The sequence below is a fragment of the Odocoileus virginianus genome, chromosome 34 (genome assembly GCF_023699985.2).
Source record: "Odocoileus virginianus isolate 20LAN1187 ecotype Illinois chromosome 34, Ovbor_1.2, whole genome shotgun sequence".
NCBI classification, from domain to species: Eukaryota; Metazoa; Chordata; class Mammalia; order Artiodactyla; family Cervidae; genus Odocoileus; species Odocoileus virginianus.
The window spans coordinates 19,752,075-19,896,253 of record NC_069707.1 but is presented as its reverse complement, the minus strand read 5'-3'; the positions used below and the strand labels follow the sequence as shown (position 1 = coordinate 19,896,253).

The 144,179-nt window shown below is 39.5% G+C and overlaps 2 protein-coding genes across 5 annotated transcripts; both read right to left on the bottom strand.

Annotated features, from left to right (window-relative positions):
* Window positions 1-34,458: 34,458 nt before the first annotated feature.
* On the bottom strand, window positions 34,459-137,170 carry EPM2A (EPM2A glucan phosphatase, laforin). Of its 4 annotated transcripts, none has more exons than XM_070461712.1 (4): window positions 136,794-137,170; window positions 88,774-88,948; window positions 45,663-45,904; window positions 34,459-36,865 (listed from the first exon to the last, which is right to left on the bottom strand). In XM_070461712.1, the coding sequence occupies exons 1-4, from the start codon at window positions 137,092-137,094 to the stop codon at window positions 36,588-36,590; spliced, it is 996 nt and encodes a 331-aa protein (XP_070317813.1). In that variant the 5' UTR covers window positions 137,095-137,170; the 3' UTR covers window positions 34,459-36,587. The 4 variants fall into 4 exon arrangements, with proteins under 4 accessions (XP_070317813.1, XP_070317816.1, XP_070317815.1 ...); XM_070461715.1 differs by lacking the exon at window positions 136,794-137,170 and adding an exon at window positions 129,082-129,196; XM_070461714.1 differs by lacking the exon at window positions 136,794-137,170 and adding an exon at window positions 105,785-105,973.
* On the bottom strand, window positions 115,541-119,642 carry LOC139033002 (ATP synthase subunit epsilon, mitochondrial-like). The gene is given in 1 exon segment (XM_070461457.1): window positions 115,541-119,642. A coding segment is annotated over 1 exon segment (303 nt). The 5' UTR covers window positions 118,459-119,642; the 3' UTR covers window positions 115,541-118,155.
* Window positions 137,171-144,179: the final 7,009 nt, after the last annotated feature.

Below are 144,179 nucleotides of genomic sequence, written 5' to 3'. Positions count from 1 at the left end.
GTCATGATGCATTACTCCTTTTATATATCATTAATTTAATTTGCTAAAATCTTGATTAGAAATTTTGCATCTATGCTCATGCAGGATATTGGTTTATCACCTAATTTTTCTTATTAGAGCTTTGATTTGTTCTTGGGGTCATGCTGGCCTCATAGAATGAGTCAGGAAGTAATTCCCTCCTCTTCCATTTTCCCAAAGTGTCCTGTAAAATTGGGAATGTGCCCTTAAAATCTGGAGACAGTTTGATCTTTCGGGGTGTTGTGTTTAAAATATATCCAGCAGGATAAGAACAGCTTTGGTCTAAGGCTAATTTTGCCTCATTGCTGATGCAAATATTTTCTATGTATTTACCCAGTTTACCATGAATTATTAGGTTTTCCAGTCTGGTTGGTAGGAAGAGGCACAATTTCCAATCCTGCATGAATGCTGGAAACTTGCACATCTCTTCTTTTCCTCTCAGTCTAGTTCTCACTCTTCAGTACTCTGCCTTGCAGTCTGGCTTCTTTGGGCATCCTAAGTCCCCAGTGTGTGCGTGCATGCTAAGTTGGTTCAGTCGTGTCCAACTCTGTGTGACCCCATGGACTGTAGCCCTCTAGGCTCCTTTGTTCATGGGCATTCTCCAGGCAAGAATACTGGAGTGGATTACCATGCCCTCCTCCAAAAATCCTCAGTCCATCTTCTCAACTCAGGGCATCTGCTCAGCTTCTCAGGTTCCCGCTCCCTCGGCTTCAGCTTGAAAACTCTTTAAGGGTGGTATTTCTGGGGCAGCCACAGAGCTCAAGCCACTTGTTTCCCATCACTCAGGGTCAATTTCCTTCATTATTTGATGTATGCTATCTTAACCATTTATTCGTGTTTTTTATCTAGTGTTTGGCTTTAATGCAGGATAATAAATCTTTTTGTTCCTGTTATATTCATAGTCTTTAAAAAAAAAAACTTTAGTCTTTTTTTAATAGAGATCTTATATTTTCTATGTTTTTTCTGAGCTAAAATTGGCACTCAGAATACAGGCTTGGCCTCAGGAAAGGAGCAAGCAGCATAGGTGTAATAGCAAGGTTATTATTAAATACTATAATACTTAAGATCTATCTATGTTTGAACGTATATTAACTCTGTGTTATTGAGACTATAGCCCAAGCATCTTTTTTTTGAACAGCAGTAAATGCTATTATATCTGAAGACAAACTGATGTGGCAAGTTATATACAAGATACACACTCAAAAATGTGTTCCTTTATTTAGATTTTTAAATGATGTGAAGAAAATCACTTGTCCCCCAAAATGATCTTTCCTATTTGTTGTTTTTCAGTTGCTAAATCACATCCGACTCTTTGCAGCCTGATGAACTGCAGCATGACAGGTTTTCATGTTCTTCACTATCTCTGAGTTTGCTCAAACTCATGTACATTGTGTCAATGATGCCATCCAAATATTTCATCTTCTATCACCCTCATCTCCTTCTGCCCTCAGTCTTTCCCAGCATCAGGGTTTTTCCAATGAGTTGGCTCTTTGCATCACGTGGCCAAAGTATTGGAACTTCAGCTTTAGCATCAGTCCTTCCAGTGAATATTCAGGGTTGATTTCCTTTAGGATTGACTGGTTTGACCTCCTTGCAGTCCAAGAGACTCTCAAGAGTCTTCTCCAGCCTCAAAATTCGAAAGAGTTGATTCTTCAGTGATCAGCCTTCCTTCTGGTCCAACTATCACATCCATACATGACTACTGGATAAGCCATAGCTTTGGCTATACAGACCTTTCTTGGCAAAGTGATGTCTCTGCTCTTTAACACAGTGTCCAGGTTTATTATAATTTTCTTTCCAAGGAGCAAGCGTCTTTAATTTCATGGCTGCAGTCACCATCTGCAGTGATTTTGGAGCCCAAGAAAACAATATCTGTCACTGTTTCCATTTTCCCCCATCTATTTGCCATGAAGTGATGGGACCAGATTCCATGATCTTTGTTTTTTGAATGTTGAGTTTTAAACCAGCTTTTTCACTCTCCTCTTTCACCCTCATCAAGAGGCTCTTTAGTCCCTCTTCGCTTTCTGCCATCTTCCTATTTATTTAATAATTTCTAAGCATCCTCCACAAACCTGACCCAACTTCCAAACAGAAAATTTTAGAAATTAATATGATGGGCATATTTGCAGATTATTTCCAACTGAAAGAAATGTATACTGCCTACTCTATCTGAAACAAAACTCCAAATGAACTCTAATGGTTTTTAATGCCAGTCTCTTTGAAAGAGTTATCAGTCTCTACCCTTTGCAGTATTGTTGCCAAGTGTACTGAAACATTACCAAAACCTTTCTAACTGCCAAATTTAATGACTGTTCTTAGATTGGAGGGATTTTTTCATTTCCTTTTATATATGATCTCTTTGAAGTTTTTAAAATACTTGAAAACTTTTATCTTATTGAAATATTCTTAATCCAATCACTGTTCCTCTGGTTCACTCTCATAATATCTCACTTGGTCTATTGCAATAGCTGTATAATTATAAAAGGAATGCAATAATTGGTAACAACATAATACAGTAGAATATAGAAACAGCTAAATCAGGGATTTGATTGCTTTGAAAGAAATATTCCCATCTTAACATGATGTTCTTAAGATTAATGAGAAAAGTAAACCAAATCCATGTTCCTATTTTGTACTCATTTTGCTCAATAAAGAACTGCATTGCACATGGCTCAGAATATATGAATTACTAATGTGCCTCAAAGTGTTATTCCTCATGTAGTGAGAGGAAGAGTGATTGCCTGATGTTTACTCTAACATACACACTTTATAATCCACAACAGAGGACGAAATATTGAGAAACAAGTTGCTCAAGAGTGAAAAATATCCTCTTCCCAGGCTGCTGTGTTTATTCTCCTGCTGTGATCCATTAGTAAACAGCTGTTCCTTGACTTCTGTAGATAAGAATTCTCTCAGTGCAGCAAGTTGGGAAGAGAAGGGACTCATTTTTTTCAAACAGGTAAAGCTGGGACCAGAATATTATTTGCAATTTCTTGCAACATATCACCCAAAGTGAATACCTCATTCATATATTTTAATTGTCATTACTGAGTATAATTCTCAATTTACTCCATTCTTTTGCTTTTTGGGTTTTAAAAAATATTTTAATATTTATTTTTTAATTGGAGGATAATTGTTTCACAGTTTGTGTTGGTTTTTGCCATAAAACAACATGGATCAATCATAGGTATAAATATGCCCCCTCCCTCTTAAACCTCCCTCCTACTCCCCGCCCCATCCCGCCCCTCGAGCTTGTCACAGAGCACTGGGTTGAGCTCCCAGCATCATACAACAAATTCCCACTGACTATCTTTTTTACACATGATGGTTAGATGGCATCACCGACTCAATGGACATGAGTTTGGGTAAACTCTGGAAGTTGGTGATGGACAGGGAGGCCTGGTGTGCTGTGGTTCATGGGGTTGTAAAGAGTCAGACACAACCGAGCAACTGAACTGAACTGAACTGAGTGGATATGCCTCAATGCTACCCTCTCAATTTGTCCTGCTCTCTCCTTCTCTTGCTATGTCCACAAGTCTGTTCTCTATGTCAGTGTCTCTATGCGCCCTGCAAATAGGTTCATCAGTACCACTTTTCTACATGCCATATATCTGCATTAATATACAATATTTGTTTTTTCTCTTTCTGACTTCCTCCACTATGTATAACTGGCTCTAGGTTCATCCAGCTCACTATAACTTGTTCAAATTCATTCCTTTGTATGGCTTAGTAATATTTCATTATTATAATATTGTTACATTACTGTTACAATATGGTAATATCATACCAAACCTTCATCTCTTCATCTCTTGATGAACATCTAGGTTGCTTCCATGTCCTAGCTATTGTAAATATCATTCCCAAGAGGAGAAAAAAAAACAAGAGTTTGAATTAAAGGAACTTTTGGTGACATATAAAACATGCCAAAATATCTAATATCTTGAGAGGTGTGCCATTTTTCTTAAACAAACCCATCTTATTCTCTATAATTCAATTTATCATCAAGAGACTTCAAAATGAAAATTTAATGTTGGTGAAATCACATAAATAAAGCTTCTGAATTAAATATAAGTTATACATGCACAAATCAGATAGTAGTCTGTTTGGAAAACTGCTTGCAGATTTAGCTGTCATTCACTCTGTTGCAAAATGTATTGAGGGCACATTTAACTGCTGACAATGAACACCAAAAACCTCAGGATAAATTTCTCTGATGAACCATAATGAGTTATACAGATGATTGGAATGCCTTAATAATGAGTCTTCATTGCCAGATACAGAATTTTTTAGACTTCATTGAGTATAGTATTGACATGTTTATCTTCTGGGAAAAAATGTAATCTCACAGTTTAACATCCCTTAATATTGGAAAGAACCTAATAAAAAGTATGAATGCTACAGGAAAATAAATTAGCTTTACTTTAGAGGCTTATATTCTTCACTTAACAAGAACGGACAGATCATGCATTTCATGAATTAATACCTTAGAGAACAGAATTTAAATTCCTCATGTGGGGAGAATTGAGTTATTTTTGAGAAATGTCCTTCAGGAAACTTTATTCAATTCAAACTAATTCAAATTTGGGAAAATATTGAGGTAAGAAAGTTTAAAAATAATCATACTAACTGTCACTCATTGCTGTAAGTTGTTTTTCCTTTTGTATCATGAATATATATAAACATTCCCAGGTTATTGCTAAATAACTCATCACTATTATTCATTTATTTATTCACCAAACTATTTTCGAGTACTTATTGCATGCCAGAAATAGTGCAGGATGTTAAAGATTAAAAGGGGACCAAAATATAATCTGTGACTTATGTTTTATAGTCTATAAACTTAAACATTTTGTATCAAAAAGAAACAGGTAAAGACTCAGAAACAATGTATTGACAAATGGATCTGGTCCATCGGAATAAAGAAGCCATGCTGATATTTGAACAGAAAAACTGTACTACAAGGAATTATTTATTAGTTATGAAAGAGTACTCTAAGGGATCCAAAGGTAGCAGATGCGAAAGCTGCTACTCCCTAACTAAGCAAGAGTGGAAAATATGGAAACCAATGACTAGGAGAGGACCTTGCCCTCAACCGAGGCTGAGAGCTAGCCCTCTTTGAAAAAGGTATGTCTATGACAGGAGCACAAAATCTGAGGGCGACAAAGAAACTTGCTAGAGGGAGAGGACAGTGGTATTCTATAGAAACAGCCCATGTTTCTGAAGTTCGAGGCCAGCCCGGAATTGATTTACAGACATAGCCCACTACTGTGAGAGAGTGCAGGTGGATTAGACCTTCTTGGAACTGGATACTGGTGAGGAAAAGATGGTCAGAAATGCAGCTGGACAGAGTTTTTTTTCATTATTTCACATTTACAAATGGGCTTATTTCCACAAAATAATAGATGCATTATGTGTAGAATCCAACTTTTATTTGAGAAGTGGGAGCTGAGTCTTATTGCTGAGGAGGGTACATAGGGCGTCCAGGGCATTGGGAAGTAGACTACCAAAAGAGCAACAGGACAGAGATTTCGTAAGAGCTGTGCTCAATGGGGATTTGTCTCGGGGCAGGATGTGTAGTGTGTGACTGTCATCCTTCCCAGTGCCTCAATAAATCTTAAGTAGAGCTTACAAAAATAAGAAAAAAAAAAAAAGAATGATGACGAATGGTAAGTGCAATTGGATTTCATGTGAAACTAAGTGAAGGGCCTGAGTTTCATGTACTGATTGATGTTAGACCAAAAGTAGGGATGAGAAGACCGCTAATAACTGGGTTACTCACGCAATGCATGGTCACTGTACAATTCAAATTTTTAAAAGAAAGAAACATCACAAAAGCAAAGCAAAACCTTTGAAAAACATTTTGGAAAAAATTTAGAGCAGAAATCAATACAATTGAAAACAGGTAAATAACAGAGAAAATCAATGAAATCAAAAGCTGGTCCTTTGAAAATATCAATAAAATGAAAAGAGAGAGAGACAGGTGAAGGAAGGGAGGGGGAAAGGGAGACAAGAAGATGGAGGACACAAATTAACAACATAAGAAATAAAAGATGGGTTATTACTGATCCTATGAATTTTAAAAACATAAGAAAAGAATCCTATGAAATAACTCTGTGCCCTCAATTTTGATAATTTAGCAGAAACTGACCAATTCCTTGAAAGGTTTAAACTGCCATAACTCATGCATGGAGAAATAGTTTTATGAATGTATTCATTAATATGCTGCTTATTAATATATCTATCAAATGAATTGAATTAAAAATTAATAACCTTAAAAAGAAAAGCAACAGGCCCCAGTAGTTTCACTGGGGAATTTTCTCACATATTTAAGTAAGAAATGATATCAATTCATCGTAATTTCTTCCAGAAAACAAAAACAGAGGAAACACTTGCTAACTTGATCTATGATGGCAGCATTACCTGAAAACCAAAATCAGACTGACATTATAAGAAAGGAAATCTATAAGCCAACATTACTCATGAATATACAAGAAGAATATTTAACAAGATATTAGCAAATTGAATTGATAAATACTTTTAAAAGATTTATACCAGGATATATATTGGAGAAAGTAGGGAAAACCACTAGACCATTCAGGTATGACCTAAACCAAATCCCTTATGATTATACAGTGGAAGTGACAAACAGATTCAAGGGATTCGATCTTATAGACAGAGTGCCTGAAGAACTATGGATAGAGGTTCATGACATTTTATAGGAGGCAGTGATCAAGATCATCCCCAAGAAAAAGAAATGCAAAAAGGCAAAATGGTTGTCTGAGGAGGGCTTACAAACTGCTGAGAAAAGAAGAGAAGCTAAACGCAAAGGAGAAAAGGAAAGATATTCCCATGTGAATGCAGAGTTCCAAAGAATAGCAAAGAGAGATAAGAAAGCTTTCCTTAGTGATCAATGCAAAGAAATAGAGGAAAACAATAGAATGGGAAAGATTAGAGATCTCTTCAAGAAAATTAGAGACACCAAGGGAACATTTCATGAAAAGATGGACACAATTAAGGACAGAAATGGTATGGACATAACAGAAGGAAAAGATATTAAGAAGAGGTGGCAAGAATACACAGAAGAACTGTACAAAAAATATCTCCATGACCCAGATAACCATGATAGCGTGATCACTCATCTAGAGCCAGACATCCTGGAATGCGAAGTCAAGTGGGACTTAGGAAGCATCACTATGAACAAAGCTAGTGGAGGTGATGGAATTCCAGTTGAGCTACTTCAAATCCTAAGAGATGATACTGTGAAAGTGCTGCACTCAATATGCCAGCAAATTTGGAAAACGCAGCAGTAGCCACAGGACTGGAAAAGGTCAGTATTCATGCCAATCCCAAAGAAAGACAATGCCAAAGAATGTTCAAACTACTGCACAATTGCATGCATCTCACAGGCTAGCAAAGCAATGCTCAAAATTCTCCAAGCCAGGCTTCAACAGTATATGAACTGTGAATCTGCAGATGTTCAATCTGGATTTGGAAAAGGCAGAGGAACCAGAAATCCAATTGCCAACATCCATTGGATCATTGAAAAAGTGAGAGTTCCAGAAAAACATCTACTTCTGCTTTAAAAACTATGCCAAAGCCTTTGACTCTGTGGATCACAATGAACTGTGGAAAATTCTGAAAAAGATGGGAATACCAGATCACCTGACCTGCCTCCTGAGAAACTTGTATGCAGGTCAGGAAGCAAAAGTTAGAACTGGACATGGAACAACAGACTAGTTCCAAATAGGAAAAGGAGTACATCAAGGCTATATATTGTCATCCTGCTTATTTGACTTATATGCAGAGTACATCATGCAAAATGCTGGGGCTGGATGAAGCACAAACTGGAATCAAGATTGCCGGGAGAAATATCAGTAACCTCAGATATGCAAATGACACCACCCTTATGGCAGAAAGTGAAGAAGAACTAAAGAGCCTCTCATTGAAAGTGAAAGAGAAGAGTGAAACAGTTGGCTTAAAACTCAACATTCAGAAAACTAAGATCATGGCATCTGGTCCCATCACTTCATGGCAAACAGATCGGGAAACAAAGGAAACAGCGAGAGACTTTATTTTGGGGGGGCTCCAAAATCACTGCAGATGGTGACTTCAGCCATGAAATTAAAAGATGCTTGCTCCTTGAAAGAAAAGCTATGACCAACCTCAGTTCACTTCAGTTCAGTCACTCAATTCTGTCCAACTCTTTGCGACCCCGTGAATCGCAGCACGCCAGGCCTCCCCATCCATCGCCAACTCCCAGAGTCTACCCAAACTCATGTCCATCGAATCAGTGATGCCATCCAGCCATCTCATCCTCTGTCCTTCCCTTCTCCTCCTGCCCCCAATCCCTCCCAGCATCAGGGTCTTTTCCAATGAGTCAACTCTTCCCATGAGGTGGCCAAATATTGGAGTTTCAGCTTCAGCATCAGTCCTTCCAATAAACACCCAGGACTGGTCTCCTTTAGGATGAACTGTTTGGATCTCCTTGCAGTCCAAGGGACTCTCAAGAGCCTTCTCTAACACCACAGTTCAAAAGCATCTTCGGTGCTCAGCTTTCTTCACAGTCCAACTTTCACATCCATAAATGACTACTGGAAAAACCATAGCCTTGACTAGACAGACCTCTGTCGGCAAAGTAATGCCTCTGCTTTTTAATATGCTATCTAGGTTGGTCATAACTTTCGTTCCAAGGAGTAAGCGTCTTTTAATTTCATGGCTGCAATCACCATCTGCAGTGATTTTGGAGCCCAAGAAAATAAAGTCAGCCACTGTTTCCACTGTTTCCCCATCTATTTGCCATGAAGTGATGGGACTAGATGCCATGATCTTAGTCCTCTGAATGTTGAATTTTAAGCCAGCTTTTTCACTCTCCTCTTTCACTTTCATCAAGAGGCTCTTTTGTTTTTCTTCACTTTCTGCCATAAGGGTGGCATCACCTGCATATCTGAGGTTATTGATATTTCTCCTGGCAATCTTGATTCCAGCTTGTGCTTCTTCCAGCCCAGCACTTCTCATGATGTACTCTGCATGTAAGTTAAATAAGCAGGGTGACAATATATAGCCTTGACGTACTCCTTTTCCTATTTGGAACTAGTCTGTTGTTCCATGTCCAGTTCTAACAGTTGCTCCCTGACCTGCATATAGGTTTCTCAAGAGGCAGGTCAGGTGGTCTGGTATTTCCATCTCTTTCAGAATTTTCTACAGTTTATTGTGATCCACACAAAGTCTTTGGCATAGTCAATAAAGCAGAAGTAAATGTTTTTCTGGAACTCTCTTGCTTTTTCTATGATCCAGCAGATGTTGGCAATTTGATCTCTGGTTCCTCTGCCTTTTCTAAAACCAGCTTGAACATCTGGAAATTCATGGTTCACTTATTGCTGAAGCCTGGCTTGGAGAATTTGAGCATTACTTTAACTTTATAGTATATTAAAAAGCAGAGGCATTACTTTGCCAACAAAGGTCCATCTAGTCAAAGCTATGGTTTTTCCAGTAGTCATGTATGAATATGAGAGGTGGATTATAAAGAAAGCTGAGTGCTGAAGAATTGATGCTTTTGAACTATGGTGTTGGAGAAGACTCTTGAGAGTCCCTTGGACTACAAAGAGATCCAACCAGTCCATCCTAAAGGAAATCAGTCCTGAATATTCATTGGAAGGACTGATACTGAAGCTGAAACTCCAATACTTTGGCCACCTAATGCAAAGAACTGACTCATTTGAAAAGACCTTGATGCTGGGAAAGATTGAAGGCAGGAGGAGGTGACAACAGAGGATGAGATGGTTGGATGGCATTACCAACTCAAAGGACTTGAATTTGAGCAAGCTTTTGGAGTTGGTGATGGACAGGGAAGCCTGGCGTGCTGCAGTCCATGGGGTCGCAAAGAGTAGGACACAACTGAGTGAGTGAACTGTGAACTGTGATACCAGGATCAAGTTGGATAAACATCTTGGCATGTATATTTTTGTGTCCTTATTTAATTATTTCCTTGGGATAAAGTTCTAGAAATAGAATTTCCAGATTATAGGGTGTGTATATCCTAAAGAATTTTAATGGATATTATTAAAATTACCTTCAAAAGAGCTGATCTGATTTTTATTTCCACCACAAGAACCTATGACAGATGTTTGATTTTATATATATTCTTTTTAGTGATTTTGTTTTGTTTCTGTTAGATTTTCTCTAAAGTTTTAAAACAATGATTCATAAAGTAAGAATTTATGAGAATTTTTATTATTTTGTACCTTATTTTTCCTGTTTTGTCATGTCTTCTAGCAATAGTCTTGGTGCTTTAGCCATAAGAATTTATTTTTTTTAACATGTATGTAATTTAAAATCTGATTATTTAGTCTATTGTATGTTTTGAAATAATAACTCAGCTGTATCCCCTACTCACTAGTTTTTAAATTTACTGCTATTCAATTGTAAATTTAGGGATTATTTTGCATTTTTTATTTTATTCTTTTGATATATCTTTCTTCACCGACATCAGAACCATCTTTAGTTATAGAAATCATGTATTACCTTTAAATTTCTTTAAACTTTACAATTACTCAGGTTAATTTACTTTTTTTAGATTGAATACAAAACCACATAATAAATTCTCAGAACGTATTACATTGATTTCTGTTTAACTGAATTGCAATTTCGAGAGAATAACAGCTTTAAATATAGACAGATTGACTGCACAGATTACATCATCTCATTTGTTCAAATACACAAAGATGTAACATGTGCATCTTAGGTTGAGCTTTATTTCACATTTTTCTTGTTCTTTTAAACAATAAACATATTTAAATCTTTGTTTTCTAGCCACTTATTATTCTAGATAGGAAGCACAGCTACTGTTTTTTTATACTGACTTTGAAGCCAGTCACATTTCAACTCATTAATTTCCAGAAAAATGTTTGAAGCAGTTATATTATTGCAAATAACAGTGAGTTTTGCCTTCTTTACCATCATTTTTACACCTTTTTTTCCCTTCTTATTTGCTTTTCCTAGCTACCTCGAGTAGCATTTCCAGAAAAAAATGTGCAATAGTAGCTACAACTGTTTGTGTCCCCGTTTGCATCTTGCTTTTAATGAGAAAGCCCTCTGACCGTGGGCTTCCCTTTCTATCAGAGGAAAGTGAAGTGAAAGTGAAGCTGCTCAGTTGTGTCCGACTCTTTGCGACCCCATGGACTGTAGCCTACCAGGCTCCCCTGTCCAGGGAATTTTCCAGGCAAGAGTACTGGAGCGGGTTGTCATTTCCTTCTCCAGGGGATCTTCCCCACCCAGGGATCGAACCCGGGTCTCCCGCACCGCAGGCAGACGCTTTACCGTCTGAACCCCAGGGAAGCCCTCTGACTAATGGTGCTGGCTGTTGGGATCTGTCCTCTCAGAACAGAGCGCAATCAAACAGGGCGCTAATAAAGAATGCTAATCCCAAACAGTAGTACTACAGTGATTATACAGTTATAACTATAACAGAAACTTAAAAGCCCTAAACAACTAGTAACATATAAGTGTTATGGTTGGTAGTATCCTTCTCTTAGTGTTCTAAGGCAACATATCAGTAATGTATACTATGATTCATCAAATATGCTTATTCATGTTGAGACTGACAAATGTTTTCTACCCTTTGACAAACTAGATTAACAGATTTCCTGATAAAACATTCTTCCACGACCGGTCATTATACAATTTTCAATTTAGTGGTGCTCTAGTTTGGCGGTGTTAGTGTTAGTTGCTCAGTTGGGTCCAACTCTTTGCGACCCAATGGACTGTAGCCCGCCAGGTTCCCTCTGTCCATGGAATTCTCCAGGCAAGAATATTGGAGTGAGTAGCCAATCCCTTCTCCAGGGGATCTTTCCAACTCAGGGATTGAACCTAGGTCTCCTGGATGAAGGCAGTATTTTTACCATCTGAGCCACAGGGAAAGCCCAGTGGTGCTTTACATATTGCTACTTCTATATTTGCAAGTAAAATAAAATCAGTCCTCTGGATTTGTATATGTGTGTGTGCTCACATTTTCCATTTTAGTACTATTGTATGAAAAACTTTTCAATTCTTTTTATAAAAGAGTTTCAATGCTATAGAAATATTTATTTCTTGAAGGTTCCTAGAACTCCTGTATAATATAAGCTTAATGTGTATTTCTTCAGTTGTGTGTGTGTTTGTTTGAAGATGTTTTGAATGATAAATTTCTCCTTTTCTTTTCAAACTTACTTTTTCTTGATTTCTTATCATTCATAACTTCAATTTTGCTAGGAAAATTGTTTCATTAAAATTTTCAAATGTTTGCATAATATTATATGGTGTTTTCATTTTTAAAAATTATTTTAATATATGTAGTTATATCCATTATTTTCCATGCTAATGATTTGTGCTTTACTGATTTTTTCTTGATTAACATTGCCAGAGGCTTCTTTTGATCTCATATATATCAATTCAGCTTTTTTCTTCTAATTCATTTATTTCTGTTCTTCATAATTTTTCCATTTTCTTTACTTCTGCTTTTCCAGTTTCTCAAATTAAAGGCTTAAATCATTTATATGTATTGCTTTTTTCAGAATAATACAATGGCGTTAGTGCTATGGTTTGCTTCCGAGTACAGCCTTCTCTGCATCCTACATGTCCCACTTATTTTTCATTATTTTTATTAAAGAAATATAACAGTAACTTTCAGCTGTAAGTAGTGCCATTTCTCTTCGGAGAGCTTGAGAAAAAGTGTATATGTATTTAGATTTCTCACAATGAACAGTAGATTCTGTTGGCATTAGATACCCAAAGATGGGGGCTTCCTAGGTGGCTGTGTTAAAGAATCTGCCCATCAATGTAGGAGATGTGGGTTCAATTTCTGGGTCAGGAAGATCCCAGAAGGAAAAGAAATGGCAACACATTCCAGTATCTTGCCTGGGAAATCTCATGGTCAGAGGAGACTGGCAGGCTGTAGTCCATGGTATCACAAAGAACTAGACATGACTGAGCGACTACGCACACACACGCACACATACACACCCAAAGATTAGGCATGCCAAATATTCTGCAATGCATAGGTGTGTCCCACAGAAAAAAAGCATCGCCACAGGATAAAGCCTGGTTGCCAGAGGAACCAATCACATGTTTAAACAGTTGGAACTTAAAACCCTCCCTCTTTCCCCTGGCAGGGGAGAGGGGCTGGAGGTTGAATCAGTCACCAGTAGCCACTGGTTTAATCAATTGTGCCTATGTAATGAAGCCTCCATAAAAACCCAGAAGGGCAGGGTTTGGAGAGCTTCAGAGGTTGGTGAACACGTGGAGGTGCTTCAAAAGTGACACATCCAGCGAGGACATGGACGCCCCCCGCCCCTTCCCCTTCCCGCATGCTTTGTCCTATACATCTTATCTGGAAGAGAATCTATTATTCCCAAATAAAAGAAAAACCTTTTTTTTTTTCTGGATTAACTATTAAAAGTCAGTAAGCCTGATTCCTTTAATTTGTGGGTTATCTCAGTGACTAGATGAGACGGAAGACTTTCCTGACTTGGGGAAGTCAGTCAGATCCTTTTGTTATGTGCCCTTCTAGAACTGCATTCAAGGCACTAATATCAGTTTTTATCATACATTTTTATGTGATTTCTTTACTGACATCTGTCCCCCAAAAGACTAATAATCCTGAGATCAGACTCTGTGTATATTTTACTTCACCAGTACTTATCACCTGGCACTTCGTGTAGGTAACCATCAGGAATATTTCCCGGAGAAGGAAATGGCAACCCACTCCAGTATTCTTGCCTGGAGAATCCCATGGACAAGAGGAGCCTGGCAGAGTACACTCCATAGGGTCGCAAAGAGTCAGACATGACTGAAGTGACTTAGCATGCACCCAAAAAATGCTAGTTGAAGAAAAATAAAATCACTTATCAAGTGAATCCATTCTTCGATTTTTATACTTTCATCCTGCACTTGTCTTTATTACAGTACTTAACACATTATATTGATATTATCTATTTACTGGTCTGCATATCCTAATAGAATATAATCTCCTAGAAGGGCAATATTATTTCTCAATTACTTAAAAATCCTTAAGAACTACTCAATAAATGTTTGTTGAACTGATCTGTGCCTTGAACTGGGAATTAGTGTTTCTGCCATGTATATCAGATGGCTTACATAGCTTCTTTGAGATTCAATTTTTTTTATCTATAGAATGAAGAAGTTATTCTAAAACTAATCTCTTAGAATCCCTTTCAATTAAAAAAGTTAAAAGTCATGTGGTTTTAAACATAAAATACACTCTCATATCCCAAATCACTAACAGTAGCTTAAGCAACTTAAATGAGAAATAATAAAGGACCTTCAGGATAAATTTGAAAGTGTGGGGAGAAATTTCATAAAAATATATAGGATAGAATTTTGCCGATCATTTTATTTTTACTCAACAGATTTATAAGCAATAAAATGTTTATTCACAGAAGACAAATTGGATAATAATAAAGACTTTATTGTATTTATTTATTGTCTTTATTTCCCATGGCTCTTCTGGGGCCATGGGAAAAAAGACCCTTAAAATGTGTATGCATTTTTAAAACTTATCATTTTAAGAACTAAAGCAGTTTGTACTTCTTGGGGATTTGAGAAATGTGATTATGCCTACTGGACAGTCTTACTGTATACAAAGAGTTGAAAGTTTCCTTTAGGAATTTACTGTTACATTCAAGAACAATATATTAGATTTTGGGCACATTAGACCATTTATGATAATTCTCTTTTAACAAATGTGATTTCTGGTAAAGAGTAAAAGATATATATTTGAATGATTGTGTTTTCTATGTTGAATCTACAAAATATAACCATTGGAAAAAATCTAACCCAGACACAAAAGAGTATCTTGAAATACTCTATCCAACATGAAATAATGCTTTCCTCATAAATAAAACTTTCCCCACTTAGTTTTATGGTGGTGATGGTTTCGTCACTAAGTCGTGTCCAACTCTTAGGATCCCATGGACTGTAGCCTGCCAGGTTCCTCTGTCCATGGGATTTCCCAGGCAAGAATACTGAAGTGGGTTGCCATTTCTTTCTTCAGGGGATCTTCCCGACCAAGGGGTCGAATGCAGGTGGATTCTTTACTGCGGAGTCATCAGGGAAGCCCATTATGCTTTCTAGCAATCTTCCAAATAAATAATTTATTTAGTGGCATTTGGAGCCTGAGAATAATTTTCATAAATCAAATAGTTCATCAGGTTGTTTCAAAGAAACAGAAAAGAAAGGTAGTTTGAAAATAATGGATAAATGAGAGTAGCTGCTTTCTTTCTCATATCATCACGCCAAATATACATCCCTTAGGCGACAATATTACTCCTTTTTGGAAAGCATCAGATGGAGCATGTTACCTCCAACTCCTTCCAACTTTATTTTCAATTGACCATGAGGACCTTAAATATAAGTATGTAGAAAAAGATCTGAGTTTGAGAAACACTAATGAGGTCCACTGGCCTCTGAAGATGAACTCAGCTAGACTGTCAGAGTATCAGACATTTCACTACTAGGGATTCATTCCTTGGGGATTTTTGCCATGTGGAAACAGGTCCCTTTTTGTGTCTAATTTTGGATGGAGCACCAAAGACAGCAAAATTTTGCTATTCAATCATATTGCACCTGGAACTTAGAATACTGTCAGCCCAACCATGAGAGTAAGTCACAAGCAGGAAGTAATATCAGATAGACTGGAGAGATGAGGAGAGAGGGGGCTTGTTACCACCTGCTTAGGGGCCAGGCGAGGCGTGGCTTATTGGCATCACTAGGGGTGGGAAGAGGGAAGGAAGGAACAGGAAGAGTAATGGATGCTTAAAGGAACAGCTGGACAAGCTCCGGAAGATGGTGAAGGACAGCGAAGCCTGGCGTGCTGCAGTCCATGGGGTTGCAAAGAGTTGGACGTGACTCAGCAACTGAACAACAACGATAAAAGAAACAGCTATATGATGGCAAAGATTAAATTTACAACTTTTCCAGTGATAGATTACATGTTTCACGGTGAAATTATTATAGAAATGCTGCTTCTGAAAGTCAGAAAGTGGCTTTAACTGCCAACCGTTCTTTTAGAGACCTTTCAGAATTTCTGATAACAACAACATGTATTCACCACTTATAACAATCATACCAACATGCCATATGTGGTAAGTCAAATATTTTGTGATTTAACACGTCCTCATTTGAGTATTAAACGGTTTTTTCCCTGTTTTTTTTTTATCTTTTATAGAAACCCAGAGAAACATACTCTGAAGAGTTTGGGCAGTACTCTAACTTTGATATCACCAACCCTTGGTGCCTGACCCTGTGTCAGGACATTTGTACTTCATAAACTCAGGCTCTTCCGTTAGACTCTTCTCTGAAACAGGGATGCTAAACAGGAACTCTTCATTCTGAATTTCAGCCACAGAAAAGGTAAGAGTATGATTGTGCTGACTGCAAGCTTCAATAAGGAATATATATGGCTCCTATATATGTCTCAGAGGTAGACCAACATCACTGTAATTCAGGAAAACTGACAGTCAAAAGAAAAGGCTCTCAAGCAAAGACACATTGCTCATAATGCTGTTTTCCAGATGCAAAAAGGGAGTGGTAACGTTGGCATCAAATTTTTATATCATTATTTAACAGTTATGTCCATTAAAAATATTTAAAATAAAAAACTTCATGGTCAAAAAGAAACAAAATATCTGCTTTCAGACTCAGACAAAATAACTCAAAAAGTGATACATCAAATGACAGCATATTTAGTATGATTAAGAAGAAATTGTGGGGACTTCCCTGGTGGTCAAGTGGTTAAGAATCTGCCTTGCAATGCAGGGGATGTGAGTTCAATCTCTACTTGGGGAACTGGTATCTCACATGCCTCAGAGCAACTAAGCCATGCATTGCAAGCACTGAACATGTGCATCACATCTAGAGAGTCCATGCAACAAAAAGAAAGATCCTGCATGGCCCAACTAAGACATGGTACAGCCACATACATAATCATTAAAAAAATATTTTTATTGAAAAAAAGAATAAGAAATTGTGAAAAAATAAACTACAGGAAACTCATCACACCTTAGATTCATTGACAAAGAAGCCACTTATATAACACTACCTATTCATCATATAGCTTTTAACTTTTGCTAATTGATAATTCCTTTAGAAACCATCTAAATTCCTATTAATTTCACATCCAGTAAAGAGACAAAGAAGAAAATGAAAATCAAACCCAGGAACAAGAGTAGGGAAGTTTGACTCTGCATGAATAAAAGCCAGATTGCTTATGGCTCTTGTGCCCCCTACTCAGCTATTTCTGTGCCCTGCATGAACTTTTGGAGGCAGCACACATGTATAATTTAATTTTTCATTTCTTAACTGTGCCATATATTTTATTTTTTAGACATCATCATTCATTTTCCCCACTGGTGCATTTTCTACATGTAGGAAAAATAATACTCAATACCCTGGTGTAAATAAAAAATATATATGCTTTTTAAAGCATATATTTACATTTTATATTAATTTTCATATTTAAATATTTATAGATTATATTAAACTTTTATGCAGAAACCATTTCTAAATTTCTAACCAGAATCCATTTGAGCTATTCCAAGACAAAAATAAAGGCTTCATAGTTTTTTATTAACTATTTTAAATACTATTCTTCTACTTTAAAAAATGTATAAGTTTGTCTTCAATACAAATCTAAAAAATAAATCAGCTGTCATGGCAACGTGGCACAGTGGTTAAGAGTGGGTTTGTGATATCAGAAAGCCTGATTTTAACTCTGCCTCTAACACTTTCAAGCTGTTTTACCTTAGAAAAGGTATTAACCTCTCCATATCTCAGTTTCCTTATCAGGAAATGAGAACAATCATAATACCTACATCAAAGAATTGTTATGAGCCATACTCACTAAAACCATTACTGTTTTGGTTACCACAGGGGAAGGATGGGGGTGAGGGATAGTTAGGGAGTTTGGGATTGACATGTACACACAGCCATACTTAAAATGGGTAACCCACAAGGATCTACTGAATAGCACAGGGAACTCTGCCCAATGTTATATAACAACCTAAATGGGGAAAGAATTTGAAAAAGAATATACATGCATGTGTTAAAAAAAAATTGAACCTAAAGAAAAAAACAAAAATTACTATTGTGTCTGGTGCCAGCCAAGGAGATAGGTATCTTGACAATATCTTTTCATTGTCATCCCAAAGAATCAATTCTATACTTATATACACATGAGTGTGTTTGCTTTGCTAGACACAAGGTACATGAGTTCATCAGTTGAGTCCTCTCAAAACCTGCAGACTCACACATACATGCATACACACGTCCTGCACCAGAACGGCCTGTACCAATCTCTGAGATACCCAATTAAGAACATCACCTAGGGATGTGTTGGGTTGACATTAGAAACAGGTCAAAGGTAGATTGGAAGGGATATGGAGTTGCCCATGGACGTCCGTGGGAATTATGTGTTCCATAAAGAAAAGTGCTGATCCCCTCTGGTTAATCTAGAAAGGCTTCAGGAAAGACTAGTGACAGTGACAATTTAATGACAGGAGAGACACACTTGGGTGGATTTGAAAGAAAACCTAATCTAGGCTTACAAGGCTGTTATCTTAAGGGCTTTGCATTTGCACTGGAAGGACTGTATCATGGGAGGTGACATAAGTTTGTCTAAGACATCCATCAGCCTCTGGATGGGGGCGTGCGAGAAGCCCGACAGCCCCCCTTCACACACAACCCAGCCCACCATGATCGCTCCCACACCTGTGTGCAACCCCCACAAAAGGGGGGGGAACACGGGGCATGTGCCTGGCCAAAAAAGTCAGTCCTCCATGGCAGATGGTGAGGACGAGGATGACAAAGCAGCACCTGGGCCCCCAACAGAAGGGACAAGGGGAACAGGCACACCTCTCTTCCCATCTCGAAAACCGCATCACAGAAAACTAACCAAACTGACCACAGCCTTGTCTAACTCAGTGAAACTATGAGCCATGCCACGAAGGGCCACCCAAGACGGATGGGTCTTGGAAGAGAGTTCTGACAAAACATGGTCCACTGGAGAAGGGAATGGCAAACTATTTCAATATTCTTGCCTTGAGAACCTCATGAACAGTATAAAAAGGCAAAAAGATATGACACTGAAAGATGAACTCTCCAGGCCAGTAGGTGCCCAACACACTGCTGGAGATCAGTGGAGAAATTGTTCTAGAAAGAATGAAGAGATGGAGCCAAAGCAAAAACAACACCCAGTTGTGGATGTCACTGGTGATGGAAGTCAAGTCTGATGCTGTCAAGAGCAATATTGCATAGGAACCTGGAATGTTAGGTCCATGAATCAAGGCAAATTGGAAGTGGTCAAACAGGAGATGGCAAGAGTGAACATCGACATTTTAGGAATCAGGGAACTAAAATGGACTGGAATGGGTGAATTTAACTCAGATGACCATTATATCTACTACTGTGGAAAAGAATCCCTTAGAAGCAATGGAGTGGCCATCATAGTCAACAAAAGAATCTGAAATGCAATACTTGGATGCAATCTCAAATTTGACAGAATGATCTCTGTTTGTTTCCGAGGCAAACCACTCAATATCACAGTAATCTAACTCTATGCCTCGACCAGGAATGCTGAAGAAGCTGAAGTTGAACAGTTCTATGAAGACCTAGAACACTTTCTAGAACTAACACCCCCAAAAGATGTCCATTTTCATTATAGGGGACTGGAATGCAAAAGTGGAAGTCAAAAGATACCTGGAGTAACAGGCAAATTTGGCCTCAGAGTACAAAACAAAGCAGGTCAAAGGTTAACAGAGTTTTGCCAAAAGAACACACTGGTCAGAACAAACACACTCTTCCAACACAAGAGAAGACTCTACACATGGACATCACCAGATAGTCAACACCAAAATCAGATATATTATATTCTTTGTAGCCAAAGATGAAGAAGCTCTATACAGTCAGCAAAAACAAGACCTGGAGCTGACTGTGGCTCAGATCATGAACTCCTTATTGCCAAATTCAGACTGAAATTGAAGAAAGTAGGGAAAGCCACTAGACCATTCAGGTATGACCTAAATCAAATCCCTTACAATTTATACAGTGGAAGTGACAAATAGATTCAAGGGATTAGATCTTATAGACAGAGTGCCTGAAGAACAATGGATAGAGGTTCACAACATCGTACAGGAGGCAATGTTCAAGATCATCCCCAAGAAAAAGAAATGCAAAAGCAAAATGGTTGTCTGAGAAAAGAAGCGAAGCTAAAGGCCAAGGAGAAGAGGAAAGATATACCCATTTAAATGCAGAGTTCCAAAGAATAGCAAAGAGAGATAAGAAAGCCTTCCTCAGTGATCAATGCAGAGAAATCATGTAAAATAATAGAATGGAAAAGACTAGAGATCTCTTCAAGAAAATTAGAGATACCAAGGGAACATTTCATGCAAAGATGGGCACAATAAAGGACAGAAATGGTATGGACCTAACAGAAGTAGAAGATATTAAGAAGAGGTGGAAAGAATACACACAGAAGAATTATACAAAAAGATCTTCACAACCCAGATAACCATGATGGTAGGATCACTCACCTAGAGCCAGTCTTCCTGGAATGTGAAGTCAAGTGGGCCTTAGGAAGCATCACTATGAACAAAGCTAGTGGAGGTGATGGAATTCCAGTTGAGCTATTTTAAATCCTAAAAGATGATGCTGTAAAAGTGCTGCACTCAATACACCAGCAAATTTGGAAAACTCAGCAGTGGCCACAGGACTGGAAGAGGTCAGTTTTCATTCCAGTCCCAAAGAAAGTCAACGCCAAAGAACATTCAAATGACTTCACAGTTGCACTCATCTCACATGGTAGTAAAGTAATGCCTCAAATTCTCCAATTCAGGCTTCAATACACATGTGAACCATGAACTTCCAGATGTTCAACCTTGATTTAGAAAAGGCAAAGGAACCAGAGATCAAATTGCCAATATCCATTAGATCATCAAAAAAGCAAGAGAATTCCAGAAAAACATCTACTTCTGCTTTATTGACCATGCCAAAGCCTTTGACTGTGTGGACCATAAAAACTGTGGAAAATTCTGCAAGGGATGGGAATACCAGATCTTCTGACCTGCTTCCTGAAACCAGTATGCAGGTCAAGAAGCAACAGTTAGAACTGGACATGGAACAACAGACTGGTTCCAAATAGGAAAAGTACATCAAGGCTATATATTGTCACCCTGCTTATTTAACTTATATACAGAGTACATCATCAGAAATGCCAGGCTGGATGAACCACAAGCTGGAATCCAGATTGTCGAGAGAAATATCAATAACCTCAGATCAGCAGATGACACCACCCTTATGGAAGAAAGTGAAGAAGAACTAAAGAGTCTCTTGAGGAAAGTGAAAGAGGAGAGTGGAAAAGGTGGCTTAAAACTCCACATTCAGAAAACCAAGATCAAGGCATCTGGTCCTATCTCTTCATGGCAAGTAGATGGGGAAACAAAGGAAACAGTGAGAGACTTTATTTTGGGGTCTCCAAAATCACTGCAGATGGTGACTTCAGCCATGAAATTAGAAGACGCTTACTCCTTGGAAGAAAACTTATGACCAACCTAGAGAGCATATTAAAAAGCAGAGACATTACTTTGCCAACAACAGTCTATCTAGTCAAAGCTATGATTTTTCCAGTAGTCATATATGGATGTGAGAATTGGACCATAAAGAAAGCTGAGTACCAAAGAACAGATGCTTTTGGACTGTGGCGTTGGAGAAGACTCTTGAGAGTCCCTTGGACTGTAAGGAGATCCAACTAGTCCATTGTAAAGGAAATCAGTCCTAAATATTCATTGGAAGGACTGATGCTGAAGCTGAAGCTCCAGTACTTTGGCCACCTGATGTGGAGAACTGGCTTATTTGAAAAGACCTTGATGCTGGGAAAGGTTGAAGGCAGGAGGAGAAGGGGACGACAGAGGAAGAGATGGTTGGATGGCATCACCAACTCGATGGACATGAGTTTCAGCAAGCTCCAGGAGTTGGTGATGGACAGGGAAGCCTGGTGTGCTGCAGTCCATGGGGCTGCAAAGAGTCGGACACGACTGAGCAGCAGAACTAAACTATCTAACAAGATTAAAGACACATGAACCGGAGAACAGAAATAAGGAAATGAAGTCCAACGTTTGTCCATGAGAGACTGTGATGTATGCTATGTGCATCTTATTTCTCCAAGCAAGAATACTGGAGTGGGTAGCCATTCTCTTCTCTAGGGGATCCTCCCAACCCAGAGATCGAACCTGAGTCTCCTGCATAGCAGGCAGATTCTTTACTGTCTGAGCCACCAGTGAAAGCCAATTCTGGAGAACATAGTCAGTGACAAGACACGGTAACCTTTTGGGGAAATGGCCAAGAGCATTTTAGGAAGAACGTCAAGGGGCTAAGGTGTGGATGAGGAAAACAATGCTGACCCCAAGTATGACAGTGAGAAGCGCAGAACAGCTGTAGGTAGGGAGTCCATGAAGAGACTAAAACTGATCAAGGTACAAAATTAAAAGTATCTGGCACAGGTAGCTATCTGGCGTGGAAAAAAATGTGAGAGAGATATGAGAGGGAAACATGAAGCAAAATGAAGTTTAGTTTACCAATAAAATGCATGAACAGAATTCAGAAGGCAGGGGAGGTGAAATGACACTAGTTTGTGGCTTGAAATGGAAAAGAGGTGATGATGACACAACTGCTTTGATTGACAGCAAGGTGAAAGGGAGGATCTGGAGGAAAATATATCACTGTTCTTGAATCTTCAGCTGACATGGGATCTCCATCCCAACTCACTCTAGGTTCAGGGAAATATAAATCAAGAGAATGAACAGGCAAGAGGAAAACTCCATTTGTATTTTAAAGCTCTTGCTATCGTGTGAGGTCAACACTGACTATCTAAACTCTTTGCTGCTTCTCTTCTATTCTTAACCCTTTGTCTCTTATCAATTACCATGTCTGTTACTGGGCACTTCACCCCTGCAGGCCAAAGACAGTGCATGGGTTTCAAAAATAGCTTTATGTACACACAGACCGGCATATGCATGCAGACACACCTTCCAAAGCTGGAAAACACATCAGAATTAAGTGTTGGTTGAGACTTCACCTTCCAACGCAGAAAGTGCAGATTCAGTCTCTGGTTGAGGAGCTAAGATTCCACAGGCCTCAAGGCCGAAAAACCAAAACATTAAAAAAAAAAAACACAGAAACGATATTGTAATAAATTCAATAAAGACTTTAAAAATGATCCATATCAAAAAAATATTTTTTAGAAAAGCTACTTTATTAATGCCCTTTTCATGTCATTTTCTTCCCTAAAATGACTCATGCTTTCTGTACTTACTTATATGAAAATACTTTTGCTATTCCTTACACTTATTTCACAAGTTTCACTTCATAAATAGTTGAATCATGGTAAATGGGAAGGATTATGCACATTACCTCTTTAGCCGGTCATGTCTCTTCGCCAGTGGTACTAAAGAAGAAAGCAATATAATCAATACATTTTTAAGCAGCAAATGGCACAGAAGTGCTGCTTTGAGGGCCATTTTAGTTTGATGTATTTTCAGAGAGCCAAACAACAGGGTTGAACAAATAGAGTGTGCCTAAGAGAAAACAGCAAAACAAAAAGTTACTCTCAGAACAAACATCTGCAAGCCAGTTCCCATCCTGAGCTAAGTATCTTCACTTCAGCACAGACAATAAATATCTAATTAACACAAATATCTAATCGCTTTAACAGAATAGGCAGTAAATTATATCAAAGGGAAAAAAACTAAACAGTAGGGGAAATGGGGAGAAAACTACTCAGGGGATTATTTATGTGAGAAATGTGATTATACTCACAAGTATTCTTCTCTTTAATGTACTTGGCTAAGATGCTGTCTCAGCAAACAGCTCTTGTCCCATGAACAGTAAATGGAAGCAAGTTTTTCCAGCAAGAGGGAGACGATGGTGGTTAGCCATAAGACTAGGTAATTAGTAAAATCTTGGCATGTCTAATATACTTGCCTTGAGTAGCATCCTGAGTCAATTGATCTGATTCTATGCTTGACTCAAAGTTAAAATAAAAAAATGAATAGGTGAACAGGAACTGATCAGTCAATATACATTATCTCTCAAGAATCCCATGGACAGAGGAGCCTGGTGGGCTACAGTCCAAAGGGTTGCGAAGAGTCAGACGCGACTGAAGCAACTTAGCATGAATGCATGAACATAAACCATAGAACTGTCTGACAATAAACTAGAACAGTTGGAGAAGTAAATGACAACCCACTCCAGTATTCTTGCCTGGAGAATCCCAGGGACAGAGGAGCCTAGTGTGCGGCCGTCTATGGGGTTGCACAGAGTTGGACACGACTGAAGTGACTTAACAGCAGCAAACTAGAACAGTGTCCAGAAATGATCATATTTAAATAAGTTTTCCTGACACCAGGTTGGATTGTTGTTAGAGATGTTTTAAAGTAAAATTTTCATGAATTCCAAATAGACATCTTACATGGAAAATGCACAAAGAAGATAATGATTTATAGTTGATAAAGACATTTACATGAACTCCAAATAATTTCAGAGATTGACTCCTGTGGCAAAGATGGCCTCTTTTCTCCTGCAGGCTATGAGCCTCTTTTGCCTTTAAAGTTCATCTCATTAGAGAAGATCTCTGCAGCTCATTCCATTTGGCCTTAGACATGTTATTCCAATATTGCCTACATACATAATGTGAACCCCTGCATCTCAACAGAAGTCTTATACTTATTTATTTATCTGTTCATCCATTCCTTCCTTCCTTTACACCATCTTCTCCAACATCATTAGGGGGAAGCAAGAGCCAGGAGCATTAGGTTTCTCTTTGAGCACGGTAGGACATCTGTGCTGGCCTCTCATGCCCTTTGATAGCCTTGGTAAATGTCAGTTGTAGCTTTTAATGGTCAAGGGAAAAGAGGACATAGAAAATTGACAAAAATCGTTCATTAGAAGCATAGATTGTTAGATTGTTAACTTTGAAAAGGACCTCAGAAGTCATAAGATCGAGTCTTCCATCTAGGAACCAATCCTCTTTAAAATATTTGTAGAGGGAGAGTTTTCAACTTCTAGTTTAAAAATCATTTAGTGGTGGGAAGCTCATTATATCACAAAGCAAATCTATTTTACCCTTTTCCAATTCTGTTCAGAAAGTTATTCCCTAAAGGAAGCCAAAATTGAAAGTGTTAGTCTCTCAGTCATGTCCAACCCTTTGTGACCCCATGGACTGTAGTCTGCCAGGCTCCTCTGTCCATGGAATTCTCCCGGCAAGAATACTGGAGTAGGTTGCCATTCCCTTCTCCATGGGATCTTCCCAACCCAAAAACCACCACCATATAACTCCCAGCCATGAGCATTTCTACTGGCCTCTGAAGAAGCAAGTGCAAGTGCAAAAATTGCCTTATTTATATGTCAGTCCTTCAAATATTTGGAGTGTTATTTCTTGCCATAGTCTTCTTTTCTCCAAATGAATTGTCCCAAGCTCATTTATATATATTTTGATATTTGCATCCATTTAATAAAACCATTGTGAATATTAAGTGAAAGTCCCAAATAATACCTATAAAATAGCAAGCATTTGCACGATTGTTCAAAAGTTGAATTTACTAGTACAAAGAGATCCCACGGACTATATAGTCTATGGAATCTCTAGGCCAGAACACTGGAGCGGGTAGCCCTTCCCTTCTCCAGGGGAATCTTCCCAACCCAGAGATCAAACTCAGGTCTCCTACATTGCAGGCAGATTCTTTACCAGCTGAGCCACAAGGGAAGCCCAAGAATACTGGAGTGGGTAGCCTATCCCTTCTCCAGGGGATCTTCCCAACCCAGAAACTGAACTGGGGTCTCCTGCATTGCAGGCTGGTTCTTTACCAGCTGAGCTATCAGGGGAGCCCATAAAGCAACCTCCGGATCTTGTTTTCTCTATCCATACTTCTGGAGAAATCACAAATCCTCTTTGGAAAAGTCTAATCTGTAAATGTCAATATCCTACTGCAAACTTGTTGACAAAACAGCATAATTCGTCAATGAACTCGTGGCCAAAACAAAATCACACACTACTTTACGTGGTCAAGACCTGAGTGCTCCTTGCTTGTATATTTTTGTGTTTAAAATCAGTGCATCATTTTGTTAGTCTTTTTTAGCAACAACAGCAAATGGTGGGTTCATTTAAACACCCTAGATTTTTTTCACTATTCCTAAACCAGATTTCTCTCTTTTTTATTTTTGCAAAATTTCTCATTGTTAACATTTTTATTATGAGCTGAGGGAAGATTGATTACTGACTAAAATGTGGATTTTGTTTATGTATCTTCTATTTCTTTTATTTAAAACGGCAATCAAACATCGTATATCATATGAATCAGAAAAGTTTTCTCTTTGATCAAAAAAAAAATAGACCACTGAGGGATAAAACCTGTTCTGTGCTAACAACAAATTCCTGGAGAAAGACTGTTAGCGAACACTTCAAACTGAGACATTTGCTTATAGACACTTCAAAATCACTTTGCAAAAGACACTTGAAATATATCAGTTGTTCTTTCTCATGCTTAATCAGAACTATTTAAATAACTTAATAATAAAAAAAAATTTCTTTACACAACTCTGATTACTGCTTGCCAATGATTATATACAAGCCTACTTTATCTAATGGGTTTACATATGCAATGATCTATTATCTTCCAAAGAATGTCACCTCCATTTTCAAATAATAAGCTTAATATATTTAAAACACTGAAAAATGTCTTGTACAGAAATTTGAATCTTTTTAAGAAATAAGTTAACAATTTTTGATTATCCTGGAGAAAACAGTATATGATATATAGGAAAAAATTTAAATGATATTAATTTCATAAGGGAATACTGCTAATGTCATAACAATACTATCAGATCTGCAGTATTCTCTGGAAGAGAGAATTCCACTATTCAGACATCTGAAGTGTAACAGATCACTAGTTTGTCTAATCTTTCAGTTGTGAGTTTTATTTATGACTTTCTGAGGACTGCAGCTGTATTTATGCTCAGCAGAATAAACAGAGGAAGAACAGGTGTTCACATCTGATTACTTACTCCATTGATTATAAATGAAACTATGGACACTAGGCAATTTGTTGGATTAGCCAGAAAGGAAAAGAAAAACACATCCCTCCATCTGTAAAGTTTTAGACATACAGGAAACTTACGATGATGACCTGAATTCTAGCTTATCCTTGCCTAATCGTAAGAATGCATCTATCAGTCAATACATAGGCATAAAGACAGTCTGTGGATTTGAGGCAGTCCTCTGATATTTGTGTCCATGAAGCAAAGGATGTAGGATAATACTATTTTTAGAGTATCTTCTGGTTTTCCAGGTGGCACTAGTGGTAAAGAATCCACCTGCCAATGCAGGAGACATAAGAGAAGTAGGATCAATCCCTGTGGTGGAAAAGAGGCCTTGGACAAGGAAATGGCAATCCACTCCAGTACTCTTGCCTGGAGAATCCCATGAACAGAGAAGCCTGATGGGCTAAGGTCCATAGGGTTGCAAAGAGCCGGAACACAACTTAAGTGACTTAGCATGCACGCACACAGAGTATCTTCATTTCTAAAAAGACAGAATTTTACCCTGAAACACATATGACATTTCATGACATTTCACTTCTTTTTGACATTTATACAAATAGTATGCATTCTTTATTGTGCAAATGCTTCAACATGGCAACTATTTTATTTGTGTATTTATTTATACTGCTCTTTCTCCAAAAGGAATTAACTATGACACTTAGAATGGATTAAACAATACAGAAAAATGAAAATAAAATTTTAAATAAGTAAGAAAGATGTGGCAATGGAGTAAAAATGGGTAGAAATACAAGGCAGAATAAAGTTAGTTCAAGAAATGTTCACTACATAATCCTAGTTGTTACTGAAAAGAGGAAAATAATTATTTGTAAGCTTCACACTCACATAAAGTACTTTTTATTGCTCAAGAAAACAACAACTGTGCCTAATTCCTTGATCAGAGAGAAATTTCTTCCACAAGATCACTCACTGTGAGAACACTAAGCGGTATAACACAATTGATAATATTCTTAGTACACATAACATTGTATTTCATAAGGCTGTTCTTTTTGGAAAGCCGTCAGTGTTAGCCTATGATGGCAGACCAAAGGTGGATTGAAGAAATGCAATTTTCAGCAAGAGATTGAGTTAAAAATGCAACTCAATCCTATAAAATTTTATAGGATCATGGCTTTCTGATGTTGATATATATTTGCTATGACTTAATATCATTAAATACTACTGGTATATATAGAAATGGATATTAAACAAAAAAACAAAAAGAGCAAGCCTCTTATAGTAGTTTTCAATAAATTACCCAATCATTAACTTACATGAAACAAAGTTATTCTGAAATGTTTTCTTCACATTTCTCTTAGGTTAAAATATACATTAGATCTGAGCACAGGTGCTAAAGAAGTATTTAGCTAAATTAATATCCAAGAATGTGCAAAAGCCTATGTTGCTAAACACTATTTGCAATTCCTACCTAAATATGTTATGGTGCAGTGGGGTAAGTGCTTGAAGAACAGCAAACATGGGCCCTATGAAAATAATGGAGAGGAGCCACTTTAAGCACCAGTGACTCAGAGAAGGTGACCTTGTAGAACAAAGAACAGGCCAGACACAGATGGAAGGCAGAGGGCTCCAGGCAGAGGAAATAGTACGTGCAAAAGCCGGAGGGTAAGAAAAGGTCATAGAACGTTTAATTCACTGTGAACTCTTGAAGGATAGCTACAGAAGTTATAAGAAAGAAGGAAAGGCATGATCTGGATCATAAGAAGCTTTGTGTGTGTGTGAGTGAGTGCTCCGTCATGTCCGACCCTTTGTGACCCCACAGCCTGTAGCCCTCCATGCTCCTCTGTCCATGGGATTCTCCAGGCAAGAATGCTGGAGTGAGTTGCCATTTCCTCCTCTAGGGCATCTTCTCAACATAGGGATCAAACCCGTGTCTTTTGTGTTTCCTACACTGGCAGGTGGGTTCTTTACCAGCGGAGCCACCAGGGAAGCCCTCCATTTCACAACAAGAACTTTTTAAACTTTCCCCTAGAACAACGAGGAGCCACTGAGAAATGCTGAGCAAGAAAGAGACAGGATCATATTTGAATTTTAGAAAAGTTTCTCTGGTAGCCATATGAAGAAGGGTCTGGAAAAGCGTAAGAATAACAATAGGAAAATAAGTCAGAATGTTTTAATAATCATGTCAGAGAAGACAGTTGGAAGTGGAAACACTTAGGAGATATTTAGGAAGTTGAAAGAAATAACTGAAAGAACTTGTTGAATCATTAGAGGGTTGGTGAATGGGAGGAAAGTGGCAAAAATGACATTGCATTTCTGACTTGAGCAACTAGGAGAAAGTTGTGGCCACTGTCTGCCCAACGGAGAAAATATGGTACGCTCAGTAAAAGAAAGAAAACTTTATTTTGTGGCATGTTGAATTTGAAAACTATCCTGGGAGATGTCCAAATAAACATGTTCAGAAAAAAATTTTGATATATGGGCCTGGGACTCAAGAAAGAGCTTTAGGATTGAGGTTTGGGTGTCACTGGTATAGACGATGATTGAGAAAATTCTGATTTAACGTGGCAAACCTGCTATCCCTCCTGACATCTGAATGAAAATTACAACATAAAATTTGAGGATAGAAATTTACCTGCAACAATGAATAGAAAAGTAAGAAGGATTACCAGCAGATAAGATCATTCAGCACTTGTTTCTGGAAGTGTATTGATGGATGATCTAAAGGAATGAAATTGTGGCTCAGAAAACCTAACAAGGAGATATGATACTGCAGGGAGATGGGCAGTAACGTGCTCATTGGAACCTTGAAACTCACTGGGCTTAAAATTCTTACATATAATGGAAGTTGGGAGAGATAAGAAGAAAATCAGATGGGGTAGTAACTGTAAGTCTGGCAATGAAGAGTGTGTCCTCATCAACATTTGGTTTGCCCTCGCTAACAACTGAAAAACAGAAATATGAAAAGGAAAAAAGAAAGTAAAACAATTCATTATTATAACTGTGATAATGTCAATAGGAAGGAGGGATAAAGACCAGTGGCTATAGGTCAATGTTAATGTTCTTTCCTTTAAAGAACAGGAAATAAAGTCAAAACTAAAAGCAAGAAAGGAGAAAATAAGGCATAGAAAAAGCAGAAAATTATTGGGAAATAAAAACTAAACCATAGAAACAAGTCCAAATATATCAGTAATCATAATAAACAGAAATGGCTTAAGCCCCTGAAACATGTAAGATGCTGGGCAGACAAAAGTTTTGTTTGATCATCATTATGTAAGAAATGGGGTATGCTTATCTTGTTCGCCCACAATGGGTACAGAATCTTTACTGCAATTGTCTGGACCATGAATCCACCTTTGGGTTTGTCATTTAGCTTTAAGAATGCAACAGTAGGGATCTCTACTGAATGAAAAATACATTCTATTGAACTAAATTTTATTCAGTTTGAGTTTTGGGTTTTCTCTCACTAGGAATTGATGAAAGCCGTGATAAGTGTGACAATGACAATTACCTGTTCTGTGCTGTGCCTGGTTCAGCTCTTTATTCTTTCACTGTCCAGTTTGTTCTGAATTTCTTTTTTGTAATCCATACCAGGTCATTCAATACTAATCATTTATAGTTCAGGTTTTAAATGACAACAATCTTACTCACTGAATGCTTAGTATTTCCTTTAGTAATGTTGCTATAATGTCTGATATGACTATAGTATAGGAATTCATCCTGCCTGTTACTTGAGTGGCCCCACATTTTCTGTCTGCCTCCAAATATTCCTTCAGCTGTCTCTGGATTTTGTTCTGCGGTTTCTGTCCTTTGAGGCAAATGATAACTTCCCTATCATATTTGATTTTAAAGCTTTTCCCCATTGGACAGATTCTTAGGTATTTAATCGTATCTTCTAGTTCCAGGAGCCTAACTGTTTAACTATTCTATGCCTACTATAATGTAAACTAACCACATATTTTATGTTGACACTAAATTAATGCTAAGAAATCAAAGGAAAAAAAGCAAGAAAAACTAACAAGACATCTTTAGAAGGTGATAAGAGTGGATATGGTTTTTCTAGTAGTCATGTATGGATGTGAGAATTGGACCATAAAGAAGGCTGAGCACCGAAGGATTGATGATTTTTAACAGTGGTGTTGGGAAAGACTTGAGAGTTTTGGACTGCAAGAAGATCAAACCAGTCAATTCTAAAAGAACTCAATCCTGAATATTCATTGGAAGCACTGATGCTAAAGCTGAAGCTCCAATACTTTGGCCATCTGATGCAAAGAACTGACTCATTAGAAAAGACCTTGGTGCTGGAAAAGACTGTAGGCAGAAGGAGAAGGGGATGACAGAGGACTAGATGGTTGGATGGCCTCACCAACTCAATGGACATGAGTTTGGACAAACTCCAGGGAATAGTGAAGGACTGGGAAGTCGGGCATGCTGCAGTCCATGCGGTCATGAAGAGTTGGACATGACTGAGCAACAATACTCAGTCGAAAACTAATGATATGAAGTACACAAACACATTTTTACCAAACTATGAATAATCTTACATAATTAAAAAGAGCTAAGTGTTCAACCAAAGAAAGTTCTGGATGTGTTTTGTGTTAGGGTTTTGAATAAAATACAAAATGTTTTTGGTGTTAAAAAAAACAACAACAAAAAACTTGGTCCAAGGGTCTTCCCTGATGGCTCAGAGTAAAGAATCCTCCTGCCAATGAAGGAGACCCAGGTTCAGTTGCTGGGCCAGGAAGATCCCCTGGAAAAGGAAATGGCAACCCACTCCAGTATTCTTGCCTGGGAAATCCCATGGACCAATGAGCCTAGAGGGTTACAGTCCACGGGATTGCAAAGAGTCAGACATGACTTAACTGAGCCGGGACACCACCAAACAGGAGTGAAACTGTCCTGCTTGCCTTAGAATAAGTCTACATTTTCTCTGCAACTCTAGATTTCTTATCTGTAAAATGGGGCTAGTGATAATATTTACCTCATAGGATTTGCTGGGAAGATGAAATATGCTCATATATGTAAAGCACTTAGAGACAAGTACATGGACCACATATGCTTTCAATAGTTACTAGCTACTCTCGGCCTTAACTCATCAAACCACACCAAGCTCCATTATAGGCACTGCAAGTACATCACCAAACAAAATGAATCCAAATTTTGGGCTTCATGGTTTTTGCATTTGTAGTAAGAGGATGCAGACAATAAAATAGATAAGCAAATGATGTGATATACCAGCCAGTAGTTAAGTTCCATGAAGAAAAATGAAGCAGAGAATGAGGAGGGGGAGGGCTGGGATTGGATGCGGCGATTTTAGCAGGGTGGTGCCGAAAGGCATTGCTGCAGGAGGAATGGGAGTGAGCTCTGTGCATACAAGGAAAAAGACCACTCCGGGCAGAGAAGAGTAAGTGCAAGCACCCTGAAGTCGGAGTCTACACAGAATAATCAAGGAGCAAGACGGCAAATGTGGGTAGAGCAGAGTAAGCAGAAAGCAGTAGGAGGCTAGGTCAGAGACATAACAGGGCACCAGCTTGTAGAGGTCCTTTTATTCTAAGTGACATATCAAGACACTGGAGGTTGTGAGCGCGGGAATGTTATGATCTGACATATATTTTATTGGATCGCCCTAGCCACTTATGAGCATGGTAGGAGCAGGAGGAGAGGCAAGGTGAGACACAGGGATGGAGATCAGGTAGGAGGCTGTTTCTGAAGTCCAGTCTACAGATCATGATGGCTCTACCTAGGGTTGTTTGAGGGAGAAGGTAAAACATAGTCAGGCTATATAGATATTTCGACAGGAGAGGTGACAGGTTTTCCTGATGGATTAAATGTGAGGTTTGAAAGGAAGAATGGGGTGAAAAATGACTTAATACCACCAAGGTTTCTCAGCAATCAGATCAATATAAATGGAAACCTGGAATAGAAAAAAAAGAAAAAGAAAACAAAAAACAAGCATGACTTAATTGAACTGAGGTCTGAACCTGAGACTCTGCAAGCTTATTTATATTAACTGGCTTAGCGAAGACTTGAGTAATGGTTTGGGGAAGGAAGGAACAAAGTTGTCACTGTTGTTTTTCCTCTTCCTTTTATTATTATTGCCATTATTTTTTGTTGTAATGAGAGGTAGTTTCGCCAGCCCTTCTCTTTTTATTCTTAATCCATCTCCTATCAGATTTTCTCTTTTTTCCCAGGAGGTAATAAGCCACTGTGCATCCCACCCCTCTATTTGGTCAACACACTACAGCAAGCTGATCCTTTTTCCTACTGTCATCTAGTCTCATAGAGAAGTAGATGGATACTTAGCATGCCTCTCTACCCAGGGAATATAACCTTGACCCTAGCCACACACAACCCCATTTCTACATTCACATCTTCATTCTCAATCTCCCCAGTAGTGTTGTTATAAAAGGAAACACCTGCTTTTTCTTCTTTTGGACATTTTGCTGTTCTTTGCTTTTTCTCATTTTGGCCATTTCTCTTCCACTTACTCCAGGTTCCATTTATCCTCCCACCAATTCTTCCCCACTAATAACAACGTCTGCTTTCACTCCCAGGAACTCTCCTTCAACCCATCAACACGGCAATAAATCTCCTGACCTATCTCCCTAGCTCAACCCTTTCCACCGGTCCTCAATTAATATTTTTTGCTGCAGGAAGAGTCATTTGAGGTCTCTGAGTTCGATCCTCTGTAAAATAAAGGAGTTAAACTAGATTATCTCCAAAGATATTTTCAGTTCTAACTTCTGATCAAACTGACTCTGTTTATTCAGTATTTTTTCATGTGTGGCAATTTCTCATTACCTAGTGAGCTCATCCTCAATTTTTCCCCCCTTCATTACTTCCTATAGTTTCCAAAATCCTAACCACATTTTTCTTAAAATGGTCAAACCAAATGGTTTTCACCCATACCTTAATGTTAATCAAAAGAGTGTGTTTCTTTTTTTTAATTTTTCCTAACATTAGCACCCAAAATAATTAAAGGAAAATGTTTCAAAAATAAACTTATTTGGACATTTCTTTACCCTGGGTGAGATGTTATGATTTTCTTTGAAAAATGTGTGACTGAAAAGTTTTGTTAATGCCAATGACAAGCAGCTAATGGCACAACATCACTTTGATTTTCTGACACACCCTTGAGCTTTCCATCTTCACATCTTTGTGGTGTCCTCACCTTTGACTTTCTTTTGTCCTGTAACTGCCCATTTTGATCAGCTAATGAGAAAGTGAGAGTGATAAGAAGAAAACAATTTAGCTCAGCCAACTGCCTCTTTTTCAAATAAGGAAACAGTTTGTTCTTCGAGATTCCAGACTAAGTTAGAAACATTTTAAAAATCCTGTACACAGAGGTCATTTTTAATGCTTTTATTTAGCAAAAGTTCCAGGTGATTTTTAAATACATTGGACATCCCATTCATTGAGAAAGGAAAGTTGTTCCAAAACATTTTTTAATAGTCCTAAACTGATTTTGTCTATCAAAGCAAAAAAGAGAAAAATCTACCCCCAAAAATGTCTTTCTATAGTGGAAGTTACATAGCTGGACTTCCTAGACATTAAAGAAATTCACACACACACACACACACACACATTTATATAATTAGAAATATTCCATTTTTAAGATTAAATTTTACCAAACACGTTGTGACTATAAATGGGTTACTTGAACACAGTAGTTATTTCTACTTGTTTTTAGCAAGAGAGCTGGTCTTCACATTATATAATCCTAGCTTATAAATTTTACTCTGAAAATCATAGGATACATTTGTTCTGCCTAGCCTTCTCTGCTCAAATGAAACCATTTCCTCTGAGTCCCAGTTACAGGACACCTCTCCCTTCTCTGAATTCCACTGGAACTCACCTTTCGTCCTTCTCGCCCCCATACTTCCTAAATCAGACTCTCTCACAGCTATCAATAAATATTTATGGGAGAAAAGGAGCAGAAAAATAAATAAGCATTGTAGGTTAACAGAAAAAAGTACGGCTCTGAGTCAAACAAACCTCATCATATTTCATCTATTTATTCACCACATGACTGAAGACAGTTGAGTTCATCTCTGTGAGTCTTAGTTTCCTCATCTCTATAACAGATAATAAAAACCTTCCACTTGGGGTACCATGAAGATCACATTACATAAGATTGTAAAGCATCCAGCACATAAGAGGCACCCAATAAAACTTATTTCCCCTTTCCCATATCAGACAATCATTACTAGTTCAACCCTGCAGGGCACCTGATTGAACATAGGGATGCTTCTAGGCTGTGAGCTTTTTGAGGGCAAAATCTTATTAATCTTTGAACTTCTTATAGAGCCCCAGATAGTGAATTGCACAGTAACTGTTTTGCATTAAACTGAGGGTAAACCAGGATCCCCCCTAACCTGTGACACAGTTAACTACGGATTTTGGCACTTGGGGCTCTTCTGGGAACACAGCTCCTCTTGTGAGCAGGCTATGGCTCGGGCCAGTCCCACCTGGAGATGGCCCACTGTGGTTTAAACGCGGATAACTAACTTTCCTGAATTTTATGGCGACTGTTAGAACACGGCTCCATTTCCCACTCTAGAAACTGCTGCGGACAAACTGACCTTCCACTGGGAGAGGCTGAACTCACCAAAGTGTGCCGGCAACACCACAGCTGTTGTGCTTTTCACAACCCTGAGTCAAATAAACCCGGGTGATAAACTCCAGGTCATCCCTGACCAGCCTCGAGACCCGGGCACCCTAGTTCTGCTCACAGAGCCTCAGCGAAAACACATAAAGATAGTAACGTTACTGAGGTCATCACACTGGGCTGTGCATACAGAAGGAAGGTGAGGCTTTGGAACATGTTTTAACAAGTCCGAAGTAGGATGCAACAACAAAGACTAGAAAGTCATTGCTTTGGATCATACGGGGCTCTCCCTTATGGGAGATGAGAGTCCAGGCTCTCATCCACTCTATTCTCTTCTTTGGCCAACTGACCAATTCTTCCTTTATAATCCACTCCAGTTCAGCAGAAAAGCTGTGTGTGTGTGTGTGTGTGTGTGTGTGTGTGTGTGATCACACAGTGACAACATCTAGGTTAACTCCCAAACTTTTCTTCCGCCTGCCAAGTCACAAGGCAACAAGCCAGAGCAGCGGTGCGTTCACAGGCCAGCAACGCACTGACCGTGCCGCAGGGGCCATGTGCCCGCCGGCGCAGACCTGGGCCCGTCTGTCCCCTTTCCGTCGGATGCTGGAACAGCGGCTCGTGGATTTTTCTCGGGGTCAGTCACGGCACCCTTTGCAAGATATTTCAAAGAAGATCCAGTTCAACCAAAGCAGAGCCGAAGTCAGCCCCAGACTAAAGAAGGCGGGTCGGGCTTGGGGGGCGGGGGGGTGGGGAAGGGCAGGACCCGTCTTTCCAGCCGAGGAAGAATCTTGGCTTCTAGGTCAGTAACTAGCATTAGTCCAGGTTTCCTAAGGAAACCCGGAGGGAGGGAGGCGAATCCATCATCACCCTACACACCGCACACGGAAGACCGAATCTTCCCGAATTTCTGATAAAAGTCTTCCTCTGCGCGGGCCAGGGCTTCTTCGTCGATGTACACCGCCGGCCTCTTGGCCACGAGGAAATACTGCACCTTCCTGCGGCTCCAGCCCAGCACGTACTGAAGCCAGCCGCACACGGCGGCGGTGGAGCGCCCCACGCCGGCGTTACAGTGCACGTACACCGTGTGGCCCTTCTCGAGCAGCGCGTGCAAGAGACACACCGCCTGCGGCAGCATCTGGACGCGGCCTGCGGTAGAGAGAACACAGCACAGTCGGGTGAGACCGGAGCCACCCCGGGCCGCCCCGCACAGTCACTCCTGCGGCGGGAGAGGCGGGCGTGGCGGAGCTAGCTTCCCTCTGTGTAGAAGGAAAAGGTGAGACGATCGCAGAACCTGCTCATCATCAAGTGGAAAGAGCAGCCGGGAGGCAATAGGTCAGATCTGAATTGTCACTGGATTTGGCTGCTCTTTTGAGTGAGCCTGCATCCCTGCAAACCTCCCTTCAAAGGGAATTTCACTAGCGCCTAGCCTGAAAAGCATGGGTCCTTTCATCTATCAGAGGGGTCTGGGCAGAGGTTTAAAGGATTTCAAAGAGAAGTTCACAGATCCCATCACCTGAATTTCCTTTAATCCAATAGGATCTTCCAGGTAAATGCAAAACAGAATTAGTCTGTACTGGTTAAAGGAGTCCATCTGCCTCATCTTGAACATAAGCTAATTTTGATTTGTCCAAGGGAATGGCTAACGTGTTAATTGACACAGGTGGGATAGCCAGTCATTCATGTATTCCCTCCTGATAACACTGTGTATTGGGGCTTCCCTGGTAGCTCAGCAGTCAGGAATCCGCCTGCAACACAGAAGGCCTGGCTTGGATCCCTGGGTCAGGAAGATCCCTGGGAGAAGGAAATGACAACTCACTCCAGTATTCTTGCCTGAGGATTCCCATGGACAGAGGAGCCTGGTGGGCTACAGTCCATGGGGTTGCGAAGAGTCGGACACGACTTCGTGACTAAAGCACCACCACCATCACGGTGTGTATGAAAACTGACTCAGTTTCCCTTTACTGGGCAATTATGATTACAGGTGTTGCTGCCCTGGGGCTCCTGTCCTGATGATTAGATGTCCAGTGTCTTCCCCTCAGCACACTGAGACAGGATATATAATGCTCTGCTGAGGCCCGTTGGACCCATGCCCTCTCTATCATCCCAGGGACAGAGAGCCCCCTGAGGCCAGCAAACTCTTAGATGCCTGGAGTTTCTCCTGCTCTCAGATTCTCAGAGCAAAATGAATCTGGTGGATTTTTTTTTTGGAAGGTGGAGGATGGTCATTGTAAATTACTTCAAGAATGGGTGGAAGAGGGAAACTATACAGAGACCTGGGTGAAAACTATGTGCTCTGACCTCACATCCTCCAGCTGCTCTCTGTCCTCAACCACACGGAGACACCACAGCCTTGGGGGGGGGGGGGGGGGGTGTCTTTCAAGGGTCACAGAGAAGGCCTATCCAGCCTTCACACTACCATCCCACTGGATGACTGCAGAGGTGGGAAATGCCCCCCTGCAAATAACCTCACACCAGATCTTCACTGAGGCCTGCAATTCTCCCATGAGAGCTGCTCAGGTAAGTTTAAACTTTCCTTAGATGTCCTTTTTTTTTAAAATGCAAGTGCCTTGAAGGGGCCAACACAACAGATTGCAATCAGGCATCAGCACCTTAGAAGGAGAGTTACCACCACCCCCCTCCATGGCCTGAAGACCCTCCCAGTGACCACTCTACTGTGACAGGAGGGGGCTTAGCTTCAGGCCCACCCTGCTATGATATCTATCAGAGCCGGAGATCTATATGAAGCCAAAAATGATTTTAGTAGCTCCTGGTGTTCTGTTACTCCCTCTGACTAAGGAATTTAAAGGCCCCACATGGCAGTTGAGAGAGTTTTAACAGGAGTGATTTAAGCAGAGCACACTTCACAGTTGCTGCAGCTCCATCTCTCCCCAGTGCCTGTTGCCACACTCTCCCGTTCCCTGCCTGGTCCCTGAGGCCATCTGAATTGAAGTCACACCAGCCCCTAGGCCTTGCTTGACTTGAGTCCAAACTGTGCCATAAACTTTAACTGATCTATGCCTCTGTGCTTGGTTGCAGGGTGCTCTGAGGACAGAGCTTGGGGTGCCTGCCATACAGTCAGTCACTCTCCTGGAGGCAGTGAAGTAACACCAGCAATGTAACAAGGTATAAGACACCATGTGTATCAGAGAGTGGTCTCGCTGGATGTCTCAGGGAGAGAACTGTGTCTTTGGTCCACTATTTAAGTTCAGAAATCAGATGAGGCAAAACCTCCAAGGCCTGTACGAGTGACCATGCTGATAACTGTGAGGCCTGTTCGAATGCAGACTTCTCTTTCTTAGAGGGGGGTATTAGAACTTTAAGGACTGTTGGCCAGGAAAGGAACTCCCAACGACGGATCCAGGAAGCTTGGGCTCGTCCTGCTCCTGGCTCAGCTGGCATCAGTTCTCAAGTTCCCCAGTTTCCATGTTCATTGCCAGGGAATTAACAGAAACATTTTTAATGGGAGTTTTCAGCAAATGCCCAATACACAAGTAGACCACAGCAGCATTGGCAGGAGGAGCTGCTGGAGTCAGAGACCCAGAGTTAATGCTCCGCTTCTGTGGCATCAGGACCAGCCTGCCCTGGCCAGGTCTACATGGACCCATCAGAATCCCCTCCCTTTTCCTTCTCTCTGGCCAGAAGTACCCCCAAGGAAGGATCTGCACCAAACAGCCAAGATGATCTAATATTTCCCTCTTTCCTTTTTATCTGTGAAAGATTCTTCAACAGGTATTTTAGAAGTTGAGAAAGGATTTGTGTTAGTTTAAGGTTCAGTGAGCTCAGACACATAATCCTGGAATGTAAATGTCAGCTGCCACTCGGAAACTCCAGAAGGCTCCCAGTTTAAACACACGTCTCACCCACCAGAGGTCCTCTCCTAGAATCACTCAGCCATCCCACTTAAGAACTGCTGAACACTTATTTAAATAACTTGAAGAAAGAGTAAAAAGGGACACCAGCCTATCTAGGATGCCCACCCATCTCAGCCTGGCCTCCGCTGGAGCCCTCCTTTATTTTGACTCTGCTTTGATCAGTGGCTCAGACAGTAAACAATCAGCCTGCAATGCGGGAGACTCAAGCCCAGTTCCTGGATTGGGAAGATCCCCTGGAGAAAGGAAGGGCTACCCACTCCAGTATTCTTGCCTGGAGAATTTCATGGGCAAAGGAACCTGGTGGGCTACAGTCCATGGAGTCGCAAAGAGTTGGACACGACTGAATGACTTTCATTTCACTTCACTTTGATGGATGACAGCGAACATGTACTGAGCTGTTTCTGTCTGCGGACGCTGTTCTAAGCTCTGCATGCAACAGCCTTTACAGCCACCTCTCAACAAACATGGGGCTGGCACTGTTATCACCCTCAGTTGTATCAGAAGTTTGTGCAAGCTTATTCCTTAACGCCCCCTCCAACCCAGCCGTCCACATTCTGAAGTCTCTGGCTTTAAGCTCTGTACTACCACCTTCCCTAACCTACCTGGTCCATGGTTGGCTTGCTGGCCCCCACGCAGTCAATGCGAAGCCCCAGTGAGTCCCTGCCCCCCACTTCCCGAGTCAGGCAGCAGCTGTCCCCGCAGTGGGACAGCAGCATCCTCCCTGGGGCTCAGCATCTCTGTCCCTACCCAGACGGCTGTCTGTGTCCTACAAGTGCATGTCTTCTTGCTTGAAAACCCATTCTAGGGAGCCAGAGCAAATGCGTGTCATCTTGAAAAAATCACCACAACCTAAAAGCTGGGAGTTATGTTTTATTTGGTGGGAATTTTTAGGACTTCAAGCCCGGGAGACAGAATCTCAAGTCACCCTGACAGAACTGCTCCAAGGAGGTGAGCGGATGAGCCAGGGAAGGCAGGGAGTCTGAACATCAAAAGATTATTGTTAAGTAAAGGAAACCAGATGCCCCCAGTTAAGGAATGTATCTTTTCTATGTAGGGGAAGATGCAAGAGCTGAGCTCACTGGAACCATTCCTTTCATATGCATCTGAGCTTTCATCTGAGCGATCCTGGGGCCAGTATCCTGTGGTCATCACATCCTGAGCTCCCGTGGTCTCATCCGGTCTCACCCATAGGGAGTGACTGCAGTCTGAGGGCTGTGGATTATGGGTATTCTTCTTCCTCAGTGCCCTTTGACCTCACCAGCTCACATCAGAGGGCTGCAATCACTGAAGACTTGACATCCTTGTTTACTGATATGGCAGGAAATATTCCATTTCTCATACATAACCCACCAAGGAATCACACAAGGGTCCCCAGGATCAGGGCTCACCCAATAAAGCCAGTGTCAACCAGAGCCCCTAACGTGAATGTTTCATATGTTTAGCCTCCAGATGAAATTTAATTCAAAAAAAATACTAGCATTTTTAAAAACAATAATACCCCCAAGGCAAGAGAGAACCACTGATTTTTTTTTTAATGTAAAACATTCCAAATTTTAAATGTTGGCAAGTAAGTTGAAAATTTTAAAGCCAGTGCAGGTCCAACAAAACACTCCACCATCTGTGATTTTTACTTTGGAATTTAAAACAGGGCTTGACTCCCCATAGATGCTCAATAAACATTCACTGAATATATGAATTAAAACAAAGTAAAACAAAACCATTAATACCAATTAGATCTGAGACAGTCCAAGACCCTTCTTATTAATTTCTGGTTCACATCTCCTCCAAGTTAATCCAACTCTGGAATGGCTTTTGGGGGTCCCTGAAGATATCTGAGGTTGACCTAAGGCTGGCCCTGAAAGAAATTGTTCCTGGCACAAGTTTCAGCCTTTCCACACACACACACAGGTCTTTCCTTTCTTAATCCAGAGGCAGATTAATGCTGAATATATTGCAATTTTATTTGAGCGCATCTTCTTTTCTTTAATTTAGATAAGGTCCCTGTTATCTATAACACCCTTTAATAGAAACAGAAGAAGTTGGCACTGGCAATATGGCCCCAACTTCGGAATTTTCAAAGCTCTTCTATATCAATTATCTTATTCTACTGTTATAATCCTGTAAGGCAGATATTATTACTCCTCATTTTCCAAGTCTGCCCATAGCACACAGCTGCTCCACGGTGATGAGGCTCAAGCCCAGGTGCCGTGGCTCCAAGGTCGGTGTCTCTGCCTCGTGGCAACACTGCCTTTAGTGTGTTGAGTCAGAGAAAAGACTCAGACCGTGACAACAAAGGGATGGGCAAGGACTCTGAAGAGCATATTAACCCATTTGGGAGGCAAGGTTAGACTGTCTGTTATAAATGGCGCTGTGCTGACAAAGGTCAAAATACAGTCTGAGTACTTCCTGTGGGAGGGATAACTTATTTTCTAATGAACATTTTTTATGTGTTCAGGTGAGTGCTACATTTGGAAGCTTTTTGTTTCTCCGGTGAAAGATACAAACAAAACAAAACAAAAAAAATCTTTTTCTTTTTTTTAAAGAAAAGAAAAAAAAAACTAAACAATCCCAACCCTTCTGCATGACAAAAAGTACAAGAGAGAATCGATGGCACAATTGATTATAACAGGTCTGTGACAACCAGTGGTGACAGTCAGGCCTAACAAACTGTCTTCCTTCTCAGACTTTATCTGACAGCATTATGCTGCGGCTCAAAACACTTCCAGATGGATTTTTCTCTGGAGTTCTAAAAATATTCAGCTGAATTAATCTATGTGTTCATTGTGCTAATGTTGTGAGCCACAGAGATTGATCTATTGGTCAAAAATTCCTCTGCAATTCAGGAGTGGTTGTTAACCCTTGGATTACTCCCCCAGGTTTTGCTGAACCACAGAAACTCTTTACTCTTGGGTTTTGGCTTTTTTTCAAGTGGGAGCTTTCATTTTGCTGCCAATTCTTTTGTTTCCAAACTGCCTCAGTGTGAAAGACGGTCCTTTGTATGCGTGGGTCCTGGAGACTCCACGACCCCCACAAGATTTTAATACAATTACAGTGGCTCCTTGGGGATAGCATTTTCCCTCAGGCTTCTGCAAATTCCCAAACTATTGAGCAAATTGCCTACCAGTTAGCAGGGTTTTGGGGTAATCAGTGCAAGGGGTAGGGCAGGCCATATTTATCTCAGCTTCTCTGAGCCTAGTCTCACATCCTATTCTGATGGGATAACGAAGCTAGAAGATCACAACCAAAGAAGTGAGAATCAAACCCTCCCTGGAAGCTATGGGCACGCGATCCTCACAACCTTCTCAGTTCTGAAGCCAGAGAAGCAAACTGGACGGGGCAAATATGACCCAGGTTCACTGGGCTTTTCTGTGCAAATCATGTTTTGTTTTGTTTTTTTTAAATTCCTTGAAAAAAGACAGAGCTCTAGAAGCTAAATCAAACTTCTTTGGATCAGCATTCATTACCAAGAAGAGTAACCAACCAAACAAACCTTTAGAAAGAAAAATAATACCTCATTCCCAGCGATAGTTCAGTTCAGACAGACCCACTGAGGGGCCCAGCCTGGCCAGCAGGACAATAAATATTCATCAAAATGGCCAAGGCCCTAAGACTGTCAGAGTCCCCCATCCCCACCTACATCTTGGAGTACTGACTGGGGAGACAAGCTATCTCCCTAAAAACTCATGAAGTGAAAGTGAAGATCGCTCGGTCGTGTCCGACTATTTGTGACTCCGTGGACTATAGCCTGCCAGGATCCTCAGTCCATGGAATTCTCCAGGCCAGAAAACTGGAGTGGGTAGCTGTTCCCTTCTCCAGGGGATCTTCCCAACCAAAGAATCGAACCCAGGCCTCCCGCGTTGGAAACAGATTCATTACCCTTTGAGCCACCAGGAAAGACCAAGAAACTCATGTCTTTGTCTAAATCCAGCTGATGATGAACATGGCAGGTTGAAAGTGTGGGTGGTGGTCTGTATAAAGTGCATGAAGAGTCCATGTGAGCGTGTAGAGAAGCTTCATTGCATGGTGGCAGGTGCAGTGTTCTGAGTCTGACTGCATGTGTTGAAATTCAGGCTGTGTCTCTGCTGTATGACACCAGCCAGGTTACTTAACTTCTGTGTCCCTCATTCTCTTTCTCAGCAAAATGGAGATAACAACACCTGCCTGGACTCTTGTCGTGAGAATTAAATGAGTTAACGTTCAAAATTGTTCAAAACAGAGTTTGATACATAATGTATTTTGGGGGGAAGACGACTGATGATAGAAACATTTCCTTGCTGGGCATCACTGTCTTCCTTCTTTCCTCCAGAATAGCAGTTCACCAGATGCCTTCAGAAGGACTGATGCTGAAGCTGAAGCTCCAATACTTTGGCCACCTGATGCGAAGAACTGACTCATTGGAAAAGACCCTGATGCTGGGAAAGGTTGAGGGCAGGAGGAGAAGGGGACAACAGAGGATGAGATGGTTGGATGGCATCACTGACTCGATGGACATGCATTTGAGCAAGCTCCCGGAGTTGGTGATGGCCAGGGAAGCCTGGCGTGCTGCGGTCCATGGGGTCGCAGAGTCGGACAGGACTGAGCCCCTGAACTGAACTGAAGCGCCCTGATTCCGAGCCAGTCCATAGCTCTCTGCTGCCCTCTGCTGGTATCTGATTGATATTATTCGAGTAGCTTGTTCTCTTGGATTCAGAGATCACTCCTTTCCTTCAAGAACCCTATTCCCCAGCCAGGCTGAAATACAGATTATCCCTCTAAAATCCCACGCCTCTGTGCCTCGGTTGTTTCTCCCACCTCCTTGCCCTTTCTCCCTCTATGTTGACCTGCCACGCCCACCTCAAATCCCAGGACACTTACATCGCCTCCCTGTGCTTCTCTGCAGAAATTCTCCTCCCACACCATAACCCTCCTAGCGCGCGTGACTCATCCTTCTCATCACCTTCTTCTTCGCACTTTAATTAGCTTTGAACTTGCCTTACTGCCTCTTGCCGTGAGATCAAACTGTTCCTTATTTGTCTCCGATCCTTGGCAGCAGCCATGTCACACCCTAATTCCCTCTTCACGAAGACAGGTTCCGCCAGTGTTTGTGCGGTAAATGGAAGCATCACAATTGCCACCCTGCCCTGAGCTGCAGTTCTCTCTCCTTGCCTCTCACTTTAACTGCTGCAGTAACTTCCTAACTGGCCTCCCCAGACCCACTGTGGGCCCATCCCCGTGTTCTACACACTGCAATCAAAGGGTGCTTTTGAGGGGTGGCGGGGAGAAAGGTTATCTTGGCATCTCTCAGCCTCCCTCCCTTTCATCTGCTTCTCACTGCATAAGGATACAGTCTCAGGTTTTCTTTGGCCCAAGTCCTGCAGGACCTCGTTCCCTTCTTCCCAGACCTGCAGCCACACTGACCGTCTTTCAGTTCCTACAATACTTGTGCTCTCCTGCAAGAGGACTCTTTCTCGCTACTCCCTCTGTCTGGAAGCCTCCTGCCCACCTCACTTGTGCCCAACTCCCGCTTCGGATCTCAGTTCAAGCACACCCAAGAAAACATCCCCTGGCTCTTTTTCCTAGGTCTGATTTGCCTGTGCGTGCTCTCGTTGCAGGATCCGTGTAACTTTCTAATGGGAAAACTGACCAGAGCTTTACATTTCTATTTGCAGTCATTTGATTAATGCTTATCTTCCCTACTGGACTATAGCTTCATGAGGACGGGAGCTGTGCCTGCTTTGCTTCACCTCTGAATTCCCAGCCACCAGCCTAGGGCCCCACACACATAGTAGATACACAATAAATAAGTTTGATGAATAAATAAATTAAAAGAACTAATGTGAAACAGAATCTTAGCCAAGGTGTCAAAAGATATATATATCTTATACATACCATATGTGTGTGTGCATATATATATACACATATATATATAATATATATTAACCCCCAAACCTTATATGTATTCCATATCTATCATTCACATACAGGTTTTCAGTTATAGACAGGAAGGTAGGTAGATAGGCAGACAGACAGACAGGCAGAAACCACCAAGGGCTTCTCTGAAACACATTCAACAAGCCCCCTCGGACGCTTACCTTCTGTGCTCATGTCTGGGGTGGGCATCCAGATGTAGGCCAAACCTTCCTCCTTGTACAGCTTAATCATAGTGTCTGGTGTCATGGGTTCTGGGTAGCGGTTACAGCCTGAGGAATTCTGTACAATATCCCATTCCGTCTGGAAATTCATTACAGCTGTAACCCCTAGTTCATGCTTCAGTTTGATGGTTACATGTTCCACTTGGCGAGGGCAGCTACCCAGCCAGATATTTGGTAGGATCCTAAGGACACATGGAGTCAACCATAACTATTGGTGTTATAGCAGCTGCATAAAACACGCAGTATTAAAATGCAATTAACCTTCAACACTGGCTCAGGAAAAGCTGTATTAAGAACATGAGAACCAATATTATTATTAAAAGACAAAAATACTGGTGGTGGTGTTTTGAGGGAAACAAATAATTCAATTAACTAGAAGGTCAGGGTACAAGCATTAGGAAACCAAATCAAGCAATATATTAAAATAAGTCCACCATGTTACACTTATTCCATGATTATGGTTCAATATTAGGAAATCCATCAACATATTTCAAAATACTAACAAATTAAGGGCAAAATTCCTATGATTATATCATAAATTCTGGAAAATATGTGCTAGAATTCAGCAATCATTCCTGTTTAAAGCTCTGTATAAAAATTTCAAATAGTATGAGATTTAAGAGAAACTAATAACAACCTTCTTTTAAATAAAATCAAAGATTATTTACATTAGTATTCAACATTATTCTATATGCTTCATCTAAAGCTATAATGTAGAAGAAATCTTTCTCTGTCAAAAAAAGATTCAACTACAAGAGCTATGAACAATATTAAAAGTATTAAGATTAAATTATCTGGATGAAGGAAAATACACAAAAATCAAATAACCATTCTCTGTACTACTAATAGCCAGGTAGAAACAGATTGGGAGGAGGACAGGAAGTCTTATTCAAAAATAATGACAAAATTATAAAATATCTAGAAATGTCTTTAACCCAGAAAAAACTATAAAATTTTATTAGAGGACATTATAAAAACAATAACAACAAATAAGTAGACATACTGTGATGCTGTGATTTATTATAAGAAATATATATTTGTTCTTCATCCCCATATCTGACACAGAGTTCCTAAATCCATTGAAATTTCCTAAGTGATGACAGTCATAAAGGTGTCTTCTTAATGAGGTAATTTTTAAAATGCGGCTAAGGGTGGGACTGGTTGCCAGGGTTACCAACCTTGTGATTAGAGGGTTGGAATTTTCATCCCAGCCCCTGATCTCCTGGGAGGGGAGAGGGACTAGAGGTTGAATCAGTCACCTTTGACCAATGATTTCATTGACCAGGCCTATGAAATGAAGCCTCCATAAAAACTCAAACAACAAAGTTTGGGAAGCCTCCAGGTTGGTGAATACAGGATAATGGGAGAACAGAGGGTGTGGAAGTCCTGCTCCTTTCCCATGCCTTCCCCTAGGCATCTCTGATATCTGACTGTTCCTGAGTTACATCCTTTTATAGTAAACTGCTGATCTAGTAAGTAAAGTGTTTCTTTGAGTTCTGTGACCTCCTCTAGAGGAGGTAGGAATTTCCTTGTGGAAATTGAAGATTATTATGGAAAAAATAAAGGATAAAATTTTAAACAAAGAGAAATGTTGGAACCCAGAAAAGACTTACGGTGCCCTGAACAGGGGAAAAGTGAAGTGTTAGTTGCTCAGTCACGTCGAACTCTTTGCAACCCAATGGACTATAGCCCACTAGCCTCCTCTGTCCATGGAATTCTCCAGGCATTCCTGGAGTGGGTAGCTATTCCCTTCTCCAGTTCAGTTCAGTTCAGTTGCTCAGTCGTGTCCGACTCTTTGCAACCCTATGAACTGCAGCACGCCAGGCCTCCCTGTCCATCACCAACTCCCGGAGTTTACCCAAATTCATGTCCATTGAGTCGGTGATGCCATCTAACCATCTCATCCTCTGTTGTCCCTGTCTCCTCCTGCCTTCAGTCTTTCCCAACATCAGGTTCTCTTCCAGTGAGTCAGTTCTTGGCATCAGGTGGCCAAAGTATTGGAGTTTCAGCTTCAGCATCAGTCCTTCCGATGAATATTCAGGAATGATTTTCTTTAAGATTGATTGGTTTGATCTCCTTGCTGTCCCAGGGACTCTCAAGAGTCTTCTCCAACACCACAGTTCAAAAGCATCAATTCTTCGGGGATCAGCTTTCTTTATGGTCCAACTCACATCCATACATGACCACTGGAAAAACCATACCTTTGACTCGACACACCTTTGTTGGCAAAGTAATGTTTTTTAATATGCTGTTTTTTAATATGCTGTCTAGGTTGGTCATAACTTTCCTTCCAAGGAGTAAGCATCTTTTAATTTCATGGCTGCAATCACCATCTGCATGATTTTGGAGCCCAAAAAAATAAAGTCAGTCACTGTTTCCACTGTTTCCCCATCTATTTGCCATGAAGTGATGGGATCAGATGCCATGATCTTAGTTTTCTGAATGTTGAGTTTTAAGCCAACTTTTTCACTCTCCTCTTTCACTTTCATCAAGAGGCTCTTTAGTTCTTCATTTTCTGCCATAAGGTGGTGTCATCTGCATATCTGAGGTTATTGATATTTCTCCCGGCAATCTTGATTCCAGCTTGTGCTTCTTCCAGCCCAGCGTTTCTCATGATGTACTCTGCATATAAGTTAAATAAGCAGGGTGACAATATACAGCCTTGACATACTCCTTTTCCCATTTGGGACCAGTCTGTTGTTCCACATCCAGTTCTAACTGTTGCTTCCTGACCTGCATACAGGTTTCTCAGGAGGCAGGTCAGGTGGTCTGGTATTCCCATCTCTTTCAGAATTTTCCACAGTTTATTGTGATCCACACACTCAAAGGCTTTGGCATAGTCAATAAAGCAGAAATAGATATTTTTCTAGAACTCTCTTGCTTTTTCGATGATCCAGAGGATGTTGGCGATTTGATCTCTGGTTCCTCTGCCTTTTCTAAAACCAGTTTGAATATCTGGAAGTTCATGGTTCATGTATTGCTGAAGCCTTGCTTGGAGAATTTTAAGCATTATTTTACTAGCGTGTGAGATGAGTGCAATAGTGCAATAGTTTGAGCATTCCTTGGCATTGCCTTTCTTAGGGACTGGAATAAAAACTGACCTTTTCCAGTCCTGTGACCACTGCTGAGTTTTCCAAATTTGCTGACATACTGAGTGCAGCACTTTCACAGCATCATCTTTCAGGATTTGAAATAGCTCATCTGGAATTCCATCACCTCCACTAGCTTTGTTCGTAGTGATGCTTCCTAAGTCCCACTTGACTTCACATTACAGGATGTCTGGCTCTAGATGAGTGATCACACCATCATGATTATCTGGGTCATGAAGATCTTTTTTGTACAGTTCTTCTGTGTATTCTTTCCATCTCTTCTTAATATCTTCTGCTTCTGTTAGGTCCATATCATTTCTGACCTTTATCGAGCCCATCTTTGCATGAAATGTTCCCTTGGTATCTCTAATTTTCTTGAAGAGATCTCTAGTCTTTCCCATTCTGTTGTTTTCCTCTATTTCTTTGCATTGATCACTGAGGAAGGCTTTCTTATCTCTCCTGGCTATTCTTTGGAACTCTGCATTCAAATGGGAATATCTTTCCTTTTCTCCTTTGCTTTTCACTTCTCTTCTTTTCACAGCTATTTGTAAGGCCTCCTCAGACAGCCATTTTGCCTTTTTGCATTTCTTTTTCTTGGGGATGGTCTTGATCACTGTCTCCTGTACAATGTCACGAACCTTCGTCCATAGTTCATCAGGCATTCTGGCTATCAGATCTAGTCCCTTAAACCTATTGCTCACTTCCATTGTAAAATCATAAGGGATTTGATTTAGGTCATACCTGAGTGGTCTAGTAGTTTTCCCTACTTTCTTCAGTTTAAGTCTGAATTTGGCAATAAGGAGTTCATGATCTGAGCCACAGTCAGCTCCCAGTCTTGTTTTTGCTGACTGTATACAGCTTCTCCATCTTTGGCTGCAAAGAATATAATCAATCTGATTTCAGTATTGACCATCTGGTGATGTCCATGTGTAGAGTCTTTTCTTGTGTTGTTAGAAGAAGGTGTTTGCTCTGACCAGTGCATTCTCTTGGCAAAATTATATTAGCTTTTGCCGTGCTTCATTCTGTACTCCAAGGCCAAATTTGTTTGTTACTCCAGGTATTTCTTGACTTCCTACTTTTGTATTCAAGTTCCCTATAATGAAAAGGACATCATTTTTGGGTGTTAGTTCTAAAAGGTCTTGTAGGTCTTCATAGAACCATTCAACTTCAGTTTCTTCAGCATTACTGGTCGGGGCATAGACTTGGATTACCGTGATATTGAATGGTTTGCCTTGGAAACGAACAGAGATCATTCTGTCATTTTTGAGATTGCATCCAAGTATTGCATTTCAGACTCTTTTGTTGACTATGATGGCTACTCCATTTCTTCTAAGGGATTCATGCCCACGGCAGTAGATACAATGGTCATCTGAATAAAATTCACCCATTCCAGTCCATCTTAGTTCGCTGATTCCTAGAATGTTGACGTTCACTCTTGCCATCACCTGTTTGACAACTGCCAATTTGCCTTGATTCATGAACCTAACTTTCCAGGTTCCTATGCAATATTTCTCTTTACAGCATTGGACCTTGCTGCTATCACCCTTCTCCAGAGGAACTTCCAATCCCAGGAATCGAGCCCAGGACTCCTGCATTGCAGGCAGATTCTTTACAGTCTGAGCCGCCAGAGAACCCCATGTGAAGAGGGGCATAGGATCCTGAGGTTTTTTACTTTATTACTGACTCCAGAGAATTCTCAGACACTCCACTGGGCCTAATGGGCTGAGAGAAAGGCCACCAGCAGGGACACATTTAAAGCACGCTAGAGCTATGCTTGACCGGGACTCTGTGAGTTGACTAGTCAAGTCTTTGCCAGAATAGAAACGTCACACCCATGGGTAAGTGCCTCTTCTCTCTGGCTGTTGTAATGACAGCAGGAACCTTCCTCTATCTGGACATTCCCTCCCTTCTTTCAAGCTACCCCATAAAGACTCCTCCCGCAGCAACCTGCTGGTTGCCAAGGTATGGTGTTGGGGCGCCATACCTATACTTTGGAGTTTAACTGAGCATACCTAAGTACACTCAACTGGAAAAGAGGCAAGAGGACAGCTCAGTTATACAGCCTTCTGAATAATCATGTACTTTTACTGGCAAAATCTTGAAATGAACTGGTTACATATTAAAATGAATATTCATGACAGCCAAGCTAAATTCCAAATGTTACCTGGAGGTCTCTTAAATACTGTACTCTTAGAGTAGGAGCGTTTAGTATTCGCTAGTAAATAAATGCCAAAATAAAGTGACTAGCATGCAACAATTGCATAAATACCAAAGAGTTCATAAGTGAAAAAGTGAAGTCGCTCAGTCGTGTCTGACTCTTAGCAACCCCATGGACCGCAGCCTACCAGGCTCCTCCATCCATGGGATTTTCCAGGCAAGAGTACTGGAGTGGGGTGCCACTGCCTTCTCCATATACAAAGAGTAAATCAGGACATTTGAGCCTATGAAATAAGAAATCAGAATCCCAAACCAGACTCAATATATAGATCATACTGAGTTGCTTAAAAAGAGAATTATTTTATCATTTCATTCAGTCCTGGTCTTCCAATGTATTTAAACTAACCAGTAACCTTAAGAAACTCAGAATAAATCAAAGATAAAGACCCAAAGTTGGTACCTTCATGTACATATTTCCCACACCAAGTTTCTAATGGAAGTTAGCCCTTGAAATACAGACTGACAGATACACATGAATAACAGCAGTTTCTATATCAGATATTTACAATTTTCACATAGCATAATTAATTTGTCCTCTAAAAATTCTAGGAGTCAGAGTACAGATTTAAGAAATTAATATAAAATAATTCCTGATTTTTTAAAGTAAGATGTCCTGAACCTAGGAAATGCATAACTAAAGATAAATTCTGAAAACAAGCAGCGTATTAAAGGAGAGAGAATTGAAGTTGTAAAGTAAATTATATGGAACCATTCTGTGGGATATGGAGACAAAATACTGGGCTTGTTGGAAACACATGGATCCATAGATTATGCTTAACCAGACAGCTAATGTGCCCTTGATAGGCATCTTATTTCAGCTTGTTGTCTCTAATTGTAGGTGATACATCTCTAGTCACATGTGTCCTTTCTAAATAGTAATTAAACTTTTACTTCTCCACTCAAAAGAGAATGATTTGACACCATTAAAAATCAATTTTTACTCATCTCAGCTTTAATCTCCTTTTGGTGTCAATGATACTTTAGATAATAAAATCAGGATTTCTTTTTAAAGGTGAGAAACACTTTGTTGAAATATGGGATTTAGGGAATAAAAAATCTTCTGTAAGGTAGTTTTAATGGCAAGACATACCAGCCTTCAAAGACTCAATAACAGAATAAAAATCATAGCTTGCAATTATATTGTAAATCACATCATAAAACTTCCAGAGAACTATTTTATGAATAACTCACTATCAATCATGAATTACATCAGAGATTTCTGGCATCTTCACTGTAGATTATTTGGAAAGGGCAAAGAGAAAGCACTATGCCAAATGGATATTGACAGTCAACCCAGATTAGAAGTTCCCAGACGTGGCTTTGCATTCAAGTCACATGTGGTGCTTCTATAAAAACTGTTAACAGGGTCTATCCCAGAGATACTCACAAAGTGGCTCCAAAGTGAGGTCTCAGATTCTGTGAATTGATTTTTATTTTATTTTATTTTTAGAAATTAACCATATTACGTGTATAATATATGCAGCTAGATTCCAGAGCCATTAGCTAGAAGATCCCAATAAATGTGCAGGAGGAGCTGAGTATATAAATCTCAACACCTTTTGGTAGCAATGAAGATTATGGAGAACCAGAGGACGTGGACTTGCTTAGCTCTACACATGGACCGGTAAAGTGAAGCTCTGACTTTCCCCAACACTAGTTTCAAGACCACAAATGATTCCTAGACAGACAGTGAGGAACTGGGAACTCTCAGTTGTGAGAGAGTATGTGGAACGCAGGATCTTTAGTTGCAGCATGTGGAATCTATTTTTTTGTTGTTGGGGCATGCAGGATCTTTAGTTGTGACATGCAAACCCTTAGTTGAGGCATGTGGGATCTAGTTCCCTGACCAGGGATTGGACCCAGGCCCCTGGCATTGGGAGGACAGGCTTAGCACCTGGACCACCAGGGGAGTTTCAAGAATGTACCATTATTGAAAAAAAACTACTCACTTCAGTTTTGACTATTGCCACCGTGATTCAACAAGGTTGAATTTAAATAAAATCCACCCTAATAATATCACAACTAGGTTAAAGACCAAGGGAAAGACATGGATGGCTGACATTCTGGAACCTTACTTTCTTGGACTGCAAATCAAAAGCAATTGCGTTCATTTGAGTGAATCTGGATTTGTGGTTCCAGGTAATTACATCACAATACTATACCATGTGCTTCACTTGTCAGGCTGGGACCTGTGGTACAACAGCTACTGAAGCACATGAATCAGAATTCACTTGCCATCTCAGCTGTCAATCAAAGGAGCCCTCACTGGCAATAATGAGTACAATAGGCAGAATGAGCGCCCAAGCACTTTGCACAAAACATCACAGGGTATTGAGAGAAGGGGAGGGGGAGTGTGGAAAAGACAAGAGAGATATCAAGAAAGGAGACAGTTGTATAGGCTCCACATCGCAAATTCCATCCTTAATGGCCATAAGAAATGGCAGAATAACCTTTTCCTGAAGGTGAAAATTAGCATTATTTTTTGTCCACAGGAAAGAAAAAGTTAGGAAAACTACAGGGATGATGGCACCAATGTAGGAACATAAGCTTTTGTTTATTTCTTATCATACTAAGAGATACAGCTCTTGAATTGTGGCACCCTATTCTTAGCCATACAGACACAGAACCACTTCAAAGACAGAGAAAACAGACTTTGCTGAGGTTCTTCACAAAATTCAGCTTAAGAATTTAGGAGCAAAAAGAAAAATGAACACATTTCCTAAGATGGATAATTGTGCTACATTTACCTTATTTAATATTTTGTGGGCAATCTGATGTGAAATTAAAATGTGATCTGGCTTTTAAATAATGGGTGAAGAAAAAAGTCTATCAGTCCTATAATTTAGATCTCATTAGTGAGAAAGCAAGAGAAATGTTAAAATCAACCTTCGGTAAGCTCCAAGCTTCATTAGCATGTATAGCTCCTTCCACTGAAAATTTGTTCTCTGGTGTCAGGTGTTAAGTTATTAATGCCAAATTTCTACCCCAAAAGGGTGCTTGTAACAGATTTCAGTCAAGGCTGAATAACTGCTCAAAGACAAATTCTAATTTAGTGAGTGATGCTAATTAACTTCCTCAATAAAAAATAATTTTATTATTGCTTATGGGTCATAGACTACAGAGTACAGAGAGCATATGTGAATTTCGTGCAGTTAGTCTCTTAGACTTTTTGGATGTGCAATGTAGTTTTTAGCCACATGAAGCAAATATTTTTGACATATGTTCTTTTATTTTCTATATTATAAAAATGCCATATAAGTAAATTAATGGTGAAGGTCTGTTATGGGTTGAACCACTTTCCTTCCACATTCCTGTGTTGAAGTCCTTAACCCCCGCGCACCTTAAAGTGTAATGGTATTTGGAGATATGTTCTCCACAAGAGGTGATCAAGTGAAAGTGAAGCCACGAGGGAAGGTTAATTCAATAGGAATGTTGACATAAGAAGGGAAAATTTGATCACAGACATGTATGGAGAGAAGATGATGTGAAGATAAAGAGAATGAGATTTCGATCTTACAGCCCTCCAGAACAAATCAATCTTATAGACACATTGATCCCATACTTTTAGTCTCCGGAACTGTGAGACAATACATGTTTGCTATTTAAGTCCTCTGGTTGGTGGCACTTTGTCATTGGCAGCCGCAGGAAATGAATACAAGGTCTAAAATTCAAAGGTAAAATATATACAATTAACCAGACTCTTCAAATATCTACATATGAGGTGCACATAAAGTTAAGCATTTTAATAGATATTCTTCAACTTTCATCCTGATGTTCAGAATTCTACAAATACAACTAATGTTTTATTATGGTGCCAAATTATTCTCTCACACACAATGCTGCCCACCCTCCCTCCTTTATTCAGGCCCTTCAGTCCATCACTTGAGCACCTACAACATGGCAGAAGAGCTCATCATGCCCCTGACTGTGCTTTTGTCTTTTTTCTTGATATAATGACTCAGTTCTAAAGTCCTGAGGTATTCAGTTTTGATAAATACAGAAGAATCTTGGGTCCCTCTGCCTGGCTTTCAGAGAATGAATGACAGTGGGGAATTACCTGAAATGTATCAGGGCATAGTCTTTCAGATTCATAACTTCTTCAGACTCTTAGATCCCAGGGAGTTTGGCCTCCTTATTTTTGCCCTGAAATGTGGGTTTATATGCCATATTGACAGATCATAGTGGTAAATAAGGCAACTAACACACTTCACTTTCTTAAAGTCAATCACAAGGTACCACAAACTGAGACAAATAACTAGGCTAGCAGCCTCAATTGGTTACCTTGATACAAATTTCAACCAATGTTCTATTAAAATATCCTCCTGGTATGTTAATCTTGTTTCCAGTGCTGAGCATTCCTTGAAAGAGTAAAACGTCATGTTTAATATTTCTTCACATAATGAGCTTGAGAGGATTTGTTAAAAATTAATCACTTGCATAATGAATTAGGTAACACAGAAGATCAAGGAAGTAATAAAAAATTAAGCATGTGGATTTTGTATTTATTTTAAAATAATCTTGTCTATTCAACAAAAATGTAATGATGTCTGCTTTTTGCCAGGTACTCAACCATCAACGGTGAGCAAACAGTCAAGGTATGCCCTTATTTGAGCTACATTTTTTGAGGAAAGCAGGCAATAACCAAATAAATATTCAAAATGTATAAAATTTATAAATTAATTTGGATTGTGCTATTGATGACTTTTATATTTCTCTCAGCAATCTTGATTCCAGCCTGTGCTTCATCCAGCCTGGTATTTTTCATGATGTACTCTCCATATAGGTTAAATAAGCAGGCTGACAAAATATAACATTGACATACTGATTTCCCAGTTTGTAACCAGTCATTGTTCCATGTCTAGTTCTAACTATTGCTTCTTGACCTGCATACAGATTTCTCAGGAGGCAGGTCAGGTGGTCTGGCATTCCCATCTCTTGAAGAATTTTCCACAGTTTATTGTGATCCACACACTCAAAAGCTTTGGCATAGTCAACAAAGCAGAAGTAGATGTTTTTCTGGAATTCTCTTGTTTTTTCAATGATCCAATGGATGTTGGCAACTTGATCTCTGGTTCCTCTGCCTTTTCTAAATCCAGCTTGAATATCTGCAAATTTATGGTTCACGTACTGTTGAAGCCTGGCTTGGAGAATTTTGAGCATTACTTTGCTAGCGTGTGAAATGAGTGCAATTGTGTGGTAGTTTGAACATTCTTTGGCACTGCTTTTCTTTGGGATTGGAATGAAAACTGACCCTTTCTATTCCTGTGGCCACTGCTGAGTTTTCCAAATTTGCTAGCATATTGAGGGCAACACTTAAAGAGTATCATGTTTTAGACTTGAAATAGCTCAGCTGGTATTTCATCATCTCCACTAGCTTTGTTCATAGTGATGCTTCCTAAGGCTCACTTGACTTCAGACTCCAGGATGTCTGGCTTTAGGTGAGTGATCACACTCACACCACACAACCTCACACCACACACCATCACACCACACAACCTCAGATATGCAGATGACATCATCCTTATGGAAGAAAGCAAAAAGAAACTAAAGAGCCTCTTGTTGAAAGCGAAACAGAAGAGTGAAGAAGTTGGCTCAAAACTCAACATTCAAAAAACTAAGATCATGGCATCCGGTCCCGTCACTTCATGGCAAATAGATGGGGAAACAAAGCAAACAGTGTCAAATTTTATTTTTCTGGGCTCCAAAATCACTGCAGATGGTGACTGCAGCCATGAAATTAAAATACACTTGCTCCTTGGAAGAAAAGCGATGACAAACCTAGACAGCATATTAAAAAGCAGAGACATGACTTTGCCAAGAAAGGTCCATCTAGTCAAAGCTGTGGGTTTACCAGTAGTCATGTATGGATGAAAGAATTGGACCATAAAGAAAGCTAACAATGAAGAACTGATGCTTTTGAACTGTGGTGTTGGAGAAGACTCTTGGATCAAACCATTCAGTTATAAAGGAAATCAGTCCTGAATATTCATTGGAAGGACTGATGCTGAAGCTGAAGCTCCAATACTTTGGCCACCTGATGTGAAGAACTGACTCACTGGAAAACACCTTGATGTTGTGAAAGACTAAAGGCAGGAGGAGAAGGGGATGACGGAGGATGAGATGGTTGGATGGCATCACCTACTTGACGGACATGAGTTTGAGCAAGCTCCTGGAGTTGGTGATGGACAGGGAAGCCTGGTGATGGACAGGGAAGCCTGTGTGACAATGGGGTCACAAAGAGTCAGACATGACTGAGTGACTGAAGAGAACTGTGCTATAGAGGACATAAAAAGGGAGCTAAAATAGAGAACCACAGAGGAACTAGAATTTACATAAGACAATCAGGAAGGTCATTCCTGAAAAGGTGACATTATTTATTTTTTTAAATTGAAGTATAGTTGATTCACAATATTGTGTAAATTTTTGCTGCACAGTTTGTAACTGTGATTCAGTTATAACATATACATACATTCTTTTTCATATCCTTTTCTGTTATGGTTTATCATAGAATGTCGAATATAGTTTCCTGTTCTGTACAGTAGGACCTTGTTATTTATCCATTCTAGATATACTAGTTTGATTCTGCTAACTCCAAACTCACTCTCCCTCTCTCTCCTACTCCCCTGCCCTCTTGGCAACCACAAGTCTATTCTCTATACCTGTGTCTGTTTCTGTTTCATAGATAAGTTCATTTGTGTCATATTTTAGATTCCACATATAAGTAATATCACATGGTATTTGTCTTTCTCCTTCCGACTTACTTCACTTAGTACGATAACTCTACATGCCCATGCTCATGCTCAGTCATTTCAGTCCAGTCCTATGGACTATAGCTCTCCGGGCTCTGTCTATGGGATTTCTCAGGCAAGAATAAAGGAGTGAGTTGCCGCTTCCTTCTCCAGGGGATCTTCTCGAAGCAGGGATCACACCCACAGCTCCTGCACTGCAGGTGAATTCTTTACCCGTGAGCCATGGGGAGAAGCCCATGTAACTGGTCCATCCACACTGCTGCAAATGGCATTATTTCATTCCTTGTTATAGCTGAGTATATTCCAGCGTGTATATGTGCCACATCTGCTTTGTCCATTCATTTGTCAGTGGACATTTACACTGTTTCCATGTCTTGGCTATTGTGAATATGCTGCTATGAACATCGAGGTTCATATATCTTTTTGACTTATGCTTCCGTCTGGATGTATATGGCTCAGTGAGTAAAGAATCCAACTGCAGTGTAGGAGATACAGGAGACATGAGTTCAATCTCTGGGTCAGGAAGATCCTCTGAAGGAAAAAATGGCAACCCACTCCAGCCAGTATTCTTGTCTGAAAAATCCCATGGACAGAGGAGCCTGGAGGGCTAAGTCCAGAGGGTTGCAAAGAGTCAGACACAACTGAGTGACAAAGCGCACACAAACACATGCCTAGGAGTAGGTTCCCAGATCGTCTGGCAACTATATTTTTAAATTTTTAGGAACCTTCATACAGTTTTCCATAGAGGCTATACCAATTTACATTCATATCAACAATGTTCAAGTGTTCCCTTGAGAAGATTACATTAAAACCGAGACATGAAGCAGAAAAACGAGCAAGAGAAACACGCTGTATGGTGAGAAATAAGGTTTATACTTTCAGTTCAGTTCAGTCGCTCAGTCGTGTCCGACTCTTTGCAACTCCATGAACCACAGCACACCAGGCCTCCCTGTCCATCACCAACTCCCAGAGTTTACTCAAACTAATGTCCATCAAGTCGGTGATGCCATCCAGTCATCTCATCCTCTGTTGTCCCTTTCTCCTCCTGCCCCCAATCCCTCCCAGCATCAGGGTCTTTTCCAGTGAGTCAACTCTTCCCATGAGGTGGCTAAAGTACTGGAGTTTCAGCTTCAGCATCAGTCCTTCCAATGAACACCCAGGACTGATCTCCTTTAGGATGGACTGGTTGGATCTCCTTGCAGTCCAAGGGACTCTCAAGAGTCTTCTCCAACACCACAGTTCAAAAGCATCAATTTTTCAGTGCTCAGCTTTCTTCAAAGTCCAACTCTCACATCCATACATGACCACTGGAAAAACCATAGCCTTGACTAGAAGGACCTTTGTTGGCAACGTAATGTCTCTGCTTTTGAATATGCTGTCTAGGTTGGTCATAACTTTCCTTCCAAGGAGTAAGTGTCTTTTAATTTTATGGCTGCAATCACCATCTGCAATGATTTTGGAGCCCAAAAAAATAAAGTCAGCCACTATTTCCCCATCTATTTGCCCTGAAGTGATGGGACCAGATGCCATGATCTTAGTTTTCTGAATGTTGAGCTTTAAGCCAACTTTTTCACTCTCCTCTTTCACTTTCATCAAGAGGCTTTTTAGTTCCTATTCACTTTCTATCATAAGGGTGATGTCATCTGTATATCTGAGGTTATTGATATTTCTCCTGGCAGTCTTGATTCCAGTTTGTGCTTCATCCAGCCCAGCGTTTCTCATGATGTACTCTGCATAGAAGTTAAATAAGCAGGGTGACAATATATAGCCTTGACGTATTCCTTTTCCTATTTGGAACCAGTCTGTTGTTCCATGTCCAGTTCTAACTGTTGCTCCCTGACCTGCATATAGGTTTCTCAAGAGGCAGGTCAGATGGTCTGGTATTCCCATCTCTTTCAGAATTTCCACAGTTTATTGTGATCCACACACTCAAAGGGTTTGGCATAGTCAATAAAGCAGAAATAGATGTTTTTCTAGAACTCTCTTGCTTTTTTGATGATCCAGCGGATGTTGGCAATTTGATCTCTGGTTCCTCTGCCTTTTTTAAAACGAGCTTGAACATCTGGAAGTTCACGGTTCATGTATTGCTGAAGCCTGGCTTGGAGAATTTTGAGCATTACTTTACTAGCGTGTGAGATGAGTGCAATTGTGTGATAGTTTGAGCATTCTTTGGCATTGCCTTTCTTTGGACTGGAATGAAAACTGTATATACATATAAAGCATGAAAGTATATATTTTAGGAACCGATAATGGAGTGAAAGGAATAAGGAAGAAGTGTGGCATGAGATAGATGGAAAAGACCATGCCTGGCCTTACTGATCCATTAAAGAATTTGTACAAGAATATAAAAGCAGTGAAACTTCAATGAATGATTTTTAAGTCTAGGAGTTACATGGACTTGTTTTCTAGTTTTTAAAAGGTGACTGTGGCTGCTATGAGAAAGAGGGAAGACCTTTTGAATAATGATGGCTTGGAATAGTGAGTCGCGCAGATAGAGAAGTGGATTAATTCAAGATGTACTTTAGCAGTGAAACCAACAGAACTTGCACATTAATCGGATGAAAGGACTGAGGAAAGGGAGAGATTCTGAAATGGCTCTAAGCTTCCGTGTGTGCATGCGTGCTAAGTCACTTCAGTCATGTCCAGCTCTTTGCGACCCTATGGACTGCAGCCCACCAGGCTCCTCAGTCCAGGGGATTTTCCAGGCAAGAATACTGGAGTGGGTTTCCATTCCCTTTCCAGGGGATCTTCCAGACCTAAGGATTGAAGTCAAGTCTCCTGCATTGCAGGCAGATTCTGTACCATCTGAGCTACCAGGGAAGCCACTGCAGACAAAGTGGTATACGATGAAACTGATCTGATTTATCTAATCAGTTATCTAAGGAGTTACTTTTTAAAAATTTATTCTTTGCACCTGTAGGTCTTTATTTCGGCTAGAATACAAAATGGCTGGAAAATAAAAAAAAAATCATGTTTGTTTTTCTTTCTGATGTTAATTCCTCATGAGTGCCATTAATCATTTGATTGAAATACAAGGAAGTTCTATTGTGAAAAGGATTCTATTAGGTACTTTGAGCCATAGCAGGTGGTTTCTTTATAATTTTCTTCATTCAGGGTATTTGTATGGTTATTACTCATCTAGACCAGCGTTTCTTAAATATTAATGTACAGAGCAATCATCTGGGATCGTGAGATGATGCAGATAGTGATTCAGTAAATCTAGGTTAGAGCCTGAGATTCTGCATTTTCACAAGCTCCCTTCTAATAGTACCAATGCTGCTGACCCTTGGAACACACTTGAGTAGTGAGAAGACCTGAGTCTCCCGCTTTGGCAGGTGGATTCTTTACCACTGAGACACTCGGGTAGCCCCGTACATCACAATTGATCAATACAGTTCATAATGTGCAGGAGAAGGGAACAAAATAAGGTCCTCTTGCAAGTAGAAAGGGCTTCCCCGGTGGCTTAGAGGTTAAAGCGTCTGCCAGGAGAAACAGAAAGACAAGCCTTTTATCTCTGTTGTTGATACTGATACTACAGACCTAATCCCTGAGCAGAGAGGCTTGCTATGTTAAAAAAAATTCTACTAATTACAGAAAAAAAAATTAAATCTCTTTAGCCCTTTCTTGATTTCTCACTGAAGAATCTGTAGAAAGCCAAATGGTTATATTTACATAATAACCTCCCTTGGTTCTAAACCATTCCTATTTTCTTCTTATTTACAATGCTTATTGGCCTCTAGATAGAATGAAAAATTCCCCTTTGTGTTATTTTTTTAAATGAAACTTCAGGTTTTTTACATGTGGATGCTGAAAACTGGGAATGATACACACAAGACTTGAAATTCATGGAACACCAGGGAATTTAAATGGTTGAGAGCTCTGATACAATTACCAGTGTTACTGTCAGGGGTGGGCTTCCCTGATAGCTCAGTTAGTAAAGAATCCGCCTGCAATGCAGGAGACCCCAGTTCAAGTCCTGGGTCGGGAAGATCCGCTGGACAAGGAATAGGCTAGCCACTCCAGTGACTTGGGCTTCCCTTCTGGCTCAGCTGGTAAAGTATCCAGCTACAATACGGGAGACCTGGGTTTGATTCCTGGGTTGGGAAGATCCCCTGGAGAAGGAAAGGCTACCCACTCCAGAATTCTGGCCTAGAGAATTCCATGGGGTTAAAGAGTCTGACTTTCACTTTCACAGTCAGGGGTGTCAGAAGTTAGATAAGGTTGCAGAAATATAAACATTAAATACCTCCTCTCCCACTTGAGATGTAAGTAGTTTGGATGGCAAGTACAGAAGAGAGACATTTGTAGCTATCAGTTCAGTTCAGGTCATCTCAGTTGCTCCATCATGTTTAATTCTTTGCGACCCCATGGACTGCAGCACAAGGAACTCTCAAGAGTCTTCTCCAACACCAAATCAACTTCTGAATTGATTCAAAAGCATCAATTCTTCCGCACTCAGCTTTCTTTATAGTCCAGCTCTCACATCCATACATGACTACTGGAAAAACCATAGCTTTGACTAGACAGACCTTTGTTAGCAAAGTAACGTCTATGCTTTGTAGCTATAAATATTGTAATACTGGGACCTAGAAAGTCCCTGTGAATTTTGCTTCTTTCATTCTGTCTGCATTCGGGGCAAGTATATTTCATGATGTCCAAAACACAGTCATGACAGTCAATTAACCTGCTTACGGAGGTTGAATCAAGAAGCCTCTTTTTCTTCAAAGTTACCCACACATCCTGAGAATCCATAAATATGGGGGGGAAATCCACAGATATGCCATGTGGTCTTAAACAATCAGACATGTATTCTAATACAATTCACAAAGAGAATTAAATACAAATAATACCCAAACTAAAACTGTCACATTTAAATTGGTGAAATTTCAAACAACCCTAGTCATCACAAGATTGCATTCAGTTATGTGGTGCTCTTATATGCAGTTAATTCATTCTGGCAAGACCATCTCAATACAGTTTTATTTCAGGTCATCCATTCCACTGAGCATATTTAACTTCCATTCATTTAAGTGCTTCATTGGGAAAAACTGGCCTTACATTGTTTAAGCTAAAATTGCCTCTTCCATGTTTCATGGCCAAGGACATCATCACCCCCACCTTGTGCTGTGTTTAGAGGTTTTCAAGAGTCTTCAGGAAACTTATTCTGTATTTGCAACTGGGCTTAAGTGTGTGGAGGAATGTTCAGATTTCAAACTTTTGAAACATAACTGGTATCTAAATCTCTGCCTCTTAAATAATACAAATCATCCACAGGCTCCTACTAAGAGAAATCAGTCCAGCAGCCAGAGACCCAACACCTGTCAAGTCCCATCTGGCACAGTTGACATTTCACAGTTTAATGAACACTTTCTATCTCTGTCCCAAATTACCTCCCTATTACACCTAGCAAATTACCAAATTACATCCTGATTACATTATCCCAAGTTACACATATCCTATTGATCACTTCCATTATCCCACAAATGCCTATAATTCTTGCTTATGCTCCTGCTTCCTTCATAAACTGTGTCCTCTAGAAGCCTTTTAAGTGCATTTCTCAGCATTTCAGACTCTGGTCTCTCTTTGATTTATATACTCTTATCTCACTAACATATGTTTCCATCTATAACTGCCATCTACATGCTGGTAAATTTCAAATATATTGCCTGCAGCTCTCAGCATTGCCTCAATGCTCTATTGGAATTCTCAACTCATAGTCCCATAAGTATCACCTGAAGTCATCTCCACCATCTTCTACTCTTTGCTCCTGATCCACAAACCTGATCATCCCAGTTGCTTTAGAGACCCATGAATTGTGCCACAAGTCACCCAGCCACCTAAGCCAGGGAGCTTTTCTTCCTTCTTTCCACTTCCCCTCCCTACAGCCACTATCTCAGTCATATAAGTCAAGCTCCTGAAGTTGTAGAATTGGTCCTCGGTTCTCCATTCCCATTGCTTTCCTTCAGATCCTCAACACTCTAGAAGTGAATTACACTAATAGACTCTAAAATAACCTCCCAGTCTGTCTCCTTTCCACACTGTAGCTAAAGTGATCTTTCTAAAACACAAATCTGATTGCGTGACTCTACTGCCTAAAATACTAAGGTGACTACCCATCACTTTCATATGAAGTCTCAAGTCTTTAGCCTGACCCTTGGGAATCTGACCCCTGCACATGTCTCTCATCCTGATTCCCCATATGAATGAACCCCACCCTCCAGTAAGGGAGATACTAGTAATCCTCCTGAGACACCATGAATGCTCCCTTCTCTGCCACTTATCCTGGTGCTCTTCCTCTTGGGGTTGAATTCCACTGCTCATCCATCTGATTAAACCTAGTCAATCTTCCCTGGTCCCTCAAAATCTCACCTAGATCCTCCTCCTTTGTGTTCCCATAACACACACACACACACACGGGCTTTCCCTGGTAGCTCAGCTGGTAATGAATCCACCTGAAATACAGGAGATCCCAGTTCAATTCCTGGGTCAGGGAGATCCCCTGGAGAAGGGATAGCCTACCCACGCCAGTAATCTTGGGCTTCCCTGGTGGCTCAGATGGAAAAGGATCTGCATGCACTGCGGGATACCTGGGTGGGGAAGATACCCTGGAGGAGGGCATGGCAGCCCATACCTGTATGTGGACAGAGGGGCCTGGCAGGCTACGGTCCATGGGGTCGCAAAGAGTCGGACACAACCAAGATAAGCACAGCACAGCACAACATACACATGCCTTTATTCCAGGCTCTGACCTCTCCCACTCAAAATTCTGGTTTCTCTGAACACTTTCCCCAGTGTACTGTGAGCCACTTGAGAACAAGAATGTCATCTTATTGATCACTGTACTTCCAGAACTTCACATTGTATCCATCATAATGTTAGCAATTAAAAGCAAACAGGTGATTGAATAAATGAATGAGTGAATGAATGACTGAACAAGTGTCTTTACTTGGTTCATTTGACTGCATGATGGTTCTTACAGCTATCAACAATTGAACAGCGTTTCTATGACTTGGGAGACTGTAGTGAAGATATTTTTAATTGCGTTATCCCAAGGATAGAGGTGTTAAATTACTGCTTGAAATTAGTTTAAAAATAACATTTTTCTCTGCAGACAAATGCGGAAGTTGTTTTTAGCCATAATATAAAGCTATTTTACCCAACACGTTTCCTTTTTTTGCATTAACTACCAGAAAAGTTAAAGACAAACTTAGTGTTCAATAGTAGTAATTAGACCATCTCAATCTGCTAATAATTTCTATCCATTTCCATTCATAGATTGTCAATTTCTACCTAAATTATTTTACTACACATAATTTATTCTCTAAATTCTTCTATTATAAATTATTTTAACATCTGTAAGTAGATAGAGAATGGTGGCAAAACCTAATCCTTTAAAATATGTTTCTTCCACCTAAGTCCCAGGTATTAAACAGTCACATCAAATTAAAGAGTCACATCAAATTAAAGAGAGGAGGGACAAATTAGGAGGATGGGATTAACAGAAAGTAGACAGGCAATAAGAATTGTGTATAGCACAGGTATATTATATTATATTATATTATATTCAGAAACATGTAATAACCTATAATGGAAAATAATCAGAAAAAAATAACTGAATCACTTTGCTGTATGCCTGAAACTACCACAGTGTTGTAAATCAACTATACTTCATTTTTTTTATAAAGGTCAAGATCAGCCTCTGTTTGAGCCACACAGACTCCTGGAAACCTACCAGAATCCCTGAGTTTCTTTCTAGTCTGGTTCTGCAGCTATGCATGTCAATCCAAAAGTCCCACTCACATAAAACTGATTGAATATTATAGCCACCGGTACAATTTATCTGCAATAATAAAGTTCCACTCATGCTTGGAATGTGGTCACATTTTTATTAATTATAACCCATGGACCATAGCCATAAGTTTCACTTCATGCCATGTAGTATTTTAAGTGTAAGCTGTTAATGCAACTGGATAAATTTAGCAGACAATAACAAATGTAATTCACAACCCGGCTCCACATGAAAATCTCCTGGGGATAGCTTTTGAAATACTTACACCAGATCCTTAGTTAAAACATAGTTTCTGAAGCTGTAAGGTGGGGCCCAGCATCGTTTTGTCCAAGTACCCCGAGTAATTCTACCATATATTGAGGCTTGAAAATCAAGGACTCAGAGCCAGGAAAGTGGTCCGAGTTAGAGATAAATATTCATCATCTTTCTCTTGAGTGGAGATTGCCTATCAGAATTTTTAAAGTGAAAATAATTCTATTTTTTAAAAACCAAACTCTTCATTTACCCCCATTGAAATGAAGCTCATTATAAAAATCTGAGTTAAAAAGGGGAAATTAGAGATGATTATTCATTTTTAAAAGGATTCCTGTCTTTATAAAGGATTAATTTAAGCATTTCTTCAAGTACCAGTTACTGACTAAATTGACTTGTAGACTGGTCTCAGTCATTAATTATACTTGTGACCTTTGCAAAGTCACCTGAATCTCTCTAGATGTTGCTTTTCCGATGTGTTAACTGAGAGAACTGGAAGAAAGATGTGCTTTCTCAGCTCACACTATTTCCCAGAGATGTCAAGGCATTACACAGAGGTGGAAGGGTGGCTGATGGCACAGACCATGGAGCCAGGCTGCCTAAATTTGAGTCAGGACACCATTGATTATGCTACCTTGGGCAGATTAAGTAAACTTTCAATGCCTCAGCTTCATCAAATATAAAGAGGTGTCAACAATACTATGTTAGTATTCCCTGGTGGTCCAGTGGCTAAAACTCTAATTTCCCAATGCAGGGGACCTGGGTTTGATCCCCGGTCAGGGAACTATATACCACATGCTGCAACTGAGAGTTCCTGTGCCACAGCTAAAACAAAATAAGAAGATCTAGTGCAGTCAAATAAGTAAGTAATTTAAAAAAATACTTCATAGGGTTTTGAGATTGAATGAAATAATATATGTAAAAGCATTTACAATAGTTCTGGCCATGTAGTAATCACTGTTAAAGCATTAGTTACCATTTCTACTACTAATATTACACCCCCCAAAAAAGTCAGGGTCCTGACTATTGCTAGTGCATTGATGAACCTTTAAGAAGGGGCTTCATCATGTAGCATTTCAAAATATATTTGACCAGTTAACCTTTGGTTGCAGGGGGACAGCTTTCTACAGATCACACTTTGGAGAAAGCTGGACTACCTGACTGTCATGTCCCTTTAAAAAAAAAACACGAGTATCCTGTGATTCATCTCCATGTCTTAGAGACCCAGAAAACTATGGCCCATGGGCTAAATCCAGCCAACCATCTGTTTTTGTAAATAAAGTTTTCAGGGAACACTGCCATTCTCATTTGTTTACATACTCCTGTATCTACTTTCACACTACAACAAAAGATTTGAGTAGCTGCAACAGAAACCATATGGCCCACATAGCCTAAAATATATACTGTCCGACCCTTTGCCAATGCCTATCTTAGATGTATAATGTACCGCAAAGCCTACAGCTCTTCTCTACAGTAACTTAACCAAGACAAATTTTATTCTATGAATAGGCATGTCTATTCCATTGACTCAGTTGGCTGGAGAGAGAGAAAAAAAGAGTCATCAATGTGGGAGGCAAAGAGAAACTGGATATGGAGGTTCTCAATTACATGGTCTGGAAAAGATAAACAGCAAAGATCACAGAAGAAGAACTGCTGATGAGGAAAAAATGGAAAGCAATTGGAAAAACAGAAGGTTACCCGAAGTCCTTGACCCTCTTTAAAGGTGCTACGTAGGATGAACATGTTTTCACATCACTTTCCCAAAAGTCTACTCATCCTCCCCAAAATATTAGATTCCTTTTGTAGTTACTACGATTAATCAAGAACAATCCTAGAAAAATGCTTTCCTAGAAAAATGCTTTTGTTATGCTATTTGTTTCTTTACATATATATGTATGATTATCCTAATGTTATAGAGGAATAAACAGCAAAGTTTATGCAACTTTCCCATAGCTGATCAAAGGTTGAGCTCTTACTCAAAACTCGTTTTATTGGTCTCAGATTTCCTATTATGCCTCCACTGAAGTTATCTGGCTTTAGAAATTCTCTTAAATGCAAGTAAGTGCTAGGTAAAATTCTGATGACCAGAATTTCTTATGTACTGTGCTAAATAATTGTTTATCACTGGGCAAAGCTTTACTATTTCTACCCATATGAATAATCTATTGCTCTCCATTAGTTGAGCTTTAGAGTGGGGGGTAAGGGAGGTGGGGAATGGCGAGCCAGGTGATATAAGGAATCTGACTGCATCCTGCACAGATAGCAACCCTGTTGAAATGTATCTCACCAAGAAAGATAAAGAAAGGAATTCATTCAGTATGAATAGAAACACAGGAAGCTATGGAAGAATAGACAAAAATGCACTGTTTGAAATTGCAGCTGCAAACCTTATCACTTATATTCCCTTGCTGCAAAGACTAGTCAGCTTTTCTTAGCCAAATGTGAATTAGAAGAAATATAATTTAGTGTTTAGAAAATATGCCTAATTTACCACCCAAGCCATACAATTTTGTCTTGAAGTAAGGAATTCTACATCAGCTTTTTAAAATGATGGTGATTAAGTAGACTACAATATACTTCCAGTGCTCTGTTCTTTTCATTATTCGTGGCACCCTGATGAAAAGTAATTATGCTTTGGTGAATTTTCCTCTTAGATGTAATTTGGACCACTTATCTGAGATTCTCAGAAGGGAGCTGACTTGACAACTAAAAGAGAACACCTGTTTCTATCAATGTAAAGGAAGCTTTCCTGAGAGGCTTTTCCTCTGCTTAGCAATGCATAGCATTTCTGCAACCAGAAATATTGAGTGATGTATTAATGAATTGCCTTCTCTATTCAGCAAACAGAATCAGGAGTTGAATGGTATATTTTTATATTTACATAAGGGAAGAAAGACTAATGGTCATGAATATAAAATAACCAAAAGAGGAGAGGGAGTGTGGCAGTGATTGGAAGGACTGAGCTAGGCTATCGGCTCTAGTGACTTGCCTACCTGCATTGAGACCTCGCAGTTACTCAAGTGCATAAAAAAATTCATAACCTGGGATTCTGTTACTTTATTAAATAGGCCAACGGAGATCTGCAGAGAAGGTTGGGGTATGTTTTATTGTTTCCAACACACATTACATGTGTGAAAATTCCATCCATCCTCTTTTCATTGATATTAAAAGCAGGTAGCTGGCATGCTACTAACCATTCATAAAAAGAGTATGGTCCCTCCATTTTATTGAAACACTAAACAATTCTATTTTCTGACTAGGACCAGTGATGTTTCAAATATAAGAGGCTTTATTTGCTCCTTTTATGATCAATAAAAAGGCTATACTCCTATTACTTTAGCTTTTCCATCCTGTTTTAATAAACATCAAAAAGTACTTTTACAAATATAATCTTTTGGCCTCGCTGTATTTTTGAGATGAACATCAGCAAGTAAAATAAGGACAGTACCAAAGACATAAAACACAATTTAGGTGGATCTACAGAAAATCAGTTAATGGTATTTAAGGAAATTTGTCTTTCTTTGCCTGTACTTTACCATCCCTTTGTGTTTGCTTCTAATGGGAATTCCATTTCCTTCCCTTCCCTTACTGAAAGGAAATGTTGCAACAAGTTGCTTTGGTTGTTTATATTTGTAACACATTAGGAGTTTGCATCCTATCAAGTTTTTTCTAAGTATCTGCAATACTCAGTACATGAACTTTAAAAAACTTTCCACCAAAATGTAATATACACTAAAAATACACATAAGTGTACTGCTCAATGATTTTTTTTAATAAATAATATATTCATATAGCCAGGACCCAAAATCATAAACAGAATTTCTACCAGGCCCTAGAAGACTCTCCTCACATTCCTTTCTAGTCATTATAAAGATAACCATCATTTGAACTTCTTTTGACCCTAAAGATGTCAGTTCAATAGGGTATAAGGTAGGTACGTTAAATCTTACAAATAGGAATTTCCTGGAGGTCTAGTGGTTAGGATTCCACAGGCTCATTGCCTCAGGCTCAGGTTCAATCCCCAGCCAGACAACTATGATCCTACAAGCTGTGCGGCTTGACCATTAATAAATAAATAAAATTAATCTTACCAATCCTCATTGATCCCCCAAACATAAGCCTGGCCTCAAAATTCTCCATAGTGATAATCAAGTCAGAAGACTAAAAACAACATCTAAATATATTTGAAAGTAATTAAAAACTCTATATCTAACCAAGTTGCCATCTATGTATAAAGATAATATGAAGGCATATTTAAATATGTAAATGATTTAAGAAATAAACTCCCATGAATCCTTCTTGAAAAACTACCCTGTAATTTAATTTAACCCGGGGATGACTTTAAAAAGACTCAGAGCAGATAATGCCCATATATGAAAGGTCTGATCATCAAGCAATTTATTTAAATATGTAATTAAATCTAAAGAGTTGATTATAATGACAAAACAATGTGCTATCACTTAAAAAACAAAGCCATACAATATTAAAAATAAAAATAAATAATTATAAAGGACAGGGGAAAAATATCAATACTAAGAACTGAGATTGTAGCCGAGAGAGTGGGCTCTTTATCTATCTATGTAATGACATCTACAGTCATTCAAGAGGAGGTCTCGTTGGGTGCTTTCAATTGATTAAATTGAATTTGAAGTAACAGTATGTTCACATTCAAAACATAATCTAAAGGAAGACAAGAAACATTCTGTATATCTTCTAATTATCAGAAAGAAGATCATATAGAAAAGAAAGAATAGCAGGGAATATTTAGAAAGCATTAAAAACAGGAAACAAAATAAGATGGTATAATTAAAAGTGAGCATCTTATAACACTAAATATTAACATGCTATATTTACCTATTAATGGAAAACTACTTTTCCACTGACACAAAATATATATCTAACTACATGTTAAATATAAAAGGCAAAGTAAAAACACTGTAATTTGGAAATGAGTAAAATAAGTGGATAGACAAAAATGTATCTTTTCACTATTTATTTATCATTAGATTCTAACTTGCAAAAATTAATCAAGGAAAAAGATTTTAATAGCAGGCAAGATTGAATTCAAGGCAAGAATATTAAAAGATTTCATTTTATATTAAACTGAAAGATTTGACTTTTTCAAAGGAGACAACCTTTTGAGTAGAAAATTAAGATTGTATTTTATGATTCAAATAAATATAGAGTTTTTATTGTCTATCAGTGACCAAGGAAATTATTGATCTGCCCAAACTTTTATCCAGGGAGAATTTTCCTACTAAATTCTGGAAGACAAAATAAAGTTGTTGCTTGTTCACAGTGCTAGTTGCGAAAATAACTAAGCATGTATTAGGCACTTTCTAAGTGTATTAATGTTTTATCTCTTTAATCCTGATAACAGCCTATTAAGGTTTGAGCTTATTGTTATCTTACAGATGATGCACAGCCGTTAAGTAACAAAGCTCTACTGCTTAGGAAGTGGTAAAACTGGAATTTAATACCAGCAGTTCAACTCAGAGCACATGCTTTTCATGAATACATTAAATATGATGGGAAAAAGGCCACTCACACAGATTAAGCATGAATGTACCTTGGACTCACACCAGGATGACCAGATACCAGTCCAAGATTAAAAAGGCTACCTGCACCTCTGCTGACTGGTGGTGATGGGCCTTCTGAGACCCTGCAATCCTGACCAGGACTGGCTAAACACATTACCTAGGCTGAATACCATAAAGTGAGTATGTCAGGGCTCCTCAAGATCACTCCAGGTTTGGTGATTTACTGGGTGATCTCACAGGACTCAACATATAGTTGTACTTGTGCTGAGATTTTATTACAGTAAAAAGATACAAAGCAAAATCAGCCAAAGGTACATAGCAGAAGTCTGGATGAAACCAGGTGCAAGCTTCCAAGAGTCCCCAAAAAAACACACAGCATAATTGCATGGGCATGCTCAACTCCTTCAGCAATAAGTTGTTAAAATAAATAGGAAGAAATTTCTGCCAGGGCAGCTCATTAGAGATACCATCAGTGGATTTTACTGGAGGCTGAGATGTAGGTATCCTCTGCCTGTGTGCCAGCTAAGTCACTTCAGCTGTGTCCAACTCTTAGCAACCCTATGAATTGTAGCCTGCCAGGCTCCTCTGTCCATGGAATTTTCCAAACAAGAATACTGGAAAGGGTTGCAATTTCCTTCTCCAGGGGATCTTCCCCAGCCAGGAATCAAACCCACATCTCTTATGTTTCCTGCATTGGCAGGCAGGTTCTTTACCACTAGCGCCACCTAGGAAGCCCTGCCTAATATGTACCAAAATTCTAGATTCCCAAAAGGAAGGCTGGTGTTAAATATAAACACATCTTTTTGCAGTTTGGGCATAGTGAGCCACCATTATTTTTTAGAGAAAGTTTTTTTTTTTAACCAGTATGGCGGGGGGCGGGGGTGGGGGGGTGGGGTTGTTTATTAGTTAGATTCCCAGAGACCAGCAACTTGCAAGCAGGTGTTTCAAAGAATAAGCTATTTCAGACCTGCTCTGTTCCTTTTCTGCACAGTGAACATGAAGCATTCAACTACCTTGATCTAAAAATTCCCCTATATGCTTTGCGATCAATTGACCCTCTAATATATGCATTGATCCTCTACACTACAACCATCAGTTATGTGCAAGGCATTGTTTTAAAAGCAGTGAACAGTGACGCTGAATTCAGGCATATATCCTTCACTGAAGGAGTATACAGTCTTCTTGTAGGAGTCATCCTTAATTATCTTTTACATGGGTTACCACATGGAGACACCACAACTGGGAATGCAACAGTGAATGAAATAGACAGAGTCTTTACACTCATTGCCAGAAAAGGGGTAGGTGGCATCAGAGAAGGGGCCTGATCTATATCCACATATGTCAACGTGACAACACAGCGTCATCATCATGGAAAACAGTTGACACAGGTACAGTCCTGCTGCCAAAGGAGCCATATGAAGCTGGATGGGATAATTTCCTGATCCAGTGTGACTAGGTTCTATCTGCAGGATGCCATGCACAGTATTTAAAACCTCAAAATATCCTTGTTCTCCAAGGCTCTGTAACACTCCTTTGATAGGATGGCAACATGAAATTTGCCCAACCTTATAGATAAAAATGGGAGCAACTGAATGTTGTACTTCTACAGGTAAAATAATCTGAATCTTACATTTATTAGTCAGTTTTTTTTTTTTTAGGAAATGCTAGAATTTTTTTTTTCAGTGTTCTATGCTTTTTTTCGTTTACACTCTTTATTTCTTTTCTTCCATTAGCTCCTTCTCCTTCTGTGCTAGCTTCTCTTAACCACCTGATCCATAATCAGAGACCTAACTTTCAATTTAAGCAGTATTTTTGTAACAATCTGTATGGTCAGTTGGGATCTGAAGCTGCTACAGGCAAGGTTTTAATTAGAATTTTAGAAACACGAAGCAGCCTTTTGTGAAGATTTTCAAGTTCACTTTAAGGACCAATTTCATGCTCTCATCAAATGACAGACATCTCGGCTCTTAACACAGCCAAAAGATTTACAATCTTGTTCCCAGAGTCTGCTGAACTCAGACACTTAGGTGATGCATCTCTGAGGACTGCTTTTTAACCTTGTCCTAAACTGTTACTATCAAATTCCCTTCAGCTTAGTATATCATAAGTCTATGTTTGGTCTTTCAACTTCTGGGATAAAACTTTGTTTCCTTAATTTGTCTTAGCACCCTAGCTACCTTTATGTGCATGCTACAAATGTTATTAATATTTCGATTGTCCCAGAAAATCTATTTGCATTAGCAAGAGAGCAGCCTGAGACAAACATCTTTAAATACGCTGAAGAAATTGGTCAAGTCAACAAGAAAAAAATATGTTAAGCCAAAATTGGATAGCAAATACTGCCTGCATCTGTCCAAGCATGCAATCATGCTTCACCTTCTCTTTATTTTGTGTTTTATTTATAGACGTGCTCCACTAAAAGACCTGTGCTGAACTACTCTATGGCATTTTTTTTAATGTATGGGCTTCTTATTTGTAATGAAGATCTGTAGTTTGGATTCACCATTTACAACACAATAGATGGGTTTTGCTCCTAGACTCATTACTTCTTCTCTTTGCAATTATTAGACCTCTGAGCCAGCTTCAGTCAGAGTTCGTTGTTCCTTACTTTTATTTCTAAAGACTCCCCTGATAGTTCAGTTGGTAAAGAATCTGCCTGCAATGCAGGAGACTCGGGTGCAATTCCTAGGTCAGGAAGATCCGCTGGAGGAGGGATAGGCTACCCACTCCAGTATTCTTGGGCTTCCCTTGTGGCTTAGCTAGTAAAGAATCCGCCTGCAATGCAGGAGACCTGGGTTCGATCCCTGGGTTGGGAAGATCCCCTGGAGAAGGGAAAGGTTACACACTCCAGTATTCTGGCCTGGAGAATTCCATGGACTGTATAGGAGATCTGGGTTCAATCCCTGGGTTGGGAAGACCCCTGGAGAAGGGAAAGGATACTCACTCCAGTATTCTGGCCTAGAGGATTCCATGGACTATCTAGTCCATGGGGTCACAAAGAGTTGGACATGACTGAGCGACTTTCATTTTCACTTTATGTCTAATCCTAGAAGATGCCTTTCCTATTCTTTTCATTTAAAACTCAACTTATTCTGTAATGGCATAGTTCACTGAATTCCAGATGGAAGTTATGCTGTTTTCATTAAAATTCATTTCATAATTAAGCAATAAAAGATCAACTATGGGATGACATGGCTTAAAAGGCTATTTCTATTTCGAAAAGCTAAATGCTAGGAAAATCTACTTTGCCTTTTCTAAGTTAAAGTATAAAAAGCCATAACAGTCTTCTAAGTTCAAATCCAAAAGTGGTTTTGATTTTTAATTAAATTAATGTCAAGTGTTAATCTTGCCAGTGTATTAGGGGCTTTCATACAATTTTTGAATCTCCATTACCCTACAGTGTTTAGAAATATTTGTTTCTAGGTTTAGATACTTTTCCCTATGCAAATTCCTGGAAGACTTTTCAGACTCTTGTAGAGGAGGAATAAATTTCTTTCCTACTGTCATTCTATGGGTTTCCCAGGTGGTGCAGTGGTAAAGAACCCACTTGCCAATGCAGGAGACGAAAGAGATGTGTGTTCGATCCCAGGGAAAGATCCCCTGGAGAAGGAAATAGCACTCCACTCCATCATTCTTGTCTGGAAAATTCCATGGGGAGAGGAGCCTGGCAGGCTACAGTCCATGGGGCTGCAAAGAGTCGGGCACAACTGAGCAATAAAGCGTTAGTACGGTTTTACTTGCCCAGTAGAATCCTCTGTACATTCTCTAAAATCTACTCCCTGCTTTCAATAGCCTAAATCTGAGAGTAAGGCCCCAGCAGTCCTGTTCAACACTTCCTGTAGCCCGTGGGCAGAAAACAATCCTTTTGTTATAAAATGAGAGCCTGCACAAGTAGGTGTTATTAGGGTCTGTGTGTGCGTGTTGCTACATCCAGTGTTTTTTTCAGAGTATTTATCAACTACTTGGTGAAACACTTAGCATTTACATATGCTAATCAACTAAATTAATATTTAATCACTATTGATTTATCTATCAGGAACAGTAAGTCTACAGGACCTTCAAAGCAAAAAATTTAAAGAACTTTGAGAAAGAAGGACAAGAAAGGTAATTCACAACTTATCAGAGCATGAAAATAAAGATCTTGCTTTTCAAAAAAAATCTTTGAGTGTACAAGTCATAATAGGGCTTTTATGATGTAGAAATATTCAACAGCAAGACTGATTATCTTATTTAGTATGTAACATACGCATTTTCAATATTCTTTCTTCATTGATCCCTTCTCCATGGGTTTCATAATTTTGCATTCTGTTTGGCCAAAGATGAGACTATGATCTAAGAAACTAGTCATTTTCAATCTATTTAAATGATCACAATCAATGACCGGCAAAGTAATATACATATACCAACCCTCTGAAAACAGGAAAGAGCATTCCCCAGTGTGTTCACCGACTCCAATATAAGTAGGACCACTGTTCTTCTGGAAGTGGACATTCTATAATGGTCAGCATAATAATTTAGACTACCTTCTGATCTGGGTAGAGTCACACAGAAAACTTTCAAAAATATTCTGTCTTCTGTACTTATTTAAAACGAGGGAATAACTTCTTTGCTTGTCATAGCCACTGTAATATCGGAATTGGGTGAGTCTTGTAAAAATTAAAATTCATGAGTCAGTACATTTACATTCCATTAGTTACCCAGCTCGTGAGTATATGCCTGCTCAGTCGTGTCCAACTCTTTGTAACCCCATGGACTGTAGCCTGTAGCCAGCCAGGCTTCTCTGTCCATGGAATTTTCCAGGCAAGAATACTGAAGTGGGTTGCCATTTCCTCCTCCAGGGGATCTTCCCACAGGGATCCAACTCGCAACTTCTGCGTCTCCTGCATTGGCAGGGGGATTCTTGACCACTGCGCCACCTGAGAAGCCCTTATACGGCTCACTCAAATCTAAAAGTCCTGTCTCTTCTCACTCTCATCTGATGACCTTGGTTTCTATCTCAGGGAGAAAAGAGAAGCAATCCACACGCCCTCACTACTTCACTGACCTACCTAAACACATACCCATTTTCTGCTTCCTCCAAGGCCACAGTGAACTCTTTGCTCTCATGTATTCAGATCACTCTTGTTTACAAAAAATATTTTGCCCCATGCTTCTTCCCTTTCTTCTCTAAATCATTAATTTTTTCCACTTTATGGAATCATTGTCTTTAACACCCACGCATTCTGTAATAGCACCCATTTTACAAATTACCCTCTCCTAACCTGTATTTCCTTGATTCTCTGCTGTCTTTTATAGCAAAATTGTCATATTTTCCCCACATAATGACTTAGGAATCCAAATTGCTTAACTTATATTATAGAATAGTCCCTTTTTCTTACTACCATTCCTATAGACACACCCTGAGATCTGAAAATCAAGTTCTCTCTTTTAATCAAGTTTCTCTCTCAGTCTCCTGAACAAGACATTTCAATCATAATTTAAATAACAATGTTGCTGACAATTAAAAAGGCAGCACAGAATCCAGCTGCTTCTTTTTATACTTGTACTTAAGCCACAACAGCACAGTCAGCAGAAACTGACTTCTCCTTAAACTTCACCAGACACGTTTTCAACGACTTCTAAGAAAAAAGAATTAAGGGGAAGTTTTACAACTAGTTCATATTACCATCAGGGTGCAAATAGTTATCACTTATGTTTTTATATGATACTGAAAATAAATCATCCCAATATATTAATCTATATAACATGAGATACATAATCTATTTTAATATATTTGAAAATTTTTATAAATAAAAATATGTATTTTAATCATTAGAAAAAACAGGACATCCATCAATTTGACCTTATAAAATATAAACAGCATTATTTATATAGGGAAAAGAAACTCTTTAAAGAAATCTCACACACTCAAGTAAATTGTTGCTGTTATTGTTGCTCAGTCACTAAGTTGTGTCCAACTCTTTGCAACCCCATGGACTGTAGTGTGCTAGGCTTCCCTGTCCTTCACTACCTTCCTGAGTTTGTTCAAATTCAGGTCTATTGAGCCAGTGATGCTATGTAACCATCTCATCCTCTGCCAAATTCTTTTCCTTTTGCCTTCAATCTTTCCCAGCATCAGGGTCTTTTCCAATGAGTTGGAAGTTTGCATCAGGTGGACAAAGAATTTGAGCTTCAGCATCAGTTCTTCCAATGACTATTCAGGGTTTATTTCCTTTTAGGATTGACTGGTTTGATCTCCTTGCAGTACAAGGGACTCTCAAGAATCTTCTCTAGCACCATAGTTAGAAGGCAACAATTCTTTGATGCTCAGCCTTCTTTATGATCCAACTCTCACATCTGTATATGATTACTGGAAAAAACATAGCTTTGACTACACAGACCTTTGTGGGCAAATTAATGGATTCATTGCCCAATCAGAAGAATTCAATAAGAAGGAAGCTTATGTTGCTTTTCTATCCTAGTATGATGAACAATTATAATCTTGGCTTTTATGTTTAGAAAAATTTAAAATCATTCAATCAGATACAAATATCAATTGAAATTACATTCTTCCTTTGGCAAGAAATGTGTTGATTGTGAACTACAGAGGCAGCACAATGTAATTAAATTCTGTAGCACATAGAATTTGGTGAGCTATTCTCCATTTACTCCAAGAGAGATTCCTTGTCAAAATTTGACTATAAATATGAGCAATGTAAAAATATCATTACGACTGGATGAAGCACAAGCTGGAATCAAGATTGCCAGGAAAAATATCAACAATCTCAGATATGCAGATGACAACACCCTTATGGCAGAAAATGAAGAACTAAAGGGCCTATTGATGAAAGTGAAAGAAGAGAGTGAAAAAGCTGGCTTAAAACTCAACATTCAAAAAACAAAGATCATGGTATATGGTCCCATCACTTCATGGCAAATAGATAGGGAAACAATGGAAACAGTGACAGATTTTATTTTCTTGAGCTCCAAAATCACTACAGATGGTGACTGCAGCAATGAAATGAAAAGACGCTTCCTCCTTGAAAGAAAAGCTATGACCAGCCTAGACAGCATATTAAAAAGCAGAGACGTTACTTTGCCAACAAAGGTCCATCTAGATGTGAGATGTGAGAGTTGGACCATAAAGAAACTGAGTGCCGAAGAATTGATGCTTTTGAACTGTGGTGTTGGAGAAGACTCTTGAGAGTCCCTTGGACTGCAAGGAGATCCAACCAGTCCATCCTAAAGGAGATCAGTCCTGAATATTCATTGGAAGGACTGATGCTGAAGCTAAAAATCCAATACTTCAGCCACCTGATGCAAAGAACTGACTCATTAGAAAAGAACCTGATGCTGAGAAAGATTGAAGGCAGGAGAAGGGGATGACAGAGGATGAGATGGCTGGCTGGCATCACCAACTCAATGGACATGAGTTTGAGCAAGCTCAGGGCATTGGCGACGGACAGGGAAGCCTGGGGTGCTGCAGTCCATGGGTTTGCAAAGAGTCACACGCAACTGAGCAACTGAACTGAACTGAATAAGAATTTACAAACTTATTAAGAATTAATTGTGCCTCCAACTAATAAAAATAAATGAAAAGAAAAAAAAAAAGAATTAATTGTACACTGACTATAAAGTTGTATATTTCCAAATGTCTCTGTAGAGTGGGAATGAACGTGGGTCCTGGGCTTATAAAACTGAGGGAAAGTGCCCCTTGAAGCAGCATGAAATTACAGGCATTTGGTGGCTCCGTCTGAAACCAAAGAAGCTGATACGGAGTACAGTCACTGTTAGGTCAATACAATATATCAGCAAAATGTTGCATAATGCTATTGTCTTTAACTGTAATCCTTGATTATTTCCAGAACTGCCTTTAGCATTCATCAAGTTCAACTAGCTCACATTGCAAATCAGGAGACTGAAATTCAGAACTGTTATAGGATTGTCCCAAGGTTGCCCTGCAGTAAATGAGAGAGCTAGGCTGGCACCAAATTCCTCACTCTTTCTCCAAAGTAATTAATGCCATTCATTTGGAAAATGTGCTAGATAAAACAATATCCAAAATGTGTGAAATTATTATTCTACAGTGTATAAAATAATTTTGAGTTTTGAAAATTACCCAATATCTTTTCTTTATAAACCAAAGAGGCTACAAAATATAAGTGTGCTTTTATAAGACATTTTCTAAACTATAACATTTTTATAAGAGTTTCAAGTATGACTCATAAAGTCTAATTTGTGGCTTTTGAAGTGTGTTTAATTGGCAATAAGCCTTTTCAAGATACAGACACCAGAGTCCCTTCCCACTAAAGTCTCATTAGGTTAGTTATCTTTAATGCAAACATTCATTCTTTTGCATAAAAAAATCTATTGACGAGAGAGATGTAGTTTGGTACCAAATATATGAATATGGAAGTGCATATGGATTTCTAAAATCTCATTCCGGCATGGTAGAATCTTACTTAGGTTGGAGGACAAAATACAAACTAAATGTTAGAAATGAAGAATGTACTTAATATTTATTGAGCTACTCTTTACCAAGTTTATGTCACACATTTCAATACTTTATTTAACTTTACTTTTGTCGCAGAAAAATTGATTTCACATATCTAACTTGACTTTCACCAAATCCCTTTACAACAAGAATAAAGAGATTCTGTGGGAAATTAAACACATAAAGCCCCAAGAAAGAGATAACATGAGGAAAGACAGCAACAGGATTGTGGAAACTGAAAAGCAATTGATTGATTACTGAATAATTTAACAGACTGAGGAAAAATAAATTCTAAGGCCAACAGTGATGAAAGCTGAGAACCGACTGGAATTGAACTACAGAATCGCCAACAGGCTCAGAGACTGGATTTCCAGGTACTTCTGGGTGTAAGTGAAAAGCACAGAACTGGCAAGTCAGTTTAGGACACAGCCAGACCCTCCGCTGGAACACTTTCCCTCCATGCTCCTGATAAAAAGTGGAAATGTGTTCTCTGTGGAAGGTTAGACAAGTCTCTGAACTGGGCAACAGAGATAATTAAATGAAGAGCTTCTGGAAAACAAAAAGATGATAGCAGAAATAAAAAACTAAATAGTAGTGATGGATGATTAAGTAAGTTAAGAAAATCTGTTAGAACAGAAAAAAAATACCCAAAGATAAGCAAAATATAAAAGACTCAGACTAGGATTCCAGTATCTGAATAATAGAAGGTTCAGAAAGGGAAATAAATCATCAAGGAAATAATTCAAGTAGTTTACCTAAAAAGAATTTGGAATTTCAGAATTTACAGAATTAGGAAATCTATTCACTGAGAGCTTAGCAAAATGCATAAAACAATGGCCACATCATTTAATTCCATCATTAAATTTCACAATACTGAAAATGAAGATTCTGACAACTTCTCCAGAGGGGAAAAACACAGTTCAAACCTAAAGGATCAGGAGCCATGATGGCTTCAATACTCAAGAGCAAACCTGGAAGGAATACATTCTTCATAGAAGACTTAGATATGTGTGAACAGTTAGGGGTATTAAATAGCATTTACACAGGCATACGAATAAACGTGGATACTGATCTCATTAGGATGATGGTATAACTATACTGGGAAAGAATAAACATGGATACTGATCTCATTAGGATGACGGTATAACTATACTGGGAGGATTAAACAAGAGAAGGATGTCACTGAGCTTTGTGGGGGAACAGGAGGAAAAAAGAGTGACAGTTTCATTTTTCATGGTGTGAAAGCAATAGATAATACCAAAAACTAAAATCAAGAAGTAGTAATATAGTCATATTTTTTATCATTTGTTTGTGTGTGTGCTCACTCAGTCATGTCCGACTCTTTGCGATCCCATGGACTGTAGCCCACCAGGCTCCTCTGTCCATGGAATTTTCCAGGCAAGAATACTGCATTGGGGTGCCATGTCCTCCTCCAGGAAATCTTCCCAACCCAGGGTTCGAATCCACATTTCTTGTGTCTCCTGCATTGGCAGGGGGATTCTTTACCATTGCACCACCTGGGAAGCACTATTTATCATTTCTCTGAAGATAATTAGCAAATAATCAGCTTAAAGATGTGAAGGCAGTTGCCTACAGACACACCAAATGAGTGGTGATGTGGAGTTTGGGGGGTGGCAGACTTCTCTTCATAATAAAGCCTATTGATCTACTAGATTTGTGAAACATGTGCATGTACACCTTGGTTAACATGGTACACACAAACTTCCTAACCATTGTCACACCATAGAGTGTGAATTTCTATAAAGGACATCCACAGTCCCTCTACTGGAGGTTATCTCTCTGGATCTGATTATGGGGACATACCAGAATCCTCTCTTCTACATGACCTGTTCTCTAGGTTGCCCTATGTTCTGGTGTTCTCAGAACAGTCCTAGTTTATACCTGTATGCAGGCTAATTATCAAAAGTACCTATTTTTGCTCTCAAAATTATCCTGATTGGGTCAACTTAATATTGCTCTCACAGTTCCATACCTTTGCACTTACTGTTGTCTTTACCTTGACTTCCCTCCCCCAAATGACCTCCTGGAAAAGAAAAATCCTCCCCATTTCTGTTCAAGTTCTATTCATAAAGATTTCCTTGCACTAAAGATTTCTATTCCAGTCCCTCATTCCACTGCAAATACAATTTCACTTCAACAATTATCTTACAATATTAGAGCTGTTTATGTGTTTGTCATCCACAAAAAGATGAGTTCCTGAGAGCAGGGATCATTGTTGCTGCATCTGTGATGGTCCAGCACTGAGCCCAGAGGCTCCGCAGAGTATCCATACAATTCTTATCAGTAGATGAAATTGCCACACTATACAACAGTCCTCTTGATGAAAGTGAAAGAGGAGAACGAAGAGGCTGGCTTAAAATTCAACATTCAAAAAAACGAAGATCATGGCATCCGGTCCCATCACTTCATGGCAAATAGATGGGGAAACAATGGAAACTGTGACAGACTTTATTTTCTTGGGCTCCAAAATCACTGCAGATGGTGACTGCAGTCATGAAATTAAAAGACGCTTGCTCCTTGGAAGAAAAGCTATGACAAACCTAGATAGCATATTAAAAAGCAGAGAAATTAGTTTGCCAGCAAAGGTCCATCTAGTCAAAGGTATGGTTTTTCCAGTAGTCATATATGGATGTTGGACTATATATGGACCATATATGGGAGTTGGACTATAAAGAAAGCTGAGCACTGAAGAACGGATGCTTTTGAACTATGGTGTTGGAGAAGACTTTTGAGAGTCCCTTGGACTGCAAGGAGATCAACCATTCAATTCTAAAGGAAATCAGTCCTGAATATTCATTGGAAGAACTGACGCTGAAGCTGAAGCTCTGGTACTTTGGCCACATGATGTGGAGAACTGACTTATTGGAAAAGACTCTGCTCTGATGCTGGGAAAGATTGAAGACAGGAGGAGAGGGGACGACAGAGAATGCAATGGTTGGATAGTATCACCAATTCGATGGACATTCATTTGAGCAAGCTCTGGGAGTTGGTGATGGACAGAGAAGCCTGGTGTGCTGCAGTCCATGCGGCACAAGAGTCATACATTACTGAGCAACTGAACTGAACTAAACTGAATGGAACATTTAATTATTAGATATTTTTAAAAATCTTCAGATCTTGACAATCTTATCATTATGAAGGGTACTGACCTCACAATTTTTTTACCCCAACCATAAAAATAAAACTAGGCAAAATTCCATTCCCATATCCAAACTAAAGGCTGATAATTTGTGATTATAAATTATTAGGTGAGTTTGACTATCTCTATTATTATATATACTCAAACATATAACCTATGATGGATGCATCTCTTTCAGCAACAAAAACAAATCCACAAATTATTTTAGCACTGTACATCAAATGACTACAGTAAGTAGATTAGCTATTGCTGCTGCTGCTGCTAAGTCCCTTCAGTCATGTCCGAGTAGATGTTTTCAATTTAACAATAAATATATTATTGTCTTTTCAACTCATAAACTGAATTCACATTTTTATCTTGTCCAGTTTCAAGTGACGATGAATTGTAGCTAAAATTTATACGGGGAATTAGACTGAAATAACTGATAGCACATAAAAGTCTCCCTTTTAAATTCTAAATTAGTCTTTATTCAACTTATCACAGAAGTTCTCAAATTTTTATGCCTCAAAGGATCATATGAAGAGGTTGGAAAAGAGATTCCAGGAATTGATGGGGCTCATCAATCTATATTTTTAAAAAAAACAAAACACCCAATTGATTTTTATTTTTAAAAATCATACCACCAAATTGGTTTTCAAGTAGGTAATTTTGAGACTGAACTGTGAGAAACACTGGAGGTTAATGGAGCGTCTTAAAAATCAGAGAGATGCCAACAGATCCACTATGAAAAACTGCTATTTATTTAAAAGTTCCCAGTTATCTCTATTATAGAAATAAATAAGTAGAAGAAATACTGTTAGGCCCAAAATTCTGAGTATGGGATTTTTTCTTATTTGTATATGTATATAGGTATTGTATCTGTGTACTATTATATACTACATACATATATAATACCCCATGGGTAAATATATATGTTCTATACACTATACATATTATGCATCTATCAGCTATTTTATGTACATATATTATTATATAATTTTATATATTATGTATTTTTTTTTATACCTGAGGAGGATAACAGGCTGAATTGCCTGAAAATTCAGTAGGACAGAGACTTAGTGAAACTAAACTGCTTTGAAGAAAAATTTTAATGCAACCTTTCTTGCATAAACAATGAATACATGAACTATGTTTCATATTCAATCCACATACAGCCTTGATACCATATGTGAAAGTGAAGAAATACCTTCTTTAAAAACGGAAACGTTTACTTGGAGAGGGAAAGTTCTCAGAGTGAGAGGTGTGCCCCACACAGACCTTCCCACCTCTTCATTCCGGGAGGGGTGGTAGGAGGGGCCAGGCTGACTCTTCCACTCACTGAGATGTGATCTGCCCAAATGCACAACAGCCCGGGTGAACACACTCACAGGTATAGAAGCTAGTAACGGTAGATGAAACTCAATAAACAACCTACTCTTTCAAACAATAACTATGAAAAATTAAGGGTTAGCAGTAACTTCTTAAATAAACAATGAAAGAGAAGGATCAAAAGTGAACAGAGAACAACTGATTCAGTAGGAAACAAGATCACTCCAGGAACAGAAGATAACTTTAAAATAATTCTCCATAGTACTTTCAGCAAGTGCTCATTAATAAACAAGAACAAACAAATATGCAAAAAGAGAATAAAAGAATAAGGAAGAGCCCATGAAAATTAAGAAGCAAAATTAAGAGAAAAAAAAAAATGAGGTAAGCTGAAGTCTTCCAAAATGTAAAGCAATAAAACCAGAAGTGAAAAATATTTTTAAAGAGTCAAAAATAGAGTATAAATCCAAGAGGTCTAACATCCATCTAAAGAGTGTCTTCAATGACAGAACAAAGACAAGGAAGGAGGAGAAATAATCCAATAGCAGAAGAAAATCCCTAGAGCCTAAGACACGACTCAACACATGAAAGGGTTCAGAAAATGCGGCTCAGCAAAAATGAAAAATAATCCATTAACACATCTTCATTAAGTGTCAGAACATCTCAATGGATGTTCCTTCTCATTCTTTTCTTTTGATCTTCTTTTTCTCCTGCATTCCTAAATTTTGTGAACCTGAGGACTCTTTCCTTTGTAACTTATTTATTTATATTACGTCATCTACCCATTCAACCATGTCCAACTCTTTGTGACTCTATGGGCCACCAGGCTCCTATGTCCATGGGATTCTCCAGGCAAGAGTACTAGAGTCGACTGCCAGTTCCTTCTCTTTATTTTACTTATTTGCTGCTGCCGCCAAGTCGCTTCAGTCATGTCCGACTCTGTGCGACCCCATAGACGGAAGCCCACTTAGGCTCTGCCTGCCTGGGATTCTCCAGGCAAGAACACTGGAATGGGTTGCCGTTTCCTTTTCCAATGCATGAAGGTTAAAAGTGAAAGTGAAGTCGTTCAGTCATGTCCGACTCTTCGCAACCCCATGGACTGCAGCCCACCAGGCTCCTCCATCCATAGAATTTTCTAGGCAAGAGTACTGGAGTGGGTTATTTGCTACATGGTCTCAACTAGACTGATCAGTTTGAATGTCACCTGTATATTGATAACCCCAAGTTTATATCTCCATTTCCAACCTATCCCTGAAACTCCAAAACTAATAAACAACCTACTCTTTCAAATAATAACTATGAAAAATTAAGGGTTAGCAGTTACTCTTTAACCAAACAACGAAAGAAAGAAGGATCAAATGGGCCAAAGAACTCAACAGACATTTCTCCAAGGAAGACATACAGATGGCTAACAAACACATGAAAAGATGCTCAACATCACTCATTATCAGAGAAATGCAAATCAAAACCACAATGAGGTACCATTACACGCCAGTCAGGATGGCTGCTATCCAAAAGTCTACAAGCAATAAATGCTAGAGAGGGTGTGGAGAAAAGGGAACCCTCTTACACTGTTGGTGGGAATGCAAATTAGTACAGCCACTATGGAAAACAGTGTGGAGATTTCTTAAAAAGCTGGAAATAGAACTGCCATATGACCCAGCAATCCCACTTCTGGGCATACACACCAAGGAAACCAGATCTGAAAGAGACACGTGCACCCCAATGTTCATCGCAGCACTGTTTATAATAGCCAGGACATGGAAGCAACCCAGATGCCCATCAGCAGACGAATGGATGAGGAAGCTGTGGTACATATACACCATGGAATACTACTCAGCCATTAAAAAGAATTCATTTGAATCAGTTCTAATGAGATGGATGAAACTGGAGCCCATTATACAGAGCGAAGTAAGCCAGAAAGATAAAGACCATTACAATATACTAACACATATATATGGACTTTAGAAAGATGGTAACGATAACCCTATATGCAAAACAGAAAAAGAGACTCAGATGTATGGAACAGATTTGTGGACTCTGGGAGAAGGAGAGGGTGGGATGTTTCAGGAGAACAGCATTGAAACATGTATATTATCTAGGGTGAAACGGATAACCAGCTCAGGTTGGGTACATGAGACAAGTGCTCGGGCCTGGTGCACTGGGAAGACCCAGAGGGATCGGGTGGAGAGGGAGGTGGGAGGGGGGACTGGGATGGGGAATACATGTAAATCCAGGGCTAATTCATATCAATGTATAACAAAAACTACTGTAATGATGTAAAGTAATTAGCCTCCAACTAATAAAAATTTAAAAAAAAAAAAAAAAAAAGAAAGAAGGATCAAATGCCATACAACACATGGATTTCTTTTCTGCAATCTAGCCTACATTTCAAAGGCAATATGTCTAAAATAAGATTTTCATCTCAGTCCCTACTCCAAATTGTTCTTCTCCTAAATCTTCCCCATCTTATTTATCCAGTTGCTCAGATGATAAAAACACAAGTCATACAGAACTCCTCTTTCCTCCTGCTGTGCATCCAATCCATCAGTAAAGCCAACATCTAACATGAATTTATAAGAAAAGTGTGTCCAAGAAGAATATTCATTTCCTAACACTATGATGAAGTTATTTTCTCCCTCTCTCCTACCCCTTACAACCCTGTTTATATTAGTTATATCTCTCATTCAAAGCAATACAATTTTTAAGAACATGAGACTGCATCTTTGTCTGTGGTAAAAACACTGTGTGTCCTACAGTAAATAACATATACAGAAAATTTTATATGTTGAATATTGGTTTTAAATTTTAAATCATCAAACTACAAAAGATTCATTTATATTTGCTAAATTAAATCCAACTTCTATAACACTTGAAAATGTAAAAATAATGAAAAACAGAAGTGACTGGGTGGAAGTAGATGTGGCAGAGAAGGCACTGGCAACCCATTCCAATACCCTTGTCTGGAAAATCCCATGGACAGCCTGGTAGGCTGTGGTCCAAGGGGTCATGAAGAGTCGGATACGACTGAGCGACTTCACTTTCGCTTTTCACTTTCATGCATTGGAGAAGGAAATGGCAACCCACTCCCGTGTTCTTGTCTGGAGAATCCCAGGGACAGAGGAGCCTGGTGGGCTGCCGTCTATGGGGTCGCACAGAGTCAGACACGACTGAAGCGACTTAGCAGCATCAGCAGAAGCAGTAGATGTGGAGGAAAATATAGGGACAATAAATCTCTGATCTCATACATTAAAAAATCAAGGGGCACTGTCAAAAATTTATGGGTTAAGAAATATAATTTTTATGATAAATAACAAAAGAATTTTTTTAATGAGCCTGGTAGGGGTTGGAAGAGGGGAGAAAAAATAAGTGAGCTAAACTTGCTTCATGTCATAGAGGGGAGTCAAAAGCTTTTTTTTTTTTTTCTCTTTTTCTGAAATATTTTAATTTTTTTAACTTTTTATTTTGCATTGGAGTATAGTCAATTAACAAACAATGTTGTGATAGTTTCAGGTGAAGAGCAAAGGGACTAAGGCATACATATACATGTATCCATTCTCCCCCAAACTCCCCTCCCATCCAGCCTGCCACATAACATTAAGCAGAGTTCCCTGTGCTATACAAAGGTCCCTGTTGGTTATCCACCTTTAAATATGGCAGTGTGTACATGTCCATGTCAGATTCCCCATATCCTTCCCCCTGGCAACCATAAGTTTGTTCTCTAAGTCAGCGAGTCTCTTTCTATAAGTAAGTTCATCAGTATCATTTCTTTCAAAAGCTATTTTTAAATTGACATATTAATAAGTAAAATATATGCATATTATTTAAGACTTGGATTTAAGTTTCAGAAAAACTAACAATAAAATAGTTTAAAATAATTATTTCTGGTGAGTGGGAATGAAAGGAATGTGTATGGAACCTTACTTTCCATTTAGCATCCTCTTCAGTGTTGAATTTGTATTATGACACATACTGTTAGTATAATAATTAAATAGATAAATAAATAAAAATAAATCTGTTAATAAATAACAAAGCAAATGACCACAACCAATCTAGTCTTATGTCTAGATCTTCACACATATTTATTTGAATCATATTTGATAAAGAGACATCAATTTTTGTTTTGCTGCTGGTCAGTAGCATAAAAGATACAAAACCTGATTTAGGATATTTTTAGACTAGTTTTTATTTTTAACCCACTACATAAGTACAAAAATTGGTTAACTAGTGTCTGGTCAAAATATGTTGATGCCAGAATTTGTATTTAGTAAAAAAAAATTCTATAAATAGGATCCTTCATGTCTAGAACCAGAAAAGCTCATATAGTAATTCACTGTAATTTACCTCCTCAAAGTACCACAGGCCTATATAACCCTCCAGAGGGAGAGGCTGCAGGTTTGAACACGGTGACCACTTCCATTGTCCTAATGCTACCCTTGTCCTACTTCTATGCTTATAAACATGGCACTATTTTTACCTTGAATAATGCATGGCTTGGTGGCCCGCAATATTAAAATAGAAGTCCGTTGTGTGCTTCATCTCATTGGTGTGCCCAGTGGCCTCAATCCAGTGTCCTATTGGGAGACAATAAACACCATCCACCAAGTTGTTTTCATTGTAAGTACAGCAACGGTCGTGGTGAGGCCCGTTGCCTGGAACAAGAAGAGATGACAAAGAAAGCAATTACATCAATGCTTTGCTTCAACAGTCATAGAGGTGCTGGTGCAAAATTAATAGCAAGACAAAAATAAATACAAAGCTGCATAATCTACACATCTCAGTATAAACAAAAATAGACTAAGTTGGTGATGGACAAGGAAGTCTGGCGTGCTGCAGTCCATGGGGTCGCAAAGAGTCAGACACCACTGAGTGACGGAACTCAAGAGGGAACACAGAAAAATATCTAAAGAATTACTTGTTAACTTCAGAGTACTATGCTCCCAATGAATATATGGATAATTACAGAAGCATCTTAACTCAGAATTTCATGGGACCACTCAGGGCCTTAAGAGCCCATTGTGAGTCACTCTGCAGCCTGATAAGCTGCTGAAAGGGGCTTCCCAGATAGCTCAGATGGTAAAGAATCTGCCTGCAGTGCAGGAGACCTGGGTTCAGTCCCTGGATCAGGAAAATCTCCTGGAGAAGGAAATGGAAAACCACTCCAGTATTCTTGCCTGGAGAATTCCATGGACAGAGGAGCCTGGTGGGCTACATCCATGAGGTCACAAAGAGTTGGACATGACTGAGCGACTAACACTTTTACTTTTCACTTTTCAAGCTGATGATAAAGGCTCTTGAGGCCATTAATGACCGTGTGCTGCATACTTTTACCTCCCTGGAATGCACATTTATGACTAAAATCACTAATAAATTGTTTCAGTATCAGCTCAAACAACAGCTAAATTTTTTTTCAATAAATACATTTATAAATAATAAAATAATGGGACCATATCCAATCCAGGTTGCATGTAAATCAGTGGTTAGTATTATGTTCAGATGGGAAAACTAAGCACCACAGAGATTAACCAGCTTGCCCAGGATCACAGAACAAAGAACAAAGCGATCAGTAACCTGGTATCCCTCGTCCCCCACCTTTTTCAGGCACCTGATACCTTCATGCTGTTTTCTACTGCTTACTTTACAGAAGACAGACCCTCTGCCCTCCAGGGAGTGGAGGAAAAGAGGCAGAGACAGGACAACGTGCCTCTGATAACATTATTTACTTACATCACTATTCTGCCCAGCATCAACTACAGGAGTAAACAGACCCTCAATTCCTATGAAAATTATTTCTACATTATTTTTATAATCTATTCTTATGTGACCACCCCCACTTCAAATCAACCCTTTCCTTAAACTACCTAATTTTCATATAGTGTCATTAATAAGAAAAACATATAAAGTGTTAGTCACTCACTCATGTCCACTTCTGTGCAACCCAATGGACTATAGCCCACCAGCCTCCTCTGTCCATGGGATTCTCCAGGCAAGAATACTGGAGTGGTTTGCCATTCCCTTCTCCAGGGGATCTCCTGACCCACAGATTGAACGCAGGTCTCCTGCATTGCAGGTGGATTCTTTACCATCTGAGCCACCAGGGGAGCCCAAGAAAAACATAGAATCAAAATAAAATAGGAATAAGTCACGAATATGAAAATTCGATTCACTCATTCCTTGCTCTGTCTTCCAAACTATTTTATCTAAGGTTATTTAGCATACAATCTATTTTTTTTTAATGCTTAAGTTATTTGGCAGTTCTTTAGAACATAATTCCCCTCATCAGACAGAGGGTACAAGATGGCCCCTTTAATAAATCATCATTGATCTTCCTAGCTTAGATTCTTCTTTTTCTCTTGATGGCTACAAGGTACTACACCAATTGCCTTATTAACCTTGATATTTAATAGAGAAAACCAAACTATACTAGCAGTCTCACTTCTAGAAACATATCCAACTGAAATATAACAAAGGTAAAGAAAGATACATGGATACATGCATGTGTGTAACAATACTATTTTAATAGCAAATACTACAAACTATGTCAATTCATCTATTCATTCTCCCAAAAATACTTATTGAATGTTGACTATACGGCAGGCATTGTACTAAATCTTGTTAAGGATTTAGGTCTTTCCCATAAAAGCAATTTTTAATAATGAATTATTTTAAGCAGGCAGTTGACATGACCAAATTTTTATTGTGAAAATATCTCTCTGGTTACAGAGTAAAAAATTAACTCAAACACAACGAGATTAGAAGCAGAAAGTCCACTTAGGAAACTTCTGCGTTAGCCTAGATAAGAGGTGATAAAAGCCTGAAGATAGAAATAGAAAGGATGGGGCAATTCAGGAGGGAAAATGATTAACTTAATGATTTAATGATTAACTGGATATGGGAGGTGAAGATGAAAAGAGAATCAGAAATGATTCTTAGGCTTCTGGCAAATACAACTCAATATATAGTGACACCATTTACTGAGATGTGAAAACAGGCAGAGTTGGAAGAAGACGGTCAGGCTGGTTTAGGCATTTGGGACTTGGGATGCTATTTAGATACAAAAGGAGCTGCTAGGTAGAGAGCTGAAGTTGTTGATTTGACACTCAGACCAGAGATCTGAACTAGAAAAATAGTTCATGAGTCATCTAAGTATAAATGGTAACTGAGACAAGGATATAGATGACTTACAAAGAAAAACAATGTTGATTGAGGAAAAAAGGCTTCTAGAACCAAGTCTGAAAGCATCTCAACATTTTACAGCTGGACAGAGAAGGACAAGATTAGAAAGAAGGAATAGAAAGAGAAACTGTAGAGGAAAACTGGGAGTGAGGAAGTGAGGTGGGGGAGTATAATTGAAACCATAGACTAAAAACAGGGTAGAAGCCTGTTTAACTAGCAACAGTAGTTACATCTGGAGAATGTAACTGGGAAGGAAGGACTATTTTACTCTAAATTATTTTGAACCCATTGGATTTACTATAAAAAGAAGACATTGCTTTTTAGCAAAGAAGAATATATCTATGGCTTCTGCTGATCAGTATGAGACTTACAACAATCTACATGTTATAACTTGAACATAATTATTGGGGAACTCAAATATACATAAATTATACTGTTCAAGAAAAAATACGTATATAAAATGAACTTCCTAAGAATTCTTCATTCCTAGAATTGAGGTTTTAAATTACCCATTTTTACAAAGACATCTTTTAGACGTAACAAGACACATCTATCTCTCTTAGTCACAGAGGTATCGGGTCAGTGAGGGTGTAGTGGAGAGTGGGAGCTGCAGCCGCATTCAGTAGTAACAGGAGTCTGACCCTTCAGCTGTCAACGCAAACTGGATGGGGAACCCGGGTGATGAGGTGGTACCTCTCCCCTCTCTCTGGAGCAGTGTCAGAGAACCAGAAGGTGGACCCAGGTGCAATCTCATCATAAAATACTCAAAATGCTGCAATTTCAATAGAAAGTCACCCATTATATGAAGAATCACAAAGATCTCAAACTGAATGAGGAAAAAATGCTCAAAAGATGCTCAACTCAAGAGGACAGACATGTTAGAACTATCTGACAAAAACTTTAAGCTTCAACAATCCATTGAACATACTTGAAATGAAAAATCACAAAGTCTTAGCAAGGAAATGGAAGATGTAAATAAGAACTAAATGACAGTTTTAGAACTGTAAAGTATAACAGTTGAAATAATAACCTCAGGGGATGGGCACAAGAGCAGAATGGAGGTCAGAAAGAAAAGAAATAGCAAGCTATAAGATAGAAATTATTCAACAGAGAAAACACAGATGGAAAAAAAAAAATAGAGCCTTAGGGATTTGTGGGACTATAACAAAAGATGTAACATTCCTGTAAATGGCGTCTGAAGAAGAAATGAGAAAGGGGATGTAGCGGGAAAATATTTGAGAAAAATGATATCTAAATATGTCTAAGTATTTTCTAAATTTGCCAATAAACATACAGGTTCAAGAACTTGCACAAACTCCAAAAAGGATAAAAAAAAAAAAGAAAGAAATCCATGCCACAACATATCATAATTAAATTTTTGAAAACTAAACACAAAGAAAAGTCTTGAAAGTAGCCAAAGAAAAATAACAATTTAGGAAAATAATCATTCTTATGTTAGTAGTTTTCTCCAAAAAAAAAAAAAAAAAAAGGTGGGGGGTGCTAAACAGATCTCCATAAATAGAAAGGAAGTTGTTTAACATCAGAAAGGAAGAACATGATAAGCAAATGGGTAAATACAGTAGATTTTCTTTCTTCTCTTGAGTTTCTAACAAATATTACAGTGCTCTCTGATGTCGTACATGTATGTAGTGGAAATATGTAAGGCAGTTATATGGAGAAGGGCAAAGAAATAAGATTCCTCCAATTCATTTAATATGGCAAAATGATGAAACCAGTCATCTATGACAAGTTATGTTTGTATAATGTAGGTAAATCAAAATGGAATTTTAAAAAAATGTTTAAGTATGAACCATATTTCCATAAGAAGGCAGAGAAAAAAACAAAGCAAAACAGAGAAAATGACCATAAACAAATGAAAACGAAATAGCAAACTTAAGTCCTAATATACCAATAATCTCATTAAACATAAACTGTCTAAAAACACATTGAAACACAGAGATTTTCAGAGTAGGTTTTTTTTGTTTTTTTTTGTTTGTTTGTTTGTTTGTTTAGTGAACCAGCTATTTGCTGTCTAGGAAAAACTCACTTCAGATTAAACAGGCAAGTGGAAAGTAAAAGTATAGAAAAAGATACACCATGTAAGCATTAATTAAAAGAAAGTAGAAGTGGTTACATTATTATCATATAAACTAAAACCTGAAAACAAAGAAAATCACTAAAGATAGGGAGAGAAATTATACGGTGGTCAAAGTATCAATCCAATCTGGATTGACGAGAAAGGATTATGGAAAGAGACAGACAGATACTAAATGATCTCACTTACATATGTAATCTACAAAACAAAAATCAAAACACACAAAAAAGCAATAAAAATGTATTTCAGTGAGTGAATAACAAATGGTATGTCCACACCATGATTCGGTCAAAAAAAAAAAAAAAAAAGGAATGACCTGTTGATAATATAATAATCTGGGTGAATCTCAAAAACATTATGCTGAGTGAAAAAAATGCCAGTCCCACATATTGTATCAGTTCAGTTCAGTCACTCAGTCGTCTCCAACTCTTTGCGACCCCATGAACTGCAGCACGCCAAACCTCCCTGTCCATCACCAACCCCAGGAGTCCACCCAAACCCATCCAGTCGGTGATACCATCCAACCATCTCATCCTCTGTCGTCCCCTTCTCCTCCTGCCCTTAATCTTTCCCAGCATCAGGATCTTTTCAAATGACTCAGCTCTTTGCATCAGGTGGCCAAAGGACTGGAGTTTCAGCTTCAGCATCAGTCCTTCCAATGAACACCCAGGACTGATCTCCTTTAGGATGGACTGGCTGGATCTCCTTGCAGTCCAAGGGACTCCCAAGAGTCTTCTCCAACACCACAGTCCAAAAGCATCAATTCTTCAGCTCTTAGCTTTCTTTATAGTCCAACTCTCACATCCATACATGACCACTAGAAAAACCATAGCCTTGACTAGACGGACCTTTGTTGGCAAAGTAATGTCTCTGCTTTTTAATATGCTGTCTAGGTTGGTCATAACTTTCCTTCCAAGGTCATAACTTTCCTTCCTTCCAATTTCACCTTCCAAGGTGATAATATTCACTTTTAATTTCATGGCTGCAATCACCATCTGCAGTGATTTTGGAGCCCCAAAAAATAAAGTCAGCCACTGTTTCCACTGTTTCCCCATCTATTTGCCATGAAGTGATGAGACCAGATGCCATGATCTTAGGTTTCTGAATGTTGAGCTTTAAGCCAACTTTTTCACTCTCCTCTTTCACTTTCATCAAGAGGCTCCTTAGTTCTTCTTCACTTTTGCCATAAGGGTGGTGTCATCTGCATATCTGAGGTTATTGATATTTCTCCTGGCAATCTTGATTCCAGCTTGTGCTTCCTCCAGCCCAGAGTTTCTCATGATGTACTCTGCATAGAAGTTAAATAAGCAGAGTGACAGTATACAGCCTTGACGTACTCCTTTTCCTATTTGGAACCAGTCTGTTGTTCCATGTCCAGTTCTAACTGTTGCTTCCTGACCTGCATACAGGTTTCTCAAGAGGCATATTATACAATACCATTTTTATAACATTTTTGAAAAAAGATTATAGAGATGGAAAACAGTTTAGTGGTTGCCAGGGGTTGGAGGGTAGAGGAGGCAGAAATCAGGTGAGGCTGTAAAGAGGACAAGAGAGATCCTGGTGGTGAATATGTACCAATGATAGAAATGGCAAAAGTTACTCAGAATCCTTCTGTATTATTTCTTACAACTGTGTGCAAATAAGCAATTACTTCAAAATAAAAAGCTTCATTTAAAAATAAATAAATCTTGGTTTGCCTGTTTTTTCCAAATAGGCTAGAGAATTTTTAGGTTTCCAATTCACTTTTTGTTCCATAGGACTGGCTTAAGAGTACAATGTGTAGTTGTTCAGTCGCCCAGTTGTGTCAGACTCTTTGAGACCCCATGTACTGCAGCACACCAGGCCTCCCTGTCTTCCAACACCTGGACTTGGCCCAATTTCATGTCCATGGCACTGGTGATGCCATCCAACCATGTCATGCTATTGTTTACTAGCACTATGATCATTTATGCCTAGAGATTTAGCTGACTTTTCCAGGTCTCTTCTACCTCATGAAGGTGTCAGTTGGCTATGCTGTATCAAGGTTAAAAGGTAACTTTGTGGCTTCTTTGAAGGTTGGCTTAAGATGGGAAGGAAGCCTGCAGGAGTGAATTATCTGTTCCATTGGAGCCGCCCACTGTCATTCACTTATTAGCATTAATTTTGAATAAATAAATATACAAACAATACACTAAGGCAGGATAAACTAACCTGTGTTATTGGCAGAAAAGTAGAAAAGGATTCATTTAATAAACAATAGAGCAGACTTGGCCATAATGTTATTTGTTCATTGAGGCAAATCACGTAAATTAAAATAAAGTGAATGAATGTAAAGGAGTAAGAGGACTGCTTTCTGGCATTCCAATTAAAGCCAGAGAAATAAGAAATCTCAAAAAATCTAAAACTCTGGACTAACACATTCTTTTAAATAGTTCTGTAAGTTTGAAAGTTCAAGTTAAAATGACTTTTGTATAAAGTCAGAACGTTTGAAATATGGGACAAGAAAAAATGTATTGGATAGCACTCTACTTAAAATTCTAATTATTTTGCATATGTTGTTTTATTTGAATCTATCCTCTTTGGAGTTTAATCACCTTGCAGTTTTTATTTCTAGCACATGAACATCAATTTGAACCTAACACATTAATCTCTAATTTCAGCTAGTAATTCACCCAAATCAGATCGCTCTCATGCCCATCTGTTACTTACTACTCCAGAAGTTATTGGTGCATAAAGTTGTATAAACATGGTATAATCATTACCAGCTCTGGCATTTTGATGTTCTATTCCAATGGCAAAAGCAAAACAAAATAAAATGCAAAAAAAAAATTTTGTTCAACCAACTGCCTCTTTGAGAGAGTGGATCTTGTTCCAGTTGAGCACTTTGATAAATTGCAGCAGGCAATGGTTGAAAATAGCTGAGTTTAGGAGTAGTGGTGGGAAACAGCTAAACTGATTCACAGAAGAGAGGACATGGGTGCAATCAAAGAAGGAAAAGATAGGAAAAAAAATGTGAAGATTGAGAAAGAGAAGGAAAGGTGAGCTGGAGAAAGAGAAGAGAGATGGGAAGATGCAGCTAGCAGACTATGTAACGTGAAGTTGATAATCAAAACACACTGGTCATGAGACGACCAGACAGCAGGTAAAGGCAAGTATTTTAATACCTAATTTGAAGCTGTTTGTCCTTCTATAATATTCCTCTTTACCCACCAACCCCCAACCCCAACCTTCAATATAACCTACTACATTCACACACAAATTTCTTACATGGAGAGAGAGAGAGGATGGTTCATTAACAAAAATTCATTTTAAAACTTAATTTCTTGCTAATGTTGACTTGATGTATAACAGGGCAATATAAGCAGGGCAACAAGAAGCTATATCTGCTAAGCAGGGCAGATGCAGGGAAGCAGATGTAAGGAAGACCCAGAGGATTTAAATCTTCCCTTCTCCACAGTTATCTTAGAAAGCGTGCCATACTCCCCGATCTACAAGAACTCATGTATCATAAGGAGGAAGATCACAGTTAATATCTAACCTATGCAGTTATGTAGTCACTTTCAGAATCTGTGTACACACCACAAAATAAAATTTTAAGAGAGAAAACAAGAAAAGTTAATAGGAAAATAATAAATAATACAAAATTATGAAAGAATATTATTATTTACAGGATTTTTATCTCATTTGATTATAGAATGCAAAAATCTTAAATGCAAAGTGTTAAGTAGACAACACTTCATGCTAATGGCAAAAAAAATTAAATCTGGCTAATGAAAATTAGGAAATCAAAGACTATCTATGGGCAGGAAGAAAGTTCTATACCAATTCAGATAGGTATGTAGATGAAAGTTCACTTCCTGTATAACAATATTGCATTGAAATAATAGGAGGTTTATATACTCAAGAGTGATATGCCACAAGTTAAAGCTAAAATAACTCCAAGGAAAAATCCAATACAAAACAATTCCACAAATTCAGGAAAGAGCTCCAAGAGTTTTGGTTTAAAATTATAGTAATGACTACAAAGACACTTCACAATGTTGAAAATAGGAACTAGATTTAGAGATAATAATCCTTTTCTACATTAGACATGAGAATATTACTGTTAAGGAGGCTAGAATTTGGAGGAGCAAAAAGGAAAACACTAAATGTGACAGGATTATGATAATGAATCAAACATCTGACCCCTCTGTATGTGTGTATGTGTGTGTGCATGCAAATGCATACAAATGTGTATATGTGTGTGTGACTGTCTTTCAAGTTAAAAACAGCTGATTATTATTGGTGATTGATATTTTTATGGCAAATGGTAAGCTGAAATGCAATATCTAAGCATCATCCTTTCTGTAAATCTGTACAGGTAAATTTGTCTAACCCTTCAAAATAAGCTACTCAGCTTAAAACAGTTACTTGACAGAACTACAAGTTAGAGGGCTCCTACCTTTGTATGTAATAGGTCTGGCTTCACTTGTTCTCATTAATAATCAGACTTAAGACCATTCACTTATGTTTCAAATTCTATGAGACAATCAACAAAAGTCCTTAGACAGTTGTTTATTAGGCGGGTGCAATGTGTTGGTCCTCTCAAAGCTGAGCTTAAGGTGTGCAGAAAACGGGAACAGCAGGAGTGATTAATAAAGCTTAGCCTTGGATTAACTCTCTGCCAGGCCTCCAGAGGGGATCTTTAGGTAAAACTCCCCAAAGAGCCTTGATCAGTTCCAGGTAAAAATTTTAAAGAAAAACTTAATTAACACCTGCCAAACCATGCAGAGCAGAATATTAGGAGGGAAATTTTCCATGATTAAATCAAGGTTTAGATCAAGCTAGGTTGAAGAAATATAATTAAAAAATGGTGATGGGCAAAGCAAAATTCAATAGTTCTTTTCCTAAAAGATTTGCTAATAATTTAATATCTCTTCATTGTGAACAAAATTAGGTATCCCCAAAATTTAAATGTTGAAACTCTAACCCCCAAAGTGACTTTCTCTGGATATAGGGCTGTTAGGGAATTGAGGTTAAATGAGAACATAAGGATGGAGTCCTAAACCAACAGGACTGGTGCCCTTCTAAGAAGGGAAAGAGAAACCAGAATCTCTCTCCACACAGGCATTGAGGAAAGGCTGTGTGAGGACACCCCAAGAAGCCAGCCATCTGCAAAACAGAAAAGAGTTCTCTCCAGAAACCAAATCTGCTGGCCCTCTGATTTGGGACTTCTTTCAGACCTATGAGAAAATAAATTTCTGTCATTTAATCCACCCAGTCAATGGTATATTGTTATAGCAGCCCGAGCAGATGAATGCACTCACATATATGAAATATTCTAGAGTTTAATTCAGTTAATGGACTATCCAAGTATTATTGAAAGATAGTTGTATATCTAGTCCTGGGGTAAATGGAAGTAGACAAATGAAATTTACAACATGATTCTCACAATGAATAGATTATTGTTGATTAGACAACACTTACACAAAGCAATTTGTGAATGAAACAAAACTAACCTAAATGATGAAAATAATTTTAAAACTACCTAAGACACTGATACATAAGCAGACTATTCAAGGACTGCAAATAAGCTTAATCCTCAGGGACATTTTCCATTCATTATGACTGGAATGAGACGTTGGGATGTATTCTAGAGAGCAATTGACTCACTAGGAAAGGAAACTATGATAGATTTGTGGTGTGTACATGGATTTCCCTGGTGGCTCAGATAGTAAAGAATCCACCTGCAATGCGGGAGACCTGGGTTCAATCCCTGGGTTGGGAAGATCCCCTGGAGAAGGGAAAGGCTACCCACTCAGTATTCTGGCCTGGAGAATTCCAAGGACTCTATAGTCCATGGGGTCACAAAGAGTTAGACACGACTGAGAGACTTTCACTTTCACTTTTCACATGGATACAGAAGACTGAAAATGGAGTGTCCATGTGAGCTACATCTAGTGAGAAAGGTTTTGTGATAAACAGGATGGATCACAAACTGTAATGACAATATCAGATGCTTTAGATACATAACAAAGATGACAATACTGGATGCTTTAGATACTTAACTAGCCACAACAATGTATCAGTGAGTATGATTTAAAGCAGGAAATAGATAACAAGAACAACTGTCTATTTTAGTGGAAAGAGTGAGAACAAAATATGGACTTGTAGGGGGTTCATAATACTTTTCAAATTCTAAACCAAGCAGTATAAAACAACCAGATTTCATGACTTGGAAAAGCAGAAAAGAGAATTACCAGTTTTCTAACCATTATTTAGGAAGCCAGACTTCCTTTTTTATTACAGATGATTTCTATGAATTAGTGATTCATAAGGATGCACACATCTTAAAATGGAAAGCATCACAAAGATTGAAGATTCTCTTTAAAAACATCCCCAAAATGGCTTTACTAGGCAATTATGCTTCGATTTGAAATTAAATACAACAACAAAGCTCTTCATTTTATATAATTTTTGGAGAAAATCTGAAACTTAGATTGTTCTTAATAGGCTTGACTCAAGCACCAAGACTGAATATTAACAATTCATTTAATGTGATGGTAATCCAGAGAGAATCTAAAAGATTTGACCACCTGATTTGAAGTGATCAGATCTTGTGGTAGCTAATTATGCCATGACTCAAGGGATTAAACAAGAAGATCCAAATATTAAAATGCTCCATCTCTGCATAATTGGACATATTTCTACATACTGCATTTACTTTCTATGTCACTTGCTGTGATGTTTATTCATGTATTTAATATATTTTTATTTGATTGCTGTAATAATTTTTAATGTTGATTTTCCCACTGCCATTGAAACAATTTTTATAGGAGTGTCTAGATTTTTGTTGTTAAATTGTCAGGTCAATTTTTCTCTCCATAGCACTCAGACTTGACTAGAAATCTCATTGCATTTCATTGTCTGAACACAAATCCAAGTTACACTATAAAAATAAAGCATTTACATTAATATTAGACTCAATATATGAAGCAAATGCTTTCAACCAAATTTCACTACTTCCTTTGACATAACTTGAAGCCCATGACAAAATCTCTCACGTCACCTATTTTTTGTGCATGCGTGCTAAGTCACTTCAGTCATGTCTGACTCTTTGAGACGCTGTGGACTGTAGCCTGCCAGGCTCCTCTGTCCATAGGATTCTCCAGGCAAGAATACTGGAGCGGGTTGCCATGCCCTCCTCCAGGGGATCTTCCAACCCAGGGAAGGAACCTGCGTCTCTCACGTCTCCTGCATTGGCAGGTGGGTTCTTTACCACTGGCACCACCTGGGAAGCCCCTATCTTTGTGAACTTTAAGTCAAACAATGCTGAGGCAGAAGGCAATGCCTTCCCTAGTAACCATATCTCAAATGTCCCACGTTTAGATGCAAAGAACTCAAAATAATCATCTTCATCCCAGGAACTCTGAAAAACACTGAGGATTGTTTTACGTTCAACTCTGTCCTGACCCAGCTCACGCAGTGCACAGGCATTTCAGTAGTTTCAAAGTAAGTCAATGCTTTGGCATGAAATCTCTCTACAATTAAGATTTTTCTAGAAAGTGGACTAAATGGTTTAATGAGACAGTCCCTTGAACTGATCTAGGTCCGATGTGAAAACCACCTCTGTGGCTTCATGCTTTAGTTTCTTTCATGACAAAAATATTTTTTTACATGATAGAGATACAGCTAATGTAAACATCACATAAGCACTGCTCTAGTTACTGAAAAGAAATTAGAAATAAACAGCTAGTTGAAATGAAGGGTAGAGTGGCCTAATGTTTTTAAACACTAAATTTTTTCTGAAATTGATAAGCCAGATTAAAACCTTTTTAATGAGACATTATAAGTTGTAAAAATAAAAGAGAATAAATTAGAGAGATTTTTTTTTAATTTACCAAAGCTATAAACTACATGTGTATGAAAAACAGTTGATGAAGGTTTTTGCTTCTCTGAGTCTTATGTCTGACTGTAAGCAACAGAAAAACTAACAGAGACTTCAATAAATACACATAGATCTCTCATGTAATAAAAGATGCAAAGCCTGGCAGTCCAGAACTGGTGAAACACCAAGTACCTTCTAAATGCTTTGCCATCCCTGACACATTGACTTTGTTGTCATGCCTGTCAACTCATGTTCAAAGGGTGACACTCTACTAGTCATGAAAAAGAGTCAAGAGCCCCTGGTTCCTCTTCATGAGAAAACGGAAAGCTTTCCTGGGAGCCTCACCCAAAAGACCTCTTACATTTCATTAGCTAGAACTAGGCAACATGGACATCCTTAGACTGATTGTTAACCAAGATGAATAAGAGTACATATAGAGCAATAATGACTGATTCCATTCTACCAAAACAAATAATGATTTCTGATATCCTGGGAAAAACAAATGATAATTAGGCCGCTGAGGGTGATGGTAATGGGTTGGAACACATCACCTTTCTCCAGCAAATCATCTCGGAAGATAGACCAAATTTCTTGTGGTATCTCATGTCTCTCCTTGATTTAAATCAAAAGTAGCTAATGCATTAAATTTTTATTTGTAAATTATTTTTAAATAAGTTGACAATAAAACTAAAAGCATTTTAATATATTTTAAAAACTTGAAAATTGCCCACAACCCACCCTTAAAAAAAAAATAGCAAGAATACAGTCTCTCTAATTCTTGATTGTGTTTGTCTTGTGCTAATAGAACCTCTTTGCTACAACACAGACTCTCCTCCTTCTATGCCTATCCTTGTGTGTGCTCTCAGTTGTGTCCGACTCTTTGTGACCCCACGGACTGTGGCCCACCAGACTCCTCTAACCATGGAATTTTCCAGGCAATTCTGGAGCAGGTTGCCATTTCCTTCTCCAGGTTATCTTCCCGACGCAGGGTTCCAACCTGCATCTCTCGCATCTCCTGCGTTGGCAGGCAGGTTCTTTACCCCTGAGCTACCAGGGAATCTCCTAGCCTTACACCTCCCCAAATCCCTCCTCTTCCAGTTTCCACTTAGTCTCTGCCCCACCATCATCTCTGACAACCTCATTTTCCTTCTAATTGCCCCAGTTCTCAATAAATACCCTCATTTCCCTATTCACTCTTCAGGGGCTACAGTTTGACATCGGCCCTCAGTGGCCCACTGGGCAGGGGTGGAAAAAACAACTTTAAATGAAGTCATCATATCAGATTCATTTTTGGCTTTTCTTTACCAGCCTCCAGCTTGTAACGATAGTGTGCATTCTGTTGAAACTCTCCTCTGTCGGCTCCATATTACTATTCCCCTGGACAGGAGGATATCATAGCAGTAAGATAGTGTATGGACTCTACGTTCAAACTCAGACTGCATTCCAAGTTATACTATTCACTACTTGTAAACAGTAATAAGAAAGTCATTTAAGCAATCTGTGCCTCTGTGTTCTCATTTGTGGAAAAGACAGAGTGGTACTACCTACCTCATAGGATTGTTCTGAGAGAATTCAATTAAGTGATCCATCTAAAGGATTCAGCGCAGTACCTACCACGGCTGCTGTTCAATAACAACTCAGTAGGAACACTTCACTATCACTCTTCTATCTCTTCCACTCTTAGTCTGTTTACAAAACTGGTCACTGATATGCAAACAGGTATACCTCAAAAATAAGCTCAAAATTTTTTAACAACAGCTTTGTTCAGATCTACATTTTCCAAAGATAAAATCGATGATTTTTTCCCAGCACCTCAGCTGGTTTACAAACTCTGACCAATCTCTTATCAAACCATACTACCTTCTTCCTAAAATCAGAACTAATTGGAACTCCCAAATCTTTTCACTTTGAATGGTTCTCAAGAAAAATTCTCTAGGTCTCTATTATTTTTACCAAATAATTTATTAATGCACACATAAGGCTTGACTTTTATTAATTTCTTGTTGGTTTATTCCTACTTTGGGGACTTAATATTTTGAATAATGCTTCTCTCAAATGAAATAGCAACCCTTTCCCAGTTTTCTCTCTTCAGCAAGTGTGACAAGCATGCTTCCTAAATTACTAATAAAGAGATTTAGCAGGAAAGGACCTAGAATAAAGTGACTTGTGAAATGCCAGTTGCACTTACTCTATGTTCCTACTGGTTTATCAGTCAGAGTACTTTAGGTCAGTCGTACAACTTGCAGTGAATCCATTTAACTAATCTGTTAGCCATTCAGTCACTTTCTAATCTGTGAAAATGTTAATATCTCAGTCATGTCTGACTCTTTGTGACTCCATGGACTGTAGCCCACCAGGTACCTCTGACAATGGAATTCTCCAGGCAAGAATACCAGAGTGGGTTGCCATTTCCTTCTCTAGGGGATTTTCCTGACCCAGGAATCGAACCCAGGTCTCCCACATTTCAGGCAGATTCTTTACCATCTGAGCTACAAAATCCTTAACTAAGATACACTGTTCCTCCATTTTTTCCATTTGTATACATGAGAAGTGATATTTTATGAAGCAAAAATTCTAAAAATTTTTTAAAACTACTTTAAAATATGTAATGATGATGAAATGCCAGAGTTTTTTTGTTTAACTTTTTGGAGTCATAAATTCTTTTGAGAATCAATAAAAAAGCTATGGATTATCTTCCACGAAAAAAGAAAAAATTGTGTGTTCATGCACACCGTGCAAATAGCTTATCACTATTCCGTATATAAGAAGAGAGGAAATATGATTCATAATTATGACCACAAGAGAAGGAAATGAAATTCCTTTTAACAAATCATGTTTAAACATCTATCTTTCTATCACTGCTTTTTTCCTCCTTGAAAAGAGCAAAAATTTATTTGACATAAAACAATTAAAATTTAAATTTTATATCAAATGTCAGCCATTTAAAAATAGATTTCCCTATTTACACCATTTTACAAGCAACTTTTAAACAGCTTTTACTTTCTCTTATATAGAATGCAGTGATTATGGCAGTTTAGAAATTGCACTGATGGTCTCCTTCCAAGTGGAAACTAGCAATCCATTATGTTGCTAAAGAATCTTGATTTTTTTTTTCATGCTACATGGATAGACAACTCAAGAAGACCTAGACCATCACTTTGTTGTTGTTGTTTAGGTGCTAAGTCGTATCTGACTCCTTTGTTGACTCCATGGACTGTAACCTGCAGGGCTCTTCTGTCCATGGAATTTCCCAGGTAATAATACTGGGGTGCATAGCCATTCCCTTCCCCAGGGGATCTCCCGGCCCAGGGATGGAACCTGTGACTCCTGCATTGGCAGGCAGATTCTTTATCACTGAGCCACCTGGGGAGCCAACCATCCCTTATATGGAAGCCTTAATATCAAAAGAAGTCAGCAAGGATAACTTATCAAGCATTACAATCATTACTTTTCCTATTGAACTGATCTTGTAGAATTAATTTTCTAAGAAATTCTGACACAAGGTAAACTGATTCAGAACTCTGACAGTGTGTTTCACAAACATGTCATAGTAGACATCAAAGGATTCAGCATAACTTTATTATCTTGGGATACACAGGATAAAACTAGCATCAGTGGTATTATCAGTCAAAAATATCTATATGAGTTTATTAAAAAAAATAATTGTTAAAGCATTCACAAAAGAAGCCAACAGCAAGATATTTGTAGGTGATTTTTAACTGATTTTAATTACCTACATTAAACTAATTTAACTACATCTGAGCTAAGTTAAGCTATCTAAGGCTTCTTCCCAAAAGAAGCAAAGTGTTAGTCCTTCAGTCATGTCCAACTCTTTTCAACCCCATGGACTGTAGCTCGCCAGGCTCCTCTGTCCATGAGATTCTCCAGGAGAGAATCCTGAAGTGGGTAGCCATTCCCTTCTCCAGGGGATCTTCTCAACCCAGGGATCAAACCAGGGCTTCAAAAGCTCTGGATAAATTGCTAAGTTTTAGTGATTGTCCTCACATTTACGTCATTCAATCACTTTTAAACAAATGGTAACAGATTCTCAGAATTATTTTGGAAGGGAGTGCATGGGATGAGAAAGGGTGGAAATAAGGTTGAGAGAAAATGAAATGGTGATTAAATTCTTTTCTATGAGATTACATACAAACTATAAAATTATAGTAGCGTGCAAGTGAAATACTGCCACCCAGTGGAATTAAGATAGAAATAAAATCTTCGAATTTGAAAAGAAAGCAAGAATTTCATACCAGTTTTTAAACTGGAACAATAGAGCTTAATAATTTTAAAAGTACTTTCAAATATATTATTTCTCAAAAAAAAAAAAAAAAAAAAACCTAGTGGGACAGACAACAAACATGCGAATACCTCTTTTCCTGAGTCTGAGGTTCCAGCAGATTACATGACTTGACAGAGTCCGATATTTATCCGGCAGCCAAGCAAACACTAGAGCTCAGGGCTGCTGGTACTCAGTCCTCTGGTGCTGATACCACGCAGTTCCTTCTGAAAAGAGCCTCTATTTTCACCCTTGACCAACACCTGCCCTTCATAGACGAGAAAAGTGAGGCTCAGAGATTATCTGGTCTTCTCAAACATTTCCAAGGGATTTCAGGAATACAGATTAAAGTAGAACCCTACTGGGGTTTCCCTGGTGGCTCAGGGCTAAAAAATTCGCCTGCAATGCAGGAGCCGCAGGAGATGTAGGTTCGATCCCTGGGTCGGGAAGATCCCCAGGAGGAGGGCATGGCAACCCACTCCAGTAATCTTGCCTGGAGAATCCCATGGATAGAAGAGCCTGCTGGGCTACAGTCCATGGGGTTGCAACAGTCACACATGACTGAAGGGACAGCAGACACACACACACACACACACACACGTACACACACTGTGATAATGGGCAACTCCAAGTTTTCAGTGGCATAGAAAAGCAAAGGTCTGCTTCTCTCCTGTGCTAGAGCTCATTATAGATTGGCTAAGCAAGGACTCTCCTTCATGTTGTCGTCATCTTTGTGCTGGGACCTTCAGAAAGAGGAACCATTTTTTGGAATATCAATAGTAATCTCTTGTCAGACAGAAAAAAAGCAAGGCAAAGCAACAGGAAGTGACATACATCATTTCTTCTTACACTTCATTGCTCAAAGCAAGCCACATGACAAAGGTATACATCTTAAACAGGGCAAAGAAGAACAATCTCCCACACGGAAAGGATGTAGATATTGGTAAACAATAATCATCTACCATACCCCCAACTGTTTCAAATATGCTGAGAAAAAGTGGTTCTCAGTTACACAGAGGAAAGAGGTCAGATCCCTCAGTATGTGGGATGGGGATTCAAGCAACTTTACTTAAATATCAAAAAGAAAGGTTAGGGACTTCCCAAGTAGTCCTGTGGCTAAGATGCTCCCAGCGCAGGGGACCTGGGTTTGATCCCTGGTCAGAGAACTAAATCCCATATGCCACAACTAAGAGTTTGCATGCTCCAACTAAGACCCAGCACAGCTAAATAAATAAAAGGAAAGTCTATCAGAGAAGGCTAGAGCGCTTGAAATATTTATGTTTCATAAATGGGAAATAAAAATGAGTATGTATTAAACAAGTAGACCAAGAAAATGTATTTAGAGTGTTTGTAAGTATGAGTGATGACTCTAAGTCCTACTTCTGGATACAGCACTTTATCAGTAGAAACTCATGGAAGCTGCCTGTGTTCAGGGAAGGATACCATATCTCATCGGATACGGCAGAGTTACTCTCATCACACGGCAGGGTTACTTAGTCTACATATACACAAAACTATAGCTATGTGGGTGGGGCTACCAGAGCTAGATAAATGCAAATTATATCTATTTGCTGCCTTACTTACACATATGTTAAACCTACAAGTTGAGTGGGGTAACAGAACCAGGATATGCACTAATTGCATATACGATGAACATGTTGTTGTTCAGCTGCTAAATTACATCAACTCTTTGCGACCCCATGGACTGCAGCATGCCAGGCTTCCCTGTCCTTCACAAGCTCATGGAGTTGCTCAAACTCATGCCCATTGAGTAAGTGATGCCATCCAGCCATCTCATCCTCTGTCGTCCTCTTCTCTTTTTGCCCTCAATCTTTCCCAGCATCAGGGACTTTTCCAATGAGTCAACTTTTCGCATCAGGTGGCAAAAGTGTTGGAGCTTCAGTTTCAGCATCAGACCTTCCAGTGAAAATTCAGGATTGATTTACTTTAGAATTGATCTGTTTGATCTCCTTGCAGTCCAAGGGACTCTCAAGAGTCTTCTCCAGCACCTCAGTTCAAAAGCATTGATTCTTCAGTGCTCAGCCTTCTTTATGATCCAACTCTCATATCCTTATATGACTACTGAAAAATTACAGCTTTGACTATACAGACCATTGTCAACAAAGTGATATCTCTGTTTTTTAATATGCTCTCTAGTTTTGCCATAGCTTTCCTTCAAGGAACAAGCATCTTTTAATTTCATGACTTCAGTCACCATCTGCAGTGATTCTGGAGCCCAAGAAAATAAAATCTGCCACTGTTTCCACTTTTTCCCCATCTATTTGCCATGAAGTGATGGGACTAGATGCCATGATCTTTGTTTTTTGAATGCTGAGTTTTAAGGCAGCTTTTTCACTCTCCTTTTCACCCTCATCAAGAGGCTCTTCAATTTCTGCCATTAAAGTAGTATCATCAGCATATCTGAGGCTGTTATTTTTCCTGGAAATCTTGATTCCAGCTTGTGATTTATCCAGCCTGGCATTTTACATGATGTACTCTGCATAGAGGTTAAATAAGCCGGGCGACCAAGATATATGAGTTCACTAAACCATGCTATTTTCAGAGCTCAGTAACACTTGCTCTAGCAGGAGAGATGTGTATGGTTCGTTCCCTCTGCCTATGCTAATGTTAAGTCTCTGATCAGAAGCTCTAAAATGAAAACCTTTCTACTGAATCTAATCAACACTGATGACCTAGCCAGCTGCCAGAGAAAAAGCAAGCAAGCTCGCCTAGAAATGCCATCAATTGGCCATGACAGACACCTCTGAGCGAGTGAGATAATAATCCCCTATGTTCCTAATCCAAAGGAGTATGTATACGCAGGTGTGTGTGTTATGCATGAATCAGAAGGTTTTTTTAGATAGATTCAACAATTTTATATTATGAAGTCATTTGTTGTACTAATAATTTTATAATAAATATAAGTTATTGAAAGAAGTTAAGTAATCTAAATTTATATCTCTTCCCATCTCCTGTTTGACCACTTCCAATTTACCTTGATTCATGGACCTAAAATTCCTGGTTCCTATACAATATTGTTCTTTTCGCATCAGACTTTACTTTCACCACCAGACACATCCACAACTGGGTGTTGTTTCTGCTTTGTCTCAGCCTCTTCATTCCTTCTGAAGCTATTTTTCTGCTCTTCAGTAGCATATTGGGCATCTACTGACCTGAGGAGTTCATCTTTCAGTGTCACATCTTTTTGCCTTTTCATACTGTTTATGGGATTCTCAAGGCAAGAATACTGAAGCGGTTTGCCATTCCCTTTTCCTTAAAGAAGTTACCTCTAAGTGGTTTTCATATTATTTCCCCAAAGCCAGTGGAAAAATGCAGCATGGTTTGTTACAGATCTGAGACTGCTATGGTTTAAACAGAGATCCAAAAAAAAAAAAAAAGGATACAGCACAAACAAAGAGGTGCACAAAATATTGGGAGAAAATGAGCATCCAGGTGGACTGAAACTTAGATTGTTTTTAGGAAATAGCAGGAAAGTACAGGCAAAGTAAATTTTTTAAAGTAAATAATTGCCAGATTTTGAGGAAACTGAAAGATCATACTAGAAGTTTAGACTCATTTTATAGGAAATAAGAAATTGGCAAAGAATATTCAATCACATATGGGACATTATCGAATCTGTGCTTTAGGAAGACAGCAGCGTGGAGGAAAGAATGAATCGAGAAGGGATGCAGTGGAGTTAGACCTGTAGAAGCCACCGAAATGCCAAGGAACCAAACTGACTGCAGAGGCTGGAAGATGAACATAAAATGGGATGCAGGTACAGTTTGAAATATGTCACCTGCAGAATCTCTTACAGTGGGCTTCCAAGACAGCTGCTTATCAAAAGCACTTGTAAAATTCTTACTCTCTGGACAATCTCAGAATTATTGAATCAAAATCTTGGCCTAGGAAATGCCCTAGAGACTCATGATGCAGGCATTCCAGTCTAAGAAGTACGAACGTTCTATACACTTGAGTGACTAAGCTACAGTGTCTTCAGACCAGGACAACAGAAAAAGAAGCTTCGCAAAGGCTGATTATACATTGAGGTTTGCATATCCTGAGTTTAAAGTACTTGCAGGACATCCAGATGGAAAAGTCTCATAGACAATGGAATAAATAAGCCTGAAACCCAGGAGAGGGATTAGAGATAGAGCTATCAGTTCGGTTCAGTCGCTCAGTTGTGTCCGACTCTGCGACCCCATGAACCGCAGCACGCCAGGCCTCCCTGTCCATTGCCAACTCCCGGAGTCCACCCAAACCCACGTCCATTGGGTCAGTGATGCCATTCAACCATCTCATCCTCTGTCATCCCCTTTTCCTCCTGCCCTCAATCTTTCCCAGCATCAGGGTCTTTTCAAATGAGTCAGCTCTTCGCATCAGGTGGCCAAAGTATTGGAGTTCCAGCTTCAACATCAGTCCTTCCAATGAACACCCAGGACTGATCTGCTTTAGGATGGACTAGTTGGATCTCCTTGCAGTTCAAGGGACTCCTAAGAGTCTTCTCCAACACCACAGTTCAAAAGCATCAATTCTTCGGCACTCAGCTTTCTTTATAGTCCAACTCTCACATCCATACATGACCACTGGAAAAACCATAGCCTTGACTAGACGGACCTTCATCATGGAATTGGAGGAGGTCCTCCTAAGAAAGAAGGTAACTTAATACAAGAGGTGATCTGAGGGAAGAAGCTCAAAAAGCACTTACACCTAACAGTAGTGAACAGAAAGATGAACATGGTAATGTTAGGGTTAGCCAAGAAAGGATAAATGTATTTAACAGATAATTCCAATAAATCAGCATTAAATCAAATTGCTCCACTTCTTTACAACAAAGTGAAGCACTACACAAAACCAATTCATGCAGTTCATGCTTTAATATGCCCACTGCCTACTCAATAGTTTTTAGTATCCATCCAAGCATCTGCATCAAGGTCACCCAAGATGGTTTGTTTGTTTTTTTTAAAAAAAGAACGCTCAATGATTGAACATCTGAAAGACAAATAGCCCAATGAAAAATAAGTGAAAAGATGTGAATAAACATTTCTCCAAGAATATACAACACATGTGTATCTTCTGATTGACACGTGGCCTAATAAGCATATGAAAAGATGCTCAACGTCATCAGCCATTAGGGAAATGCAAATCAAAACCACAATGAAACATCATTTCACACCCCTGGGATCACTAAAATAAAAAAAAAAACAGAAAATAACAAGCATTGTCAACCCAGTGAGAAACGGAAGCTCTGAAACATTGTTGGTGGGAATTTAAAATGCTGCAGTCACTTTGGAAAACAGTTTGGCAGTTCCTCAAAAGTTAAACAATGGAGTTACCATATGATTCAGCAGCTAACTTCTGGGTATATACCCAAAAGAAGTAAAAACATCAGTCTACCCAAAATTGTACACAAATGTTTATAGCAGCATTATTCAAAAACTTAGAATAACCCATATGTTCATCTGGGTTGAGCAATGAATAAACAAATTGTGGTACATTCATATAATGCAATATGATTCAGTCATAAAAGCAAGATGAACTGAGACATGCTACAGGATTCATGAACATTTGAAAACATCATGCTTAGTGGAAGTCGGTTACACAGGGCTACATACTGTACGGTCCCATTTATGTGAAATATCCAGAACAGGCAAATCCACAGAGACAGAAAGTACATTAGTGTTTGCCAGAGGAGGTGGGTATGGGGAGGAAGGGAGACTGATCAGTAATGAGTACAGGCTTTCTTTTTGGAGTGGTGAAAACACTGGAGAATGGGTGTTGGTGGTTACACAATATTGTGAATATGCTGAAAACCCCTGAATTATACAACTTAATAGGGTGAATTTTATGATATGTGAATTATAGCTCAAAACTGTTAAAAAAATATGGATTTACAAGCATCATTTCTGGAGATTCTGTTAAGTCTGTGACCCCAAATCTGTATTTTAAACAGCTCCCCTGGTGATCCCAATGCTCCAAAAGGTTGGGGAGGGCAGAATGAGGGGGGGTCACTGATGTATCTAGAAACTTCACCAGTTACTTGAGTTACATTTGAAGAAAAAGATGCCAACAGAGAAGGTTCAAAATGAGCAATGCGACAAGAAAGGCTACCTCTGTGCAAGTCCCGAGAAAGAAGACCATCCTCACCAGCCCACAGCAGATGCCCCCAGGTCCCCTGCAGACCACCCTCCTCATCAGCTGCCCCTAAAACTCCTCCTTTACCAAAACCCTACATTCCTAGCTCACCCCGCCTGACCCCAGGACACGCAGGGAGCCCCTCCACAAAAGGCTGAATGGCTTATGTGCCTCTGAGCCCTCAGATTTGGGCTTTGTCCTCCTCACTTCAGTAAAACCAGGACTCTCACTTGTGAAGAATAAAAGCAGGACACCAATTTCCTGTTGAATACACATCAGGCAGATTTTTTTTAAAAAATAATCTAGTTTTTATTTCCATAGTTCCAGAAAAAAGGGGGCAGGGAAGAACTTATTATTCTTTAAATACCAAGTTCAAAAAACTACCACTTCTTATGTAAAGGCTTTCCCAACTCCTTCTTGAATTCCCACCTGGATGAACTTCCTCCATAACACCATACATAGATTCTTAGATTTCTGTCACAGTCCTTACTTGATTAAAAGTCTTTTTCTCTCAACTAGAATATGTCTCTCAAATGCAAGGGCTGTGAATTTTTCATCTATGTTTCCCAGCACCTACTGCAATTCCAGGTGGATAACTGAGCCTCAAAATTGTTTGTTAAATGAATTGAATAAATGAATCAATACAGATTCTAATTTCTTAGTTTTTGCCTAATTGAGGGAGGGAAAGTAATAAAGATTTTTTTTCTCAAAGGCTAAAACCAAATTAAGGTTTTAAATAATAATAAAATTGGTGGTTTAATGACACTGATACATTTTTATTTTCACGACACTTTCCCCTTTGTAATAGCAGACTACCTGGAAGAGTTTCTTTTTGAAGTTTGATTTGGATTATGTATCTCTACATTCACACCTAATTAGATTGATCCATTAATGAATTCTAAGTACATCTCTCTGAGAAATAATAAAACCTCTTCAACCACCATCAAAAACAGCATTATCAAGTGAAAATTTCAGATTCAGATCTCTAAACAGATTAAGTAAAGACAAAGTCTGTGTAGAAAAAGCATACACAGCTAGGGGTAAAGTACTTTTAATAAATTTTTATGGGATACTCTTTCATTACAAATAATATTGGAAATGTAACCAAAAAATAATAAAGATAAATAGGCCAATAACAAAATCTTAATATTTTCAATACAAAATATTTATCACTTTAATTTACAAAGAACGCTCCTCTATATTAACTCAATTCTTCCTCATAATTATTCTGAATTCATAAGTGTTAAAGCAACACTTTAAACCAATGTGGTCTGCACAACACTCAGAATCTGCACAAACTCAGAATTCAACAGGTGATATACTGTATATTTCTGAGGGCCTCTCTGATGGCTCGTTGGTAAAGAGCCTGCCTGCAATGCAGGAGGCCTGGGTTCAGTCCCTGGGTGGGGGAGATCCCCTGGAGGAGGGCATGGCAGCCCACTCCAGTGTTCTGCCTGGAGAACCCCATGGACGGAGGAGCCTGAGGGCTGCAGTCCACGGGGTCGCACAGTCGGCACGACTGAAGTGACTAAGCGGCGGCAGCAGCAGAGTAGTTCTGCCTCTAAGACCATGGAAACAGCAGTGTAAGTCCCAAATATAATTTTCTGTGTATGGGACTCCGAATTATTCTTTTTCCGGATAGTGACTCTCCACTCATCAAATAGATTTTTAGCGACTGTGGTCAGTAAAGACAGTAGTATATGACGTGAATGTAGTAAAGACATAAATGTAAATGCTATGTTAACTTTTTCCAAAGGTACACAAAAACCTAACATCTAGAACAAGCCACAATATGCATGAACCTTTGAAAACATTATGCTAAGTGAAAGTCGATTGCACTACAACAGAAATTTTGTCAATAACAGGTCAAATAGTGATCTATTATTTTCTCATAGAATACAGCCTTTTGCCAGTAGGCTGGAAAAAGGAAATGATTTCAAAGTAACCATTCTTCTGATTCTCTTTAATTAGCTAAAATTTGGAATAAAGCTCTTTGTTAATGTGACATTATGGTTTGACATTTAAAAAAATGAAGGTCATGAAACTGAAAATGTTAAGTATCTCACTCCACTGTATACTGGCTTGCACTACAGACCTCAGCCAGCTACACACGGCCCATGATCCCACCATCGGAGCAGAAAACAGAGAAATTTTAACAGAAAATAAAGAAACTCAAACTGATGGTCGTCTTGGAATGATGAAACATTGTCATCAGCTTACCGGTATGGAAACATTGGCACCAACACTGGTAACCAGACAGATCTCTCATGCCTAGCAGTGACCCACCCAGCTGCTCAGACCTGACCTGTCAGCCAGGTCAGTTTCTTTCACAGAAAGTTGAAAGCTCCTTGGGCTTCTTTCATCTCATTAAGCTATCCACGCTCTGACTTTCTACAAATCACAATTTATAAATCTTTTTCTCATTCACTCTCATGTCCCAGACACTCCTGAGCTTTACCTTTACACACGAAACATGTTGATTGAAGCATAAAATCTCCACCATCTACATTTCACTTCCCTAAATTCCCCACCATAAAATATGTTATACTGGTTTAAACTAATATTTTATCCAGCTTATTTTGTCTCTACAGGAGCACCAAGGGACACTTTTCAGATTTTAGTTGTTCTGCCACCTTTTGGGGGAAAAAAACCACAACTTTTCAGAGCATTTCTCCCTCCTCACTGGGTGAGGATGCAAGGATATTTTCTTTAATTTTCACTAAAACTAGAACCCCATTCTTATAGAGGACATGAATAAGTCATCTAAAAGCAGCAAGCATTTTCATTTCAGTTCTCTGGCAAATTATGGAGGGTCAGATACTGAGGGAGATGGAATGAGAAACAGTATGTCCAACTCTTTGCAACCCCACAGACCACACAGTCCATGGAATTCTCCAGGCCAGGATACTGGAGGGGGTGGCCCTTCCCTTCTCCAGGGGTTCTCCCCAACCCAGGGATCGAACCGGAGTCTCCAGCATTACAGGCAGATTCTTTACCAACTGAGCTATCAGAGAAGCATAATAACATCTATTCCTGGATTATTTTAGTCTGGCACAATTTATTTTGGGTATGTGGATATGTGGTAGACCATGGTTTGGTCCAAGAGCAGTAAAAAGAAAAATGCTGTTTATTCTGATTTCAATATCATTCCTGTTGTTCTCAAAACTTTGGGTCATTTTAGCTAAACCAACACATTAAAAAAATATTTTGAAGGAAAAGAAGGTGGGAAGAAGATTAAGAGAGTGTCAAAAGAACCATTTGGAATAAATCGAGTCTCAACTCACTTCTCCATTATTTCTCCACCAAATCCCTTTTCAATGACCATGCAGAGATAGCCTAGGTATTACACAGCCACTGTGACCTCCTGTTCACCTATGAAGTCCCAGAGCTCGGAGTTTATGTACAAGATATTAAAATTCACTCACCAAACCTATCTGCAGAGCAGGAATAGAGACGGAGATGTAGAGAACAGACTTGTGGACACAGTGGGGGAAGGAGAGAGTGGGACGAATTGAGAGAATAGCATTGACATATATACACTACCATGTGTAAAACACAGGTAGCTCAGGGCTCTGTGATGATCTAGAGGGGTGGGGCGGGGTGCTGGGAGGAAGGCTCAAGACAGGGCATATATGTATACCTAAATAGCTGATTCACCTTGTACAGCAGAAACTAACACAAAATTGTAAAGCAACTATACTCCAATTTTAAAAATGTAAACATAATAAAATAAAATTCACTCATCAAATCTTCATGCCCTGCCTGGCAGAGGTGATACTGTCTGGAAGAAAAAGTGCTAAATCATGACACTTGTGTTCTAGCCTAGTGTTTCTCACAGGCTAGCAGGGTGTGAGCTTAGGTCAGCCACTTAAACTTTATGGGTCCCACTTTATCCATCAAAAAATGAGGATAGTTAATTTGGTGATATTATGGTTCAACATAAATTCAGGTTTCCTAGGATGGTTTCAGATGATTAAGAAAGAGTAAAATTAAGTTTATTGTAATTTTTAGTGAGTAGAATTTTTCACTCAACAGTAATAAACTATTGTTGAAATGAATATTTCTTTCTTAGCGTTTCATGAGTCACTCTTCAAAGTTCTATTTATACTTGTTTTTCATAACTATCTCATTAAGCTATCTCATGTAACACTCTACCAGGTACCTCAATTTAAAGTTCCCTTTTTCATGACTTATTTGATAGTTTGAGTGCAGTAAGCATAGTTATGCTCTTGAAAGACCCCCATCTCCTAATGGATGAAACAAAGGACCAAAGTTATATTCAGGAGAACTTTCTTCTACTCAAAGTTTATCCAATTAAGACTGAGTGCACTGTATTCACAAAATTGGACTGTAATGTGGATAATATCTCTTATGCAGTATGTATCCATCTATCCTCCACTCAAACCCAGTCCTCAGCAAGGCATAGCACAGTAAGAGCGGAAGCACGGTAGAAATGGGTGGTGCAAGTAATTTTAAGAGGCTGCAGCATGGTCTAGAATACACTGGTAACACAAGTATAGTTTGGGATCAGTGTATGGAGTAATCCAGTATTACTTAAAACTGGTGCCTCATTAAACACAAAACTGTCTTTAAGATCATCAAGAAATTTCATCTTAGTAAAAATGGAAAGGCACAGGTAATTCAGTTGCTAGAAACTGTTGACCATCTGAAAGTTACTACCTTTTTCTAGACACTTTATAAATTAGTCCTCACAATAGCCCTGGTTTGTTAATTACCCGTTTGTAGAAAGGAAGAAATGAACTCCTGGCATTAGGTAATTCATTTAAGGTAATACAATAATTCTGGCAGAATCTGCAGTCTAACCTGGGTTTATCTTATTGCAAATATTTGTTCTTCCTACTATACTATTATTTCCCTTCCTACTATACTATTATTTCCCTTCCTATTGCCTTCCAAATAGGTGATTTCACCTAGAATATCGATAACAGTGAAGTAACTATAGAGAAAGATTTTTTCTACCCAAAAACAAATGATAACCTGCTTTAATAATACAGAATATAGAGAACAGTTTGATAAATGAAATAAATGTTGGAAAAGATTCACTACTGGTTATAGATTGAATTGTGCCTCCCAAAATTTGTATTGCTGAAGCCTTACTCAATGCCCATTTCTTCAGAGTAAACTTATTTGGGGAGTCTTTGCAGTGGTAGTGAAGTTAGAATGAGGGCATTGGGGTGGACTTTATTCCAGTATGACTGGTATCTGCATAAAAAGAGTAAATTTGGACAGAAAGACACATAGGAGGTGATGTGAAGACACGGGGAGGAGACAACCATCTGTAAGTCGACAGGTGAGGCCTAGAACACAGCCCTTCCCCATGGGTCTCAGAAGAAACAAACCCTGCCCACACTTGAATTTTGGACTTCCAGCCTCCGGAACTGTGAGATGATAAATTTATGTTGTTTATGCCATCCAGTCAAAAGGAGTTTATTATGACAGCCTTAGCAAAAAAATGTATTATCTTAAAAACATAAAGTTGTATGTTTATTTGCATAATCTTCCTAAATTATAATAATCAGTTATTTAAGGATTAACACTTTTAACATGTCAATACTACTCTAAACAAATCACCATTGTGGTAAAAAAGGTAATATGAAATGAAGACAAATTAGCTTTTGCACAGGAATAAAAGTGGAGTAAGAAATAGAGATAATTTGAATGTTGAATTTATGATCATTAAAATCTAAGATTAGGATGCCTAATTCAGAACATAATTGAGTGGAAACAAAATTTAATGCCAGTTTATAATTAAAGAGTTAGCAATTTTTAGCATGAAAGAAAATACTACCAAATAAAATAGCCTAATTTTAACAAGAGAGATATAGGTTAGATTCTAATGTGTGCACACACACACGCATATATACACGCATACACAAATATATTAGAAATAAATTAAACAACAAAAGGAATTGTCATTTAAAATTTTTTTAATAATATGCTGTAAAAATATTTAATAGCAAACTTTTAAAAATGGAATGAAACTTGTGAGAGGGTAACAGGCAAGAAGGCCAGGGGTCTTCAACCGGAGGAAATAGCTGCAAGTATCAGATATTTTTCTCTCCCTTAAGCAGCAGGAGGAAACAAACTACAAGTGTCAGATTTTTTTCCTTCTCCATACAAAATTAAAAGGAGGTTTCTTTTTTTTTTTTTTTAGAGTGAACTCTAATTTACTGGCATTGTCAATCTTTGAACAAGACACATATTATTTTGTTTCTTTCCCATGAAGGGAGATGGTTTCCAACCTGATATAATATGTGCCCACAGCTTCACCTTGAACATGCAGCATTCAGGCTGTACTCAGGGTAGATTATTCCTTTTTCACTTTCACAATTTTTATGCTGGTGCCAGAAGTTTTCATGGCTTTTGCGCTGAATTTGGTCTTCAGTGCATCTCTGACTGCTTTTGCACAGATCTGGGAGTATCAGATCTAACTGAGTCCAGCCTGTCACCAGTATGCCACCAGGATGTCACGAGAGGCGGCACGTCTGGCCGAATCGCAAAGACCTGTCAACGTTGGCTCCGAGCTTTCTCTTAAAATTTTGTGTTGCCATGATGATACCTGGTTCCACCTGAACTTAACTTTTCTCAAACCTTGAGCTAACGGATGCATTTTTCTTATGGAAATGTTTTTTTTAAGCAGTGTTAATGAAACTATGTATTTGCTTTGGAATTTGTCTTTCTTCAAAAGACTAACTTTTTTCTTTTCTCAAACCTTGAGCTGATAATAATAGCTCAACAAACCAGTATTCATGTCAATTGTTTCATGGCTGGGGGATGACACACCTGTGCCATCCTATTTCAAAAATGCGTCTTGTGGAGGAGGAGGGGCCAAGATGGCGGAGGAATAGGAAGGGGAGACCACTTTCTCTCCTGCAAATTCATCAAAAGAATAACCGAACGCAGAGCTAACTTCACAAAACAACTTCTGGTCGCTAGCTGAGGTCATCAGGCGCCCAGAAAAGCAACCCATTGTCTTCGAAAGGAGGTAGGACAAAACATAAAAGATAAAAAGAGAGACAAAAGAGCTAAGGATGGAGATCCGTCCCCGGAAGGGAGTCTTGCACTGGCGGGTCTGGGGGAAGTTTTTGAATCTCCGAGGGCAACCTGACTGGGAGGGGAAGAATAAATAAAACCCACAGATTACGTGCCTAAAAGCAACTCCTAGCAGAAAAGTACCCCAGACGCCCGCATCCGCCACCAGCAAGCGGGGGCGGAACGGAGAGGAGTGGGCGGCATTGCCCTGAGGGCAATCGGAGGGAGCTTTTGTGAGTTACCAACTTAAACTGTGGGACAGCAAAAGGGAGAGAGAAAATTAACCGGCCCGAACACACTGCTGGCCGTTTGCAGAACAAAGGGACCGAGCAAGTCCAGAGAAGAGCTCGCAGGCTGTGGACCGGCCCAGCCCTGCCGGAGACTGGAGGCAGGGGGGAGGGGAAAGGGGCAGGCTCGGCCCCAAGGACCGCAGCCCCTACCGCACTGCAAACAGGCCTCCAGTTTCTAATCAAAGACCTCCTGAGATTCTGGATGGTCGACATCCGCCGGGAGGGTCGTGGCGAGACACAGGGCGCAGGCACCCGACCAGCACGGGCGGGGACTGGGGCTGGGGACGCGGAGGGCAGAAGGCGCGCCGCACCCGGGAGAGTGTGCCCATCAAGCCCCTGGCTGCCTGAGCCGCTCTGACGGGGAAGACACAAAAAGCAGGCGCAGCTTTTTGTTCCGCGCTTTTGTGGAACACCCGAGGGCTGGAACCGCGCGCAGCGCAGGGCACACTCCATATAGAACAGCCAGGAGCCTGAGCAGCATAGAGGGGAAAGCACAGCCAGCCCCTCCCGCAGCGCGACGGAACTAGCAACCTGAATAAGAATCCGCCTCCGCCTGCCTGTGTCAGAGCGGAAATTAGGCACTGAAGAGACCAGCAAAGAGAAGCTAAACAAAAGGGAACCGCTTCAGAAGGGACCGGTGCAACAGATTAAAATCCCGGTAGATAACACCGACTACACCGGAAGGGGCCTGTAGATATCGAGAAGTGTAAACTGGAACGAGGAGCTATCTGAAACTGAACTGAACACACACTGACCGCAACAGCTCCAGAAAAATTCTAAGAGATATTTTTACTTTTTTTTTTTAACTAAAAAAAAAATTTTTTTTTCAAGTTAAAAAAAAAAAATTTTTTTTTCTCTTTTATTTTTTATCTTTTATTTTCTTTTAAAATTCCCTATTTCTCCCCCATTACTCCTTAACTTTCATTTTCATAGATTTTTACGATTTTTTTAATTAGGAAAAATTTTTTCTTTTTTTTTCCTTTTTTTTTTTCCATTTTCTCTTCTATTTTTCTATCTTTTTCTCTTATTTCCTTTGAAAGTCCTCTATTACTCCTATACTACTCCTTAATTTTCATTTTCATTACACTATTTGAGATGGGTCTATAGATGGGTCTATAACCTTACCAAAAAAAAAAAGAGATAAGCCCTATTTTTAAACCGAACATCATATATATTTCTAAAGTTTTTTTGTGTGTTTTGGTTTTTGTTTTTAATATTGTATTTTTAAGAGTCTAACCTCTACTCTAGATTTTTAATCTTTTGTTTTTCAGTATATGATATAAATTGTGGATATATAAGAATGCAATATTCATTTCCCATTTTTATTCAGGAGTGTATTGATTATTCTCTCCTAATCTTGACTCACTGTTTTCTACCTCAGAACACCTCTATTTCCTCCTTTCCCCTTCTCTTCCCAATCCAATTCTGTGAATCTTTGTGGGTGTCTGGGCTACGGAGGCTACTCTGGGAACAGACAACTGCATAGATATGTCTCTCTCCTCTTGAGTCCCCCTTTCTCTCCTCCTGCTCATCTCTATCTCCCTCCTTCCTCTCCTCTTCTTCATGTAACTCTGTGAACCTCTCTGGGTATCCCTAATGGGGAGAATCTTTTCGCCATTAACCTAGAAGTTTTATTATCAGTGCTGTATAGTTGAAGAAGTCTTGAGACTACTGGAAGAATAAAACTGAAATCCAGAGGCAGGAGACTTAAGCCCAAAACCTGAGAACACCAGAGAACTCCTGACTACATAGAACTTTAAGTAATAAGAGACCATCCAAAAGCCTCCATACCTACACTGAAACCAACCACCACCCAAGAGCCAATAAGTTTTAGAGCAAGACATACCATGCAAATTCTCCAGCAATGCAGGAACACAGCCCTGAGTGTCAACATACAGGCTGCCCAAAGTCACACCTAACACACAGACCCATCTCAAAACTCATTACTGGGCACTCCATTGCACTCCAGAGAGAAGAAATCTAGTTCCACGCACCACAACACCAACGCAAGCTTCCCTAACCAGGAAACCTTGACAAGCCAATCGTCCAACCCCACCCACTGGGTAAAACCTCCACAATAAAAAGGAACCACAGACCTCCAGAATACAGAAAGCCCACTCCAGACACAGCAATCTAAACAAGATGAAAAGGCAGAGAAATACCCAACAGGTAAAGGAACATGAAAAATGCCCACCAAGTCAAACAAAAGAGGAGGAGATAGGGAATCTACCTGAAAAACAATTTAGAATAATGATAATAAAAATGATCCAAAAATCTTGAAAACAAAATGGAGTTACAGATAAATAGCCTGGAGACAAAGATTGAAAAGATGCAAGAAATGTTTAATAAAGACCTAGAAGAAATTAAAAAAGTCAATTAAAAATGAATAATGCAATAAACGAGATCAAAAACACTCTGGAGGGAACCAAGAGTAGGATAACGGAGACAGAAGATAGGATAAGTGAGTTAGAAGATAAAATAATGGAATAAATGAAGCAGAGAGGAAAAAAGAAAAAAGAATCAAAAGAAATGAGGGCAACCACGGGGACCTCTGGGACAATGTGAAACACCCCAACATTCGAATCATAGGAGTCCCAGAAGAAGAAGACAAAAAGAAATGTCATGAGAAAATACTTGAGGAGATAATAGCTGAAAACCTCCCTAAAATGGGGAAGGAAATAGCCGCCCACGTCCAAGAAACCCAGAGAGTCCCAAACAGGATAAACCCAAGGTGAAACACCCCAAGACACATATTAATCCAATCAACAAAGATCAAACACAAAGAACAAATATTAAAAGCAGCAAGGGAGAAACAACAAATAACACACAAAGGGATTCCCATAAGGATGACAGCTGATCTATCAATAGAAACCCTCCAGGCCAGAAGGGAATGGCAGGACATATTTAAAGTAATGAAAGAGAATAACCTACAACCCAGATTACTGTACCCAGCAAGGATCTCATTCAGATATGAAGGAGAACTCAAAAGCTTTACAGACAAGCAAAACCTGAGAGAATTCAGCACCACCAAACCAGTTCTTCAACAAATGCTAAAGGATCTTCTCTAGACAGGAAGTGCAGATATTTCATGCAAACGGAGACCAAAAGAAAGCAGGAGTCACAATACTCATATCCAGATAAAATAGACTTTCAAATAAAGGATGTGAAAAGAGACAAAGAAGGACACTACATAATGATCAAAGGATCAATCCAAGAAGAAGATATAACAATTATAAATATATATGCACCCAACATAGGAGCACCGCAATATGCAAGGCAAACGCTAACGAGTATGAAAGAGGAAATTAATAGTAACACAATAATAGTGGGAGACTTTAATACCCCACTCACAACTATGGATAGATAAACTAAACAGAAAATTAACAAGGAAACACAAACCTTAAATGACACAATGGACCAGCTAGACCTAATTGATATCTATAGGACATTTCACCCCAAAACAATCAACTTCACCTTTTTCTCAAGTGCACACGGAACCTTCTCCAGAATAGATCACATCCTGGGCCATAAATCTGGTCTTGGAAAATTCAAAAAAATTGAAATCATTCCAGGCATATTTTCTGACCACAGTGCAGTAAGATTAGATCTCAATTACAGGAAAAAAATTGTTAAAAATTCAAACATGAAGGCTAAACAACATGCTTCTGAATAACCAACAAATCATAGAAGAAATCAAAAAAGAAATCAAAATATGCATAGAAATGAATGAAAATGAAAACACAACAACCCAAAACCTATGGGACACTGTAAAAGCAGTGCTAAGGGGAAGGTTCATAGAATTACAAGCTTACATCAAAAAACAAGAAAAAAGTTAAATAAATAACCTAACTCTACATCTAAAGCAATTAGAGAAGGAAGAAATAAAGAACCCCAGGGTTAGTAGAAGGAAAGAAATCTTAAAAATTAGGGCAGAAATAAATGCAAAAGGAACTAAAGAGACCATAGCAAAAATCAACAAAGCTAAAAGCTGGTTTTTTGAAAAAATAAACAAAATTGACAAACCATTAGCAAGACTTATTAAGAAACAAAGAGAGAAGAACCAAATTAACAAAATTAGAAATGAAAATGGAGAGATCACAACAGACAAAACTGAAATACAAAGGATCATAAGAAACTACTACCAGCAGCTCTATGCCAATAAAATGGACAACTTGGAAGAAATAGACAAGTTCTTAGAGAAGTATAACTTTCCAAAACTGAACCAGGAAGAAATAGATCTTAACAGAGCCATCACAAGCAAGGAAATCAAAACTGTAATCAGAAATCTTCCAGCAAACAAAAGCCCAGGAACAGATGGCTTCACAGCTGAATTCTACCAAAAATTTAGAGAAGAGCTAACACCTATCTTACTCAAACTCTTCCAGAAAATTGCAGAAGGTAAACTTCCAAACTCATTCTATGAAGCCACCATCACCCTAATTCCAAAACCAGACAAAGATGCCACGAAAAAAAGAAAACTACAGGGCAACATCACTGATGAATATAGATGCAAAAATCCTTAACAAAATTCTAGCAAACAGAAGCCAACAACATATTTAAAAAATCATACATCATGACCAAGTGGGCTTTATCCCAGGAATGCAAGGATTCTTTAATATCTGCAAATCAATCAATGTAATACACCACATTAACAAATTGAAAGATAAAAACCATATGATTATCTCAATAGATGCAGAAAAAGCCTTTGACAAAATTCAACATCCATTTATGATTAAAACTCTACAGAAAGCAGGAATAGAAGGAACATACCTCAACATAAATAAAAGCTATATGTGACAAACCCATAGCAAGCATTACCCTCAATGGTGAAAAATTGAAAGCATTTCCCCTGAAATCAGGAACAAGACAAGGGTGCCCACTCTCACCATTACTATTCAACATAGTGTTGGAAGTTTTGGCCACAGCAATCAGAGCAGAAAAAGAAGTGAAAGGAATCCAGATAGGAAAAGAAGAGGTGAAACTCTCGCTGTTTGCAGATGACATGATCCTCTACATAGAAAACCCTAAAGACTCTACCAGAAAATTACTAGAGCTAATCAATGAATATAGTAATGTGGCAAGATATAAAATTAACACACAGAAATCCCTTGCATTCCTATACACTAACAATGAGAAAACAGAAAGAGAAATTAAGGAAACAATACTATTCACCATTGCAACAAAAAGAATAAAATACTTAGGAGTATATCTACCTAAAGAAACAAAAGACCTATACATAGAAAACTATAAAACACTGATGAAAGAAATCAAAGAGGACACAAACAGATGGAGAAACATACCGTGTTCATGGATTGGAAGAATCAATATTGTCAAAATGGCTATTCAACCCAAAGCAATCTATAGATTCAATGCAATCCCTATCAAGCTACCAACGGTATTTTTCACAGAACTGAACAAATAATTTCACAATTTGTATGGAAATACAAAAAACCTCGAATAGCCAAAAGTAATCTTGAGAAAGAAGAATGGAACTGGAGGAATCAACCTGCCTGACTTCAGACTCTACTACAAAGCCACAGTCATCAAGACAGTATGGTACTGGCACAAAGACAGAAATATAGATCAATGGAACAAAATAGAAAGCCCAGAGATAAATCCACGAACCTATGGACACCTTATCTTCAACAAAAGAGGCAAAGATATACAATGGAAAAAAGACAACCTCTTTAACAAGTGGTGCTGGGAAAACTGGTCAACCACCTGTAAAAGAATGAAACTAGAACACTTTCTAACACCATACACAAAAATAAACTCAAAATGGATTAAAGATCTAAATGTAAGACCAGAAACTATAAAACTCCTAGAGGAGAACATAGGCAAAACACTCTCCGACATAAATCACAGCAGGATCCTCTATGACCCACCTCCAAGAATATTGGAAATAAAAGCAAAAATGAACAAATGGGACCTAGTGAAAGTTAAAAGCTTTTGCACAACAAAGGAAACTATAAGTAAGGTGAAAAGACAGCCCTCAGATTGGGAGAAAATAATAGCAAATGAAGCAACAGATGATTAATCTCAAAAATATACAAGCAACTCCTCCAGCTCAATTCCAGAAAAATAAATGACCCAATCAAAAAATGGGCCAAAGAACTAAACAGACATTTCCCCAAGGAAGACATACAGATGGCTAACAAACACATGAAAAGATGCTCAACATCACTCATTATCAGAGAAATGCAAATCAAAACCACAATGAGGTACCATTACACGCCAGTCAGGATGGCTGCTATCTAAAAGTCTACAAGCAATAAATTCTGGAGAGGGTGTGGAGAAAAGGGAACCCTCTTACACTGTTGGTGGGAATGCAAACTAGTACAGCCACTATGGAAAACAGTGTGGAGATTTCTTTAAAAACTGGAAATAGAACTGCCAAATGACCCAGCAATCCCACTTCTGGGCATACACACCGAGGAAACCAGATCTGAAAGAGACACATGCACCCCAATGTTCATCGCAGCACTGTTTATAATAGCCAGGACATGGAAGCAACCTAGATGCCCATCAGCAGACGAATGGATAAGGAAGCTGTGGTACATATACACCATGGAATATTACTCCGCCATTAAAAAGAATTCATTTGAATCAGTTCTAATGAGATGGATGAAACTGGAGCCCATTATACAGAGTGAAGTAAGCCAGAAAGATAAACACCAACACAGTATACTAACGCATATATATGGAATTTAGAAAGATGGTAACGATAACCCTATATGCAAGACAGAAAAAGAGACACAGATGTATAGAACAGACTTTTGGACTCTATGGGAGAAGGTGAGGGTGGGATGTTTTGAAAGAACAGCATGCATATTATCTATAGTGAAACTGATCACCAGCCCAGGCTGGATGCATGAGACAAGTGCTCGGGCCTGGTGCACTGGGAAGACCCAGAGGAATCGGGTAGAGAAGGAGGTGGGAGGGGGCATGGGGATGGGGAATACATGTAATTCCATGGCTGATTCATGTCAATGTATGACAAAACCCACTACAATATTGTAAAGTAATTAGCCTCCAACTAATAAAAATAAAAAGGATATGCAAAAAAAAAGAAAAAATGCCTATTGTGGGAGAGGGGCCTGGTGAAACACCATCAGCCTTGAGGTGTCTCTAATCTGATTAACAGCTTTCTAACAGACATAAAACATCTGGCTAAAGACTAGTGGGGGGAGGAGGGGTTGGCACTCTTTCTGCTCCTTTCTGATGTCTGTGTCAGAAGCTTTGTCTATCTCTTTTATACTTTAATAAAACTTTATTACTCAAAAGCTCTGAGCGATCAAGCCTCATCACTGGCCCCGGATTGAATTCCTCTCCTCTGGAGGCCAAGAATCCCAGCATCTTTCACAGCTCAGCAGCAAACTTCGACTTGTTAGACAAGTTACAGAGACTTCTGCCTGTGAAAGCAACAACTTAAAAAATGGCAAAATACATGAACAACGTTTTTTGGATGTTGAACAAAAGGCAGTACAGAACAGATATCTTTGAGAAAAGAAAAAAAGACAAGGGGAACAATATGAATGCCATGGATTTCCTGCCTGTAGAGAAATTCTGAGCCGTGACACAGGGATGGAATTCCAAATAGCATCCAACGGTGTCTCTGACTGAGGAACTAGAAATATAAATATAGGGAGAATAAACTGACTAGAATTTGTAGGGCCTAATTCTAGAGAGGAGAAAGCTATATGGTGAGGTCCATAAATCTTCATAAAGGTCTCTTAGATGCTTTGGTTTCATGCCTATCTGCGGATGTGTAAGTTGGAATTTGACAGAGCCATATCACAAACAAATGGCAAGAAAAGAGAAATTTCTAAAAATTGTAAGCCAAAGAATTAGCACAGCTCACAGAGAGCTGGGAAACATTTGAGTTTCCACAAAATAGAATGAGAAGATATTATTTAATACATGAAGCAACCAGGAGAAAATGTAGAGGGATCATTGCTCAGTAGTAGGGCTAAACTAGCTCTATAGTAAAAGCTACTGGGCCATGATCTTATAAACCTTCAAGATAAACCTCAAAAGGGACAAGCTAATCAATAAAGAACTGCTACAAAGAAAAATCCCAAACTTTCTTGAAAACAATGTAAAATTACAATGTCTACCATCGAAACAAAAATCAACAGATACAAAAGTCAATTTTTTCTATATACTATCAATGAACAATTGAAACTTAAGATTGAAAAGTTTTTAAATACACCATCAAAAATATCACCCCCCATTTAAAAAAAAAACTTATGTATAAATCTAATGAAACGTGTAAAATCTGTATTTGGAAACTACAAAACATTGGTAAAAGAAAGACTTAATTACATTTTTAAAATTTATTTGTCTACACTGGGCCTTAGTTGCAGCACTTGGGATCTTTATTGCCACGTGCAGGATCTAGTTCCCTGACCAGGGATTTAAACCATGCCCCCTGCATTAGGACCATGGAGTTTTAACCACTGAACCACCAGGAAAGTCTGCACAAAGACCTAATTAAATGGAAATGTATTCCATGTTCACAGATAGCAAGACTTAATAGTGTTGATATGTCAATTCTCCTGAACTTGATCTACAGATTCCATGCAATCCTAATCAAAATTACAGCAAGCCATTCTGTAGATTCAATACATTGATTCTAAAATACATACGAAAAGCAAAAGACCAAGAAAAGCCAACACAATACTGAAGAAGAACAAACTCGGGGGACTCACGCTACACTATCTCAAGATTAGTATAAAGCTATAGTGATCAACACTGTGATATGGTACAACAACAGACACAGATTAGTGGACCTAAATAAAGAGCCCAGAAGTAGATCTGTGCAAATACAACCTATTTTTGATTAAGGCAATTCAAACAAGACAGGATAGTATTTTCAACAAACGGTGCTGGGAAAATTGGACACTCATATGCAGTCCATGGGGTTGCAAAGAGTCGGACACAACTGAGCACCTTCACTTTCACTTTCAAATGCAGAAGAAAAAAAAAAAAAAACCTAGATACAGACCATATACCACACATAAAAATTAACACAAAATGGATTATAGACCTGCAAATAAAGTGCAAAATTATAAAGCTTCTAGAAGATAACATATGAGAAAATCTAGATGACCTTGGATTTGGGGAAGAGTATTTTAATTAAAAAACAATAAGCACTATCCAGGAAAGGAAAAAGTGGTCAACTGGACTGAATTAAAATTAAAAGTTTTTCATGGTAAAAGACACTACTAAGAGAATAGAAAGACAAGTCATAGACAGGGAGGAAATGTTTGCAGATACTATATCTCTTAGGAATTTGAATATGAAATACACAAAGAATTCTTAAAAATCAGTAACAAGGAAATAACCAACTAAAAATAGAGAAAAGAACTGAGCAGACATGCAATTAAAGATGTTATACAGATGGCAAATAAGTATTTACAGAAATAATATAATTTATTTTTAGAGCATTGCAAATTAAAACAGTGAAATACCATGGCACACCTATTAGAATGATTAAAATCCAAAAAATGGACAAAACCAGAACTGTTGTACTGGCTACATCTATTGCAAAATTTAGTCTTAAATTGAAGAAAGTAGGGAACACCACTAGGCCATTCAAATATGACTTAAATCAAATCCCTTATGATTATTCAGTGAAGGTGACAAATAGATTCAAGGGAGTACATCTGGTAGACAGAGTGCCACAGTCAGTTTCAGATCTTGTTTCTGTTGACTGCATAGAGCTTTTCTATCTATGGCTGCAAAGAACATATCAATCTGATTTCAGTATTGACCATCTGGTGATGTCCATGCGTACAGTCAACTCGTGTGTTGTTGAAAAATGGTGTTTGCTGTGACCAGTGTGTTCTCTTGACAAAGCTCTGTTAGCCTTTGCCCTGCTTCATTTTGTATTCCAAGGCCAAACTTACCTGTTATTCTGAATATCCCTTGACTTTCTTCTTTTGCATTCCAATTTCCTATGATGAAAATGACACCTTTTTCTGGTGTTAGTTCTAGAAGGTGCTGTAGGTCTTCACAGAACAGGTCAACTTCAGCTTCTTAAGCATCAGTGCTTGGAGTATAGACTTGGACTACTGTGATGTTGAATGGTTTTCCTTGGAAAAAAAACTGAGATCATTCTGTCACTTTTGGAGAGTGCACCCAAGTACTGCATTTCTTGAGCTTCCCAGGTGGCATTATTGGTAAAGAACCCACCTGCCAAGGCAGGAGACACAAGAGACACAGGTTCTGATCCTTGGTCAGGAAGGTCCCCTGGAGGAGGAAATGGCAACCAATACCAAGATTCTTGCCTGGAGAATCCCATGGACAGAAAAACCTGGCAAATCATAGACCATAGGATTGCAAAGAGTTGGACACGACTGAAATGACTTAGCACGTAGCACACACTGCATTTCTTACTCTTTTTTTGACTGTGAGGACTACTCCATTTCTTCTGAGGGATTCTTGCCCACAGTAGTAGATGTAATGGTCATCTGAATTAAAATCACCCATTCCCATCCATTTTAGTTCACTGATTCCTAAAATGTTGGTGTTCACTCTTGCCATCTCCTGCTTGACCATATCCAATTTTCCTTGATTTGTGGACCTAACATTCCAGGTTCCTATACAATATTGTTCTTTATAGCATCAGACTTTAGTTTTACCATGAGACACATCTACAGCTGAGCATCATTTTTGCTTTGGCCCAGCCACTTTCATTCTTACTGGAGCTATTAGTAATTGTCCTCTGTTCTTCCCCAATTGCATATTGAACACCTTCTGACCTGAGGGGGCTCTGGTGTCATATCTTTTTGCCTTTTCAGACTCTACATGGGGTTCTTCAGGCAAGAATACTGGAGTGAGTTGCCATTTCATTCTCCAGTGGCCCCTGTTTTGTCAGAACTCTTTGCTATGACCCATCCATCTTGGGGGGCCCTGCATGGCATGGCTCATAGCCCCTTCATGAGGACAAAGGGGTGGTTTTTAATACCATTCTATGATAAAACAAACCAGAGCTCTTTGGAGAAATGACTGATTTTTTCATTAGGACTTTTTCAGTCTCTTTTGCAGTAGATGTAGCCCAGTACAACAGTTCTGTCCAATTATAAACATGAAAAAGAACTATAGGCCTGCCTTAATGACATTGCCAATTCAGTTCCAGGCTATCAAAATAAAGCAAATATCAAAATAAGGCAAATTTTAAAAACAACTTAAATACCTTAGTTTAAACACACTCTATTGCTAAAAACGCTGACCATCATCTGTACCTTCACCAAGTTATAACCTTTTTTGCTGGTGGAGGGTCTTGCCTTGATGCTGACGACTACTGACCTATTAGGATGGTGGTTGGTAAAAGCTGGAGTGGTTGTAGCAATTTCTTAAAAAAAAAAAAAAAAAAAAAAGACAACAGTGAAATTTTCCACGTCAACTGACTCTTTCATGAACAACATTTCTGAAGCATGCAATGCTATTTGACAGCCTTTGACCCACGACAGGGCTTCTTTCAAAACTAGAGCCAATCTTCTCAAGCCCTGTTGCTGCTTTATCAATTAAGTTTATGTAATATTCTAAATATCCTCTTGTCATTTCAGCAAGATTTCATGACATCTTGCCAGGAGTAGATTCTATTTCAAGAAACCATCTTCTTTGTTTATCCATAAGAAACAGTTCCTCATCGGGAAAGTCTTACCATGAAATTGAAGCAACTGAGTCACATCTTCAGGCTCCACTTCTAATTTGAGTTCTCTTGCTATTTCCACTATATCTGCCGATACTTCTTCCACTGAAGCCTTGAACCCCTCAAAGTCATCCATGAAGGCTGGAATCAGCTTCCCCCAAACTTCTGTTAATATTGATATTTTGACCTATTTCCATGAATCACAAATGTTCTTAATGGCATCCAGGATGGTGACTCTTTCCCAGAAGGATAAAAAATATAATAATAATGAAAAAGTTTGAAGTATTGCCAAGAATTATCAAAATGTGACACAGAGACATGAAGTGAGCACTTTATAAATGGCACCAACAGATGTGTTTAACACAAAGTTGCCACAAATCCTCAATGCAAAAAAAAAAAAAGTAACATCTGCAAAGCTCAACAAAGTGAAGTGCAATAAAGCAAGGTAAACCTGTACGTGTGTTGAAGGTTAGGGAGAGCGCCAGCAAAGTTAATGCTTTCTAGATTAAAGGGGATGCCTACGGCTGACATTTCCACCCTTCCCTCTCCTCCCTTATTCTACTGAATGCAGATGTGATGATGAGAACAGCAGCTGTAGCCTTGAGGGAAAAGCTAAGAAAATGCAATGGCACCTTAACTGATATACACAAGCTATGAACCATTACCCCTATCACCTACCTATGAACTTTTTGCAGTACAAAAACTAACCCTTATTTGTTTAAGCAATTGTTTGTTATGTTTTCTGTTAACTTGCAGCCTGTTGCCATGCCCTCCTCCAGGGGATCTTCCCAACCCAGGGATCGAACCCAGGTCTCCTGCATTGCAGGAGGATTCTTTACCAGCTGAGCTACCAGGGAAGCCCTATTTGCAGTCTATTGCATTCCAAACTGCTTCTCACAGAGTCCACATTTTTTGGATGGGGGAGATCCTCCTTCCTACTGTTCATACTGTTTTTATTACTTATAATTAAGAGTCCAAGTCACTATAACTAATGCAATTTTAAACTATTAAAGAGATATAAGGAAAGGAACAGGTGCCAAGAGAAAGAATTAAAAAGTAGTTAAGAAAGACATGTGGGACTTCCCTGGTGGTTCAGTGGTTAAGACTCCTCAATCCCCACTGCAGGGGCATGGGTTTGATCCTTAGTCGGGGACCTAAGATCTACATGCCATGGGGAATGGCATCAATAAATAAACCAATATTTTTTAAAAAGAAGAAGAAAGACTTGTAAGAAGAGACTTAACAAATAGATGCCAACCTGAAAAAGAGCTGAAGGTCTCCCACCTGCCTCCTGCCACTCTACCTCATCTTTAACATGAAATAACTATGCTATAAATATAGGAGGGAATGGTTTTCCTGGAAAGGACCCAAGAAGAGGTCTAGGGTCTAGAGATCTGGACAGAACAGATCTTGAGAGAACTATGTACCCACCAACTGACTTGGAGGTAAAAGATAAAGGGAGCACCATTCGGGAATAAAATAGACTGAAATATTTCTTCCTATAGTCACGTTTTTGTTTGCTTTGCTTTGTTTTGCTTTGTTAATGATAAGGACCAGGAGTCCTCTGGATCTTCACCCTTTAACCCTAAGTGAAGAAACTTTCCCCTCCACAAAATCTGCCAAATTACACAATATCCCATGAGTGTCCTTCCATTTAGAGGAGATTTTGGATAAACCTAAGCAACTTCAGCAGGGATCCAGCACAACTGCCTCTACAAATCAACATAAGCTTTATTCATAAAAATAAATGGTCACCTAAAGATTACCAGACACTTGAGGAAAACCTTTTAGCATTAAAAAGTATATTGCTATGGGAGAAGGGACAAAAAGTTAACGCAAGACAAAAATAATTTTTAATCAATTCTATTTAATGTCCTCAGAAAGATTTAAATATAAATTATCCATACAGGAAGACAAACCCGCTCTAGAAAAAAAGAAATAAGAGAATAACAGAAAAATGTGGGAGATTAAAACTGTCAAAAAAAAATTTTAGTATATAAGTAAATAATGGAATGGGTAGTATTAAAAACAAAACAGTGATCTGGAAACATAGTCGGTGAAAACTATCCAAACAAAAGATGGAAAACACAGGAGAAATGCTAAGAGATACTCACATAAAAGCAGAAGGTACATATGAGTAAGACACATCAGAGGAAAGACCAGAGAAAATAGAGAGGAGGAAATAAAGAAACAATAGAAAGTTTCCATTAGTAAAAAAAATAATTCCTGGAATCCAAAAAGCCAACCAATTGTCAAGTCATGAGAACAGCAACAACAAAAGACTCAGATACAAGCCGGTAAAATAATGTAAGGAAGTTTTTAAGCTTTAAGGAGGAAAAAAAAAAAATTGCCTACAAAGAAATGGACTTACTTTGACATGACAATTATCAACTACAACTGGTGCTAGAAGGTACTGAGGCAGTGCCTTCAAAGTGAACATTTTCATACTAGAATACTCTACCAGATGACTAATCAAATGTGAAAGCAAGATGAAGACCTTTTCAGGCATTTAAGAACTCAGGTAGCTTATCTCTCACTTGCTGATCAAATGAAAGGGCTAAGATATTCAAGAAAGCGGAAAATGTGGAATCCTAAACAATGCAACTAACACAGAAGTCCAATTAAAAACAACAACAATACTATAAATCCCAGATGGCTGTGTTCAGAAAGATATATATCAATGTTAGTGAAAATTAGAACAAAACCCCCAAATCTTCAAGGAACAGAATGTTTTCAAAAAGTGAGGAATTTGCATTCATCAGATAGTTCATTTGAGCTAAGAAATTTTGAGATCAATGTGCTGTTCCTGTTTTTAAAAAGTAACTATAAAGTTTAAAACAAGGTGTAAAAGAACATTGCCACTCAAATATAAAGTAAAATGAACTCTGATATCATTTTAAACAAAATCTGAGCATTATTTATAGTGTAAAAGAACTTTTCCTCCTGGTACACAGGTTTCATGTCACAGAATTATATTTCTAAACTTTTTAATTAGTGAAATTGCACTACTTGGTTCTGCAATAATTATTTCCCAGTCATAATAGTAAAAATAACAAGTAACACTTATTTAACACTTAACATATGTCCTATCCTAAGCTCTTTAGATTTCAACAGTAGCATAGTAAAGTTAAGCGACTTGCCCAAGGTCACACACTGGTTGGTGAAGTTAGACATTCTGGCTCTAGAATCCCTGCTCTTAAACGTTGGCTACGCTGCTTCTCCTTATTCTGTCTGTTAACTTACAATTCTTCGAATCAATCTATCAGCCTAAAACAAAATGGCATAGTAACAATTATAAAACAAAATACAAATTATACAGACCTTAACATAGAAACAATGATTAACCAAAGTAAGGAAAAGGAAAGGAATGGGCAGGTGTTATTTTTCTTAACCTTTTATATACACATGGGCTCCCCAGGTGGCGCTGGTGGTAAAAAACCTGCTTGACAATCCAGGCGACATAAGAGACACAAGTTCTATCCCTGGGTTGGGAAGATCCCCTGGAGAAAGGCATGGCAACCTACTCCAGTATTCTTGCCTGCAGAATCCCATGGACAGAGGAGCCTGGGGAGGGGGCCACAGTTCATAGGGCCACAAAGTATCAGACACGACTGAAGTGACTTAGCATGCACACATGCAACTTTCTATATAAAAGAAGTATAATACAGAAATTTCTATATAATAGAAAGTCAACAGTAAACTACATGAGTATAATGGAAAATAATAATATAAAAATCAGCAGGGAGGAGAGAGATAATGAACCTGAGCTAAATTTCTCATATTTCACAGTAAGCAAGATGGCTAATTTTATAGGTATACAGCAGTTGTCAGTAGACATTGTCTAATTTCAAAGTATAACATATAATTCATGTGGCAACTCTCAGAAAACTTAAAAATAGAAAAATTCAAGTTGATACATTAAGAAATTCAGAAGACTATCTGAATTTGGGAGACTTCAGAAAAACTAAAACTAGAAAAGGAGGGGGACTCAGGAAAGGGAAGAACTTTGTTTTTAACCATCTTAATTTTTATTAAAATTATCACATAGTACTTTATTATGAAAATAACTATGTAATACTACTAATAATAGAATATCCTATAAAGAAGGGCATAATTGATGAGAGTACCTTTCAATTCTGGCATGGTAACACAAAAGGACAATAAATGGTACCAGACTATGAAACTCAGTGGGTACAAAAAGAGGAACAAGGATACCATATAAACATATTACAGAACACTCATGCTCTTTGCGGATTCTTTGTTTCCACATCACTATGGGCTAAATGGCCCACCTTATATAAACTTCTCCAGGGACCTTTCATCCAGGGACCTTTCATCCACTTTAGACAACCACTGAGCCACACACACTCCAGGCCCCTACTCCGCACACTTCATTAAAGAAAGGGCTGCCTACATTCACACACGGGCCAGAGTCTACACTTGGCATCACTTTTTCAGGGAATAATTTGGCAGCCCTTATTCTTTGGTGGTTCAGATGGTAAAGAATCTGCCTGCAATGCAGGAGACCTGGGTTGGGTTCCTAGGTGGGGAAGATGCCCTGGAGAAGGGAAAAGCTGCCCACTCCAGTATTCTTGCCTGAAAAATTCCATGGACAGAGGAGCCTGGCGTGCAACAGTCTATGGGGTTGCAAAGAGTCGGACACAACTGAGCAACTAACACTACTACTACTGAAATGTAAAACACAGCTACTCTTTGACCTAACAATTTCACTTCTCAGAATCTACCCTACAAGGACATTCCCAAATGCTCAAAGACAACATTATACAAGGACTTTCAATTAAGCTATTACTGTTTACAACAGAAGACAGAAAGCAATCTAAATGCACACTGGTGGATACAGAACATTTCCTTACCATTTAGAAAATGAAATATATCTACATGGAGTAACACTAAAGTTTTTGCAACATGTTGCAGAGCAAGAGGCAAGAAGTAGAATAATATATTATACAAATTGTGTGAGATAAACAGACACGTCATATATTGGTACACGTGGGCTTAGGGTGAAAGGAGGAAACAAGTTTTTACTTTTGTACATGTTTTTGCCCTTTTTTTTTTTCGGGCCAGCATGTATTGTTTTTGTATTTTAAGAAATCGGATCATATCTCAACTGCCAAATTATGCTGTGCTTAGTCGCTCAGTCGTGTCCGACTCCTTGTGATCCCGTGGGCTACAGCCCGCCAGGCTCCTCTGTCCACGGGGATTCTCCAGGCAAGAATACTGGAGTGGGTTGCTATGTCCTCCTGCAGGGGATCTTCCCAACCCAGGGATCGAACCCAGTTCTCCCGCACGGCAGGCGGATTCTTTACCTTCTGGGACACCAGGGAAGCCACATATTCGGGGTTTGGGGGAAAAAATTCGAAAAGAGAAAACGCTCACCGTCTTGCCATTAGTTCAGTCTCAAATGGAAAAGAAGAAAAACAAAATACACCAAGCAGCATGCTGCCGTTTAGGATTAGCGACAAGGCTAGCTTTACCGGTTGGGTCATTTTTTTAGTGAATCGGGGCAGGAAAAGGAGGGCACAAAACAGTCACGGCGGAGATGAGGAGCAAAACCCAGGAGCGGCGGGGCCCAGCGAACCCGGGGACGCCCTCGGAGAGGACGCAGGGGGCCAGGCGGGCGGAGGCCCGAGCGCCGGGGCGGCGGGGGCAAGACACCAGGTCCCGGGTTGTGTGGGAAAGACCGCGGAGGAGAAGAGACCGAACGGACGGGGGGCCGGGGACACCGCCCCCACCAGGGGAACCTGTCGGGAGCCGCACGCCGGCCTGATGGCGACAGCTGGGCGGCCAGACCAGGGTCAGCTCAGGGCGCCCGGGCAGTCCGGGCGGCGGGCGAAGCCCGAGATCCGGGCCGAGCGCCCGGGCAGCCGCGGCGGCGACAGCTGGAGCCCGCCCCAGGCCGAGGCCGGGGCTGCGGGGAGCAGGGCGGCAAAGCAGCCCGCGTACCTTCCCAGGAGAGCTCTCCTCCCGGCTCGCGCTTCAGAAACTTGTACCAGAACGTGTCCACGCGGCCCGGCTCCGCCCCGTCCTGCGCCGCCTCCTCGGCCGCCAGCTCCACCTCCCCGAGCCACAGGCCGGGCTCCTGCAGCGCCAGCGCGCCCGCGCCCGCCGCCGTACCCGCCGGCCTCAGACGCACGGCCCCCCGCGGCTCCCAGCGCCCCAGCTCGGGCCGGGACCCCACGACCAGCAGCTCCGGCCCGGCCCCGGCCACGGCGGGCGACACCACCACCCCGAAGCGGAACCGCATGGCGGCGGGGGCGGCGCAACTCCGGGTCCCCCTTGTCCCTGCGACCGGCGGACGCGGCCCGAGCGCTGGGCGGCCGCGGCGATTGGGTCCCGGGCGCCGGCGGGGACACGTGCGAGGCTGCACCTTTTTTGGGCTGCATCACGCGGCCCAGGAGCCCCGAGCCTGATCCAGGCCGGGGCCTCTGGCCGCGCGCGCCCGGAGAAGGAGGCTGCGCCCGGCCTGCGGCCTCTTCTAGCGGCTCCGCCGGTGGCTGGGCACCGGGAGAAAGCAAAAACACGGGTTAGGAAAGCAAAGCAAACTCCCCATAAACTCCGAGATTTTCCAGTGACCTTTCCAAAAGACTCGAAATTATTTTTGTGAGTACAGGAATAATGTGGTCTTTTCTATCAAAGAATATAATCAACCCCTTCCTAGGAAACCCACCCCATTTTGTAGTCTTAAATTCCTGTACTGCATGGCAAATAGAAGGGAAAAGGGTGGAAATAATGACAGATTTCCTCTCCTTGGGCTCTAAACTCACTGCGGATAGTGACTGAGGCCATGAAATCAGAAGAGGATTGTTTCTTGGCAGGAAAGCGATGACAAACCTAGACAGTGTGTGGAAAAGCGGAGACATTATTCTGCCCACAAAGGCCGGTTTAGCCAAGGCTGTGGTGTTCCAGTGTCACTTCGGTTGTGAGAGCTGGACCTGGCCCATAAGGAAGGCAGAACCCAAAGCCAGAATGCCTTCGAACTGTGGTGCTGGACCAGACTCCTGAAAGTCCCCCAGGCAGCAAGAAGATCAAACCAGTCACTCTTAAGGGAGATCAACCCTGAATATTCACTGGAAGGACTGATGCTGAAGCTGAAGCTCTGGTATTTTGGTCATCTGAAGCGAACAGACGACTCATTGGAAAAGTCCCTGATGCTGGGAAAGATTGAGGGCAGAAGGAGAAGAGGGCATCAGAGGATGAGATGGCTGGATGGCATGACTGATGCAATGGACATGACCTTGGGCAAATGTCCGGAGATAGTGAGGGACCGAAATGCCTAGTGTGCTGCAGTCCACGGGTTCGGAGAGAGTCCGAGAGGACTGGGCAACTGAACAACAGCAGCAAAAGTTCCTGTAACCAAGCTGCACGTGTTTGTAGGTCTCCCGCAGTGCAAGCGGATTCTTTACCGACCAAGCCACCAGGGAAGCCCCTCCCCCAGCTAGCTGCTTCATTTGTTCCCGGCCACCTCACTTGGCAGCTGCTTCACTTGAATTAGCCAATCGCGCTGGATTGTGTCACCACGCTCCCGTCAATCCGAGTTGTTCACTCCCCCAGTCCTGTGTGAGTCTTCAGGATCCCATGGCCTGCAGCCCGCCAGGACTCCCGGTCCCTCACCACCTCCCAGAGTGAGGTGCAGCATGTCAGGTAGAAACACCCAGGGGAGCAGTCTTCCCACTCAGTGTGATTGCCCGTTAGACTGTTGTCCAGTGTTTTTCTCATTCTCCCCGGCGACAGCCGGATTATATTTCCAACAACTGGGGGGCTCGTCGGGGATCCACATCACCTGGAGAGGTCAAATGAACTATCCACACCTCCCCCACCCCCCATCCCAGGGCCCCACCCCCTCCCCAGGAGATGCTCCCACTGTTTCCTTCAGGTGGCTTCGGGGGAGGGGAAATCTCCCATCCCTTGGGCTGACAGTAGGCTCCAGGTCTGAAGTTGATCTGCAACACAGGGGAAGGGCCCAGACAAGCACCCCAGAAACCAGGTAACTTCGTGCAAAGAGCAAGGCAAGAAACGCCACAAGAGGTGACAAAGTATTTCCTTGGATCAGGTCATCCCAGAAGCTGTCTGTGTGTGCGTGAGATGTGTCCTGAACACGAGGTGAGTGTGGAGTCCTGATCCAAGCTTCCACTAATATCCTTTGGTGACTTCATATGGCACAAGGCAATCCTTTCGGACCAGTCGGGGCCTTATACTGACCTACCAGTAGCTAAGAAGCACCTCTTCTGGGGATATTTCTCCCAGGAGGGAAACAGCAGGAGACAGAATTGAAGCGACTAACCCAGTGCTAACTTCAGTCGTGTCCGATTTTGCAACTTATGGACTGTAGCCTGTCAGGCTCCTCTGATTCTCCAGGCAAGAATACTGGAGTGGGTTGCCATGCCCTCCTCCAAGAATCAGATGATAGGGATGGGTAGAAAGAATTCTTCTTTAGGCAAGAAGGATTCCGAGGGGAGAAAGATTTCCCCTAGACAGTCTTCTAGTATGCTCCAACATTGAGAAGATAATCCTAGAACGAAAGGGAAAAAGAAACAACAGATGATAAAGTATTGCTGTTTCGTCTGGACTCAAGAACCTATATTGAAAAAAAAAAAAAAAGAACCTATATTGAAACCATCAGTATTTTGGCCTAAGTTTCAGTTGGATGAAGATTGGATCTGCCAATTGCGTAAAGAATATGTTAATGACACGAGCCCAGTTGCCCAGGAAGAAATAGATCATGCTCTTTGTTGGAGAAAGGGCCAGTGGTTCTATTCCCCTTAAAGGTGGAACTAGATAAAGAAAGGAGAAGGAAAATAATAAGTGGGATCCTATAACTGTTTGCCTCATCCTTATAACCCAGGAGACCTACAGCCTGAACTGCCCAAGAACAGCCTGAACTGCCTCCAATAGAAGAGGAAATAAGAACAGAGGAGAGGGAAACTGAGCTGGCCACCATGCCTCAGCACCCTCTCCAGCACTGTTTCCCTCCCTTCCTCCGTTGAGGAAGGATATAGAACAATGTAAAACGGACATTCAAATTTTACCCCCCACCAAAAGAGAGAAACCTCAGGCCCTCTACCTCCTCTGAGAAGTTCCCCTAGGAGGAGGGGGAACTGGATTTGTGGACATCCCCCCTACCAGCTCCAAGGTTCAAGAAATGAAGAAAGAACTGAAGCCCCTATTTGAGGATCCACCTGGGGTTGCAGACCAGCTAGATCAACTTTTAAGCCCCCAAATTTTCACATGGGCTGAGCTTATGTCTATCTTAGGTGTTGTATTTTCTGGCTAGGAAAGATCAGTGATTTGGAGAGCAGCGATGGCTGGCCGATTGGAAAAGGGAATACCCAGCTGGCCCAAATGTCTTAGTAGCTGAAGTGAAATTCCCTAAAAATGGGATAATAACAGTCCTGAACATAGGGGTCATATGAGAGATCTCAGGAACCTAATTATAAAAGGGATCAGAGAGTCACTTCCTCAATCCCAAAGTATTACTAAGGCCTTTGACATCCACCAAGGAAAAGATGAAGGGCTGGTTGAATTTCTGAGTAGGTTAAAAGAACAAATAAGAAAATACACTGGATTGAATTTAGATGATCCTCTTGGCCAAGATATGTTAAAGTTGCATTTTGTAACCAATAGTTGGCCAGATATTTCTAACAAGTTACAGAAATTAGACAATTGGAAATGTAGAAGTTTAGAAAAATTAAGAGAAGCCAGAAGGTATATGTAGGTAGGGATGAAGAAAAGCAAATAATAATTAATGTTAGAAACCAAACTTCCTTGGACCAAGTGCCTCACAACTGCTCTTCTCAGAATCAGAATTGCCCTTCATAAGGATACTGGATTATCCCCATATGAGATGCTGTACAGGTTACCATATTTGGGTCAAATTGCTGACCTGCCAAGCATGGAAACTAAAGACCAATTTCTGAGAAATATATATTTGGCCTTTCCTCTACTCTGCCTTCTCTTAAGTTGCAGGGCCTTTTGGCTCAGGCTCCATCCTCGGATTTCCCATACATCCTCATCAGTCTGGTGATCATTTCCTGAGAAAAACCTGGAAGGAAGACAAACTCAGATTGGCCTGGGAAGGACCTGATAAGGTGCTGCTCATGAAGAAAACAGCTGCCCGCACTGCAAAGTAAGGTTGGACTCATTACAGGAGAATCAAAGGGACTCCATCCCCTAACAAAAAAGAACAATGGACTGTGGTCCAACACTCCAATCCTACAAAGCTGTCTTTGAAAAAACTTTAATATCCCTCTTGGTGATTCTGTATACCAAGATGCCTATTGTTGGGGGCAGCCCTTATCAGGTCAACTTAATTATTAATGTGACCATGAGCATGTGACCCCAACTGTGAAATTTGATGCTTTCCAGGTCTTGCCTTATGGTGACCTACACAGCCTAAAACAGCTATCTGAAGACCATAAGTACCTTTGTCCTGAACCACATCGGGCACAAAAGGAAATGATCCATGCCAACTCCCCTGCTGTAGTTGGGCCAAAGTATGGTAGACTACCCAGGGTGGGTTACATGGCTAAACCATATAAAGCAGCTCCCACCCTCAGTTCAGTTCAGTAGCTCAGTCGTGTCTGACTCTGCGGCCCCATGAATCGCAGCATGCCAGGCATTCCTGTCCATCACCAACTCCCAGAGTTTATTCAAACTCATGTCCATCGAGTCGGTGATGCCATCCAGCCATCTCATCCTCTGTCGTCCCCTTCTCCTCCTGTCCCCAATCCCTCCCAGCATCAGGGTCTTTTTCAATGAGTCAACTCTTCACATGAGGTGGCAAAAGTACTGGAGTTTCAGCTTCAGCATCAGTCCTTCCAATGAACACCCAGGACTGATCTCCTTTAGGATGGACTGGTTGGATCTCCTTGCAGTCCAAGGGACTCTCAAGAGTCTTCTCCAAACCACAGTTCAAAAGCATCAATTCTTCAGCGCCTAAGTAATATGGTAGGTGTTGCAAGAGGGCATCAGAGGGCAGACAGACTGAAACCATAATCACAGAAAACTAGCCAATCTGATCACACGGACCACAGTCGTGTCTAACTCAATGAAACTAAGCCATGCCGTGTGGGGCCACCCAAGACGGTTGGGTCATGGTGGAGAGGTCTGACAGAATGTGGTCCACTGGAGAAGGGAATGGCAAACCACTTTAGTATTCTTGCCTTCAGAACCCCATGAACAGTATGAAAAGGCATAAATAGGATACTGAAAGAGGAACTCCCCAGGTCGGTAGGTGCCTAATATGCCACTGGAGATCAGTGGAGAAATAACTCCAGAAAGAATGAAGGGATGGAGCCAAAGCAAAAACAATACCCAGTTGTGGATGTGACTGGTGATAGAAGCAAGGTCCAATGCTGTAAAGAGCAATATTGCATAGGAACCTGGAATGTTAGGTTCATGAATCAAGGCAAATTGGACTTGGTCAAACAGGAGATGGCAAGAGTGAACGTCATGATTCTAGGAATCAGTGAACTAAAATGGACTGGAATGGGTGACTTTAACTCAGATGACCAGTATATCTATTACTGTGGGCAGGAATCCCTTAGAAGAAATGGAGTAGCCATCATGGTCAACAAGAGTCCAAAATACAGTAGTTGGATGCAATCTCAAAAACGACAGAATGATCTCTGTTTGTTTCCAAGGCAAACCATTCAATATCATGGTAATCCAAGCTCCCACCCTAGTGGAACTAAAAGATTATCCCTGGCAAGAGGGAGTACCCTGAGATGCTTGTGGGAATCTACAATGTAACCCACTGTTGTTAACAGTCAAACCAGAGATAAGCATCCATCTCTTGAGCACTGGTATGGACTAGGGACAGACATATCAGGGAGATATCCACTGGGAAGCTTAGCTATTAAGCTTGTTAAAAATTTTACCTCCTCATTAGTGACAGAGACCCAGAATTCTGAACCAACTTGACCCTCAGTTCCTAATTATCCTAGTAAGGTCACCATGGTAGAGGTGAAGGATTTACACCAAACCGTAGAGCAAAGCTAGGAACCAGATAGCAGAGGGATTAGAGGGATTATTCTGATGGTCCACCATCAAGAAAAATGTGGATTGGATAAACTATATTTATTATAACCAGCAGAGATTTGTCAGCTATACTAGAGACACTATCAAGGGAATAGAAAACAGACTCAACCAGTAGGGTGACCTGGGAGATTGACTGGCCTTAGACATGATCCTGGCAGAAAAATAGGGAGTATGTGTTATGCATGTGTGCATGCTCAATCGCTTCCATCATGTCTGACTGTGACCGTATATAGACTGTAACCTGCCGGGATCCTCTGTCCATGGGATTCTCCAGGCAAGAATACTGGAGTGGGTTGCCATTTTCTTCTTCAGAGGATCTTCCCGACCCAGGGATCAAACCAGCACCTCATGGGTCTTATGCCTTGCAGGCAGATTCTTTACCACTGAGCCACCAAGGAAGCCTGTATGTGTCATGATAGGAGGTCAGTGTTGTACTTTCATGCCCAACAGTGCTGCCCCTTATGGCACAACAGGAGTTCTGCAAGGTCTCACCACCTTGGTTAATGCGTTGGCTGAGAACTCAGGGATGGATAATCCTTTCTCCATCCTGATAGTGGTTCGGCAAGTGGAAAGGTATAATGACCTCTGTCCTGACCTCCCTAATTATTGTATTTGGAGGAATGGCCCTAGTAGGATGTTGTATAATTCCTTGTATTAGAGGTCTTGTGTTAAGAGTAATAGAAAGTGCCCTTACTGCAGAAGACCATCAGAACAACTCTTACTATTAGACACCATGGAACATGAACTCCAGACCTTCCATAGGTCATTTACTCTCTGGGCCTCAGGTTCTGACCTGTGAATTAAGGAAATAAAATAATGACCTGTAAAGTCCCTGCCAACTCTAAAGTTTCTCTGGTTAGTGCAAGAGGCACCACTTAGAGCCACAATCTCATGCAAAAACATTTCATACTTTTCCCTTGTCTAGACCAATGTGATACCTGAAATGACACACGATCATTTGCTTTGCTTTGGACGAATGTTATAATACTTTTAATATGTATAAAATGGGTTTACAGTAAATATTTTCAAGCTTTAACAAGGTAAAACCAACCAAAAAAAAAAACACATGATAATTCTATGACTATAAATTTATGGCTTTGATAATTTTTAAATGGCATAAAATAAAACCTTTTGCTTTAAATTTGCTTTCAGTAAAAGTCAGAAATATTTTTTTCAACTTAAGACATCATTTTGGGCCCAGAAACACAGGCTGTTTGGTCAAAAGAAAACTATTGGGGATGGGGTACAGAGGACAAGGGCTTTAATTTTGGTCACTGCCTTAAGAAAACCAGT

What these genes read in the sequence shown, in the direction of transcription:
- EPM2A (XM_070461712.1), bottom strand. Translation starts at nt 137,094, where the DNA reads ATGCGGTTCCGCTTCGGGGTGGTGGTGTCGCCCGCCGTGGCCGGGGCC. An exon ending in CAAGCCATGCATTATTCAAG is followed by an intron (nt 45,905 to 88,773) that starts GTAAAAATAGTG and finishes ATGTGTCCTTAG; the next exon opens with GATCCTACCAAATATCTGGC. An exon ending in CCCAGACATGAGCACAGAAG is followed by an intron (nt 36,866 to 45,662) that starts GTAAGCGTCCGA and finishes TCTCTACCGCAG; the next exon opens with GCCGCGTCCAGATGCTGCCG.